This window comes from Argopecten irradians, chromosome 3 (genome assembly GCF_041381155.1).
Source record: "Argopecten irradians isolate NY chromosome 3, Ai_NY, whole genome shotgun sequence".
In the NCBI taxonomy this organism is placed as follows: domain Eukaryota; kingdom Metazoa; phylum Mollusca; class Bivalvia; order Pectinida; family Pectinidae; genus Argopecten; species Argopecten irradians.
Window position 1 is genome coordinate 65,101,435 of NC_091136.1, and position 116,829 is coordinate 65,218,263.

At 37.8% G+C, this 116,829-nt stretch overlaps 4 protein-coding genes across 7 annotated transcripts; all 4 read right to left on the reverse strand.

The window, feature by feature from the left end:
- Positions 1-4,079: 4,079 nt before the first annotated feature.
- Positions 4,080-11,791, reverse strand: LOC138319364 (calmodulin-like). Its single transcript, XM_069262460.1, has 5 exons — positions 9,483-11,791; positions 6,646-6,676; positions 6,269-6,412; positions 5,747-5,995; positions 4,080-5,477 (listed from the first exon to the last, which is right to left on the reverse strand). Exons 1-5 carry the CDS (start codon positions 9,495-9,497, stop codon positions 5,449-5,451), a joined length of 468 nt encoding a protein of 155 aa, XP_069118561.1. The 5' UTR covers positions 9,498-11,791; the 3' UTR covers positions 4,080-5,448.
- Positions 11,792-11,919: 128 nt separating this feature from the next.
- On the reverse strand, positions 11,920-61,333 carry LOC138319362 (calmodulin-like). 4 transcript variants are annotated; one of them, XM_069262456.1, is made up of 5 exons: positions 61,219-61,333; positions 57,117-57,147; positions 47,623-47,766; positions 21,743-21,985; positions 11,920-12,276 (listed from the first exon to the last, which is right to left on the reverse strand). In XM_069262456.1, exons 1-5 carry the CDS (start codon positions 61,270-61,272, stop codon positions 12,248-12,250), a joined length of 501 nt encoding a protein of 166 aa, XP_069118557.1. In that variant the 5' UTR covers positions 61,273-61,333; the 3' UTR covers positions 11,920-12,247. The 4 variants fall into 4 exon arrangements, with proteins under 4 accessions (XP_069118557.1, XP_069118558.1, XP_069118559.1 ...); XM_069262457.1 differs by lacking the exon at positions 61,219-61,333 and adding an exon at positions 61,053-61,177; XM_069262458.1 differs by lacking the exon at positions 61,219-61,333 and adding an exon at positions 57,673-57,971.
- Positions 61,334-103,423: 42,090 nt separating this feature from the next.
- Positions 103,424-104,698, reverse strand: LOC138319791 (ice-structuring glycoprotein-like). The gene has a single exon (XM_069262924.1). The coding sequence runs from the start codon at positions 104,696-104,698 to the stop codon at positions 103,424-103,426; it is 1,275 nt and encodes a 424-aa protein (XP_069119025.1).
- Positions 104,699-104,754: 56 nt separating this feature from the next.
- LOC138319792 (ice-structuring glycoprotein-like) lies at positions 104,755-105,705 on the reverse strand. Its single transcript, XM_069262925.1, has one exon. The coding sequence runs from the start codon at positions 105,703-105,705 to the stop codon at positions 104,755-104,757; it is 951 nt and encodes a 316-aa protein (XP_069119026.1).
- Between the last annotated feature and the right edge of the window lie 11,124 nt (positions 105,706-116,829).

Consider the following 116,829-nt stretch of genomic DNA (forward strand, 5'->3'; position numbering starts at 1 on the left):
ACTGACACATCCACCAGGTAACAGCCGTGCTGATAGTCCGTCCATCCATGTCTATGAACCCTTACGATTTACCCTCGTAACCTCCTATAACCTATGTTGTATGAAGTGATAGTACTGTCATTTTCTACTAGAGCAATGGATGGTATTATCGTCGGGTTAAGCATCTCCGAGTCATAACAAAGTCATGTCACACAGTTGATTTAAAAATGTGATATAGTTGTCTATACAATTATCAGTGTTTTTATAGGTGCGCTCGTTTTCAACGTTAATCATGATAATAAGGGAGAATTCATTGTTCGCACTTCCGGTTGAATGGAGGCAGTTATCGCCAGTCTATGTTATTTCACCTATTAAAAGTACATTTTCTCACCTTGTGCCACGTTTGTTAACTGATTCATATTAATATTGCATACACAATTTGAAGACAATGTTTATGTTTACTGGTTCTGCTTTATTGATGACAATTCAGTGAAACCACGATTCACCTGACGTATTTTGTTGACAGAGACTTCCACAGGTACATGTAATTAATACATCATATAGTAAATAAATAATGTATGACTCCTATATATATATATGACTCCTTCCTTGCAGTTATGAATATTGGCAGTGAAATGCTAGTTTATGTAGTTCTACATTCACATTTATTAAAAACAAATAGTTCATTTAATTTCTAATGAAACGTTGTTAAATGATATAAGTTGATAATTATGTCATATTATGTAAAACCATGTGCTCTGTTAACGAAACATAGACCATGCAATTCAAAGCAATCTGATCATGACTTGAGCAGTATTTTTCTTTACAAGACAACAGCATTCTGATTAAATCTATAGACATATATTATAATTCCAGTTATTTTCTATATAACAATACAGCCAAATATACATCTGCATGATATTGTTACATCGGGAACTTCATGTAGATATAGATACTTAAGGAATGATTTTTATTGTTTGCGCGTCATGTTAAATATCTGTACAAAAAATGCAGTTTACACACCAGTAAACAACAAACAATAAAATTATTTCTTATATTTACATTTCGATTGACCATTTCATTCAAATCAAGTGTTTAAATAAAATAAAACTCTGTTTTTCCAATGTTATACGATCGTTGGAACAGCCGGTCCATTGATGGAATCCCGGAACAGCTGACTTCAATTTGGCGGGAAATGTTGTCAAATTTAGAGAGTACACAAAATATAGTTCCACATTGACTTTATCTTTTTTTATCCCATTTACACAATATTTGTTATTTTTTTTATTTGCTGACATATAATTTAAGATTTACATAACATTCATACATGCAATCTATTGAAGATGTTTCATACAGAAACAATAGGCCTAACCGGATGCGCATTCACACTACTTGCGGAAGTCAGTGTTCCGGTGTGTGTATTCTTGCGCGGCAACCACTGCGTTTACGCAAGTGTAAACGATTTCGCAGTTGGTAAGGTTATATAGCAAAGAGAAAACGGAAATGTAAATATTATGGTATAAACATCCACATGCACTTAGTCCATGACATGAAAGTGAAAGCAAGGTTCCAAATATAGGAACATTTCTCTACTTTATGTCCAATAATTTAAGACTACAAGTATTATTCCCCTCGATTTCTTTCAATTCAAGTTTTATTTGAGAATTGTATATTGAGATCCCTTTTTTATTTTTTTCCTAAACATTTTCTATTTAATGAAGAAAACTGATGATAACTGCCTCCAGTGTACAATTTGAGTTAGTTATCGACAGGCCCATTAACAGCATTGAAGTACCCCGGATGTACACAGAACGCTAGTCAATTTAGCAGACGCTCTAGAATTTGTCATAGATCATATATATTCTTGCATTTGTTTTACGATTTTGATCTCATAAGGAAAAGTGTTTTTGACTTACCTTATTCAATCACATAAGACGGCCCGAAATACAGCATGGAAAAACATTGTATATAAAGGTTTGAACATCAAAATACAAACAGATAAAGCTTTTCCTGAATGATGGTAGGGTCAGAAAGTTTCTAAAGAAGCAACCGGACTGTACCATTTATCAAAATAATTTTAAATCAAGGAAAAACTGGCGATAACTACCCACTGACGATAATACCCTCCATTGCTCTAGGAGAGTGAAACAGTAGTTTTGGTTTAAATTATTAAAATTTATCGCATCTCGGACAGAATTGTCCCCAAATGATTGGCGGAGAGCCCTCGCGTGGTGACCCCTAACACTTTATAGGGGGTCAGTAGATTTTATTATGGTGCAATATGGCGGCTCTCGCCCTCGCTTCAAAATTTAAACACATTCTCTTCAACTTAATAGATCATTTCATTACTGTAAAACTGTCCTTGCTATTTTTTGAGTACATTTAATTTACATTATACTATATTTATGAAACGGTTATGTACCCTTTGAATAATTCTTGTCATCACGGCTTCATATCTGATATTGTAAGAATACTTTGTAAACATGATCTGTTCAATTATCTATTGTAGTTTATTTCTGATGCTGTTTTCCAAAGTTTACAATGAAAGTCCATTGTTTATACCGCTGTCTATAGCTTAGAAGAAGTTACACTATTTAACAGAATGCAAAACGATACAGATATTTATGCTCGTTCATAACGTAATTACCCCACATTTTTTATGGTCAATTAGTTTGAAATTTCCTGAACATCTAAGAATGATAAATTGTATGGTTAAGTTATGTTTTACTTAAGAAAATCAGATATCTATGAGGTGTGTCATTTTTGTGGTATTTTGTATAACGACCGTATAACACATATAGCTTTACACTGCTCCAAAACTGAAAGTCTCAGAAATGATTTATTTTGTAATATTTGTGCAGATTTCGATCCAGAATAAAGCATCTCCGCCACTCTTTATCAGATTATAACCTGATTCATATACTTCTAGGAGGAATCCTACATTTCAAGTTAAATTATATTAATAGAATGAAGTTCAGTGCGTGTTCTTTATCTTTTATAAATAAATAATATTCTAGTATGTGTCCTCATGCATCTGATGAACGTATTATTTTGTATCTCCGCTCAGATATGATTTTATATATTAAGTAAAGTCGGTAATCGGTTTCGTTTTCGATGATTATTTTCACTGTTTTTGCCAGGTAGTTAACTACAAATAAGCTTAAATTGTAGAATCACTCGTGAGACTTTCAAAAGATAAGCCTTCCAAAAAAGAAGTCAAGGAATTTTTGATCGCACATTGCGTGAATATGCATAATAGTCTTGTAAATGACTGATAATAAAAACCTAATGTTGAGATCATTCGTGATAGTGTTGATAACAAAAATACATTTTCCTACGATAACCTCCTCTTCTAGAACTCGTTCCTTTTCCGATTTTCAAATACATTTGTGTAGTGTATAACATGAACTTTTCATTTGTGCATTGTCATGTACTGTTTTTTTTTCATTGTTTGGAGTTTTGATATCATTCCATGGTTAGAAATATTTGATGGAGCAATAGTGACAATACTATAAAAGCAAAATTCGTTCTTTCTATATTCTGCTTTCAAAGCAACCATGGAAACAACGACAGTTTCTACAACGAACATTTCAGGTTATACATTATTGTCTTGAAGCACAAAACACGATTTTAGGGCGCTTTTTCGTGGATGCTTCTGTTATGTATGACACTAAATATGTAGTTATGAGATAAGGGAGATAATTCCTATAGCTTTAATATCAATACAGCCTATAAAGGTCATATCATTGATTTAGGTTATAGAACTTTCTAGAATATTATCATCGTATAAACAAATATGTTTGTAAACATGTTGATTATAAGTAGAAGTTCTGTGTGTTTACTTGTTTACTGTTTTTAGTTAGATATTTCTAGAAGTAGAAGGTTCTCCAATATTCTTGAATTAGGGTTTAGCTATATATACTCGAGGTGTCCAAGGCTAATCAGAACTGTAATGAGACCTGTAATGAGACATATCAAGAATTGTACAGTGCCATATTAGATTCTATTGGGAGAGCTATTGTGACTTTATCTGTGGATTATTACAACACTTTGTGTGGATTTATTCATATTGCCTGGAACTTTAAAAATCATCGGTGGACATTCAATTTCCTTGTGGATTTGTGATTATTGTTAATTTGAAACCTGGAAGGATCAAGGATTATACCAGGACATTCGCATACAGATAAGTAACACTTTAAATCATCGTACTACTCTTGTACCACCACCAATTACTTTAGACATTGTAAACCATCTCTGTATAATATTGTATATATAATTAAATTGTGTTTTGAATTTAGCTGCTGGTTTCTCATTTCTGTTATTCGTTAATGTAACATCTAGTTTTTGTCATCTTGATGTGCCTTTTTTGTACAGGCAGTTGTTAAACACATTTTTTTCGATATAGTCCATTTGTATGCTGAACACACAAACAATACAATTAACCAATTTAATCAAATATTATGTGTTATATGCATGACTGGAAATAAACAGTAATGATTATTGTGTATACATTAAGGAGGGGTTCTAATGGTTGTGTGTATATAGGATATATTGTCATGTAATGTTTTCGGGATGCAATGAATTATTTTTAACATTTTTATCTTGATTTGAAATAAGAAGCTCAAATTTTCAATGGCTGTAATGGTGTAAAGTACGTAACTTTTGTAACTGAAGAAAAATAATAAGTTGTCTGGTACTGTTTTTGATTGGGAAAAAATACCATTCATCGGCAGTCGAGCATCTTTAACGTTTGCGAACAACAATTCTTAGTCAAACAATACTCCTGCTTATCTAAAGATCTAACGACGAAAAGAAAGAAATAAAAAATGAAGAACGACAACTTTGAACTCAAATTAAACATTTATTCATAATTTTCGAACAATCAATATGGCAATAAATACACGTATCTTTCACCAAAAATGAAACAACAAAAAGTGACCAAAACTTCTCAAAATGAATTGGTGGAATAACCTTCCCCGTAACATGAGAATCTTTTTGACAGATTTATTCAGTTAAAATTCCACATCAGTACCAAAAACAAGGAAGATATTTAACATATACCGATGAATTGGTAAATGCATCCAGCTGGGTATCGGCACACAGTAACCAGGAGATCCTTGTGTAAGTTATTAAGCCACATGGTACATGGAATCACTGACCAGGTAAAACAGTCCATGAATCACGTATCACATTTGGTCCACGTGGTACGTTGGTACGACGTTTACCTGCCCAGGTAAAGTTAGGTCCATGCTTGGCAAAAATATGTGTAAAAAAGTAAAATATAACTTTCACGGTGATGTCTTTTTGAGTACAAGGTGATTTTCCTCCGACCAGATCTGGCCTGGTAAGATTTCGGTTTCGTGTTACTTTGCAATTGCCAGTTGTGCCAGTTGTGGCGACGTCAAGCATTTATGATTAATATACCTAAGTCTATACGAAGTGGTGATATATATGTATGATTTACCGATCTTATCGGCCCGTCATCATCTTCACAAATTCTGTAAACAAAACATAATTTATTAAGGAAGGATAGCGACAAGCAATAGCAATTATCTTATTGTGATCAGTTTTGGTACCGACACCGTGAGAATAGATTATTATAATGATGTATCATTATTTCTCCTCAACTGATTCAATATAAGTCCAGATTGATAGTAACACGATCTATACATGGGTTAAAAATCTGTATCTATTTACTAGTATATACATGTATATATGTAGCTGGTTATAACTGTCTTTAATGACGTGTGACCTCCAGTTAGCTTACCTTCGTAATTTACACTACCATCGCCGTCTGTGTCGGCCTCTTTGATCATACTGTCCAGTTCCTCATCTGTCAACTTCTCGCCTAGGTTAGCCATCACCTGTTTTAGCTCCTCTGGACTGATGGAACCGTTCCCATCCCTGTCAAAAAGTCGGAACGCCTCTAACATTTGTTCCTCGGGAGATTCCGGAGCGTTGCTCATCCTCTTTGCCATCATGGTGAGGAATTCAGCAAAGTCAATGGTCCCACTGCCTAGATGATGAATCAAAAAGAAATATCAGTATACAGTGTAATAGATATTAAGTATTACCATTCTGGTAGAATACAAAATACGCCTGGTCATTATTTGATTCTACCAGGGTGTTATAACACCATATTCACCTCATCCAATGGTCACAATTCATAGGTAATATTGCATTTGCAAGAAGTGGGAAATTTCTCGCGGAAACTGTAATTCGGAAAGTGTAAGTATTAATACATCTTAATAATATAAATGTCACAAGTAAAACTGAACATGGCACTCACCATCAGCATCAACCTCCTGTAACATACATCTAAGCTCGGCCTCTGTGGGGTTCTGACCTAGTGACCTCATCACCGTCGACAGTTCCTTGGTAGTAATGGTTCCGTCTCCATCCTTATCGAACATGCCGAACGCCTCCTTACATTCTAAAGGTCAAGCAAGGAAAGCACGGATCTTATAGTACATATCTAAGATATAATATAAGATATATATCGTTCCAAATAAAAATATTTTACAAAGACGGAAGAAATATATTACATGTCTATATTTCAACATGTTTAAGCAACGGACTATCGTTGTAAACTGTTGTCATCTACCGGCTATCATATCAGTATTGAATGTTGATGTGGACTCCAACCATTTTAGGAAGTGAAATTACCTGCGACCTGGTCAGCTGTTAGATCTTCTGCCTGGAACAAACAATTGAATATAAGACGTAGAGTAAATAATTAAAGCAAACTGGAAATCCACGCACGAAGATATTTTTATGTCACAATACATCACCATGACTTCCGATGTATTCTCAAATTCTTAAAAGAATTGGTGAAGTAACAACACTTGTAAAAGTAAATGCGAAAAAGAAGAGTCAGAAAAAGTTTAAAATATGAATTTAAAAGAACACTAGTTTAATCAGAAATAATAATAAGTAAACGATACCAGATATTTCAATATATTTAGGATATTTCATACTTTGAGCCGGGTGGCTAGTTCAGAGTACTTAGGTTACTGTTAGACATTTCCATCGCATGTGACAATGAGCTGCAAATGTAAACTCTAGCGGGGGCCATTTCAAAATTACTTGACATAACAACCAGATGAGCGATACGGGCCCTTTTGTCTTTTTGCCCCCCCACCCCCCCACCCCATTTTTGCCGACTGAAATAATACAATGAGTTCTAAAAATTCACATTTCAAAGAAAAAGGATCCTCCTGCATATTTTTCGTAATTCAGTTTTAGAAAATTTTCCAATGCACGGCATATTTCCTAAACCATTCAAGCACGAAATGTTTAAACTCTTTATAATTAAAATTTTCTACACATGAACTAGGCTAAATGTCCATCAAAGATCTACTATTTAAAAAATGTCTCTTACATTCATTACTATTTTGAGTTACACACCAATGTGCCGATGGTGTGAAGCCGGTATGTTCAGATCGAAGAGGGTTGCATATATAATGATATGACGACACGCACAAATATCATTTCTAAGTGTAAGAAACTTTAAATAGAAAAAATAACAAGTTAAGAGCACTTTAAAAATCAAAATACATCGTAAACTCATCTCAGCCTTTCTAAATCTAAATATTTTCCCGGGGGAGACCCACGGATTTCCCAGAAACTTGTTTAGTTTTCCTTATGTTGGTGATATGAGTGACCATCCTGAAAATATAATAATTTGAAGTTGGAGGGATAATCTAAAAACGCTAGACTGACTTGACGCAAATTGACCGAATAACTTTCCGTCGATTTCGATTCCTACTAGGTCTTGACAGTGCACATACTTTGGTTTTGTTGATGTTGTCATATACAAGTTTTGAAGTTTTAAATAACCTTTCTTAATGCAACTGCTGCAATGAAATCAACTGAACGGATCAATGCCTATCGAGTGTAACATACATGTGCATTGAATGAATCACTGCATAAGATGGAATCAAATCCTTTTTGACGAGTTACATATACTATATACACCTCGACAAAACTGACTTATTGATGTTCGGCTTATCTATAGTCTACTGTACTTGTCAATCTTGACCATATGACGAAGAATGAAACACTTTAATTTAATTCATTGTTATAGAACAACCATACTGACTACATGTCAAGCAACTGAATTCAGTTGGTTCATTCCCACTCAAACTTTACCTGAGTTTACCTGTGTAAAAGTTGGCTATAGTCTGTATCAACTATGTCGATTAATTCCAGGTGTAAAGGTAAAAAGGGAAGCAGAATTTAGCTGTATCCAATGAAAATATATTTCGTATGAAATTATAAATTTAAAAAAATGGTGTGTACCAAATGTAAAAGTTTTTTCTGGTTTATTTAATTAATCGGTAATTTACATTTTTTTTTATTAATTTTAATATCTTAATTAATCCCAAATATATTTGAACACATATGCTTTATTTTGTTTTCCTATTTAGGAAAGATTTTTGGTTTTGATGTATTCAAGTAATGAAACCTGTTGTCAGTTTCTGATACATTGCATATCACATTTACAATGTATATTTACACTTTTTAGCTCATCAGTTTTCGGATAGCTATATATGTGTATGCCAATGTCACTCCGACTATATATATGCTGCTTTGTCTCAATTTTCAGTTATTTTGGAGGAAGTTGACTTAATTTTTTTTATATTTGTTTCAAATTTTGAGAATTCATTAAAGTAAATAATGGTGTAACAATCTTTTAACATACAGTAGATTTAAGGAATCTACACCGACTGAGGGATAAATTAGATAATCATGGAAATAACAGGCTTAACAGAGATTTGTTGAACATCTCATGACTAGAAGTATCTATACCAAAGGGATATCATTCAACTCAGGAAAAAAACCCGTTAATAGTTTCAATGGTATTATGGCATCTAAGTCTTAAGAGGTTTTTCTATGATGATATAGATGATCAAACGAAAACGATTCAGAAAATTATAGTTTTACTGTTGTGTTATCAAACTATCTACTTAGTTGTTTCCCATGTGTAATCTAGACACTTATAGATATATACATGTACATGTAAAGTGTGGTATATATATGTTCACCGTTTTGTAAACCATTTGGCATTATTTTCTTTCATATTTTGGAAATTGGCTTAAATATATGTCTATATAAGATAATCATTGTTTTACTAGTATTTTACATACAATTTCTCAGCATCTGCATTTATATGAAAACCTATATATAAGAATAGGCTAATGAAAAATAACTATATTACAGAAATGTCAGTACAGATTAATTTGAAATTGTGATGTTAAAAAGGAAGTTTGTAAACAATATGTACAGATTTAGATATAATGAAGTTACTCAACAAAAATGGACGATGCTCCTACTTAGACACTGTCTTACATCGTCCAATAAGTTCACAAGTCTATACTTTAAGTTGTTACAGACATTTTCCACATAAAAGGTTTATAAACAGCTAAGTAAATGATAAGATAGCTGTGTGCGTTAGTTTACGATATGTATCTATACCACTACTCGAAAACAATAAGACTTACCTTGAGTCCCGACATGATTCCTGTGTGGTGTGAAATGTCGGAAAACCAAACTCTCTCCGGACTTTTCTATCTCTCCCTGGAGCAAACCGCAACATGTCCAAATGTGTACATCTTCGCGTCATTGCGTTAAAATGCAGCATACTTTCCCATGTTTCTGATTTATCCCAGGCAGCCATTGTCCACACTGTAGGTTTATTGTGATTTTAATAGTCTAGCCGATCCAGACCAAATTCTCCCCAAACGTTACCTGTTCACCATGACGAGAGGCACGTTATATCATGTCTGTTATATCATTTGTCTGTAACGTCATGGGGTGATTATCAACACCATGGGTCATAAAGGTATATATAGGTTTATCTTTAATTGTACGACACTTCCGTCATTTACAATACAAGTTAGTTTATACATGAATGGCCATAACTAAATACTGATTAGTGTATTCAAAGAGTAATATTAGTTATTTAAAATATTTTCATCTTGAAGAAAAAATGAGAAGCTCAAACGTTTCAATGGTAGTAATTGTGTAAAGTAAGTAAATTTTGTAACTGAAGAAAAAAACTTCGTCTTTTCCTGTTTTTTGATGGCGAAAACATACCATTTGTCAGCGGTAATGCATCTTTAAGATGAGCATAAATGATATTCATCATTTGAACAATGATTGGTGTTTAATCATGTATATGTGTGTCTAATTAACATAAAAATTATATAAAACAAATTATTTTGCCTTTGGTGCATGTGCAATCAGTACTTCATTCCATATAGGATATAGTGCCACAGAATTTTTTCGGGATGTAATTACTTATTTTTTCATATTTTTAACTTGAAGTAAAATCAAAAGCTAAAACTGTTCAATGGTGGTTATTGTGTTAAGTAAGTAACTTTTTTAACTGAAGAAAAAAAATCGTCTGCTCCTGTTTTTAATAGTGAAAAATATCATTTGTCAGCGATGGAGCATCTTTAATTAATACCACATAATCTTAGTAAATACTGTAAATACAAAACTATGACAAAATTACTAAATTTCCAAAAAAATCCTAATCCATACATATTTTGAATAGTTACCATACATGCATTAATCGAAACCTTACCGTGTTAGTTGATGTATTTACAATCTACAACTTCATTGCTAAATACTTAACTAAAATGGAGTCTAAAACGGTTCTAACCATATCCAGTCTTTTACAATAGTATTTTCTGTCCTTTCTCGATGACAGCACCCCTTCATCCGGAGCTTTGGTGATGTATATTATAATAGTTGGTATTCAGTGATGAGTTTCGGATTAGATAACAATGGATTAACCAGCGGTGACAACATGATCTTCTAAGGAAACTTATATCTGATATGATGTATTGCGACATATGACAAATACTTGTGGCCATTTCCATTGGATACAAAATGTGCATCTCCATCATTGGCCGCACAGAAAAGTGTGATGGGAAGTTTTCCAAAAAACACAAAATAATTTCGCTTGTCCGATGAAAGCAGATGTTCTTTGGTTTGATTCTGCAAGATAGATTTATAATCAATGTTTTTAGGAGTGATGCTGTTGGTGAAATACTACGCAAGTTTGATAGAAGCGGATTGATAAAGACCGTAAGAAAGACATGGCGATGTGTAAGGAAATAGTCATTTAATAAATGAGCTCACGGTTGTACCATGTCTCTTGTGGTTCAGCAGGTGAATCCAGCTTTTAGTACACAATTATTTCATTGGTACTAAGAAAACATTCAAAACTCTGACCTGAGGTAAAAGGGAAGACCTAGCGAACTGTTACTCGAGGTCATAGGTCGAGTACAGCTTCCCCGATACCAAGGGTCAGTGATAACCTCACTTTTTATATAGATAATGTCGGCATTAAAATTATCATCGGCATCATTATCAAAAATTATCTTATTTAAAAAACCCAGACAAAGACAAATTAATCTGTATCGATACGATTGAATGGGCTGTGAATTCAGAGAGGAGATTACTGTGTACAGGCGTATGTCACAATGCTACTCAACAGGGTTATTGTCACACCTGGTAATAAGTCAAGGACTAGTGGCATAAACGTGTGATTTCCACGATAAAAATTAAGATACTTATTAAATTCGTTATTACAGTCATTACAAATCAGAAATGTTTTATAATGATTTTGCTGTAAATCTACCTCGAGTTTAATGGCAAATAAACAGTGCAAAAAAAAAAAGTCGATATACGTATTTTACACCCTAACTTCGTGGATGAAAAGATGGAACATTAACCAAGAATAATGTATTTATATACAAGACTATACCAGCTGCCTGTATTCTAACCATTATGTTATGTGAAGCAGTACACCGCCCATGGTATACAAATATTATTAGCAATGTTTCTTAGTAATTTTAAAAACAAGAAAACATGTATTTCTCAAAGATAAGATAGATATTATAGAGGTAATAACTGTTAACAAGCACATAGTATGAAAATGAAATTTATTTCCAAAATGGTGATGAATATGTTCTTTTTAAAATTAATTGTAAATACGTGTAATTAAATAACAATTCATAACATTGAATAGTTATATACAATTTACATAAAAATAATATATTTTGACAATATTGATTGTAAGATACAGTTCTCGATTCTCCGTAATGTGTGCGTTAGTGGTCAGGCGCGCGAAGCGGAGCAAAACCACAGTCCGACACAGGACTTGGAAAACGGCCCAAACATGCGAAGGTGTTAGCGGAGTATGGCCATAAATTCTTCAGTAGATTTGACACACAGGTAGGTAGTTTGCTATCGCTTATCTATCCTCCATTATCTGAACAAATTCTGTAACAGAAACAGAGACACTACAAGTGAGCTATTTCATACAGCTAATAGGTCGGTCAAAATATGCGTTTCCTAGCAGAAACAAGCTTGCATGCTTCATTCATTCGTCCGTTCAACTAGTCCGACCATTCGTTCATTAGTTCGACCATTCGTTCATTAGTTCGACCATTCGTTCATTAGTCCGACCATTCCTTCATTAGTTCAACCATTCCTTCATTTGTCCGACCATTCGTTCATTAGTTCGACCATTCGTTCATTATTCCGACCATTCGTTAATTAGTGCGACCATTCGTTCATTAGTTCGACCATTCGTTCATTAGTCCGACCATTCGTTCATTAGTCCGACCATTCGTTCATTAGTCCGACCATTCGTTCATTAGTTCGACCATTCGTTCATTAGTTCGACCATTCGTTCATTAGTCCGACCATTCGTTCATTAGTTCGACCATTCGTTCATTAGTCCGACCATTCGTTCATTAGTCCGACCATTCGTTCATTACTTCGACCATTCGTTCATTAGTCCGACCATTTTTTCGACCATTCGTTCATTAGTGCGACCATTCGTTCATTAGTTCGACCATTCGTTCATTAGTGCGACCATTCGTTCATTAGTGCGACCATTCGTTCATTAGTGCGACCATTCGTTCATTAGTCCGACCATTCGTTCATTAGTTCGACCATTCGTTCATTAGTCCGACCATTCGTTCATTAGTCCGACCATTCGTTCATTAGTCCGACCATTCGTTCATTAGTTCGACCATTCGTTCATTAGGTCGACCATTCGTTCATTAGTTCGACCATTCTTTCATTAGTGCGACCATTCGTTCATTAGTTCATTAGTCTGACCATTCGTTCATTAGTTCGACCATTCTTCATTAGTCGACCATTCGTTCATTAGTCGACCATTAGTTCATTAGTTCGACCATTCGTTCATTAGTTCGACCATTATTCATTAGTTCGACCATTCATAGCCATTCGTTCATTAGTGCGACCATTCGTTCATTTAGTTCGACCATTCGTTCATTAGTCCGACCATTCGTTCATTAGTCCGACCATTCGTTCATTAGTCCGACCATTCGTTCATTAGTTCGACCATTCGTTCATTAGTCCGACCATTCGTTCATTAGTCCGACCATTCGTTCATTAGTCCGACCATTCGTTCATTAGTTCGACCATTCGTTCATTAGTCCGACCATTCGTTTTTCGACCATTCGTTCATTAGTCCGACCATTCGTTCATTAGTCCGACCATTCGTTCATTAGTTCGACCATTCGTTCATTAGGTCGACCATTCGTTCATTAGTTCGACCATTCGTTCATTAGTGCGACCATTCGTTCATTAGTTCGACCATTCGTTCATTAGTCCGACCATTCGTTCATTAGTCCGACCATTCGTTCATTAGTCCGACCATTCGTTCATTAGTCCGACCATTCGTTCATTAGTTCGACCATTCGTTCATTAGTCCGACCATTCGTTCATTAGTTCGACCATTCGTTCATTAGTATGACCATTCGTTCATTAGTTCGACCATTCATTCATTTGTTCGTCGACATTCGTTCATTAGTGCGACCATTCGTTCATTAGTTCGACCATTCGTGCATTAGTTCGACCATTCGTTCATTAGTTCAACCATTCATTCATTTGTTCGACCATTCGTTCATTAGTTCAACCATTCATTCATTGTTCGACCATTCGTTATTAGTCGACCATTCGTTCATTAGTGCGACCATTCGTTCATTATGCGACCATTCGTTCATTAGTTCGACATTCGTTCATTAGTCGACCATTCGTTCATTAGTGCGACCATTCGTTCATTAGACCGACCATTCGTTCATGAGTCGACCATTCGTTCATTAGTTCGACCATTCGTTCATTAGTCCGACCATTCGTTCATTAGTCGACCATTCGTTCATTAGTTCGACCATTCGTTCATTAGTCGACCATTCGTTTTAGCGACCATTCGTTCATTAGTTCGACCATTCGTTCATTAGTCCGACCATTCGTTCATTAGTTCGACCATTCGTTCATTAGTTCGACCATTCGTTCATTAGTTCGACCATTCGTTCATTAGTCGACCATTCGTTCATTAGTTCCGACCATTCGTTCATTAGTTCGACCATTCGTTCATTAGTCCGACCATTCGTTCATTAGTTCGACCATTCGTTCATTTGTCCGACCATTCGTTCATTAGTCCGACCATTCGTTCATTAGTTCGACCATTCGTTCATTAGTCCGACCATTCGTTCATTAGTCCGACCATTCGTTCATTAGTTCGACCATTCGTTCATTAGTCCGACCATTCGTTCATTAGTCCGACCATTCGTTCATTAGTTCGACCATTCGTTCATTAGTCCGACCATTCGTTTTAGTCCGACCATTCGTTCATTAGTCCGACCATTCGTTCATTAGTTCGACCATTCGTTCATTAGTCCGACCATTCGTTCATTAGTTCGACCATTCGTTCATTAGTTCGACCATTCGTTCATTAGTCCGACCATTCGTTCATTAGTTCGACCATTCGTTCATTAGTCCGACCATTCGTTCATTAGTTCGACCATTCGTTCATTAGTTCGACCATTCGTTCATTAGTTCGACCATTCGTTCATTAGTCCGACCATTCGTTCATTAGTCCGACCATTCGTTCATTATTAGTTCGACCATTCGTTCATTAGTCCGACCATTCGTTCATTAGTCGACCATTCGTTTCATTAGTTCGACCATTCGTTCATTAGTCGACCATTCGTTCATTAGTCCGACCATTCGTTCATTAGTTCGACCATTCGTTCATTAGTCCGACCATTCGTTCATTAGTTCGACCATTCGTTCATTAGTCCGACCATTCGTTCATTAGTCCGACCATTCGTTCATTAGTTCGACCATTCGTTCATTAGTCCGACCATTCGTTCATTAGTTCGACCATTCGTTCATTAGTCCGACCATTCGTTCATTAGTCCGACCATTCGTTCATTAGTTCGACCATTCGTTCATTAGGTCGACCATTCGTTCATTAGTTCGACCATTCTTTCATTAGTGCGACCATTCGTTCATTAGTTCATTAGTCTGACCATTCGTTCATTAGTTCGACCATTTATTCATTAGTACGACCATTCATTCATTAGTTCGATCATTCGTTTTAGTCCGACCATTCGTTCATTACTTCGACCATTCGTTCATTAGTATGACCATTCGTTCATTAGTTCGACCATTCATTCATTTGTTCGAACATTCGTTCATTAGTGCGACCATTCGTTCATTAGTTCGACCATTCGTGCATTAGTTCGACCATTCGTTCATTAGTTCAACCATTCATTCATTTGTTCGACCATTCGTTCATTAGTTCGACCATTCGTTCATTAGTTCGACCATTCGTTCATTAGTGCGACCATTCGTTCATTAGTTCGACCATTCGTTCATTAGTGCGACCATTCGTTCATTAGTGCGACCATTCGTTCATTAGACCGACCATTCGTTCATTAGTCCGACCATTCGTTCATTAGTTCGACCATTCATTCATTAGTCCGACCATTCGTTCATTAGTCCGACCATTCGTTCATTAGTTCGACCATTCGTTCATTAGTCCGACCATTCGTTTTAGACCGACCATTCGTTCATTAGTTCGACCATTCGTTCATTAGTCCGACCATTCGTTCATTAGTTCGACCATTCGTTCATTAGTTCGACCATTCGTTCATTAGTCCGACCATTCGTTCATAAGTTCGACCATTCGTTCATTAGTTCGACCATTAGTTCATTAGTGCGACCATTCGTTCATTAGACCGACAATTAGTTCATTAGTCCGACCATTCGTTCATTAGTTCGACCATTCATTCATTAGTCCGACCATTCGTTCATTAGTTCGACCATTCGTTCATTAGTCCGACCATTCGTTTTAGTCCGACCATTCGTTCATTAGTTCGATCATTAGTTCATTAGTCTGACCATTCATTCATTAGTTCGACCATTCGTTCATTAGTCCGACCATTCGTTTTAGTCCGACCATTCGTTCATTAGACCGACCATTCGTTCATTAGTCCGACCATTCGTTCATTAGTTCGACCATTCGTTCATAAGTCCGACCATTCGTTCATTAGTTCGACCATTCATTCATTAGTGCGATCATTAGTTCATTAGTCCGACCATTCGTTCATTAGTTCGACCAATTATTCATTAGTCCGACCATTCGTTCATTAGCTCGACCATTCGTTCATTAGTGCGACAATTCGTTCATTAGTTCGACCATTCGTGCATTAGTTCGACCATTCGTTCATTAGTTCGACCATTCATTCATTTGTTCGACCATTCGTTCATTAGTGCGACCATTCGTTCATTATTGCGACCATTCGTTCATTAGTCCGACCATTCGTTCATTAGTTCGACCATTCGTTCATTAGTTCAACCATTCATTCATTTGTTCGACCATTCGTTAATTAGTCCGATCATTCGTTCATTAGTGCGACCATCCGTTCATTAGTGCGACCATTCGTTCATTAGTTCGACTATTCGTTCATTAGTGCGACCATTCGTTCATTAGTCCGACCATTCGTTTTAGTCCGACCATTCTTTCGTTAGTTCGACCATTCGTTCATTAGATCGACCATTCGTTCATTAGTTCGACCATTCGTTTATTAGTCCGACCATTCGTTCATTAGTTCGATCATTACTTCATTAGTCTGACCATTCGTTCATTAGTTCGACCATTTATTCATTAGTCCGACCATTCGTTCATTAGTGCGACCATTCATTCATTAGTTCGATCATTCGTTTTAGTCCGACCATTCATTCATTACTTCGACCATTCGTTCATTAGTATAACCATTCGTTCATTAGTTCGACCATTCATTCATTTGTTCGACCATTCGTTCATTAGTGCGACCATTCGTTCATTAGTTCGACCATTCGTGCATTAGTTCGACCATTCGTTCATTAGTTCAACCATTCATTCATTTGTTCGACCATTCGTTAATTAGTCCGACCATTCGTTCATTAGTGCGACCATTCGTTCATTAGTGCGACCATTCGTTCATTAGTTCGACTATTCGTTCATTAGTGCGACCATTCGTTCATTAGTGCGACCATTCGTTCATTAGTATGACCATTCATTCATTAGTCCGACCATTCGTTCATTAGTTCGACCATTCGTTCATTAGTCCGACCATTCGTTCATTAGTTCGACCATTCGTTCATTAGTTCGACCATTCGTTCATTAGTTCGACCATTCGTTAATTAGTTCGACCATTCGTTCATTAGTCCGACTATTCGTTCATTAGTTCGACCATTCGTTCATTACTTCGACCATTCGTTCATTAGTATGACCATTCGTTCATTAGTTCGACCATTCATTCATTTGTTCGACCATTCGTTCATTAGTCCGACCATTCGTTCATTAGTGCGACCATTCGTTCATTAGTCCGACCATTCGTTCATTAGTTCGACCATTCGTTCATTACTTCGACCATTCGTTCATTAGTATGACCATTCGTTCATTAGTTCGACCATTCATTCATTTGTTCGACCATTCGTTCATTAGTCCGACCATTCGTTCATTAGTGCGACCATTCGTTCATTAGTCCGACCATTCGTTCATTAGTTCGACCATTCATTCATTAGTCCGACCATTCGTTTTAGTCCGACCATTCGTTCATTAGTCCGACCATTCGTTGATTAGTCCGACCATTCGTTCATTGGTCCGACCATTCGTTCATTAGTCCAACCATTCGTTCATTAGTCCGACCATTCGTTTTAGTCCGACCATTCGTTCATTAGTCCGACCATTCGTTGATTAGTCCGACCATTCGTTCATTAGTCCAACCATTCGTTGATTAGTCCGACCATTCGTTCATTATTCGCTTTTCGTTCGTTTACTCATTGATACATTCATACACACTCACGCAGTCCATCAATGAATGAGTGAGTCAATCAATCAACCAATCAATGAATCAACCAATCAATCATTCAATCAATCAAACAAATCAAACATAATTTTTCATATAATCACGCATTTGTCGAGATTTTACGATAATCACATTCTTATCATACTTGATTGATTCATTCAATTCGCACCTCACTACATAGAGAAAGACTATAAGATTCTTTCATTCTACCCGAGGGTCACACAATGTGATCTCGAGGGTAGAGTTATCAATTCTTCATATCCACATATAAAACGTTTTCTCATACCTTGGCGTTTTATTTCATTTTAATAGTGTTGGCATTTATCACGTAAATAGATATTAATTATGATGACGTGCATTGTATATATTGTTCCTATTGATGACCGTTACTAATTTTCGTCACTGTCTATATGGATCATTACAAAAGTTAACAGCTTGAAGCTGTACTGTATACATCATAAACATACTGACTTGTATTAAGAGCAAGTCATTCTTTGCTGTTTATTATTTTTTTCCAAAATGAATGTTTATTTATAATAAGCATAACAACAAAATACACATATGTCCTCTCATATTGCAATTTTATAACTATGATATCCTGTCATTTTGAAATAAGTTCGAAAAAACCGTCACTGAATGTCAATTCTCTATACATGAAAATTGCGTGATATTTTCAACGCAAAGCATGGTAGCTATGTAATATTACACGAGACCAGCCAGTATTAGTATTGTATGAGAGAAAACATTGACAGGAATAGACATATATAATCACACATTCATTAGACTAGTGTGTTCTAGTATGGAGCCATAGGACTCATACATTCGTCATTGTTTAAGGATTAATTTGAATAGATTTTTATGTTATTGAGATATAACACAAAAATCTGAGTGTACTCTCATTATAAACATCATTGCTAAAGATAATCTCTTCATTACTCAAAATTAATTTTGGGACTCTTTTGTCTATGAAATCATTACGCCGTCATCTCAGCCAATCAGAAGCAACGTCACAAACGGCGACGCCATTTTTTCCTCTATCGGCTGATAAAGTAAATTTTTAAGACAATGAAAATGCACGTAACAAGCAAAATTGAATTATCATTAGATACACAATGCTGTTATATAGCTTGCAATGATAATACAATGGACTAGAGGGTTCACACCTTTGATTTCATCTTAACGTTGGGAGTATTCAGTTTCATTGCTTGAAGAAGCTGAACGTGTTAGGTCACAAAAGTGAAATTTTAATTAAGCATTGATGTCACTATTTTTTAATTTTATCGGGTTATGAAAAAAAAATTGTTTGCAAATTTTTGTGAATCCGCGTAGCGGTTTCTCACAAAAGTTTGCAAACAATTTTTTTATACCCCGATAAAATTAAAAAATAGTGACGTCAATACTTATAATTAATTTTATACTCTATTTGATAAAATGAAGTATGTTCAAAGGATTCTTTTTTTCCGAATCAATACGAAATGTCTCTAATGTTTTTATTGTGACGTCACGATAACGTAGGGGTTTCGCGCCATTCTAGGATTTTTTTTCATAGTGGTATGCAAAAAAAATATTGGCCAATCAGAAAGCCAGATTTGGTATAAAAACAAAGAAAAATTAATTATTTAGATTTATTTTCAGAAGTGGAAACGTAGAGAACAAGCTCTCATTATATCTACATGAGTAAATATCCTCAGATACGACCATCAAAATAATAGGGAACACGGGATGGATTGAGACAACCTTAACTGACAGGATACAGGAGGAATAGAGGAGAGACTCAACACTGTTAAGACTGGCAACAAGTTTAGACTAGAAAACTGGACTTAATGTATCACTTTTATATAAACCAACGCCATGAACATATGTCTACACAATCTTCACGCAACATGGACTTGTCCCGATTGATAACACGGTGGTCGGTAGTGATGGTAGATGTTTCGAGTTACATAACCCTGCCACAATAAACCTCACCCAAATGCATTCTTTGTGCCCTGAATCAGATCACCCCGGTATCCACGCAGAGTATCACAACAGACAGGTATCAGGCTATTTACAACACTTTAAACGGTTAATAGCTCCGGCTAAAATGTGACTAGAGCAGTATGTGGTGATATGCAGTTTGTTTGAACATGCAAAACAAACGCATTCATGCGGAATTAACAGATAACATCGAACATCGTATGTATTGAGTATACTAAATGTTATCTCAGAAGGCCTAATGTGTTATTATTGTTCCGTTACTAACAAATGACTAAATCTAATAGTTTGACGGGTATGATCTGTAGCGTTACAAACAAATGACTAAATCTAATGGTTTGACGGGTATGATCTGTAGCGTTACAAACAAATGACTAAATCTAATGTTTTTACGGTTATGATTTACAAACAAATGACTAAATCTAATGTTTTTACGGTTATGATTTACAAACAAATGACTAAATCTAATGTTTTGACGGTTATGATTTACAAACAAATTACTAAATCTAATGTTTTGACGGATATGATTTACAAACAAAACAAATTACTAAATCTAATGTTTTGACGGTTATGATTTACAAACAAATTACTAAATCTAATGTTTTGACGGATATCATTTACAAACAAATTACTAAATCTAATGTTTTGACGGATATCATTTACAAACAAATTACTAAATCTAATGTTTTGACGGATATCATTTACAAACAAATTACTAAATCTAATGTTTTGTATGATTTTCGAGAATCATACATAACAGAACCTGATTATCTCAATCAAGCCCAAGTATTATTCTTAGATACCCTTCTTTCACATACAATATTTTATTTATTTTCATATGATCGGCAAGAGCCGATATTAGCGTAGGTTTGTGGCCCGAGATCACTACACTTTTTGCAAGATCCTTAGATCGGTTAGGCAACATGACTGGTGGACCATCAAAAATCGATATGTCCTAATTACACACGTTGTGGCCGAAGATCTATCAACAATGCATAAGCAGTTAACACATTGCATTGATATAATGGAGGGTCAAATACCTGTCTTTTATAGAATTATATCGATATAAGTTAGTTACCCCTGATCGGAACATGTGTCTGTTTTCCGTATTGAGAAAGGCAAGATTCAAAATTAGAATACCATTTCCACCTTCACACAGTGTAATAGTGTGAAACATGTATGTAAAGGGGAACAACTGTGTAAGACTTATCCATGAGGACACAGTAAATAGTGCAGAATTGTCGAGGTAGTGGAGCAGAAAAAAGTTATTTCAAACAATCGTTCACATCTGCTCTTCAAATCGGTAATAGTTAATAAGGTAAGTATATGGGAACATTTCATCTGCTGCAATGAGGTCGTAAAAACTCGCAACAGATAATTAAAGTAGTCAATACTGGAAGTTACATCATATTAACACAAATATATGACACTTTTCAAACCCATCCACAGTTAAAGAGAAAAAGGATTTAAAACACAACTAATTCGAGGAAATCTACACTTTCATATGAACACAGCTTTCCATGGCCACACACTTTAATGTCTTCCACACGTCATTCACGATTAAAGATTACTAAACCAATCCAATTGTAATAATTTCTCACCTTCATAATTAACCTGGCCGTCGCCATCTTTGTCTGCCTCCTTTAACATCTCGTCCAGTTCTACTTCCGTGAGCCTCTCTCCTAACGTTTCCATCACGCTCTTTAACTCATCACGTGATATGTAACCGTTTCCGTCCTTATCGAACACATCGAAGGCTCGTTGGAGGTCATCGTCATTCTTCGGACATTTCCGTCGTTTAGCCATCATCAGGAGAAACTCCTGGAAGTCTATCGTACCATCACCTACAATACAGGATTCACTATGCTTTTCACGAGTTCCACACACATGCTAACATTATAAAGCGGAAGGGCACGATGTGCGAAGCACTTCTAAGTTAACACATGAAAATAAGCACTTCTAAGGTAACACATGAAAATAAGCACTTCTAAGGTAACACATGAAAATAAGCACTTCTAAGGTAACACATGAAAATAAGCACTTCTAAGGTAACACATGAAAATAAGCACTTCTAAGGTAACACATGAAAATAAGCACTTCTAAGGTAATACATGAAAATACAAGAAAAAAATAAATCTTCTAAATTCAATCCTACACACCGACAGCTCAGTTTACGTCTGCCATTCTTTTACCCACTGTAAAAAATCCAATCAGCGTGAATGCGATACTTTGATGTCGGCTCATTATATAATCGAGTTGTTCAAACGCTTTAATGATCCGACGAACGTAATCTTGGGGGGGGGGGGGGGGGGGGGGGGGGGGCCCCCCCCCCAACCCCCCCCCCGTTCCCCAGGACGGCAAACATATCTATTTGCCCCCCCCCCATTTTCGCCGAGTAAAATGTTCTAAAATTTGAAAGAAAAAAGGGTCCTCCTTGTACTTCATTTTAGAAAATTTTCCGCTGCGCGGCGCGTTTCCTAAAACGTTCAAGCACGTAATGTTAAAACCTTTGATAATGAAAATTCAATACACACGAACTATACTAAAAATGTTCATAAAGGGATTATACTTATTAAAAAAAAGTTTCTTAAAAGATTAATTTGTTTATATGTCTTAGTAAAACAATCAAATCATTATTATTTTGAGTTACACAACAATGTGCCGATGGTGTGAATCCGGTATGTTCAGATCGCGCTGGGTTGCATATCAATGATAAGACGACACTCACAATTATCATTTCTAAATGCAGGTAACATTACCGTGTGAAAAACGCTTAAAAATCATCAAAATACAAAATCGTAATATTTTTTCTCGGGGGAGACCCCCCCCCCCCCTAACACCAAAATCTGACGCCTTCAGCGCTCGTAAATTCAACAAAATGCATCGTAAAACTCATCTCTGCTATTCAAAATCGTACATTTTTTCCCGGGGAAAACCCCCCGATCCCCAAAAACACAAAAATCTCGCGCCTTCGGCGCTCGAAAAATCATCAAAATACATTGTAAAACTCATCTCAGTCATTTCAAATCGTAATATTTTACCATGGGATACCCCGGACCCCCAAAACTCGCACGCTAATTTGCGTATTCATTAATTTCCTGTTAGCGACGCCATTGTCTACTGGGTCGCGACCAGTTACCGTGATTTTCTCGAGGTTTTTTAAGGGTTTTGTCAAAACTAACACACAGAAGGCGTTGAAAATCGACATGAATTATCTTTAGTCCAAGATACTTCAGTAACAATAGTCGTTGTTTAATTTTGATAATATCTTTTTTGACCAGACGCCATTTATTTTCACCGCTAATTGGTACAGTTGACGATACTTACAGGACCAGTTACCGTGATTTCAAAATGGAAAGGAAATGCGCTTTTAAAAACATGCTTATTGCACCAAAACTTAGTTTGTGTTTCACTAAAGCGACCAACATCTATTTGATATCTATTAGTGGAATAATATAATCGTAATGCATGGTTATTTTGGGATCCAGTGACTGATCGAAAGAATCACGGAAAAAACGACTGTCTAAAGGTGCGTTCGATAGGTGACCGGGGAATCACTAAAAACAGGATTCAGCTCTGGGCAGGAGTAAAATTAGACAAACAAAAGTGTAAACGACCTAAAACTTATAGAAATTCAATGCATACATATTAATTTATTTTGTTTGAAAAAATGGTAAACACAAGACGTCTTAACCAGGTAAAAACTACCTTCTGTTTTACGATCCTGTCCATCCATGCCCGATCGGTAATTTGCCATATACCCATTATTTTGCATACTTTGACCTACTTTGATGCAGACGAATTTTGGAAACGACTGACAAACAAAATAAACGATGATTTCATGAAATTTCAGGATTAAAATGCAAGTAAGTCATGATTTCAAGCTATCCCCCGCTGTGATTTAGTGTTGCAAACTTTGATTTCAAAAGGAAAACGTAGGTGTGTTGGCAATATCGGTTGCAAATGAACAATTTTTTGTTGAATGGACACTTGCATGGCTACCGTGATTTAGCTGTTTAAAAAAATCCAAAAAATTGTGCGGGAGATAGAGTATGCGCAGAAATCACGGTAATTGGTACATCACGGTAACTGGTCGCGACCCAGTATAGATGTTTACAAGGATATATGTAATGATATATGAAAAAAAAGTATATCAAGTGTATCCTGTTGGTGCGGGGCGCGCAAGGGGGGGGGGGGGGGGGGGGAAATATTGAGGACATTTGCCCACCCCCCCCCCCCCCCCCCATTACGTTTCATCTTCCTACGCCACTACTGATTTGCATAGATGCAGAGCAGCCCATTCCGCTGGGTATCGAGCCACTACTTGTACATGTACTACATTTATAAGAGCACGAAGGGGCACTTCGCACTTCCAAGGTAACACATACATTTAAAAACCAACCCTACACACTGACAGCTTCAGTCTGTAGCCGCCATTTTTTCATACATATGGGGAGTGTAATCATGGGTAATCACCATGGATATGATGATTTGAAGTAAGCTCATTATATAATCGAGTGGTTCAAACGCTCTTACGATCTGACAAATCTTCATCCGGTAGACGCTCTGTGCTATCGCTCTTTATTTGCGAGCGTTTAAGTGATTTAGACCACCTTCTTGTATAATCAGCTGACCAAAAACGAAGTTCTGTTACGGAAACAAAATTTCTTCCTTCTCAAATGAGGGTTTCCTGATCAAAAGGGGTTTTTGGACAAGGATAAAGTGTGAATATAAGAATAAAAACAAGTATTACCTTCTCAAAAAGCTAAGAAGGCTACCTAACAGCATTATTTATTAGGAAGCAAAGATAGGAAAGCTTGACGAATTGTTCTGTTCACAGTTAGCTGGCATAGTTCTTATGACAATTCATTTTTGAAAAATGATAATTTAAATGTTTTCACATTCAATGTAAAAGATTATCTACTTCATGATATTCATGAAAGGGCCACTAGGCTACCTTTCCGAAACACAAATTAAAAGTTTCGTTTAAACAATTACAACAATTGATAACGATTGCCAAAGATGTGGTTACAACACCAAACACATTCAAAATCTATATATAAACAGTGAAGGTTCATGTCACTGTTTTGCCATCTGGCCCAGTAATTGTCAACTGACGCCTGGCAAGTTGGTGAAATACAAGCATTATATTTCGGTTAAAACTACACTTTACTTTAGCGCATGCAGTTCCACAAATAATCCTTACGTAAAGCCTAATATTTCATTTCAGCATCTCCCAGATACGAATAGTAGTAGGTTATGGTCAGCTAGTGAACAGTTAAGCTATATCTAGATGAACACAAAACTCGGCATATCACTTACCCTATTTATGTAGCGTCGCCTTGTGTGATTTTTGATAATAATGCCCGACAACCAGAATCAAAGTACTGAAAGTACTGCTGCGGTAAAACTTCTGGATGATAGGAGTTGATTCGAGTGTTAAAGATTGATAAGTCAATGGTTATATTATCAGTATAACTGCAAATTGGAAAACGATCCAAAGGAAACAGGACTCAAACTAAGGCTGAAAAACTAATACAAATAAATTTTTTTTATTTGGTCGTAATAATTTATCACATTTATTTATTTTCTCACATTTTGTACAGATCAAGTTATTCTAAATACACATAATGCATTTCAGTGCAGAACCTTCAATCAAAGAGGAAGTATTTATGTTGTCAAGTTTATATAAAGAAAAGTTTCAGCATTATGGTGACTTGTAATGTCAAATTAAATTGATTTTTTTTTTGTTAAAAACTAAACAGGCATTCTTCAGATATCAAGAAAAAACTTACTGGTTATATTATATAAAATCTCATATAATGTTTAAGCAATACCATACACGTATTTGACCTTTAATGACTAATATGAATGACATCAAGGATTTCCTGTTTAACAAAAATGTATCTAGCAAGTTTAAGAACACCATACTATCTATAACTACAAAAATTAATGGTTGTCAGACCGTGTAACATATATAACTAACGTATATTGTCATAAAGGATGACTTTCATGCTTCATAACTTCACTAATACTACTTTGGCAACACATCAGGGAGAAAGAGGGGAAAGAGAGGGAAAGAGAGAAAAAAATCTCTGTCAGCTATCAGCTGTTTACCGGTATATGCTTTATCAAGTTTCAAGTACATCAATGTATATATATTAACTATAAAACTAAATAACCTGAGTTAACTAAACGACATGTAAATGGCAGGAAGGATGTTTTTTGTCAAATTTTTTTCTCTATGTCTATCAAGTTTGTAATACATTACAATATATATTCTAACAAACGGTAACGGCACGAGTTACCTAAATGACAGATATTGTCATCAGTGTCCTTTTCTAACTACAATTTGTAAATATCTTCTTATTAAACATTATGGAAAGTTGTTCAGCAAAATTTGGAGCAAGGATAGGTCCAACATTCGGATCGCAAATTCACTCAGAAATTTTACTTTGACATGATAATTTACTTAAATTTGACTATTGGTTCCAAAACTGTTTTCATAAGGCTTGAACATGATAATTTACTTTGAAATATGAATATTGGTAGAAAAACAGTTCTTATAAGGCTTGGTTCAAGAAAAACATAATTGTAGTATATGATTTAATGAAGGATAGTGACACGCTTACTTTTTACTGTTTTGATGAATTGATACAAATCTATCAGATTAGTACTAATTTTGTGGAATATCACGGTTTTATTATCTGCTATCAGAGAATACCTGAATTCGACTGACTCTGAAATATGTCAAATTTGTTTCCTACTTACAATAAAATATTTCATATTGATCTGTACAATGTAATGAAAAAATAACATACTCCTACCGGGAGGAGAAGATGGGAAGACTTAATTAGTTCAGTCGAATCATTTGAAATGGGTTGATATTTCTAAAATTTCCTTTACAGTAACGAAAATTATAAGCTTCAGTGGTTTCAATATATATTATAGCAGATTCACTCAGCAATTTTACTTTGACATGATAATCTACTCTGAAAAAAAAAACATTGTGTTACAAGTTATATTAATACATTTGCCTAGTACAGAATAGTACGTACATGTATTACAATTTCATTTATATTTGAAACACCTCCGAATTTTTTCATTTAATTTGCATAAACAACCAAACGATAAGATTTCGTTATAAAATGACACTTAACCTTGTGAGTGTGTATATCCAGAGTTAGATGTAGATTTTAGTATTGAGGAAATAGCTGAAGTAATTAAGGCTCTGCCTAAGGGCAAAGCTGCTGGCATCGATATGGTTCTTAACGAATACTTCATTGAATATAAAAATATGTTTTAACCAGTTTTGTTAAAATTATTTAAAACCATGTTACAAATTGGTTATTTTCCAGAGTCATGGGCCCAAGGTGTCATAATTCCTCTGCATAAAAAGGGGGATATTAATAATGTTAACAATTATAGAGGTATAACGTTAATTAGTCATTTAGCTAAATTATTTACGTCCTTGTTAAATAAGCGCTTGTTAAAGTGGAGTGCTCGTGAAGATATTGTCACCGATGCACAATTTGGTTTTAAGCCTGGGTTTGGTACTAGTGATGCTATCTTTGCGTTGCAAAGTTTAATTATTAATTCTATAGAGCAAAACAAACGACAATATTGTGCTTTTATTGATTACAGTAAGGCTTTTGATAGTATTAATCATCGATATTTATGGCATAAACTTTGGAAAAGTGGTAGTAGAGGGCGATTACTTAATGTAATTTCATCAATTTATGATAATGTACGTTCATGCGTGAAACTAAATGGTAAACTATCCGCCATGTTCGATTTGCATGTCGGTTTATTACAAGGGGAATCTTTGTCTCCCATGCTATATTCTTTATTTGTAAATGATATGGAAAGTGAATTTATAAACTCGGATTGTCAAAGTTACCCCTTACAGTTACTTAACCTTTTTATGCTAATGTATGCAGATGATACAGTCTTATTTTCCGAAGACGCTACTGACCTCTAGCATATGCTCAACTGTCTACAGACTTATACGGTTAAATGGAATTTAAAAGTAAACACAGATAAAACAAAAATTGTTATATTTAGGAAAAGGAGAAGAATATTACCTGGTGAAAAATGGACTTTCAATGATAAATCTATAGAAATTGTTGATAAGTTTTGTTACCTGGGTTTGGTTTTTAATTTTAATGGAAGATTTGCTGTAGCACAAGATACATTAGCGTCTCAAGGCAGGAAAGCATACTTTCAATTAAAAAGAAAAATGAAAAACTTTAGCCTTAACACAGAAACAAAATTATCCTTATTTGTTACATATGTTACATGCATATTAAATTATGGTTGTGAAGTGTGGGGGCTAGATGTTTCGCCCCAAGTTGAAAAAATTCACCTCCTTTTCCTTAAAGACATACTTAATGTTAGAAAAACAGTCAATACATCTATGGTGTTTTTCGAAACGGGTAGATATTCATTGTATGTTCAACGTAAGACAGCTGTTATGAAATATTGGTTAAAACTATTGAAAACAAACAATTGCATTCTGAAATCTTGTTATGATGCACTAGTCGAATTGAATAGCAGAAAACCTAATTGTAAAACGAATTGGGTCTATCATATTAAGCACGAACTTTGTAGTTTGGGATTTGGATATGTTTGGAAAAATCAATGTGTTTTAAATGAAAATCATTTTTTGCAAATATACCACCAACATATTAATGATGTTCTTGTTCAAGAATTATATAGTGCGTTTGATGTATCTCCTAAATGTTATTTGTATAAACATATTGTTCATAATTTTTGTACACAGTTCTATTTAATTAAGCCTGTAAATCATAAATTCAAGAAGTTTTTAAGCCAATTCCGTATGCAATGTCATAGTCTTAATATCGAATCCGGACGTTATAATAATATTCCTAGAAATCAAAGGACTTGTTCATTATGTGATAAAAATGACGTCGAAGATGAAGTACATTTTGTTCTTCTCTGTCCGGCATATTCTGAATTAAGAGAAAAATACATTAACAGATATTTTTATCATAGACCAAGCGTGCATAAGTTTATAGAATTATTCTCTAGTAAAGATGTTAAAATTTTGAATATGTTGGGTAACTTTTTGTTTCGTGCAACAGAGAAAAGAAAAACTCTGCTCACAATTAATTAAATGATAAAATTGCTTTGTATTTGCCGTCAGCATCAACGTAGGTTCTGTTGTGATCACGTCTTTTATACATATGTAGCTTATTAGTATATTGAAATACTGAAATATTGTCCTCCGCCATCTTATACTTGTATACATTGTATGTCATATTATAATGATAATAATTGTACTGTTCCCTATATGCTTGTTATGCATTTGGATGAAATAAAAACTTGAATCCTCTAAACAATAGAACAGCCATCTCTAGATCACTGCTTATTGTTTTGATGTGGTCATGATCAATGTATCACACCTTCACGCTTGGCTGCGCACTGCTACAGATACGAAGAGATGTATATATGGGGTGGTTATCTATCCTTTAATCTTTGAAATATTTTTCTCGAAAACCCAGCTCCCTACCGCTCCGAACCGCTGTAAATGAAAATGTGTATGAGCAAGGGACGTCAGAAACATTATATAACATGTGTTGAGAATATGTATAACAGTATTTACATTAAAACCTATCTTTTAAAACCACCCAGTGGTCTGAGTAAAAGTGGTCTTAATAGCGAGGTGGTCTTAATTCTGAGGTGGACCAGGTTTCTTCTATGATCATGACGATCAAGAACAGAAACTCTGTATCCTAGCTGACCGGTACATAATATATGTACTGTATTTTTGTTTCAAAATTGAAATTTTATGAAAAATGCAATATACATGTATATATAAATGTATATTATATATATATTTTTTTTTTATTTTTATTTTTGTTCATTTTTTTGCATTTAACACATTTACAAAAATACAAAAATGAGACATCAACATAAACTTTGACATGACATTGCATATATTTTTTTTACATACCATATGAAAAAAAAAACGAGAATAAGAAACATAACATAGCATGCTGAGTATGTACATGTACGTGTTTATCAATAATTAAAAAAACAGTTTGATATATTTTTGGTTAATCGGTTATGAAAAAAAAAATTTGCAAATTACTAGAATTTGATCAATTATTTTTTGTCGGCCATTAGACAATCTTAATCATATCATATTTTAATGCATGCGTATCTAATCAAAACCAAATTACTATATTTACAAATATTTTTTCGGCAAAGAATTTTGATTAATTAATGCATGGACATATAATGACTATACCATTTATTTCTTGAGCATAGACATATTTTTTTCATTAAATAAAGTTAATGGTGTGTGCTTTATTTAAATCTTAAACTGAATTTCACTGAAGTAATTGTTGACAATCTAAATGAAAATACTTTTTCTAGACATTACTTTCTATTATGTTTTAATTATAATTCAAATACATATCGTTAGTTTAATCAGAGATTTAGATAGTAATTAAATTATCTATGTCTCTGGTTTAATTATCACATAGTATCACCTGAGGTAAATGAGAATCTATGTGTTTTAAAATTGGTATTGATCTGTGTAAATTATTATTAATATTTACGGAAATCGATTTTAATTATCCCGCCATGTGCAATGATTGGTCAAATAATAACTTACGATCACAATCGGTAAAGTGTTTGAAAGACTACTGTGCAATAGTCAAGCGTACTTTTAACTAATGCAAAACACCGATTGTTTACCGCAACAAAATAGATGACACATCTATTGAAATAAGATGATTGACGTACGGTACTTCATAAATATCTGAAATAAGATCAATATATCTCATACATTAAAGAATTTTAATTCCATTGGCGTTACACGTATGAGAAAGAACTGCCTAAATCGTTCGATCTCGCCACCAGGGCTATCGAAAGAACGTTGCATTACTTGTGGTTTCGATCACGTCAACTGCCAGCCTCCAGCGTCACAAGTATGCAAATGATGGCGATTAACACTCTCCTAGTACAGGTAGATAATCTGATAATTAGGTCGACGGAAACAAAAGACTGACTGATGTACCTGCGGGTAGTTGGTCACGGGTTGCTGCGTGCGGGAAGGTGAGGCACAGCGAGGTGTGAAGTCACATGTGCCTGTGGTCATAATCAAAGGGTCAATTAGTGTTAATTTAGTGGTCGTTGGGACTATGAAAATTGGTCGTAAAACGGAATAGCGGTGTGATTGTATTTCTGAAGAGAAAAAAAATCGGAACTGAAAATAAGTGGCCGTAATAGTGGGATGTTCGTAATTTAGTGTATATGCTATACAGTACATGTCTATGTTTGGAATAAACTTTTGGAAAATAAAAATAAAATAAAACAAAAATAAATATAAAGACAAAATAAAAGAATATTTTCAAGCATGGTGAATTAACAACAAATAAAAATATGAAATAAAAAAAAAAAAAAGTAAACTGCCGACGATAAGGGTTGAACCCCAGACGTCAGCACAGAAAGCTCAGGACATACCACGACACCACTTCTATATGTTAACTTTATAATGAAATGCAGTTCACTAAATTTTCTTATTTTCTTCGCAATCCACTTAAATTGATATTGATGCTGCTGAATAAGTTTACAGAATGATTCTAAACTAGTTTATATTGTATCTGGGTGCAAATTACAACTACATATACCACAAATGTGTGGTTATTCAGTTTATTCTTCACGACACCAGCCGGGGGGGGGGGGGGGGGGGGGGTAAAAAGCTAGTTCCGGAATTGCGATCCCAATACTGGTAAAACCAAGTTTTACCGTAAAAAGCATTCGGACTTCTCTGGGTTTATCTCATGATAATTTGTCTGCAATAATTTCCCCATTGGTACCCCTTATACACATGACATATTCAACAACAAGTAATTTATCAACACACGTAAATAGATTTGGCCAACCACTCAAAGTGAAAAAATTATCTATAACCATATTATTAATTTTTCTTTGGTTTCATACCAAATCTGGCTTTCTGATTGGCCAATATTTTTTTGGCATACCACTATGAAAAAAAATCCGAGAATGGCGCGAAACCCCGACGTTTTCGTGACGTCACAATAGAGACATTGACGTTGCGTATTGATTCGGAAAAAAGAATCCCTTGAAAAACCACTATAACGTTACATTTAAACATACTTCATTTTATCAAATAGAGAATAAAATTAATTATAAGTATTGATGTCTCTATTTCAAAGTTTTATCGGGGTATGAAAAAAATTGTTCGCAAACTTTTGTGAGAATCCGCTACGCGGATTCACACACTTTGCAAACATTTTTTTTTTTCATACCCCGATAAAATTTAAAAATAGTGACATCAATGCTTAAGTGAAATCTCAAAAACATGGCAGGCAAAGCGACCGATTATAATAGTTACCATCCCAGCTACCACCCTGGGAAGGTAGCAATCCAGGATGGTAGCAATAGATTATTTATTGTGACGTCAAGTAGTTGCGAGAGTAACGTCATACGTTTCCGAGTAAACGATGTGAAGTGCGCCCACAAAATAATGACGTCACAATGGATGCCTACCTGCAAGGGAGTTAACTCTGTAATATGCATAGACGGAATATCTACAAGTGATAACTGGTTTGACTGATCACCCTACCACAGCAGCATGTAGTCCCATAAACTGGACAACAAATCAGCTGGATATGTACTTAGATATTTAAAGTCTGTTCAAAGTCTATTCAATCAATCGAGACAGAAATGTATTTATTATCTTTTTCCAAATGACTGGTTCATTTGCAAGTCATTTTGCAAGGTTCGCGTATGAAAAACATCCATAACCCTACTTATAAGTCAATTAGCATCTTAAAGGACAGCGCTATTATAGTTAAACAAACCGATGAAGAGGAATGAACATGTTCTCTGTGGTTTACTTGGAGAACTAAATCCTGAAGAGAAGCCAATATATGTGTATGTCAAATGTCACTCAACAAGTCATCCATTCAATGTTTCATAAGGGCACGGTATCATAAGGCATTGAAATCAAAACCATTTGATACGGGCATGACAGGTTTCCTTGGAGTCAAAATCCGTAATCATGCATGAAACTTACTCTCATTTAAGGATTGATTGTCAATTTTGTTGCTTGCATTGACTGATGAAGAAAGTTAATCTCGTGCAAATGAAGTGAACTGCGAAGCAGTTCATGTAACATTTGCACGAGATTAACTTTCTTCATCAGTCAATGCAAGCAACAAAATTGATAATCAATCCTTATATTTACATTAACCAATTTAAAATTCCGCTGTTAAAAAAAGTCAAATTATATGTGTTCGGTATAAGATTATTATACAATTTTGCAACATTGTACCAGTTATCGCGGTGGCCTAGTGGTTAAGATGTCCCGACATATTACCACAAGCCCTCCACCTCTGGGATGCGAGTTCGAATCCCATGTGGGGTAGTTGCCAGGTACTGACCGCTGGTCGGTGGTTTTTCTCCGGGTACTCCGGCTTTCCTCCACCAACAAACCTGGCACGTCCTTACATGACCCTGGCTGTTAATAGGACGTAAAACTAAACAAACCAAACCAGTTATCGTACATGTATGTACAGCTACGGAACAGCCGCCAGTCAGTTCTTCTCGTCACCAAGGCAACACAAAATGTAGTTCCGAAAATAACTTCATTCTTTGTGCGTTGTTACGATAAAAAACGGAGATTTTGAAATATTGTTTTTATATTCAAGAATTAATGGCTTAAATTTTTCATAAAACATTATTATGTAGCTTCAAATACAAAAATTGCTGCGCAGTACTAGCAGTGCAGTCAATGTGTAATCCGGTCGCTCGATTGAGCAGGGGTCCGGTTTCGAAGAAAATGACGATTGTGGTGAAAATGCTGAATAGTTGGTATCTAAACATAATCAAACCTTTTAAAACTCAATTATAATTGTTATGGAATTAACTGAATGTTGTATTTCCGTCTGATAATTATTTGTAGCTGACATTTAAATATGTATTAACTAAACCTGTTGTGAAATCCAACCCCTGTGTCTGTAGTATGTGATGCAGTCCAATAATCATGCTTCCGGGGCTCAATAAAACGTGTTAAAATGCGGGACTTAGTCGCAGATCACTGGAAGACTTCTGTGTTATTCTTGAAATGTGAGGAGGGCTGAAGTTGGTTGCGAGTTCCTAGTTCCTAGTTCCGTTTAATAAACGGAACTAGGAACCAGACCCGAGTTCCGTTTAAGCTTATACGGAACTAGGAACCAGACCCGAGTTCCGTTTAACAAACATACTGGCCAACGAGCGGAGTTCCGTTTATTAGGATTCCTATCTCTAACTGCATGTTCAATTACCTATTATATACAGGAATCGAACTTAGAGCTTCCATGAATAATATAGAACAGAATTAATATCTATAACACAGATTTCCTTAAACGGATCTGATACCTAGACCTCAGTTCCGTTTAACTTAAACGGAACTAGGAACCAGACCCGAGTTCCGTTTAAGCTTATACGGAACTAGGAACCAGACCCGAGTTCCGTTTAACAAACATACTGGCCAACGAGCGGAGTTCCGTTTATTAGGATTCCTATCTCTAACTGCATGTTCAATTACCTATTATATACAGGAATCGAACTTAGAGCTTCCATGAATAATATAGAACAGAATTAATATCTATAACACAGATTTCCTTAAACGGATCTGATACCTAGACCTCAGTTCCGTTTAACTTAAACGGAACTAGGAACCAGACCCGAGTTCCGTTTAAGCTTATACGGAACTAGGAACCAGACCCGAGTTCCGTTTAACAAACATACTGGCCAACGAGCGGAGTTCCGTTTATTAGGATTCCTATCTCTAACTGCATGTTCAATTACCTATTATATACAGGAATCGAACTTAGAGCTTCCATGAATAATATAGAACAGAATTAATATCTATAACACAGATTTCCTTAAACGGATCTGATACCTAGACCTCAGTTCCGTTTAACTTAAACGGAACTAGGAACCAGACCCGAGTTCCGTTTAAGCTTATACGGAACTAGGAACCAGACCCGAGTTCCGTTTAACAAACATACTGGCCAACGAGCGGAGTTCCGTTTATTAGGATTCCTATCTCTAACTGCATGTTCAATTACCTATTATATACAGGAATCGAACTTAGAGCTTCCATGAATAATACAGAACAGAATTAATATCTATAACACAGATTTCCTTAAACGGATCTGATACCTAGACCCGAGTTCCGTTTAACTTAAACGGAACTAGGAACCAGACCCGAGTTCCGTTTAAGCTTATACGGAACTAGGAACCAGACCCGAGTTCCGTTTAACAAACATACTGGCCAACGAGCGGAGTTCCGTTTATTAGGATTCCTATCTCTAACTGCATGTTCAATTACCTATTATATACAGGAATCGAACTTAGAGCTTCCATGAATAATATAGAACAGAATTAATATCTATAACACAGATTTCCTTAAACGGATCTGATACCTAGACCTCAGTTCCGTTTAACTTAAACGGAACTAGGAACCAGACCCGAGTTCCGTTTAAGCTTATACGGAACTAGGAACCAGACCCGAGTTCCGTTTAACAAACATACTGGCCAACGAGCGGAGTTCCGTTTATTAGGATTCCTATCTCTAACTGCATGTTCAATTACCTATTATATACAGGAATCGAACTTAGAGCTTCCATGAATAATATAGAACAGAATTAATATCTATAACACAGATTTCCTTAAACGGATCTGATACCTAGACCTCAGTTCCGTTTAACTTAAACGGAACTAGGAACCAGACCCGAGTTCCGTTTAAGCTTATACGGAACTAGGAACCAGACCCGAGTTCCGTTTAACAAACATACTGGCCAACGAGCGGAGTTCCGTTTATTAGGATTCCTATCTCTAACTGCATGTTCAATTACCTATTATATACAGGAATCGAACTTAGAGCTTCCATGAATAATATAGAACAGAATTAATATCTATAACACAGATTTCCTTAAACGGATCTGATACCTAGACCTCAGTTCCGTTTAACTTAAACGGAACTAGGAACCAGACCCGAGTTCCGTTTAAGCTTATACGGAACTAGGAACCAGACCCGAGTTCCGTTTAACAAACATACTGGCCAACGAGCGGAGTTCCGTTTATTAGGATTCCTATCTCTAACTGCATGTTCAATTACCTATTATATACAGGAATCGAACTTAGAGCTTCCATGAATAATACAGAACAGAATTAATATCTATAACACAGATTTCCTTAAACGGATCTGATACCTAGACCTAGTTCCGTTTAACTTAAACGGAACTAGGAACCAGACCCGAGTTCCGTTTAAGCTTATACGGAACTAGGAACCAGACCCGAGTTCCGTTTAACAAACATACTGGCCAACGAGCGGAGTTCCGTTTATTAGGATTCCTATCTCTAACTGCATGTTCAATTACATATTATATACAGGAATCGAACTTAGAGCTTCCATGAATAATACAGCACAGAATTAATTTCATTAACACAAATTCCCTTAAACGGATCTGACACCTAGACTCCAGAACTAGGAACCAGACCCGAGTTCCGTTTAAGCTTATACGGAACTAGGAACCAGACCCGAGTTCCGTATAACCCATCGCTTGCATAGACATTTGTAAAGCTCACCTGACCCGAAGGGCCCGATATCGAATATAATAATATGAGATATCTTATATAATGCGATTAAATTCTGGATGGACCTTGCTCCTTCAATAAATTTTAAATTGGCTTGCCATAGCATTTACTCATTTTAGCTCAACTGGTCCAAAGGACCGAGTTAAGTTATGCAATAGCGCGACGTGCGGCGTTGATGAATGAGACCGGAATTCCGTTGAAATTAAATGGAAATTCTAGGCAACAGACCGTTTAAGCCCAGTACATACGATTTTTACAGATATCTTTATCTAATCCCCATGGTAAAAGGATTTTATTTTAAATTTTAAATCTAACAATGTTTTCTCGAAATATTCAGATTTCCAGATTATGTTTCTCCATTTATTTTTATTTTTATTGTTATGTGAAAGAGTATTTCAAATTTATATTTTTCTAATATTTCAATTTTCTTTTAAATTGATGTGCATTTTATCGAACTTCAAGCATAAACCAAAACTGCCTTTGAAATATACATTTATATTGTACCTATTGATCTTGGTTAAGAATATCCTTCCATGAGTCAACAAAATAGATCACAAGGAAGCACCTGTTTTATGAAGTAATTGTCACAAAAACAATTGGAAATAGTAAAACAGGCTCCACGATTTGCAATAGCGGTAGTACGGCGGCGTATTAGGGCCACTATATAATTTAATTTATCTTGTACGTACAAGTTATTTTCTTGTACGTACAACTTAGTATCTTGTACGTACAACTTAGTATCTTGTACTTACAAGTTAGTATCTTGTACGTACAAGATAGTATCTTGTACGTATAACTTAGTACTTGTACATACAAGTTGAGTTGAACTGCTGTTCATCACCGCAGAATTGAGTCCTCTGCCTGATATTTTTCGTAATTAAAGATAGTCTGTCTACTTTTCATTGCTTCAAGCACGATCACAGGTTTATTAACTTATTTGACAATATTGAAAATATAAATATATATTAATGAGGACAATATCTTTTTCACAATCGTAATTTGAAATTGCCGGATTATGAGTTGAAACTGTATAGTCACTTGCATTATTTTGAAACTGACACTGTATAGTTCCTTTCGAGGAAACTGTATAGTCGCTTGTTTTATAGATAAGATATTTTAGTGATAAAATGTATATGATACATCTCCGATAAATGATAAGTTTTATCTATTAAAAAGAGGAGAAAACAAATTCGTAATTTTCTTCAGTAATTAAAGTTAAATACTTCATACTGGTGCCATTATTGGAAATGTTGGAGCATTTATTTTACATCAGAATATTAGTATTGAAAATAATTAACTGCCTCCGAAAAAAATCCTAAGCATTATGCCCTAATTCGAACGAGTTACTGATTGCACTGATTGCAAAGACAACAAAGGCAAAACAAATTATTTCATATGTTTTTTTTTGTGTTTATTAGACATATATACACACATCAATTATTGTCCAAATGATGATCATATTTATTACTCCGTTATAAACATTTACATGTACAGGGTGTCCCAAAAACATATCCCGAGTTTGACGCTTTATAAAAATGGTTTTGGTAGACAGAGGAATTTGATCTATTTACCATTAGAAAGGTAGTAATCTGCTCTGTACAACGATATATAACAATCCGGACGAATATCTTTTTGTGAAGACTTATATTGAAAATCGAGAGAAAGTCATATTTCGCTAATTTTGCGTTTTGTTCAGAAAATCAATAACTTTCAGTTAAAGAATGGGCACGAGGTGTCCGCCCTTCTTTTCGATGACAAGATGACTTCTGACCCAGAAATTCCTCACCACCTCACAATTCTGTAAATCTGCTTCCTGCAGATGGACAGCATACCTGGGTGACATTTTCATAAAATTTCATTAATGTAAGTATGGGATTTTCCGATCGCATTGTAGATTTTAATAACTTCAGCATGAATCTTCATGGTGCTAGAAAGTCATCAAAATATGACATAATCGATGATATCATCATTTCTATTATGACGTCATCACACATAATGGCGATGTAATCTGTAAATTTGTACCCAATTAAGTTAAATTTGGATACTCCTGCTTTCCAAATCATTTTGAATTTTCAAAAAAAGTTTAGTATTGCAAAATTTATTATCCGTCAAAGTCGGGACATGTTTTTTGGGACACCCTGTATATGTTCGGAAACTTATCAAAGCATCACAACTCCACAAAATGTCGCAAGGTATTCTTTTTTTCCATTTGGCTTAAACAAAGGGTACGTAATATACGTATAGCTTCATGCGATGCGATTGTGACAGTAAACCAGTCACATTCTTTAATACCGAGAGTTTCAACATTGTACTATCTTGTACGTACAAGATACTAAGTTGTACGTACAAGATACTAACGTGAACGTACAAGATATTAACTTGTACGTACAAGATACTAACTTGCAGTATCTTGTACGTACAAGATACTAAGTTGTACGTACAAGATACTATCTTGCAGTATCTTGTACGTACAAGATACTAACTTGTACGTACAAGATACTAAGTTGTACGTTCAAGATACTAGGTTGTACGTACAAGATAGTAACTTGTACGTACAAGATACTAAGTTGTACGTACAAGATAGTAACTTGTACGTACAAGATACTAAGTTGTACGTACAAGATATTAACTTGTACGTACAAGATTATAACTTGTACGTACAAGATAAATCAAATTTTGCAGTGGCCCTAATACGCCGCCGTACCGCCGTACGGTAGAGAGTCAGTCCCAGTATTTTTACAATTTTGAATTCCCACTAAGGATGCTACCATCGCAATATGAGCACTATCCCATACTTAATTTCAGAGAAAAGTCGTTTATATGGAAATAAACACATTGACCCCTTTTGGCCCCGCCCCTCAGGCCCAAGGGGATAAGCCACACCCTTTGTATAATTTTGTATCCTCATCCCATACAGATACTACCTTTGCAATATTTTTTGTTATATATCGTGCTAAGTTTTAGAGAAGAAGTCTTTTATACGGAAATTAGAGTTTTTCAATGTTAAGCCACTTTTCATGATATAATATTTACCATAACTTTAGAATTCAAATACACTACATACACCAATTTTTATAGCCCTGAAAACATTATATTTGAGAATCCCGTCTCCCTACCGTACTTTATTTCGTACTCGACGAGAGTATATAGAATGGTGTCCCTTTCTAAAAACCTCTATGTAGCCACGAGGACAAATGACTGAGGAGGAAAGGGAAGGAGGACAGAAGGGTGGAACCCCATAAAGTTATTGTTAGTTTTACATCATGTAAATTGGTTTTACATTGAAAAACCTCAATTTCTTTTCAGTAATACGCTACCATAACTTTAGTACGCAAATTTGTCTTACCGTAATGGAGAGTCCGAAGCCAGGCAGCCCAGTCAAATGGCAAATGTAGGGGACAGGCCCCAGGCAGAGAATATAAAACAGGGTTGAATGAACAAAGGAAAAAACGAAAATACCTCCCCGTGGAAAGAGGTGCACCATTGTGAAACCTGCTCGCATAAGGTTAAAAGACCATATATGTATATAATGTCTACTGAGGAGGAACAGTCACAGACTGAGTCATCACAACTGGGCCCAAGGAAAACAGTCCATCAGAGTGGAAGGACAGAGACCGGAGGTGAAAGTAGACTGACCACGCCAAACGGCAGAAGACATCATGTCCTGGTACAAGGACCTATTGCGGAGAGCCAAAGAAGTCGCTAGAAATACGCGAAGAGCGAAAAGACAATGCATGAATATCACTTCTCCTGTGGCCTGAGGCAACAGCAAGCAGGAAGACAGTCTTAAAAGTTAAAAACTTTATGGAGACCGATCCTAAAGGCACATTAGAAGCCGAAGCCCCCATTTGTGACTCTAACACGAGTTCTAGGTTCCACTGTGGAGCTGACGTTAGGCCTGTCCAGATTGAACCCCCCCGAATCAAGACAGACAAAGAAATGAAGATCATACCCACTGGCAATAGCTGTGCGATAGCCTGCAATAGTACATTATTGCGCTCCCTAAACAACAAGGAGAATGAAACTCGCAATCAGCTGGGCAGAGGCCATGACCGGATCAATCCTCCTGACGATACACCAATCAAAGAAGATCTTCCAGCGTGACTGGAAGGCGGCAGAGGAGAAAGACCTAATTGATCGGGCGATGAGAGCTGACATATCCGAAGAAAAGCCTGTCTGAGCTAGGACTCCTGAAATCATGTCCATGCGTGAAGGTAACGTCTGGGGCCGATTCTAACGAAAGACATTTGCTTTTGGTGGGAGAACCAGAGGACGAGCCACCAGAAACGACAAGAGCTCCGAAAACCAGGGTTGTCGCGGCAACAGTGGCGCTATCGGAAAGAGGGAGCAAAAATACCCCGGAAACTTCTGTAGAACCCTGCGTCCACGGCCCAAGCCATTTGGTTTGGCACGGAGACACAAAGGTTGACAACTGACTATTGAGAAAAGAGGCAAAAAGGTCGAGGGATATAGATGCCGTTCTGTCATAACCAGCTGGCGCTGCCTGGAGATTATCCGCCCTTCCTGGAAAATGCTTGACTAAAATTGTTAACTGCATTTCCTTATAGATAGGAATAATACGGAAATACGGACAGCGAGGGCACAAAGGAGGTAAGCTGATGTCCCTGTCTCTCCAGATAAGCGACCACTGTAGAGTTGTCCGTAGCCATTCAAACCGCATTGGAATGCAGAATCCTCTAAAAAGTCTGCAGAGACCCTGTGGATCGGGTGTTCCGATCCGCAGATTCCCGAACTAGATGTATCGTTAGCAATTCTTCGACATAGTTGTGAACATATCTTCCCTAGAGTGCAGAAATCACACTACAACCAACAGCAGTTGATGGGACACCAAGCTCCCAACCTCTTGCGGATCAGAAATATTCTGGAATAGAAGCCGAGTGTGTAGTCCATAATAGGCACCCCTCGACCACGCCCTTTAAAAGCATGGTCCTTACTTCCTCCCGGATGGAAACTGCCTTCTCCGGATCCCCCGAAGGTGGGAAAAATACATCCTTTACACAAAGTGTGGATGCCGCAAGTATGGAATGCCAAACCGCTCCTTCACTACAGAAAAGGCTCAAGAGTCCTGTGTGATATTCTTCCATTGACTCTAGAAAGAAGGTGGACTGACGATCTCCTACAGGAAGATGAAAACGAGGAATATCGAGACCTCCACAGATGGAGAATTGTTGCTTAACCCAAACCCTAATTTACGAGAGGAGGACTTGAATCTCAGACTGGCTGAATTCTCAAGAACAGACCTTTCGTATGGAACGATCAAGGACGGAGAAACGAATCAGGAACTTTTCGTCTTGTCCCAATGAGGGTTTGTACTCTTCCTACCCTTCCCAATGTTACTCTTGAAATAAGGCTTTGACTTCGGTCGCATATAACAGTGGGAGCAGAATTTCTAGCCTTCTTCTTTGGTGGTGCTGACCTCTGTGAGGTAATGGCCTCCAATCTCTGAATTTTTTCTATGTTTTCAAAACAGAGAAAAAAACTCCTAGCCAACAAGACATTGACGAGCAATGGCACCTTCAAAGAAGCCAATGATCTCAATGTCCTGTTCAGGGCAGAAGTATTCAAGTTTATATATGACATTCTGGATGGAGAGACGCAACAGCCTCTCCATCTTGTGGTGCTCCTTGGAGCCGAACACTACCTGGTTCCCTGACCAAGTTTCCCGAGTTCAACACTCAAGCTTAGCTGGCAAAGAGGACGGCAGTCTATCATGTATTGCATAACCAGGGGCTTGAACCTTTGACCAAAACTGAGGTGCAACAGGGCTAACCTAAGCGTGCGAGATGAGGAAAAATTCTTCTTCATAACTCAAGTTAAGATATGAATGCCATTGACCACTTTTCCTTGTTAGATAAACACCCGTCAAATTGTCCAATGAAAATATCTAGTAAACATCTTATTACACGTGGGAATCATAATAAACAAACTCAACGCATTGGTCAGTAAAAGCACGTGAACTGAATATGGAATTTGAATGCGTTGGGCTAAAAGGAACTCGGGTCTAATCCCTAGATTCGTATGATCTTAAACGGGACTCTGACATGGTTTGTCGACTCCGTTTCTACGCTATAATGAGTTTTACTGTGATTATATGTTCCTAAAGGTTCCGAAGACGATTACTGTAAAATGCTAGAACACTGACACGTCAAAAAAGGAACCGCTCAAGGTGCTTTGCGATTAGGAAAAGTAATATCTTGACAATGAAATGTACAATTGAAGCTCTGATTTCGAAATGTTTGATGACAGTATAGTACAAGAGATCTTAGAGGATCCTTGGCGCCTACGAAAGAATGATGTATGTCTGACGAAAGAGGAATATTTTTCTCTGCTTTTTAAACTATAAATATTAAAATCCAAGATGGCTGCCTCTTGGCCATCTTGTTGATTTTGTTTCATTGAGTTGTATGGCCCATTTGGGGCTATCTTGTTGATAGATCGGTTCAAAAATGCATTATACGCAACTAGGAACCTAGGGGAAACCAACCTCTGAAATTTCAGACAGATCCCTTTGGTGCTTTCTGAGAAATAGAGATAAACATCTTCAACTTCCAAAATCAAAGTTGTTTCTCTATCAGCCATCATGTCGATTGGCCCTAAAATGTAATATGCAGAACAGGGGCACTAAGGTAACCTACATCTGCAATTTAAGACTTCTTGGTAACAAAAAAAAAAAAAAAAAAACTAAAAAAGGACAGGCGGACGGACGGACGGACGGACGGACAGATAGATCGACAACCTGATTACTATAAGGCACCCGTATTGCGATACGGGGCCCTATTAAGCATCAAGATATTCATTAAAGTCTTTAAAGGCAATGTATAGGCCAACATCGGCTTAAACAGAACTAGGATCTTGTTCCTAGATCCGTATACTATTAAACAGAACAGAACAGGTTTCGAGCGTCAGCTCTAAACTGACCTCGGGTCTGGTTCCTAGATTCGATCAAATAAACGGAAGTCGAATATGGTTCCTAGTTCTGTTTGAGCTTAAAAAGAACCAACGTCTGGTTCCTAGTTCCGTTTAAGTTAAACGGAACTGAGGTCTAGGTATCAGATCCGTTTAAGAAAATCTGTGTTATAGAGATAAATTATATAAGTTGTATCGTTCCTGAAGCTCAGAGCTAGATTCCTTTATAACATATGTAATTTATTATCTTATAAGAGGTAGAAATCCTAATAAACGGAACTCGGCTCGTTGACCAGTATTTTTGTTAAACGGAACTCGGGTCTGGTTCCTAGTTCCGTATAAGCTTAAACGGAACTCGGGTCTGGTTCCTAGTTCCGTTTAAGTTAAACGGAACTGGAGTCTAGGTGTCAGATCCGTTTAAGGAAATCTGTGTTATAGATATTAATTCTGTTCTGTATTATGAATGTAAGCTTTAAGTTCGATTCCCGTATATAATATGTAATTGAACATGCAATTAGAGATAGGAATCCTAATAAACGGAACTCGGCTCGTTGGCCAGTATGTTTGTTAAACGGAACTCGGGTCTGGTTCCTAGTTCCGTATAAGCTTAAACGGAACTCGGGTCTGGTTCCTAGTTCCGTTTAAGTTAAACTGGAGTCTAGGTGTCAGATCCGTTTAAGGGAATTTGTGTTAATGAAATTAATTCTGTGCTGTATTATTCATGGAAGCTCTAAGTTCGATTCCTGTATATAATATGTAATTGAACATGCAGTTAGAGATAGGAATCCTAATAAACGGAACTCCGCTCGTTGGCCAGTATGTTTGTTAAACGGAACTCGGGTCTGGTTCCTATCCAGTTCCGTTTAAGTTAAACGGAACTGAGGTCTAGGTATCAGATCCGTTTAAGAAAATCTGTGTTATAGAGATAAATTATATAAGTTGTATCGTTCCTGAAGCTCAGAGCTAGATTCCTTATATAAATGTAATTTATTATCTTATAAGAGGTAGAAATCCTAATAAACGGAACTCCGCTCGTTGACCAGTATGTTTGTTAAACGGAACTCGGGTCTGGTTCCTAGTTCCGTATAAGCTTAAACGGAACTCGGGTCTGGTTCCTAGTTCCGTTTAAGTTAAACGGAACTCGGGTCTAGGTATCAGATCCGTTTAAGGAAATCTGTGTTATAGATATTAATTCTGTTCTATATTATTCATGGAAGCTCTAAGTTCGATTCCTGTATATAATAGGTAATTGAACATGCAGTTAGAGATAGGAATCCTAATAAACGGAACTCCGCTCGTTGGCCAGTATGTTTGTTAAACGGAACTCGGGTCTGGTTCCTAGTTCCGTATAAGCTTAAACGGAACTCGGGTCTGGTTCCTAGTTCCGTTTAAGTTAAACGGAACTGAGGTCTAGGTATCAGATCCGTTTAAGGAAATCTGTGTTATAGATATTAATTCTGTTCTATATTATTCATGGAAGCTCTAAGTTCGATTCCTGTATATAATAGGTAATTGAACATGCAGTTAGAGATAGGAATCCTAATAAACGGAACTCCGCTCGTTGGCCAGTATGTTTGTTAAACGGAACTCGGGTCTGGTTCCTAGTTCCGTATAAGCTTAAACGGAACTCGGGTCTGGTTCCTAGTTCCGTTTAAGTTAAACGGAACTCGGGTCTGGTTCCTAGTTCCGTTTAAGTTAAACGGAACTCGGGTCTGGTTCCTAGTTCCGTTTATTAAACGGAACTAGGAACTAGGAACTCGCAACCAACTTCAGCCCTCCGAAATGTGATAACTTCTCTGTCTACTGGAGTTTGGGGATTAAAATTCGGTATAAAGTAAGTAGAGAAACATCGATTTGAAAAGTTGGCGGTTTCCAACGACCCTCCAATGCCGTGGATTTTGACACTCACAGAATCGTTTCGTTAGGCTTAATGTCACTGAAATTAGCCTGTTTGCTATTTGAGCGTATTTTCATGGAATCTATCGTTTCTAAGCTTACATGTATGACACCGTTTCACATATATTGCACACATTAAACTATTTGCGTTCGATTATGCCTACAAGGCTATGCGATGAGTGGTGAACCTCACTGCGTTCGGTCCTAACATGACGCTAACCCAAATTACACTTTTTGAAGATAATATTGTTAAAATTTTCTTACGTGTGCTTGAATTAAGATATCTCTCTAAACATTAAACAAATAAATGCTTTTAGTTTTAATTTCATGCTTTGTTTACTTGTCAGCAGTGCATATATTTATAGGCCTAAATAGAGAGCTTTGAAGCATCCCCGGTTCAGGCTATGCTCAGCATTTTTTTTTACCTGGGCTTGAGCCTAATTCAGTGTGTCATCAAAATACGTGTAAAATATCTCTAGGCGACTATAATATTATATCACTGACAATTTCTAATATCACTTTATCAAGCATTCTTGTCTGTGTTTCTAAATGTACAACGGTAGGCCTAGGCCACATCGCAGAAAGTTCGTTCAAAACTGAAGCGGCGTAAAACTACAATGTAGGTCAAAATGTAAACAATGTCAAAATGTATTCTCACGCCGGTCAGAGGTCAGCACGTGACCAAGCATCTTCATTGGGAAATGAAGTGATCGGAGTTTACGAGTTTCATTGAGGCGGAGCGAAGTGAAAATGTAAATATATGATTTGTGAGTGCAGGCTTTAATATATTTCATTAAAACCATTTGGAATATTCCGATCCTCGAAAGGCTTTTCGGCGGAAAAATATTGATGAGCTATTTCATTTGTATTACTTCGTTGTTTCATGGTAAAAACGAATCCCTTGACTAGATCACAATAATAACGGACACAGTTCTCCTTAGGCTTTTGAAGTGTATGCTTCCTGTCATTGTTATTTGGAAGTGATCAGGAAATCAATCCTATATCCAATGATGAGTTGATGGGGACACAGACTACAGAAGGAGTCGTGACCGTTCGCGGATTTACCTACTCAGCGTGCCCTAATACATTGTCGGCTTCATGTGGAGGCTGGGCGATCGATTCCACGAAATGCTGACGGATACAAGTAATCATGGGCACTCAGTTATAGAATAACATCCCACCGTTCTCATGTCACATTTCTGTCGTGTTCTAGACAAGTGACATTCTAGTACAATATCAGACAAGAGACGCTTTAAAAACACACTCTAAATGACTGGCTTCAATACAATGTATAATTTTGTTTCCATTTTGTTTGTCTTTGATGTTGTTGAATAGACTATCACTTAACAGACGAACAACACAGCAATGTATAGTCTATCTTGGCAGACGAACAACATAGCATTTGATAGTCTACCTTTGCAGACGACCACAACAGCATCGAATAGTCTACCAGAGTCTAACTTAGCTGACGACCAACACAGCATTTAAGAGCCTACCTTTGCAGAAGACCAACACAGCACTGAATAGTCTACCTTAGCACACGACCAACACAGCACTGAATAGTCTACCTTAGCAGAAGACAACACAGCATTTAAGGGTCTACCTTAGCAGACGAACAACACAGCATTTAAGATCCTACCTTTGCAGAAGACCAACACAGCACTGAATAGTCTACCTTAGCACACGACCAACACAGCACTGAATAGTCTACCTTAGCAGAAGACAACACAGCATCGAATAAACTACCTTAGCAGACGAACAACACAGCAATGTATAGTCTACCTTAGCAGACGACCAACACAGCACTGAATAGTCTACCATAGCAGACAACAACACAGCATTGAATAGTCTACCTTAGCAGACGAACAACACAGCAATGTATAGTCTACCTTAGTAAACGACCAACACAGCATCGAATAATTTACCTTACATAGAGTAACACGGCACAGTAGGATGAGACACATGCATATATAGTTCAGGAGGAGTAGGGTGAGACACCTGTCTATAAATAGCCTACCGTTTATGTCTCCTTCACTGATCCTTTCGATAATCTCATCGGTGCTTGGGTTCTGGCCGAGGTCGCGCATCACCTTCTCCAACTCTTTGGCTTCAATCACCCCATCCTTATTTTTATCGTAGACATCGAACACCTCTCGGTACTCTAAAAGATAATAAACGGGTCTTAACTTTTGAATCTGCATTCACAAGCATTTCATAATGATAAATTTAAAATATTAGGCGTTCATCTGATGGACACTTTGAAATAGAAAGAAAACAAGGATCGGGCTACTAAGAAGATCACATAACCTACAACAGCCTAACTCAGCTTTCCCAGCCAGGTACGCTATTGACAGGACTACTGCATTTACACTACAAACATTGTCACCAATTAAAATAAACTCACTCTTATCATTTGAACACATGACGTACGATGCGTGGTACTAAATACAGATTTTGACATTTTTTCATACTGTTTACATTAACTGTGATATCTATATAGGCTAATGATCTGGGTATATGAAGTAACACTGACGACATTATTGCTACCGAGTATTACAGCACCTGTTTGGTACAATATACAATGGACCATCTAGTTATTAACGATAATGACAATTAGTGGGCTTATTAAATTCTCCACCTAAATATAGCAACAGTACAATCCACAAACACGTTCCGTTATAGATATCTAATGTAAATGTTCATGGACAAATCGTAACACAGCTATATTAACTGTTAATGTTAAGGGTTGAGAGCAAAAAAGATATCTGATTATTTTCAAATATCAACAAGTGTTTCATACATTTTCTAGCCTAGACTTTGGAGAAAAAAAGAACATGACACTCCATTCGTCTTTAAGGATTACAAATGCCAACCGCCGCGCCGACACAGTGTTCGTACACCAAGCTGTGATTATAAGGTAGAGAGCACAGCTATCACATCAACATGATAAAGATTGCCTTTAACATTTTATAAAACACGAAGGATTACCCGATTTTTATAAATTTCAGGACCAATAATCCCCCATGAATAAATGATACCCTATTGAAGTCGAAGTGTTCCCACACATTTCAGCGATTACTAAATATATAAGCAGGACATATTTTCTATGTTATCGTAAAATCCAAAGCATGGCATGTTACATATATATAAAGTTAAGTGATATCTCACTATGGGATCATATAATGTGAGAACCAATAGCTAGACTTTTTATTAGAATAACTAATACCGAGATGGCATGTGACAGGTCACGACTAGATATAGTGTACTGTTAAATGTGATGACATCAAGATTGATGTACATATGTAGATTTATAAATATTTAGAAATATATGTTTCAATTTAGCGTGGATTTCAAATTACTGTTAATACAATTTATTTGATAGTGTTGTGTATGCTACTATGTGTATGAAATAGTTGTTATTTATATCTACAATGTGTCTGATATTGTCCCTATAACACATACAACGTATCCAATACTGTTATTAAATGTTTGCACAATGTATCTTTTAATGTTGTTTATATTATATGAAATAGTGTTGTCAATAATTTAGAACATTTTATGGTATTCCTGATCAGTTTTATGTAGTAGAACAGTATGTATACAATGTATAACTGTACAACGTAGACATGAAGAGGTTGTATGTGAAGATTAACATACGTTTTACCTGATATTGTTTATATCTACAATATATCTCATTCTAATGTTATATCTAGTTGCCAACACATGCAATATATAATGTTACGCATACAAAGTGTTTTTTTGGCAATGTTGCAAATTCCAAATGTGTTTGATACTGTCTACATTGTAAAAAAAATTGATACTGTTGTTTATACATGCATATATGATGTGTTTGATACTATTGTTTATATCTATAACGTGTTTTATACTGTTGTTTAAATCTATTATGTGTTTGATACTGTTGTTTATATCTATAATGTGTTTGATACTGTTGTTTATATCTATAATGTGTTTGATACTGTTGTTTATATCTATAACGTGTTTTATACTGTTGTTTATATCTATAATGTGCTTGATACTGTTGTTTATATCTATAATGTGTTTGATACTGTTGTTTATATCTATAACGTGTTTTATACTGTTGTTTATATCTATAATGTGTTTGATACTGTTGTTTAAATATAATGTGTTTGATACTGTTGTTTATATAAATAATGTGTGTGATACTGTTGTTTGTATCCATAATGTGTTTGATACTGTTGTTTATATCTATAATGTGTTTGATACTGTTGTTTATATCTATAATGTGTGTGATACTGTTGTTTATATCTATAACGTGTTTGATACTGTTGTTTATATCTATAACATGCGTGATACTGTTGTTTATACCTATAACGTGTTTGATACTGTTGTTTATATCTATAATGTGTGTGATACTGTTGTTTATATCTATAACGTGTTTGATACTGTTGTTTATATCTATAACATGCGTGATACTGTTGTTTATACTTATCACGTGTTTGATACTGTTGTTTATATCTATAACGTGTGTGATACTGTCTAAATTGTATACAACGTTTGATACTGTTGTTTATATCTATAACGTGTGTGATACTGTTGTTTATATCTGTAACGTGTGTGATACTGTTGTTTGTATCGATAATGTGTTTGATACTGTTGTTTATACCTATAACGTGTGTGATACTGTTGTTTATATCTATTATGTGTTTGATACTGTTGTTTATATCTATAACGTGTTTGATACTGTTGTTTATATCTATTATGTGTTTGATACTGTTGTTTATATCTATAACGTGTTTGATATTCTGTTGTTTATACTTATAACGTGTGTGATACTGTTGTTTATATCTATAACGTGTGTGATACTGTTGTTTATACCTATAATGTGTTTGATACTGTTGTTTATACCTATAACGTGTGTGATACTGTTGTTTATATCTATAATGTGTTTGATACTGTTGTTTATATCTATAACGTGTTTGATACTGTTGTTTATATCTATAATGTGTTTGATACTGTTGTTTATATCTATAACGTGTTTGATACTGTTGTTTATATCTATAACGTGTTTGATACTGTTGTTTATATCTATAACGTGTTTGATATTCTGTTGTTTTTATATATAATGTGTTTGTTACTGTCTTCATTGTGTACAATATTTGATACTGTTGTTTATATCTATAACGTGTGTGATACTGTTGTTTATACCTATAATGTGTGTGATACTATTGTTTATATCTATAACGTGTGTGATATTATTGTTTATACCTATAATGTGTGTGATACTGTTGTTTATACCTATAACGTGTGTGATACCGTTGTTTATATCTATAACGTGTGTGATACTGTTATTTATACCTATAATGTGTGTGATACTGTTGTTTATACCTATAACGTGTGTGATACTGTTGTTTATATCTATAACGTGTTTGATACTGTTGTTTATATCTATAACGTGTGTGATACTATTGTTTATATCCATAACATGTGTGATACTGTTGTTTATACCTATAACGTGTTTGATACTGTTGTTTATATCTATAACGTGTTTGATATTCTGTTGTTTATACTTATAACGTGTGTGATACTGTTGTTTATACCTATAACGTGTGTGATATAGTTGTTTATACCAAAACGTGTGTGATACTGTTGTTTATACTTATAACGTATGTGATACTGTTGTTTATACCTATAACGTGTGTGATACTGTTGTTTATACCTATAACGTGTGTGATACTGTTGTTTATACCTATAACGTGTGTGATACTGTTGTTTATACCTATAACGTGTTTGATACTGTTGTTTATACCTATAACGTGTGTGATACTGTTGTTTATATCTATAACGTGTGTGATACTGTTGTTTATATCTATAACGTGTTTGATACTGTTGTTTATACCTATAACGTGTGTGATACTGTTGTTTATACCTATAATGTGTGTGATACTGTTGTTTATACCTATAACGTGTTTGATACTGTTGTTTATACCTATAATGTGTTTGATACTGTTGTTTATACCTATAACGTGTGTGATACTGTTGTTTATACCTATAACGTGTTTAATACTGTTGTTTATATCTATAACGTGTGTGATACTGTTGTTTATACCTATAACGTGTGTGATACTGTTGTTTATACCTATAATGTGTTTGATACTGTTGTTTATACCTATAACGTGTGTGATACTGTTGTTTATATCTATAACGTGTGTGATACTGTTGTTTATATCTATAACGTGTTTGATATTCTGTTGTTTATACTTATAACGTGTGTGATACTGTTGTTTATATCTATAACGTGTGTGATACTGTTGTTTATACCTATAATGTGTTTGATACTGTTGTTTATACCTATAACGAGTGTGATACTGTTGTTTATATCTATAACGTGTGTGATACTGTTGTTTATACCTATAATGTGTGTGATACTGTTGTTTATACCTATAACGTGTTTGATACTGTTGTTTATACCTATAATGTGTTTGATACTGTTGTTATACTATACGTGTGTGATACGTGTTTATATCTATAACGTGTTGATACTGTTGTTTATACTATAACGTGTTGATACTGTTGTTTATACTATAACGTGTGTGATACTGTTGTTTATATACTATAACGTGTTTACTGTTGTTTATATCTATAACGTGTGTGATACTGTTGTTTATATACTATAACGTGTGTGATACTGTTGTTTATATCTATAACGTGTTGATATGTTGTTTATATTATAACGTGTGTGATACTGTTGTTTATATCTATAACGTGTGTGATACTTTGTTGATCTGTTTATACTATAACGTGTGTGATACTGTTGTATTATATCTGTTATACGTGTTATCTAAGTTGTAACGTATTTGTTTATACCTATACGTGTGTGATCTGTTGTTTATATCTATAACGTGTGTGATACTGTTGTTTATACCTATAACGTGTGTGATACTGTTTTTATATCTATAACGTGTGTGATACTGTTTTTTATAACTGTATGAACTGTGTTTATACTGATTGTTTATATCTATAACGTGTGTGATACTGTTGTTTATACTATAACGTGTGTGATACTGTTGTTTATACTATAACGTGTGTGATTGTTGTTTATACCTATAACGTGTGTGATACTGTTGTTTATACCTATAACGTGTGTGATACTGTTGTTTATACTATAACGTGTGTGTGATACTGTTGTTTATACCTATAACGTGTGTGATACTGTTGTTTATATCTATAACGTGTGTGATACTGTTGTTTATACCTATAACGTGTGTGATACTGTTGTTTATACTATAACGTGTGTGATACTGTTGTTTATACTATAACGTGTGTGAATACTGTTGTTGTTATATACTATAACGTGTGTGATACTGTTGTTTATACCTATAACGTGTTTGATACTGTTGTTTATACCTATAACGTGTTTGATACTGTTGTTTATACCTATAACGTGTGTGTGATACTGTTGTTTATATCTATAACGTGTGTGATACTGTTGTTTATACCTATAACGTGTGTGATACTGTTGTTTATATCTATAACGTGTTGTGATACTGTTGTTTATACCTATAACGTGTTGATACTGTGTTTATATCTATAACGTGTGTGATACTGTTGTTTATATCTATAACGTGTGTGATACTGTTGTTTATACCTATAACGTGTGTGATACTGTTGTTTATACCTATAACGTGTGTGTACTGTTGTTTATACTATAACGTGTTGATACTGTTGTTTATATACATATATATGTGTATGTGTGATACTGTTGTTTATACCTATAACGTGTGTGATACTGTTGTTTATACCTATAAGTGTGTGATACTGTTGTTTATATCTATAACGTGTGTGATACTGTTGTTTATACTATAACGTGTTTGATACTGTTGTTTATATCTATAACGTGTGTGATACTGTTGTTTATATACTATAATGTGTGTGATACTGTTGTTTATACCTATAATGTGTGTGATACTGTTGTTTATACCTATAACGTGTGTGATACTGTTGTTTATACTATAACGTGTTGATACTGTTGTTTATATCTATAACGTGTGTGATACTGTTGTTTATATCTATAACGTGTGTGATACTGTTGTTTATACTATAACGTGTGTGATACTGTTGTTTATACCTATAACGTGTGTGATACTGTTGTTTATATCTATAACGTGTGTGATATGTTGTTTATATCTATAACGTGTGTGATACTGTTGTTTATATCTATAACGTGTTGTGATACTGTTGTTTATATCTATAACGTGTGTGATACTGTTGTTTATATCTATAAGTGTGTGATATATACTGTTGTTTATACCTATAACGTGTGTGATACTGTTGTTTATACCTATAACGTGTGTGATACTGTTGTTTATACTATAACGTGTGTGATACTGTTGTTTATATCTATAACGTGTGTGATATTTTATACTATAAGTGTGTGATACTGTTGTTTATACCTATAACGTGTTTGATACTGTTGTTTATACCTATAACGTGTTGATACTGTTGTTTATACCTATAACGTGTGTGATACTGTTGTTTATACCTATAACGTGTGTGTGATACTGTTGTTTATACTATAACGTGTTTGATACTGTTGTTTATATCTATAACGTGTTGATACTGTTGTTTATACCTATAACGTGTGTGATACTGTTGTTTATATCTATAACGTGTGTGTGATACTGTTGTTTATACCTATAACGTGTGTGATACTGTTTTATACTATAAGTGTTGATACTGTTGTTTATACCTATAACGTGTGTGATACTGTTGTTTATATCTATAACGTGTTTGATATTCTGTTGTTTATATCTATAACGTGTGTGATACTGTTGTTTATATCTATAACGTGTGTGATACTGTTGTTTATACCTATAACGTGTGTGATACTGTTGTTTATACCTATAACGTGTGTGATACTGTTGTTTATATCTATAACGTGTGTGATACTGTTGTTTATACCTATAATGTGTGTGATACTGTTGTTTATACCTATAACGTGTGTGATACTGTTGTTTATACCTATAATGTGTGTGATACTGTTGTTTATACCTATAACGTGTTTGATACTGTTGTTTATATCTATAACGTGTGTGATACTGTTGTTTATATCTATAACGTGTGTGATACTGTTGTTTATACTATCTTTATACGTGTTTTATTATACTGTTGTTTTTATACCTATAACGTGTGTGATACTGTTGTTTATATCTATAACGTGTGTGATACTGTTGTTTATATCTATAACGTGTGTGATACTGTTTTATACTATAACGTGTTTATACTGTTGTTTATACTATAACGTGTGTGATACTGTTGTTTATATCTATAACGTGTGTGATACTGTTGTTTATACCTATAACGTGTGTGATACTGTTGTTTATATCTATAACGTGTGTGATATACTGTTGTTTATACTATAACTGTGTGATACTGTTGTTTATATCTATAACTGTGTGATACTGTTGTTTATATCTATAACGTGTGTGATACTGTTGTTTATATCTATAACGTGTGTGATACTGTTGTTTATACTATAACGTGTTGATACGTTGTTATATATAAGTGTTTGATACTGTTGTTTATCTATAATGTGTTGATTTACTATGTGTGTGATACTGTTGTTTATACCTATAACGTGTGTGATACTGTTGTTATATATAACTGTGTGATATTGTTTATATTGTGTGTGATACTGTTGTTTATACCTATAACGTTGTGTGATACCGTGTGTTTATATCTATAACGTGTGTGATACTGTTTTTATACTATAATGTGTGTGTGATACTGTTGTTTATACCTATAATGTGTGTGATACTGTTGTTTATATTTACAATGTGTTTGATGCTGTTGTTTATATCTATAACGTGTGTGATTTCGTTGTTTATATCTATAATGTGTTTGATACCGTTGTTTATATTTACAATGTGTTTGATAATGTTCTTGATATTAAAAATGTGTTTGATACTGTTGTTTATATATATAGGGTGTTTGATACTAGCAACTGCCTCACATGGGATTCGAACTCGCGGCCCTCCACCTCTGGGTCGCGAGTTCGAATCCCATGTGGGGCAGTTGCCAGGTACTGACCGCTGATCGGTGGTTTTTCTCCGGGTACTCCGGCTTTCCTCCACCAACAAACCTGGCACGTCCTTAAATGACCCTGGCTGTTATAGGACGTTAAACTAATAAAAAAAATTGATACTGTTGTTTATATCTATAATGTGTTTGATACTGTTGTTTATATTTAAAATGTGTTTGATAATGTTCTTGATATCAATAATGTGTTTGATACTGTTGTTTATATTTACAATATGTTAGATAATGTTCTTGATATTAATAATGTGTTTGATACTGTTGTTTAAACATGTTGTTTTACATCTGATTATTGACGCCGTTGTTATATATAACATTATTGTTGATATACAGCGTACATTTGTTTTTGTAAGAGCGAGCTACTAGAGCATGCGTTATATTAATATTGCTAAAATTTGTTTCCTGTTATTAAATCGTGTCGTTATATACAGGAAGTAACACATCACTAACATCAACGTTATAGAGTGATTAGTGTTAAAATTTTTATGAAATTTCTTTAATTTCAATGACGGATATAGTGCAGTGAGAGGGTTATATTTAACAGCTATATGGGATTCGATATAGGGAGAGTGATATATTCAACAGCTATATATATATTTATCTGGCAGTCGACATAAGGAGAGGGTTAAATTCAACATCTACCTGGGAGTCGACATAGGAGGAAGGCTATGTTTAACAGCTATCTGGGAGTCGACATAGGGAGAGGGTTATATCAAACATCTATCTGGTAGTCGACATAGGGAGAGGTTTATATTTAACACCTATCTGGTAGTCGACATAGGGAGAGGTTTATATTTAACATCTATCTGGGAGTCGACATATAGGGAGAGGGTTATAATCAACACTTATCTGTGAGTCGACATAGGGAGAGAGCTATATTTAACAGCGGGTTATATTTAACATCTATCTGGGAGTCGACATAGGGAGAGGGCTACCTTTAACAGCTATCTTGGAGTCGACGTAGGGAGAGAGTTATATTTAACAGCTATCTTGGAGTCGACGTAGAGAGAGGGTTACATAGGGAGAGGACTATCTTTAACAGCTATCTGGGAGTCGACATAGGGAGAGGGTTATATTTAACAGCTATCTGGGAGTCTACATAGGGAGAGGGCTATATTTAACTGCTCTCTGGGAGTCGACTTAGCGAAAGGGTTATACTATATAATAGCTATCTGGGAGTCGACATAGACTTCCTTTCATCTCCTATTCTACATGTTTTATCTACACTTCTCTGGTTTGCCCGAGTATACGTTGTGTGCTATCATTTGCATGCATTGTATCACATACATATGCTACTCTATAAGTATATAGCTTTATATAGGAAGATCATTTACTTGTATACTAGGTATATATGTAGGTATACATTCAATTGTTCTATCGCGATATAGATTTACAAACTTAAAGTGCATACGTGTATAACAGTGTATCTTGTGTTACCTGCGATATGTTCATCTGTTAGCTCCTCAGCCTGTAAGAGAAAGAAAAACTTTACAAGACAGGCAATCTGGTATGTAAACATTAAGCACGCACCATCTTTAAATTGATGATTATAATGTATGTTTAAGTACTTAGGAAATAGGTCAGTCTAGCCGACAGCTTACATTAACTAGAATCCCAGTTCTTACGTGCTCCGTAGTAAGTCAGCGGCCGAGATAGTTTATAGATAATCAGTTTTCACATTGCTATGTATCTAAGTTAAATTTAGAATTTACAAATTGTAGTGTTGGTGAAAGCTAAACAGAGGAGCCGGCTGGTACCAACCTACCATCAGGCCTGTCCGTCAAGACGTACTCCACCCCGACCCTGCTGTAGTTAGTTATCTCCCTCCCATTGTGACTAATACATACAAATCACTAGCGTTCCAATCCTCATAAGTTACATTGCTGTCTGCTTTCGTGATTATTCTCAAGCTAACATATCAGTTTGACAGCTTAAATAAAGCTCTGCCGTCGATACCCAGAAACTCCCTGTACAATATATGAAACACACTTACCATCAAGTCTGGTAGTTAATCCATATATCATCAGAAATCGATCTAAGCTGACCTAGCACTATCCTCTGTCCCCACTAAACATTTTCACGTCTGAATCACAACTCGACCTTCACTTTACAAGTGCTTCAAATATTTCTATACTGCAATGTAAAAAGGCCTGTACATAGATAATGTTTACGGCTGTTTCCGCTCCCGTTTTAAATATTACGTCGCTTCCCTAGTGTAAGAAGGGATTAAAGCTTATCGCTTAGGAGTGATCGACTGAAGGACAATCTTCGTCATCAGGCTTCACAAGGCGGAACTTTAACGCAAAACTCTCTGTTTACGTAGTGTGTGTGTGGACGAACTTTCTACCCCGTGGCCATGACCTTTAAATTCAAACCGATTGGTTGAGATATCATAACTAATAGAGAACATGTAGCAGATGTTAAAAGGACATGGTCATTTCCCACTTGGTCTTGACAATTATGTCATTTGACATTGCTCGATTATTGACAACTATTTTCTCACATGACGTCCAGAGGATATCAGAGTTCAGTGATGTGTCTGATTTTCCATGTGTAATTTGATTCGGCGCAACAGATTCCTAGAAGAGTACATTACCAGTATACCAGGACAGTTACATGCGCGAATGGAAGCCGTTATCCAAAGGCAACCACCGTAGTAATGAGTGTTTCACGGAATCCTAATATGTGAAACTGAGAAATTATGTCAAGTAATTGCCGATTTCTGCACCGTCATATACAACAACAGTGACCTAAATCAAAATGAAGACTAAAACCGGCAAAGCAGATTCCCAGAAACGAAATGGACAAACCCCTTAATCTATGATCCAAACTCACAATCAACCCATGGCAGACTATTACCGGCTGTTTCTGATATGTAGTCGCCTCTAGCTGTCATATCTATTGTTTCTGAGATGTCCTTGCCACCTTTGTGTCATAACTAATGTTTCTGAGATGTAACTGGCCCTTCCCTATCATAACTATTGTTTCTGAGATGTAACTGGTCCTTCCCTGTCATAACTATTGTTTGTGAGATGTAACTGGCCCTTCCCTGTCATAACTATTGTTTGTGAGATGTAGCTGGCCCTTCCCTGTCATAACTATTGTTTCTGAGGTGTAACTGGCCCTTCCCTGTCATAACTATTGTTTTATTGTTTCTGAGGTGTAACTGGCCCTTCCCTGGCATAACTATTGTTTTATTGTTTCTGAGATGTAACTGGCCCTTCCTGTCATAACTATTGTTTCTGAGATGTAACTAGTTCTTCCCTGGCAAAACTATTGTTTCTGAGATGTAGCTGGCCCTTCCCTATCATAACTATTGTTTCTGAGATGTAACTGGTCCTTCCCTGTCATAACTATTGTTTCTGAGATGTAACTGGCCCTTCCCTGTCATAACTATTGTTTGTGAGATGTAGCTGGCCCTTCCCTGTCATAACTATTGTTTCTGAGATGTAACTGGCCCTTCCCTGTCATAACTATTGTTTCTGAGGTGTAACTGGCCCTTCCCTGGCATAACTATTGTTTTATTGTTTCTGCGATGTAACTGGCCCTTCCTGTCATAACTATTGTTTCTGAGATGTAACTAGTTCTTCCCTGGCAAAACTATTGTTTCTGAGATGTAGCTGGCCCTTCCCTGGCATAACTATTGTTTCTGAGATGTAACTGGCCCTTCCCTGTCATAACTATTGTTTCTGAGATGTAACTGGCCCTTCCCTGTCATAACTATTGTTTGTGAGATGTAGCTGGCCCTTCTCTGTCATAACTATTGTTTCTGAGGTGTAACTGGCCCTTCCCTGGCATAACTATTGTTTTATTGTTTCTGCGATGTAACTGGCCCTTCCTGTCATAACTATTGTTTCTGAGATGTAACTAGTTCTTCCCTGGCAAAACTATTGTTTCTGAGATGTAGCTGGCCCTTCCCTGGCATAACTATTGTTTCTGAGATGTAACTGGCCCTTCCTGTCATAACTATTGTTTCTGAGATGTAACTGGTCCTTCCCTGTCATAACTATTGTTTCTGAGATGTAACTGGCCCTTCCCTGTCATAACTATTGTTTGTGAGATGTAGCTGGCCCTTCCCTGTCATAACTATTGTTTCTGAGGTGTAACTGGCCCTTCCCTGGCATAACTATTGTTTCTGAGGTGTAACTGGCCCTTCCCTGGCATAACTATTGTTTTATTGTTTCTGCGATGTAACTGGCCCTTCCTGTCATAACTATTGTTTCTGAGATGTAACTAGTTCTTCCCTGGCAAAACTATTGTTTCTGAGATGTAGCTGGCCCTTCCCTGGCATAACTATTGTTTCTGAGATGTAACTGGCCCTTCCTGTCATAACTATTGTTTCTGAGATGTAACTGGCCCTTCCTGTCATAACTATTGTTTCTGAGATGTAACTGGCCCTTCCCTGTCATAACTATTGTTTCTGAGATGTAACTGGCCCTTCCCTGTCATAACTATTGTTTCTGAGATGTAACTGGCCCTTCCCTGGCATAACTATTGTTTCTGAGACGTAACTGGCCCTTCCCTGGCATAACTATTGTTTCTGAGATGTAGCTGGCCCTTCTCTGTCATAACTATTGTTTCTGAGATGTAGCTGGCCCTTCCCTGTCATAACTATTGTTTCTGAGATGTAAACTATTGTTTCTGAGATGTAACTGGCCCTTCCCTGGCATAACTATTGTTTCTGAGATGTAGCTGGCCCTTCCCTGTCATAACTATTGTTTCTGAGATGTAAACTATTGTTTCTGAGGTGTAACTGGCCCTTCCCTGGCATAACAATTGTTTCTGAGATGTAAACTATTGTTTCTGAGGTGTAACTGGCCCTTCCCTGTCATAACTATTGTTTCTGAGATGTAAACTATTGTTTCTGAGGTGTAACTGGCCCTTCCCTGGCATAACAATTGTTTCTGAGATGTAACTGGCCCTTCCCTGTCATAACTATTGTTTCTGAGATGTAGCTGGCCCTTCCTGTCATAACTATTGTTTCTGAGATGTACACTATTGTTTCTGAGGTGTAGCTGGCCCTTCCCTGTCATAACTATTGTTTCTGAGATGTAACTGGCCCTTCCTGTCATAACTATTGTTTCTGAGATGTAACTAGTTCTTCCCTGTCATAACTATTTTTTCTGAGATGTCCTTGCCCCTTGCTGTCCCCTATGCTGTTCCATGGATGTACTATACATTTTGGTATCGAGATACACCAGTTCCCTTTGCCATACCTACTGTCCCTGAATGTCCCTGTTTTCTTTCCCGCTTACCTGATGTTCCCAAGATGAATTTGCATTGTTCTAGAGATGTACAAAATATACCTTAATCTTACCTGTTCCTCCTGAAATGTATTCATTCCTGTTGTACCTGAAATTTACTTGTTCTTACCTTGAATATCCTTCCGTACTCCATTACAACACTTTTCCACTGATATTAAATTCTACTCGATTTCATGATTGATAAAAACTGTTTTGATCTTAGTTACATAATGTTGGTGGTAATCGACCACCTCTTGCCGCCGTCCGCCTAGTGTGTGTACCGACAAATTACCTACCTGTTCGATAGACATGGTGAGATCGATATCTGAGTTAGACCGGTCCCGATACATGATAACAACACATTGATCTGCTGATCAATATCTCGCACACTTCCTGATAATGTCGGAGATTTCCTTAGGACGTGACAAGGCAAATAATGAATCCTCATATCCGTACGTTTCTTTTCTTCTGTTGTACGATTGACTTGTTAGCTTACAACTACACCGTACGTGGTCTCGGATACATCATGGCGTTCTCTCTAGCTGTTTATATTTCAGCTCTAAGATTCTATTCCTACTCCAAGTGGGTATATAGATCGGGATTGAAGCTAAGACGGGTCGACCACCTCTGCCTGGTTTTGTACGAGATAATGTTGTTTATATATTTCACTTTAACATCTCTGGATAAACATAATTATAAAATGCTGTGATTTGCCTCCAGGCTTCGATTCAACACCTGGATTACATGCAACAGTTTTGTTAGTTCATCGAGTTCCAAGCGTTAATCAAAATAACATTATACTTTATTCTATCCAACTTTACAAAGCATCTGAAATATTGGCTTGAATTGTCCACTATAAGAACAACTTCTGTCACTTCTGTATTAGACCTCCTATCAGAGTTTGTACAACTTGTGTCACTTCTGTATTAGACCTCCTATCAGAGTTTGTACAACTTGTGTCACTTCTGTATTATACCTCCTATCAGAGTTTGTACAACTTGTGTCACTTCTGTATTAGACCTCCTATCAGAGTTTGTACAACTTGTGTCACTTCTGTATTATACCTCCTATCAGAGTTTGTACAACTTGTGTCACTTCTGTATTAGACCTCCTATCAGAGTTTGTACAACTTGTGTCACTTCTGTATTATACCTCCTATCAGAGTTTGTACAACTTGTGTCACTTCTGTGTTAGACCTATCAGAGTTTGTACAACTACAAAACTTGTGTCACTTCTGTATTAGACCTCCTATCAGAGTTTGTACAACTTGTGTCACTTCTGTGTTAGACCTATCAGAGTTTGTACAACTTGTGTCACTTCTGTATTAGACCTCCTATCAGAGTTTGTACAACTTGTGTCACTTCTGTGTTAGACCTATCAGAGTTTGTACAACTTGTGTCACTTCTGTATTAGACCTCCTATCAGAGTTTGTACAACTTGTGTCACTTCTGTATTATACCTCCTATCAGAGTTTGTACAACTTGTGTCACATCTGTATAAGACCTCTTATCAGAGTTTGTAAAACTTGTGGCACTTCTGTATTAGACCTCCTATCAGAGTTTGTACAACTTGTGTCACTTCTGTATTATACTTCTTTTCAGAGTTTGTACAACTTGTGTCACTTATGTATTATACCTCCTATCAGAGTTTGTACAACTTGTGTCACTTCTGTATTATACCTCCTATCAGAGTTTGTACAACTTGTGTCACTTCTGTATTAGACCTCCTATCAGAGTATGTACATCTTGTGTCACTCCTGTATTATACCTCCTATCAGAATTTGTACAATTTGTGTCACTTCTGTATTAGACCTATTAGAGTTTGTACAACTTGTGTCACTTCTGTATTAGACTTCCTATCAGAGTTTGTACAACTTGTGTCACTTCTGTATTAGATCTCCTATCAGTTTGTACAACTTGTGTCACTTATGTATTATACCTCCTATCAGAGTTTGTACAACTTGTGTCACTTCTGTATTATACCTCCTATCAGAGTTTGTACAACTTGTGTCACTTCTGTATAAGATCTCCTATCAGAGCTTGTACAACTTGTGTCACTTCTGTATTAGACCTATCAGATTTTGTACAATTTGTGTCACTTCTGTATTAGACCTCCTATCAGAGTTTGTACAACTTGTGTCACTTCTGGATTAGACCTCCTATCAGAGTTTGTACAACTTGTGTCACTTCTGTATTAGACCTCCTATCAGAGTTTGTACAACTTGTGTCACTTCTGTATTAGACCTCCTATCAGAGTTTGTACAATTTTTGTCACTTCTGTATTAGACCTCCTATCAGAGTTTGTACAACTTATGTCACTTCTGTATTATACCTCCTATCAGAATTTGTACAACTTGTGTCACTTCTGTATTAGACCTATCAGAGTTTGTACAACTTGTGTCACTTCTGTATTAGACCTACTATCAGAGTTTGTACAACTTGTGTCACTTCTGTATTAGACCTCCTATCAGAGTTTGTACAACTTGTGTAACCTCTGTATTAGACCTCCTATCAGAGTTTGTACAACTTGTGTCACTTCTGGATTATATCTTCTATCAGAGTTTGTACAACTTGTGTCACTTCTGTATAAGATCTCCTATCAGAGTTTGTACAACTTGTGTCACTTCGGTATTAGATCTCCTATCAGTTTGTACAACTTGTGTCACTTCTGTATTAGACCTATCAGATTTTGTACAATTTGTGTCACTTCTGTATTAGACCTCCTATCAGAGTTTGTACAACTTGTGTCACTTCTGGATTAGACCTCCTATCAGAGTTTGTACAACTTGTGTCACTTCTGTATTAGACCTTCTATCAGAGTTTTGTACAACTTGTGTCACTTCTGTATTATACTTCTTTTCAGAGTTTGTACAACTTGTGTCACTTATGTATTAAACCTCCTATCAGAGTTTGCACAACTTGTGTCACTTCTGTATTATACCTCCTATCAGAGTTTGTACAACTTGTGTCACTTCTGTATTAGACCTCCTTTCAGAGTTTGTACAACTTGTGTCACTCCTGTATTATACCTCCTATCAGAATTTGTACAATTTGTGTCACGTCTGTATTAGACCTATTAGAGTTTGTACAACTTGTGTCACTTCTGTATTAGACTTCCTATCAGAGTTTGTACAACTTGTGTCACTTCTGTATTAGACCTATCAGAGTTTGTACAACTTGTGTTACTTCTGGATTAGATCTTCTATCAGAGTTTGTACAACTTGTGTCACTTCTGTATAAGATCTCCTATCAGAATTTGTACAACTTGTGTCACTTTTGTATTAGACCTCCTATCAGAGTTTGTACAACTTGTGTCACTTCTGGATTAGATCTTCTATCAGAGTTTGTACAACTTGTGTCACTTCTGTATAAGATCTCCTATCAGAGTTTGTACAACTTGTGTCACTTTTGTATTAGACCTATCAGAGTTTGTACAACTTGTGTTACTTCTGTATTATACCTCCTATCAGAGTTTGTACAAGTTGTGTCACTTTTGCATTAGACCTCCTATCAGAGTTTGTACAACTTGTGTCACTTCTGTATTAAACCTCCTATCAGAGTTTGTACAACTTGTGTCACTTCTGTATTATACCTCCTATCAGAGTTTGTTCAACTTGTGTCACTTCTGTATTAGACATCCTATCAGAGTTTGTACAACTTGTGTCACTTCTGTATAAGATCTCCTATCAGAGTTTGTACAACTTGTGGCACTTTTGTATTAGACCTATCAGAGTTTGTACAACCTGTGTTACTTCTGTATTATACCTCCTATCAGAGTTTGTACAACTTGTGTCACTTCTGTATTAGACCTCCTATCAGAGTTTGTACAACTTGTGTCACTTCTGTATTAGACCTATCAGAATTTGTACAACTTGTGTCACTTCTGTATTAGACCTCCTATCAGAGTTTGTACAACTTGTGTCACTTCTGTATACGACCTCCTATCAAAGTTTGTACAACTTGTGTCACTTCTGTATAGACCTCCTATCTGAGTTTGTACAACTTGTGTCACTTCTGCATTATACCTTCTATCAGAGTTTTGTACAACTTGTGTCACTTCTGTATTAGACCTCCTATCAGAGTTTGTACAACTTGTGTAACTTCTGTATTTGACCTCCTATCAGAGTTTGTACAACTTGTGTCACTTCTGTATTAGACCTCCTATCAGAGTTTGTACAACTTGTGTCACTTCTGGATTAGATCTTCTATCAGAGTTTGTACAACTTGTGTCACTTCTGTATAAGATCTCCTAACAGAGTTTGTACAACTTGTGTCACTTCTGTATTAGACCTGTCAGAGTTTGTGCAACTTGTGTCACTTCTGTATTATACCTCCTATCAGAGTTTGTTCAACTTGTGTCACTTCTGTATTATACCTCCTATCAGAGTTTGTACAACTTGTGTCACTTCTGTATTAGACCTCCTATCAGAGTTTGTACAACTTGTGTCACTTCTGGATTAGATCTTCTATCAGAGTTTGTACAACTTGTGTCACTTCTGTATAAGATCTCCTATCAGAGTTTGTACAACTTGTGTCACTTCTGTATTAGACCTGTCAGAGTTTGTGCAACTTGTGTCACTTCTGTATTATACCTCCTATCAGAGTTTGTTCAACTTGTGTCACTTCTGTATTATACCTCCTATCAGAGTTTGTACAACTTGTGTCACTTCTGTATTAGACCTCCTATCAGAGTTTGTACAACTTGTGTCACTTCTGTATTATACCTCCTATCAAAGTTTGTACAGCTTGTGTCACTTCTGTATTATACCTCCTATCAGAGTTTGTACAACTTGTGTCACTTCTGTATTAGACCTATCAGAGTTTGTAGAACTTGTGTCACTTCTGTATTAGACCTATCAGAGTTTGTAGAACTTGTGTCACTTCTGTATTAGACCTATCAGAGTTTGTACAACTTGTGTCACTTCTGTATTATACTTCTTTTCAGAGTTTGTACAACTTGTGTCACTTTTGTATTAGACCTCCTATCAGAGTTTGTAGAACCTGTGTCACTTCTGTATTATACCTCCTATCAGAGTTTGTACAACTTGTGTCACTTCTGTATTAGACCTCCTATCAGAGTTTGTACAACTTGTGTAACTTCTGTATTTGACCTCCTATCAGAGTTTGTACAACTTGTGTCACTTCTGTATTAGACCTCCTATCAGAGTTTGTACAACTTGTGTCACTTCTGGATTAGATCTTCTATCAGAGTTTGTACAACTTGTGTCACTTCTGTATAAGATCTCCTATCAGAGTTTGTACAACTTGTGTCACTTCTGTATTAGACCTGTCAGAGGTTGTGCAACTTGTGTCACTTCTGTATTATACCTCCTATCAGAGTTTGTTCAACTTGTGTCACTTCTGTATTATACCTCCTATCAAAGTTTGTACAGCTTGTGTCACTTCTGTATTATACCTCCTATCAGAGTTTGTACAACTTGTGTCACTTCTGTATTAGACCTATCAGAGTTTGTAGAACTTGTGTCACTTCTGTATTAGACCTATCAGAGTTTGTACAACTTGTGTCACTTCTGTATTAGACCTCCTATCAGAATTTTGTACAACTTGTGTCACTTCTGTATTATAATTCTTTTCAGAGTTTGTACAACTTGTGTCACTTATGTATTAAACCTCCTATCAGAGTTTTTACAACTTGTGTCATTTCTGTATTATACCTCCTATCAGAGTTTGTACAACTTGTGTCACTTCTGTATTAGACCTCCTATCAGAGTTTGTACAAGTTGCGTCACTCCTGTATTATACCTCCTATCAGAATTTGTACAATTTGTGTCACGTCTGTATTAGACCTATTAGAGTTTGTACAACTTGTGTCACTTCTGTATTAGACTTCCTATCAGAGTTTGTACAACTTGTGTCACTTCTGTATTAGACTTCCTATCAGAGTTTGTACAACTTGTGTCACTTCTGGATTAGATCTTCTATCAGAGTTTGTACAACTTGTGTCACTTCTGTATTAGACCTCCTATCAGAGTTTGTACAACTTGTGTCACTTCTGGATTAGATCTCCAATCAGAGTTTGTACAACTTGTGTTACTTCTGTATTATACCTCCTATCAAAGTTTGTACAACTTGTGTCACTTCTGTATACGACCTCCTATCAGAGTTTGTACAACTTGTGTCACTTTTGTATTAGACCTATCAGAGTTTGTACAACTTGTGTTACTTCTGTATTATACCTCCTATCAGAGTTTGTACAAATTGTGTCACTTTTGCATTAGACCTCCTATCAGAGTTTGTACAACTTGTGTCACTTCTGTATTATACCTCCTATTAGAGTTTGTACAACTTGTGTCACTTCTGTATTAGACCTCCTATCAGAGTTTGTACAACTTGTGTCAATTCTGGATTAGATCTTTTATCAGAGTTTGTACAACTTGTGTCACTTCTGTATAAGATCTCCTATCAGAGTTTGTACAACTTGTGTCACTTTTGTATTAGACCTATCAGAGTTTGTACAACTTGTGTCACTTCTGTATACGACCTCCTATCAAAGTTTGTACAACTTGTGTCACTTCTGTATTAGACCTCCTATCTGAGTTTGTACAACTTGTGTCACTTCTGTATACGACCTCCTATCAGAGTTTGTACAACTTGTGTCACTTCTGTATTATACTTCTTTTCAGAGTTTGTACAACTTGTGTCACTTCTGTATAAGACCTCCTATAAGAGTTTGTACAACTTGTGTCACTTCTGTATTATACCTTCTATCAGAGTTTGTACAACTTGTGTCACTTCTGTATTACACCTCCTATCAGAGTTTGTACAACTTGTGTCACTTCTGTATACGACCTCCTATCAAAGTTTGTACAACTTGTGTCACTTCTGTATTAGACCTCCTATATGAATTTGTACAACTTGTGTCATTTCTGCATTAGACCTTCTATCAGAGTTTGTACAACTTGTGTCACTTCTGTATTACACCTCCTATCAGAGTTTTTACAACTTGTGTCACTTCTGTATAAGACTTCCTATAAGAGTTTGTACAACTTGTGTCACTTCTGTATTATACCTTCTATCAGAGTTTTGTACAACTTGTGTCACTTCTGTATTATACTTCTTTTCAGAGTTTGTACAAATTGTGTCACTTTTGTATTAGACCTCCTATCAGAATTTGTAGAACTTGTGTCACTTCTGTATTATACCTCCTATCAGAGTTTGTACAACTTGTGTCACTTCTGTATTAGACCTCCTATCAGAGTTTGTACAACTTGTGTCACTTCTGTATTAGACCTCCTATCAGAGTTTGTACAACTTGTGTCACTTTTGTATTATATTTCCTATCAGAGTTTGTACAACTTGTGTCACTTCTGTATTAGATCTCCTATCAGAGTTTGTACAACTTGTGTCACTTCTGTATTAGACCTCCTATCAGAGTTTGTACAACTTGTGTCACTTCGGTATAAGATCACCTATCAGAGTTTGTACAACTTGTGTCACTTCTGTATTAGATCTCCTATCAGAGTTTGTACAACTTGTGTCATTTCTGTATTAGACGTGTCAAAGTTTGTACAACTTGTGTCACTTCTGTAGTAGACCTCCTATCAGAGTTTGTACAACTTGTGTCACTTCCGTATTATACCTCCTATCAGAGTTTGTACAACTTGTGTCATTTCTGTATTCGACCTCCTATCAGAGTTTGTACAACTTGTGTCATTTCTGTATTAGACCTGTCAAAGTTTGTACAACTTGTGTCACTTCTGTAGTAGACCTCCTATCAGAGTTTGTACAACTTGTGTCACTTCCGTATTATACCTCCTATCAGAGTTTGTACAGCTTGTGTAACTTCTGTATTAAATCTCCTATCAGAGTTTGTACAACTTGTGTCACTTCTGTATTGGACCTATCAGAGTTTTTACAACTTGTGTCACTTCTGTATTAGACCTCCTATCAGAGTTTTTACAACTTGTGTCACTTCTGTATACGACCTCCTATCAAAGTTTGTACAACTTGTGTCACTTCTGTATTAGACCTCCTATCTGAGTTTGTACAACTTGTGTCACTTCTGCATTAGACCTCCTATCAGAGTTTGTACAACTTGTGTCACTTCTGTATTATACCTCCTATCAGAGTTTGTACAACTTGTGTCACTTCTGTATAAGACCTCCTATAAGAGTTTGTAAAACTTGTGTCACTTCTGTATTAGACCTCCTATCAGAGTTTGTACAACTTGTGTCACTTCTGGATTAGAACTTCTATCAGAGTTTGTACAACTTGTGTCACTTCTGTATAAGATCTCCTATCAGAGTTTGTACAACTTGTGTCACTTCTGTATTAGACCTGTCAGAGTTTGTGCAACTTGTGTCACTTCTGTATTATACCTCCTATCAGAGTTTGTTCAACTTGTGTGACTTCTGTATTAGACCTCCTATCAGAGTTTGTACAACTTGTGTCACTTCTGTATTAGACCTCCTATTAGAGTTTGTACAACTTGTGTCACTTCTGTATTATACCTCCTATCACAGTTTATACAACTTGTGTCACTTCTGTATTAGACCTATCAGAGTTTGTACAACTTGTGTCACTTCTGTATTAGACCTCCTATCAGAGTTTTGTACAACTTGTGTCACTTCTGTATTATACTTCTTTTCAGAGTTTGTACAACTTGTGTCACTTATGTATTAAACCTCCTATCAGAGTTTGTACAACTTGTGTCACTTCTGTATTATACCTCCTATCAGAGTTTGTACAACTTGTGTCACTTCTGTATTATACCTCCTATCAGAGTTTGTACAACTTGTGTCACTTCTGTATTATACCTCCTATCAGAGTTTTGTACAACTTGTGTCACTTCTGTATAAGACCTCCTATCAGAGTTTGTACAACTTGTGTCACTTCTGTATTAGACCTCCTATCAGAGTTTGTACAACTTGTGTCACTTCTGTATTAGACCTCCTATCAGAGTTTGTACAACTTGTGTCACTTCTGTATTAGACCTCCTATCAGAGTTTGTACAACTTGTGTCACTTCTGTATAAGATCTCCTATCAGAGTTTGTACAACTTGTGTCACTTCTGTATTAGACCTATCAGAGTTTGTACAACTTGTGTCACTTCTGTATTAGACCTCCTATCAGAGTTTGTACAACTTGTGTCACTTCTGTATTAGACCTCCTATCAGAGTTTGTACAACTTGTGTCACTTCTGTATTATACCTTCTATCAGAGTTTTGTACAACTTGTGTCACTTCTGTATTATACTTCTTTTCAGAGTTTGTACAACTTGTGTCACTTCTGTATTAGACCTCCTATCAGAGTTTGTACAACTTGTGTCACTTCTGTATTGGACCTATCAGTTTTTACAACTTTTGTCACTTCTGTATTATACTTCTTTTCAGAGTTTGTACAAGTTGTGTCACTTTTGCATTAGACCTCCTATCAGAGTTTGTACAATTTGTGTCACTTCTGTATACGACCTCCTATCAAAGTTTGTACAACTTGTGTCACTTCTGTATTAGACCTCCTATCTGAGTTTGTACAACTTGTGTCACTTCTGCATTAGACCTCCTATCAGAGTTTGTACAACTTGTGTCACTTCTGTATTACACCTCCTATCAGAGTTTGTACAACTTGTGTCACTTCTGTATTAGACCTCCTATAAGAGTTTGTACAACTTGTGTCACTTCTGTATTAGACCTCCTATCAGATTTTGTACAACTTGTGTCACTTCTGTATTATACTTCTTTTCAGAGTTTGTACAACTTGTGTCACTTTTGTATTTGACCTGCTATCAGAGTTTGTAGAACTTGTGTCACTTCTGTATTAGATCTCCCATCAGAGTTTGTACAACTTGTGTCACTTCTGTATTGGACCTATCAGTTTTTACAACTTTTGTCACTTCTGTATTATACTTCTTTTCAGAGTTTGTACAACTTGTGTCACTTATGTATTATACCTCCTATAAGAGTTTGTACAACTTGTGTCACTTCTGTATTATACCTTCTATCAGAATTTTGTACAACTTGTGTCACTTCTGTATTATACTTCTTTTCAGAGTTTGTACAACTTGTGTCACTTTTGTATTTGACCTCCTATCAGAGTTTGTAGAACTTGTGTCACTTCTGTATTATACCTCCTATCAGAGTTTGTACAACTTGTGTCACTTCTGTATTAGACCTCCTATCAGAGTTTGTACAACTTGTGTCACTTCTGTATTAGACCTCCTATCAGAGTTTGTACAACTTGTGTCACTTCTGTATAAGATCTCCTATCAAAATTTGTACAACTTGTGTCACTTCTGTATTAGACCTCCTATCAGAGTTTGTACAACTTGTGTCACTTCTGTATTAGATCTCCTATCAGAGTTTGTACAACTTGTGTCACTTCTGTATTAGACCTCCTATCAGAGTTTTTACAACTTGTGTCACTTCTGTATTAGACTTCTTTTCAGAGTTTGTACAACTTGTGTCACTTATGTATTATACCTCCTATCAGAGTTTGTACAACTTGTGTCACTTCTGTATTATGCCTCCTATCAGAGTTTGTACAACTTGTGTCACTTCTGTATTAGACCTCATATCAGAGTTTGTACAACTTGTGTCACTCCTGTATTATACCTCCTATCAGAATTTGTACAATTTGTGTCACGTCTGTATTAGACCTATTAGAGTTTGTACAACTTGTGTCACTTATGTATTAAACCTCCTATCAGAGTTTGTACAACTTGTGTCACTTCTGTATTATACCTCCTATCAGAGTTTGTACAACTTGTGTCACTTCTGTATTAGACATCCTATCAGAGTTTGTACAACTTGTGTCACTCCTGTATTATACCTCCTATCAGAATTTGTACAATTTGTGTCACGTCTGTATTAGACCTATTAGAGTTTGTACAACTTGTGTCACTTCTGTATTAGACCTCCTATCAGAGTTTGTACAATTTGTGTCACTTCTGGATTAGATCTTCTTTCAGAGTTTGTACAACTTGTGTCACTTCTGTATAAGATCTCCTATCAGAGTTTGTACAACTTGTGTCACTTTTGTATTAGACCTATCAGAGTTTGTACAACTTGTGTTACTTCTATATTGTACCTCCTATCAGAGTTTGTACAAATTGTGTCACTTTTGCATTAGACCTCCTATCAGAGTTTGTACAACTTGTGTCACTTCTGTATTATACCTTCTATTAGAGTTTGTACAACTTGTGTCACTTCTGTATTAGACCTCCTATCAGAGTTTGTACAACTTGTGTCATTTCTGTATAAGATCTCCTATCAGAGTTTGTACAACTTGTGTCACTTTTGTATTAGACCTATCAGAGTTTGTACAACTTGTGTTACTTCTGTATTATACCTCCTATCAGAGTTTGTACAAGTTGTGTCACTTTTGCATTAGACCTCCTATCAGAGTTTGTACAATTTGTGTCACTTCTGTATACGACCTCCTATCAAAGTTTGTACAACTTGTGTCACTTCTGTATTAGACCTCCTATCTGAGTTTGTACAACTTGTGTCACTTCTGCATTAGACCTCCTATCAGAGTTTGTACAACTTGTGTCACTTCTGTATTACACCTCCTATCAGAGTTTGTACAACTTGTGTCACTTCTGTATTAGACCTCCTATAAGAGTTTGTACAACTTGTGTCACTTCTGTATTATACCTTCTATCAGAATTTTGTACAACTTGTGTCACTTCTGTATTATACTTCTTTTCAGAGTTTGTACAACTTGTGTCACTTTTGTATTTGACCTGCTATCAGAGTTTGTAGAACTTGTGTCACTTCTGTATTAGATCTCCCATCAGAGTTTGTACAACTTGTGTCACTTCTGTATTGGACCTATCAGTTTTTACAACTTTTGTCACTTCTGTATTATACTTCTTTTCAGAGTTTGTACAACTTGTGTCACTTATGTATTATACCTCCTATAAGAGTTTGTACAACTTGTGTCACTTCTGTATTATACCTTCTATCAGAATTTTGTACAACTTGTGTCACTTCTGTATTATACTTCTTTTCAGAGTTTGTACAACTTGTGTCACTTTTGTATTTGACCTCCTATCAGAGTTTGTAGAACTTGTGTCACTTCTGTATTATACCTCCTATCAGAGTTTGTACAACTTGTGTCACTTCTGTATTAGACCTCCTATCAGAGTTTGTACAACTTGTGTCACTTCTGTATTAGACCTCCTATCAGAGTTTGTACAACTTGTGTCACTTCTGTATAAGATCTCCTATCAAAATTTGTACAACTTGTGTCACTTCTGTATTAGACCTCCTATCAGAGTTTGTACAACTTGTGTCACTTCTGTATTAGATCTCCTATCAGAGTTTGTACAACTTGTGTCACTTCTGTATTGGACCTATCAGTTTTTACAACTTTTGTCACTTCTGTATTATACTTCTTATCAGAGTTTGTACAACTTGTGTCACTTCTGTATTATACCTCCTATCAGAGTTTGTACAACTTGTGTCACTTCTGTATTAGACCTCCTATCAGAGTTTGTACAACTTGTGTCACTTCTGTATTAGACCTCCTATCAGAGTTTGTACAACTTGTGTCACTTCTGTATTATACCTCCTATCAGAGTTTTGTACAACTTGTGTCACTTCTGTATTAGACCTCCTATCAGAGTTTGTACAACTTGTGTCACTTCTGTATTAGACCTCCTATCAGAGTTTGTACAACTTGTGTCACTTCTGTATTATACCTCCTATCAGAGTTTGTACAACTTGTGTCACTTCTGTATTAGACCTCCTATCAGAGTTTGTACAACTTGTGTCACTTCTGTATTAGACCTCCTATCAGAGTTTGTACAACTTGTGTCACTTCTGTATTAGACCTCCTATCAGAGTTTGTACAACTTGTGTCACTTCTGTATTAGACCTCCTATCAGAGTTTGTACAACTTGTGTCACTTCTGTATTATACCTCCTATCAGAGTTTGTACAACTTGTGTCACTTCTGTATTATACCTCCTATCAGAGTTTGTACAACTTGTGTCACTTCTGTATTAGACCTCCTATCAGAGTTTGTACAACTTGTGTCACTTCTGCATTAGACCTCTTATCAGAGTTTGTACAACTTGTGGCACTTTTGCATTAGACCTCCTATCAGAGTTTGTACAACTTGTGTCACTTCTGTATTAGACCTCCTATCAGAGTTTGTACAACTTGTGTCACTTCTGTATTAGACCTCCTATCAGAGTTTGTACAACTTGTGTCACTTCTGTATTAGACCTCCTATCAGAGTTTGTACAACTTGTGTCACTTCTGTATTATACTCTCTATCAGAGTTTGTACAACTTGTGTCACTTCTGTATTAGACCTCCTATCAGAGTTTGTACAACTTGTGTCACTTCTGTATTAGACCTCCTATCAGAGTTTGTACAACTTGTGTCACTTCTGTATTAGACCTCCTATCAGAGTTTGTACAACTTGTGTCACTTCTGTATTAGACCTCCTATCAGAGTTTGTACAACTTGTGTCACTTCTGTATTAGACCTCCTATCAGAGTTTGTACAACTTGTGTCACTTCTGTATTAGACCTCCTATCAGAGTTTGTACAACTTGTGTCACTTCTGTATTAGACCTCCTATCAGAGTTTGTACAACTTGTGTCACTTCTGTATTAGACCTCCTATCAGAGTTTGTACAACTTGTGTCACTTCTGTATTAGACCTCCTATCAGAGTTTGTACAACTTGTGTCACTTCTGTATTAGACCTCCTATCAGAGTTTGTACAACTTGTGTCACTTCTGTATTAGACCTCCTATCAGAGTTTGTACAATGTGTCACTTCTGTATTAGACCTCCTATCAGTACAGTTTGTGACATCAACTTGTGTCACTTCTGTATTAGACCTCCAATCAGATTTTGTACAACTTGTGTCACTTCTGTATTAGACCTCCTATCAGATTTTGTACGATGCTTAATAAAAAATCCCCAAAGAATTTCTTTTCGTATTTGTTAGATGAGTCGAGTGATCATAGTAAGCTGTTGGTAAGTGGTAAAGGTATTATTTATTTTACATACTAAGCTGTTGGTAAGTGGTAAAGGTATTATTTATTTTACATACTAAGCTGTTGGTAAGTGGTAAAGGTATTATTTATTTTACATACTAAGCTGTTGGTAAGTGGTAAAGGTATTATTTATTTTACATACTAAGCTGTTGGTAAGTGGTAAAGGTATTATTTATTTTACATACTTATCAACTGTTCACCACTGTGGACGTATGGTACCAAGCTCATGCCCTCCTTATGTTACACGCACGGAAGGCTAAAAGGGGATTTGGCAGCGAATTAATTATCTTGATCATGTGATAAAGCAGACATAAGCGTTATTATGTTGGTTTGTAAGACTGTGTAAATAATACTAGTTGTAAAAGAGATGTTTCCGGGATTTCCTGTGTGAACAGGGACAAATAGAAACTATCTCCACATAGATTTTTAATTTGTATACCAAAGCAAAGAGAATAATTCAAAATATGTTTATATACAGATTTCAGGTTTTTTTTATTTGGGATATTATAAGAGCAGTCGATTGTTTTAAAAATTTAAAATGGAAATGCTGAGGATTGCTTTTGATTGAATTAAAAACTCGTCTATTTATTAAAAAACCGCCATATCGATGTACATGATTGATAACACAGTGAAAGTTAGAGGTACAAAGAATACACAACATATATATAATGATAATATAAAAAGCTGTTAAACAATTAGATCTAGTCAAATTGTTGACACAAACGACACGTTTATAACAACGGAATGTGGATTTTATTGGGACTGTATAACACTCAAAGATTAAGAGGACCTCTGGACCACATGTTACCTCTGAAAACAGTTGAATGATTCCCGTAGTTGGGAATGCAGACGTCAATTTAGCGGCTGGACAGATTGACTGGCAACAATAAGAGTAGTAGATTAGTGTCGACGTGGAAGCTAATATAATACTAATCCGTATTGACGACAGAGGGAGATCATCGTACATATGTATAACTGTTACCAAGGATAAAAATGCAGAAATATAGTAGAGAGTATGGTTTATTTAATATGAACAATTCGTGACGTTTGAACAGTACACAATATTCCAATGAACACCAAGATCAATTATTCCAGAATATCGTGCTCGCCGACAGTTTGACAAATTTCCCAGTTATACCAGCAAACATTAATATGCGAATCTCGAAAGATTGAAGGAGTATGAATGGTTTGGGCCTTTTTTGACCCCCAAATCCGTCCAATATTCAAACCTTTTATTTAATATTAAAATTGTTTTTGACATATTTAGTACATCCCTAATCTAATTGTAATAAAAGTTGTCTAATTTACAGCTTCAGTTGCTATGGCAACTTATCAAATTATGCATTAATTATGAAAATGTGGAGATTTTGACACCATAGAGCGCATCTTTGAACAAAATTTCACCTAAAGATGTATCTGAAATGCATAAAATTCTTAGTAAATATCACGTTTGTTCAAGGATGCACTCTATGGTTTCACAGACAAAAACTTAGAAAAAATGGCCAAAATCGTTAGCATTTTTACATGTCTGTACTTTATGCATATAATGGACGGTTACCATGACCACTACAGTTGCAAAATAAGAAAACAATTATAACCATATCAATTCTACTAATATTTAAAATATAACAATTTAATCAACGTGTAGCAGTTTTGAAATTTGATGAATTTGGTGGCCAAAAAGGGCCAAAAACATACATAATCCTTTGATTTTTAAAGTATTGAGGAAGCAGATTGACGTCAATAATTCATTGTGTTTTATGTTAGCATTTTAACAGTTGACGGTGAAGACATTCTGAAATAATCCGTTTTGACCATATAACGGGAGAGGAACCGATTTGAACTGTTCAAAATCGATCTAACGCCGAACGATACGACTTGTTCATATTCAATTTAGTCACAATCTCACTATATTTCTGTCATTTCATCATTGATCGCATTTCACAAAATTGTAACTCTTTTCATGAATACGCGATTTTCGAAAAAAAGTTTTCTTTTACGTTATCGAGAAAAAACCATTGACATCAATTATTCGTTGTATTTATGCCAATGCTAATATTATAGAATAGCAAAATTAACTGGGTCCAGTTTCATGATTTCAGTGGGATTGTTTAAACAAATGAACGAAAGCCAATGTACGTACTGCCATGTCACATTTTTGTAAAAAAAAAAAAAAAATGCGGTATTGAAGAAAATCGAAACATTGCATTCTGTACGTAAACAACGGAAATGCTATTTTTAAGAAGGAAAAAATCGAGAAAATAGAAATAAAAAAACTTAGTAAATAAAAAATATCTCCATCATAAGGCATGTGTAATTACGAGGAATACTAGACACTCGATTGCATCAAATGACATGAGGATTTGACGGATGTTCCTAAAGGTATTCCTTATCAGGCGTACCAGCACACACCGTATGGTGCCGCGGTATATAACACTGTAGGGCCAATACAGATCAATATCGGCTGTCACCAACATTCCAGGACTGGTGTGTGACTTCACAAACATCGCAGATATCAATCCCTGTATTTCTATAAATGGTCGGATATTGACTGGATACGTCTTTATGTCAAGAGACGGGGTTGTCCATATGTGTAGACATGGTATAAAATGGCGGAATAAATCAGGCACAGATAGCAATGCTTTCGCTCTTTTTGTCATAGTGAAAACTGTATAAATATTATACACATTTTTCTCCGTCTGTCCGAGGTTTAAACTTTCTAATTTTACCACTTTTTATAAAGTTGCAGCACTTGAAGTATTTTTTAATTATAAAAGTAAAAAATCTTTTTAACGTGTACACGTAAGAAATAATTCCGAACTCTTCCGAACATCATCGTGCCAATTTGGACAGACTGGATCTACAAAGAAAATAATGCTCGCACATTACAATATTTGAAACACACAATATTGAATTACGGTAATGTGTGAATCAGATGTTTCAAATACTCACTCTGCAGACACATACCAGCACGATTTGCTTATATAAGCTAGAAGGAAAACGTACACCACGTGCAGGTCGTGTAGACATCAGTCACGTGATACGATTCGGAATTCCGGCAAAGGCCGAAGGTTCTGAACATGGCGGTGATTGAAGGCGCTTTATTAAAAGCCAGGAATATATGATCCCTAGATTTCGGCTCTCTTATAGGCCGACGTATGCTTTTGGGGAGCTAAAGTATCAAGTTACCTTTCCAAATATCAAGTTACATTTACAAATATCAAATGTTTGAGCGACATATCGTTACAGTGAAATAAGCATGAAATATAACTTTAATGCAGGGAACGTGTCGTGGAGGAAAGCGTCACGGCCCGGACACAAATAGCCAGTCTATCCTTATGTACTGGACACAAATAGACATGTCCTGGAACAAATAGCCAATCTATCCTTATGTCCTGGACACAAATAGCCATCTATCCTTATGTCCTGGACACAAATAGCCAATCTATCCTTATGTCCTGGACACAAATAGCCAGTCTATCCTTATGTCCTGGACACAAATAGCCAGTCTATCCTTATGGCCTGGACACAAATAGCCAGTCTATCCTTATGGCCTGGACACAAATAGCCAGTCTATCTTATGGCCTGGACACAAATAGCCAGTCTATCCTTATGGCCTGGACACAAAATAGCCAGTCTGTCCTTATGGCCTGGACACAAATAGCCAGTCTGTCCTTATGTCCTGGACACAAATAGCCAGTCTGTCCTTATGTCTGGACACACAAATAGCCAGTCTGTCCTTATGTCCTGGACACAAATAGCCAGTCTATCCTTATGTCCTGGACACAAATAGCCAGTCTATCCTTATGTCCTGGACACAAATAGCCAGTCTGTCCTTATGTCCTGGACACAAATAGCCAGTCTATCCTTATGGCCTGGACACAAATAGCCAGTCTATCCTTATGTCCTGGACACAAATAGCCAGTCTATCCTTATGGCCTGGACACAAATAGCCAGTCTATCCTTATGGCCTAGACAAAAATAGCCAGTCTATCCTTATATCCTGGACACAAATAGCCAGTCTATCCTTATGTCCTGGACACAAATAGCCAGTCTGTCCTTATGTCCTGGACACAAATAGCCAGTCTATCCTTATGTCCTGGACACAAATAGCCAGTCTGTCCTTATGGCCTGGACACAAATAGCCAGTCTATCCTTATGTCCTGGACACAAATAGCCAATCCTTATGGCCTAGACACAAATAGCCAGTCTATCCTTATGTCCTGGACACAAATAGCCAGTCTATCCTTATGTCCTGGACACAAATAGCCAGTCTATCCTTATGTCCTGGACACAAATAGCCAGTCTATCCTTATGGCCTGGACACAAATAGCCAGTCTATCCTTATGGTATGAACACAAATAGCCAGTCTATCCTTATGTCCTGGACACAAATAGCCAGTCTATCCTTATGGCCTGGACACAAATAGCCAGTCTATCCTTATGGCCTAGACACAAATAGCCAGTCTATCCTTATGGCCTGGACACAAATAGCCAGTCTATCCTTATGTCCTGGACACAAATAGCCAGTCTGTCCTTATGTCCTGGACACAAATAGCCAGTCTGTCCTTATGGCCTGGACACAAATAGCCAGTCTATCCTTATGGCCTGGACACAAATAGCCAGTCTATCCTTATGGCCTGGACACAAATAGCCAGTCTATCCTTATGGCCTGGACACAAATAGCCAGTCTATCCTTATGGCCACGGACACAAATAGCCAGTCTGTCCTTATGGCCTGGACACAAATAGCCAGTCTGTCCTTATGTCCTGGACACAAATAGCCAGTCTGTCCTTATGGCCTGGACACAAATAGCCAGTCTATCCTTATGTCCTGGACACAAATAGCCAGTCTATCCTTATGGCCTGGACACAAATAGCCAGTCTATCCTTATGTCCTAGACACAAATAGCCAGTCTGTCCTTATGTCCTGGACACAAATAGCCAGTCTGTCCTTATGGCCTGGACACAAATAGCCAGTCTATCCTTATGGCCTGGACACAAATAGCCAGCCAGTCTATCCTTATGTCCTGGACACAAATAGCCAGTCTATCCTTATGGCCTGGACACAAATAGCCAGTCTATCCTTATGTCCTAGACACAAATAGCCAGTCTGTCCTTATGGCCTGGACACAAATAGCCAGTCTATCCTTATGGCCTGGACACAAATAGCCAGTCTATCCTTATGTCCTGGACACAAATAGCCAGTCTATCCTTATGGCCTGGACACAAATAGCCAGTCTATCCTTATGTCCTGGACACAAATAGCCAGTCTATCCTTATGTCCTGGACACAAATAGCCAGTCTATCCTTATGGCCTGGACACAAATAGCCAGTCTATCCTTATGTCCTGGACACAAATAGCCAGTCTATCCTTATGTCCTGGACACAAATAGCCAGTCTATCCTTATGTCCTGGACACAAATAGCCAGTCTATCCTTATGGCCTGGACACAAATAGCAAGTCTATCCTTATGGCACGGACACAAATAGCCAGTCTATCCTTATGTCCTGGACACAAATAGCCAGTCTATCCTTATGTCCTGGACACAAATAGCCAGTCTATCCTTATGTCCTGGACACAAATAGCCAGTCTATCCTTATGTCCTGGACACAAATAGCCAGTCTATCCTTATGTCCTGGACACAAATAGCCAGTCTATCCTTATGTCCTGGACACAAATAGCCAGTCTATCCTTATGTCCTGGACACAAATAGCCAGTCTATCCTTATGTCCTGGACACAAATAGCCAGTCTATCCTTATGTCCTGGACACAAATAGCCAGTCTATCCTTATGGCACGGACACAAATAGCCAGTCTATCCTTATGTCCTGGACACAAATAGCCAGTCTATCCTTATGTCCTGGACACAAATAGCCAGTCTATCCTTATGTCCTGGACACAAATAGCCAGTCTATCCTTATGTCCTGGACACAAATAGCCAGTCTATCCTTATGGCCTAGACACAAATAGCCAGTCTATCCTTATGTCCTGGACACAAATAGCCAGTCTATCCTTATGTCCTGGACACAAATAGCCAGTCTATCCTTATGGCCTAGACACAAATAGCCAGTCTATCCTTATGGCCTGGACACAAATAGCCAGTCTATCCTTATGTCCTGGACACAAATAGCCAGTCTATCCTTATGTCCTGGACACATATAGCCAGTCTATCCTTATGTCCTGGACACAAATAGCCAGTCCATCCTTATGGCCTAGACACAAATAGCCAGTCTATCCTTATGTCCTGGACACAAATAGCCAGTCTATCCTTATGGCCTAGACACATATAGCAAGTCTGCCCTTATGGCCACGACACAAATAGCCAGTCTATCCTTATGGCACGGACACAAATAGCCAGTCTATCCTTATGGCCTGGACACAAATAGCCAGTCTATCCTTATGTCCTGGACACAAATAGCCAGTCTATCCTTATGGCCTAGACACAAATAGCCAGTCTATCCTTATGGCCTGGACACAAAAAGCCAGTCTATCCTTATGTCCTGGACACAAATAGCCAGTCTATCCTTATGGCCTGGACACAAATAGCCAGTCTATCCTTATGGCCACGGACACAAATAGCCAGTCTATCCTTATGTCCTGGACACAAATAGCCAGTCTATCCTTATGTCCTGGACACAAATAGCCAGTCTATCCTTATGTCCTGGACACAAATAGCCAGTCTATCCTTATGGCCTGGACACAAATAGCCAGTCTATCCTTATGCCTGGACACAAATAGCCAGTCTATCCTTATGTCCTGGACACAAATAGCCAGTCTATCCTTATGTCCTGGACACAAATAGCCAGTCTGTCCTTATGTCCTGGACACAAATAGCCAGTCTATCCTTATGGCCTGGACACAAATAGCCAGTCTATCCTTATGGCCTGGACACAAATAGCCAGTCTATCCTTATGTCCTGGACACAAATAGCCAGTCTGTCCTTATGTCCTGGACACAAATAGCCAGTCTGTCCTTATGGCCTGAACACAAATAGCCAGTCTATCCTTATGTCCTGGACACAAATAGCCAGTCTATCCTTATGGCCTGGACACAAATAGCCAGTCTATCCTTATGTCCTGGACACAAATAGCCAGTCTATCCTTATGGCCTAGACACAAATAGCCAGTCTATCCTTATGTCCTGGACACAAATAGCCAGTCTATCCTTATGTCCTGGACACAAATAGCCAGTCTATCCTTATGGCCTGGACACAAATAGCCAGTCTATCCTTATGGCCTAGACACAAATAGCCAGTCTATCCTTATGGCCTGGACACAAATAGCCAGTCTATCCTTATGTCCTGGACACAAATAGCCAGTCTATCCTTATGTCCTGGACACAAATAGCCAGTCTATCCTTATGTCCTAGACACAAATAGCCAGTCTATCCTTATGGCCTAGACACAAATAGCCAGTCTATCCTTATGTCCTGGACACAAATAGCCAGTCTATCCTTATGGCCTGGACACAAATAGCCAGTCTATCCTTATGTCCTGGACACAAATAGCCAGTCTATCCTTATGTCCTGGACACAAATAGCCAGTCTATCCTTATGTCCTGGACACAAATAGCCAGTCTATCCTTATGTCCTGGACACAAATAGCCAGTCTGTCCTTATGGCCACGACACAAATAGCCAGTCTATCCTTATGTCCTGGACACAAATAGCCAGTCTATCCTTATGGCCTGGACACAAATAGCCAGTCTATCCTTATGGCCTGGACACAAATAGCCAGTCTATCCTTATGTCCTGGACACAAATAGCCAGTCTGTCCTTAAGTCCTGGACACATATAGCCAGTCTATCCTTATGTCCTGAACACAAATAGCCAGTCTATCCTTATGTCCTGGACACAAATAGCCAGTCTATCCTTATGTCCTGGACACAAATAGCCAGTCTATCCTTATGTCCTGGACACAAATAGCCAGTCTATCCTTATGGCCTGGACACAAATAGCCAGTCTATCCTTATCCTTATGTCCTGGACACAAATAGCCAGTCTATCCTTATGTCCTGGACACAAATAGCCAGTCTATCCTTATGTCCTGGACACAAATAGCCAGTCTATCCTTATGTCCTGGACACAAATAGCCAGTCTATCCTTATGGCCTAGACACAAATAGCCAGTCTATCCTTATGTCCTGGACACAAATAGCCAGTCTATCCTTATGTCCTGGACACAAATAGCCAGTCTATCCTTATGGCCTAGACACAAATAGCCAGTCTATCCTTATGGCCTAGACACAAATAGCCAGTCTATCCTTATGTCCTGGACACAAATAGCCAGTCTATCCTTATGTCCTGGACACAAATAGCCAGTCTATCCTTATGTCCTGGACACAAATAGCCAGTCTATCCTTATGTCCTGGACACAAATAGCCAGTCTATCCTTATGGTCCTGGACACAAATAGCCAGTCTATCCTTATGGCCTAGACACAAATAGCCAGTCTATCCTTATGTCCTGGACACAAATAGCCAGTCTATCCTTATGGCCTAGACACAAATAGCCAGTCTATCCTTATGGCCTAGACACAAATAGCCAGTCTATCCTTATGTCCTGGACACAAATAGCCAGTCTATCCTTATGTCCTGGACACAAATAGCCAGTCTATCCTTATGGCCTGGACACAAATAGCCAGTCTATCCTTATGTCCTGGACACAAATAGCCAGTCTATCCTTATGTCCTGGACACAAATAGCCAGTCTATCCTTATGGCCTGGACACAAATAGCCAGTCTATCCTTATGTCCTGGACACAAATAGCCAGTCTATCCTTATGGCCTGGACACAAATAGCCAGTCTATCCTTATGGTCCTGACACAAATAGCCAGTCTATCCTTATGTCCTGGACACAAATAGCCAGTCTATCCTTATGGCCTAGACACAAATAGCCAGTCTATCCTTATGGCCTGGACACAAATAGCCAGTCTATCCTTATGTCCTGGACACAAATAGCCAGTCTATCCTTATGTCCTGGACACAAATAGCCAGTCTATCCTTATGTCCTGGACACAAATAGCCAGTCTGTCCTTATGTCCTGGACACAAATAGCCAGTCTATCCTTATGGTCCTGGACACAAATAGCCAGTCTATCCTTATGGCCTGGACACAAATAGCCAGTCTATCCTTATGTCCTGGACACAAATAGCCAGTCTATCCTTATGTCCTGGACACAAATAGCCAGTCTATCCTTATGGCCTGGACACAAATAGCCAGTCTATCCTTATGTCCTGGACACAAATAGCCAGTCTATCCTTATGTGTCCTGGGACACAAATAGCCAGTCTATCCTTATGTCCTGGACACAAATAGCCAGTCTATCCTTATGTCCTGGACACAAATAGCCAGTCTATCCTTATGTCCTGGACACAAATAGCCAGTCTATCCTTATGTCCTGGACACAAATAGCCAGTCTATCCTTATGGCCTGGACACAAATAGCCAGTCTATCCTTATGGCCTGGACACAAATAGCCAGTCTATCCTTATGTCCTGGACACAAATAGCCAGTCTATCCTTATGTCCTGGACACAAATAGCCAGTCTATCCTTATGGCCTAGACACAAATAGCCAGTCTATCCTTATGTCCTGGACACAAATAGCCAGTCTATCCTTATGGCCTGGACACAAATAGCCAGTCTATCCTTATGGCCTAGACACAAATAGCCAGTCTATCCTTATGTCCTGGACACAAATAGCCAGTCTATCCTTATGTCCTGGACACAAATAGCCAGTCTATCCTTATGTCCTGGACACAAATAGCCAGTCTATCCTTATGTCCTGGACACAAATAGCCAGTCTATCCTTATGGCCTGGACACAAATAGCCAGTCTATCCTTATGGCCTAGACACAAATAGCCAGTCTATCCTTATGGCCTGGACACAAATAGCCAGTCTATCCTTATGTCCTGGACACAAATAGCCAGTCTATCCTTATGGCCTGAACACAAATAGCCAGTCTATCCTTATGTCCTGGACACAAATAGCCAGTCTATCCTTATGGCCTGGACACAAATAGCCAGTCTGTCCTTATGGCCTGGACACAAATAGCCAGTCTATCCTTATGGCCTGGACACAAATAGCCAGTCTATCCTTATGGCCTAGACACAAATAGCCAGTCTATCCTTATGTCCTGGACACAAATAGCCAGTCTATCCTTATGTCCTGGACACAAATAGCCAGTCTATCCTTATGTCCTGGACACAAATAGCCAGTCTATCCTTATGGCCTAGACACAAATAGCCAGTCTATCCTTATGGCCTGGACACAAATAGCCAGTCTATCCTTATGTCCTGGACACAAATAGCCAGTCTATCCTTATGGCCTGGACACAAATAGCCAGTCTATCCTTATGTCCTGGACACAAATAGCCAGTCTATCCTTATGGCCTGGACACAAATAGCCAGTCTATCCTTATGTCCTGGACACAAATAGCCAGTCTATCCTTATGGCCACGACACAAATAGCCAGTCTATCCTTATGGCACGGACACAAATAGCCAGTCTATCCTTATGTCCTGGACACAAATAGCCAGTCTATCCTTATGTCCTGGACACAAATAGCCAGTCTATCCTTATGTCCTGGACACAAATAGCCAGTCTATCCTTATGGCCTGAACACAAATAGCCAGTCTATCCTTATGTCCTGGACACAAATAGCCAGTCTATCCTTATGGCCTGGACACAAATAGCCAGTCTATCCTTATGTCCTGGACACAAATAGCCAGTCTATCCTTATGGCCTGGACACAAATAGCCAGTCTATCCTTATGGCCTAGACACAAATAGCCAGTCTATCCTTATGTCCTGGACACAAATAGCCAGTCTATCCTTATGTCCTGGACACAAATAGCCAGTCTATCCTTATGTCCTGGACACAAAAAGCCAGTCTATCCATATGGCCTAGACACAAATAGCCAGTCTATCCTTATGGTCTGAACACAAATAGCCAGTCTATCCTTATGGCCTGAACACAAATAGCCAGTCTATCCTTATGTCCTGGACACAAATAGCCAGTCTATCCTTATGGCCACGACACAAATAGCAAGTCTATCCTTATGGCCACGACACAAATAGCAAGTCTATCCTTATGGCACGGACACAAATAGCCAGTCTATCCTTATGTCCTGGACACAAATAGCCAGTCTATCCTTATGTCCTGGACACAAATAGCCAGTCTATCCTTATGGCCTGGACACAAATAGCCAGTCTATCCTTATGTCCTGGACACAAATAGCCAGTCTCTATCCTTATGTCCTGGACACAAATAGCCAGTCTATCCTTATGGCCTGGACACAAATAGCCAGTCTATCCTTATGTCCTGGACACAAATAGCCAGTCTATCCTTATGGCCTGGACACAAATAGCCAGTCTGTCCTTATGTCCTGGACACAAATAGCCAGTCTGTCCTTATGTCCTGGACACAAATAGCCAGTCTGTCCTTATGGCCTGGACACAAATAGCAAGTCTATCCTTATGGCCTAGACACAAATAGCCAGTCTATCCTTATGGCCTGGACACAAATAGCAAGTCTATCCTTATGGCACGGACACAAATAGCCAGTCTATCCTTATGGCACGGACACAAATAGCCAGTCTATCCTTATGTCCTGGACACAAATAGCCAGTCTATCCTTATGTCCTGGACACAAATAGCCAGTCTATCCTTATGGCCTGGACACAAATAGCCAGTCTATCCTTATGTCCTGGACACAAATAGCCAGTCTATCCTTATGTCCTGGACACAAATAGCCAGTCTATCCTTATGGCCTAGACACAAATAGCCAGTCTATCCTTATGGCCTGGACACAAATAGCCAGTCTATCCTTATGGCCTAGACACAAATAGCCAGTCTATCCTTATGTCCTGGACACAAATAGCCAGTCTATCCTTATGGCACGGACACAAATAGCCAGTCTATCCTTATGTCCTGGACACAAATAGCCAGTCTATCCTTATGTCCTGGACACAAATAGCCAGTCTATCCTTATGGTCCTGGACACAAATAGCCAGTCTATCCTTATGGCCTAGACACAAATAGCCAGTCTATCCTTATGTCCTGGACACAAATAGCCAGTCTATCCTTATGTCCTGGACACAAATAGCCAGTCTATCCTTATGGCCTAGACACAAATAGCCAGTCTATCCTTATGCCTGGACACAAATAGCCAGTCTATCCTTATGGCCTGGACACAAATAGCCAGTCTATCCTTATGTCCTGGACACAAATAGCCAGTCTATCCTTATGTCCTGGACACAAATAGCCAGTCTATCCTTATGTCCTGGACACAAATAGCCAGTCTATCCTTATGTCCTGGACACAAATAGCCAGTCTATCCTTATGGCCTAGACACAAATAGCCAGTCTATCCTTATGTCCTGGACACATATAGCCAGTCTATCCTTATGTCCTGGACACAAATAGCCAGTCTATCCTTATGGCCTAGACACAAATAGCCAGTCTATCTTATGGCCTGGACACAAAAAGCCAGTCTATCCTTATGTCCTGGACACAAATAGCCAGTCTATCCTTATGGCCTGAACACAAATAGCCAGTCTGTCCTTATGTCCTGGACACAAATAGCCAGTCTATCCTTATGGCCTGAACACATATAGCAAGTCTGCCCTTATGGCCACGACACAAATAGCAAGTCTATCCTTATGGCACGGACACAAATAGCCTGTCTATCCTTATGGCCTAGACACAAATAGCCAGTCTATCCTTATGTCCTGGACACAAATAGCCAGTCTATCCTTATGTCCTGGACACAAAAAGCCAGTCTATCCTTATGGCCTGGACACAAATAGCCAGTCTATCCTTATGGCCTGGACACAAATAGCCAGTCTATCCTTATGTCCTGGACACAAAAATAGCCAGTCTATCCTTATGTCCTGGACACAAATAGCCAGTCTATCCTTATGTCCTGGACACAAATAGCCAGTCTATCCTTATGTCCTGGACACAAATAGCCAGTCTATCCTTATGTCCTGGACACAAATAGCCAGTCTATCCTTATGGCCTGGACACAAATAGCCAGTCTATCCTTATGTCCTGGACACAAATAGCCAGTCTATCCTTATGGCCTGGACACAAATAGCCAGTCTATCCTTATGTCCTGGACACAAATAGCCAGTCTATCCTTATGGCCTGGACACAAATAGCCAGTCTATCCTTATGTCCTGGACACAAATAGCCAGTCTATCCTTATGTCCTGGACACAAATAGCCAGTCTATCCTTATGGCCTGGACACAAATAGCCAGTCTATCCTTATGGCCTAGACACAAATAGCCAGTCTATCCTTATGTCCTGGACACAAATAGCCAGTCTATCCTTATGTCCTGGACACAAATAGCCAGTCTGTCCTTATGGCCTGGACACAAATAGCCAGTCTATCCTTATGTCCTGGACACAAATAGCCAGTCTATCCTTATGGCCTGAACACATATAGCAAGTCTGCCCTTATGGCCACGACACACAAATAGCCAGTCTATCCTTATGTCCTGGACACAAATAGCCAGTCTATCCTTATGTCCTGGACACAAATAGCCAGTCTATCCTTATGTCCTGGACACAAATAGCCAGTCTGTCCTTATGGCCTGAACACCAATAGCCAGTCTATCCTTATGTCCTGGACACAAATAGCCAGTCTATCCTTATGGCCTGGACACAAATAGCAAGTCTATCCTTATGGCCACGACACAAATAGCCAGTCTATCCTTATGTCCTGGACACAAATAGCCAGTCTATCCTTATGTCCTGGACACAAATAGCCAGTCTATCCTTATGGCCTGGACACAAATAGCCAGTCTATCCTTATGGCCTGGACACAAATAGCCAGTCTATCCTTATGTCCTGGACACAAATAGCCAGTCTATCCTTATGGCCTGGACACAAATAGCAAGTCTATCCTTATGGCCACGGACACAAATAGCCAGTCTATCCTTATGTCCTGGACACAAATAGCCAGTCTATCCTTATGTCCTGGACACAAATAGCCAGTCTATCCTTATGTCCTGGACACAAATAGCCAGTCTATCCTTATGTCCTGGACACAAATAGCCAGTCTATCCTTATGTCCTGGACACAAATAGCCAGTCTATCCTTATGGCCTGAACACAAATAGCCAGTCTATCCTTATGTCCTGGACACAAATAGCCAGTCTATCCTTATGGCCTGGACACAAATAGCCAGTCTATCCTTATGTCCTGGACACACAAATAGCCAGTCTATCCTTATGTCCTGGACACAAATAGCCAGTCTATCCTTATGGCCTGGACACAAATAGCCAGTCTATCCTTATGTCCTGGACACAAATAGCCAGTCTATCCTTATGGCCTAGACACAAATAGCCAGTCTATCCTTATGGCCTGGACACAAATAGCCAGTCTATCCTTATGGCCTAGACACAAATAGCCAGTCTATCCTTATGTCCTGGACACAAATAGCCAGTCTATCCTTATGTCCTGGACACAAATAGCCAGTCTATCCTTATGGCCTAGACACAAATAGCCAGTCTATCCTTATGGCCTGGACACAAATAGCCAGTCTATCCTTATGTCCTGGACACAAATAGCCAGTCTATCCTTATGTCCTGGACACAAATAGCCAGTCTATCCTTATGTCCTGGACACAAATAGCCAGTCTATCCTTATGGCCTAGACACAAATAGCCAGTCTATCCTTATGTCCTGGACACAAATAGCCAGTCTATCCTTATGTCCTGGACACAAATAGCCAGTCTATCCTTATGTCCTGGACACAAATAGCCAGTCTATCCTTATGTCCTGGACACAAATAGCCAGTCTATCCTTATGTCCTGGACACAAATAGCCAGTCTATCCTTATGGCCTAGACACAAATAGCCAGTCTATCCTTATGTCCTGGACACAAATAGCCAGTCTATCCTTATGGCCTAGACACAAATAGCCAGTCTATCCTTATGTCCTGGACACAAATAGCCAGTCTATCCTTATGTCCTGGACACAAATAGCCAGTCTATCCTTATGTCCTGGACACAAATAGCCAGTCTATCCTTATGTCCTGGACACAAATAGCCAGTCTATCCTTATGGCCTGAACACAAATAGCAAGTCTATCCTTATGGCCACGACACAAATAGCAAGTCTATCCTTATGGCACGGACACAAATAGCCAGTCTATCCTTATGTCCTGGACACAAATATAGCCAGTCTATCCTTATGGCCTGGACACAAATAGCCAGTCTATCCTTATGTCCTGGACACAAATAGCCAGTCTATCCTTATGGCCTAGACACAAATAGCCAGTCTATCCTTATGTCCTGGACACAAATAGCCAATCTATCCTGATGTCCTGGACACAAATAGCCAGTCTGTCCTTAAGTCCTGGACACATATAGCCAGTCTATCCTTATGTCCTGAACACAAATAGCCAGTCTATCCTTATGTCCTGGACACATATAGCCAGTCTATCCTTATGTCCTGGACACAAATAGCCAGTCTATCCTTATGGCCTGGACACAAATAGCCAGTCTGTCCTTATGTCCTGGACACAAATAGCCAGTCTGTCCTTATGGCCTGGACACAAATAGCCAGTCTGTCCTTATGTCCTGGACACAAATAGCCAGTCTATCCTTATGTCCTGGACACAAATAGCCAGTCTATCCTTATGGCCTAGACACAAATAGCCAGTCTATCCTTATGTCCTGGACACAAATAGCCAGTCTATCCTTATGTCCTGGACACAAATAGCCAGTCTATCCTTATGGCCTGGACACAAATAGCCAGTCTATCCTTATGGCCTAGACACAAATAGCCAGTCTATCCTTATGTCCTGGACACAAATAGCCAGTCTATCCTTATGTCCTGGACACAAATAGCCAGTCTGTCCTTATGGCCTGGACACAAATAGCCAGTCCATCCTTATGGCCTGGACACAAATAGCCAGTCTGTCCTTATGTCCTGGACACAAATAGCCAGTCTATCCTTATGTCCTGGACACAAATAGCCAGTCTATCCTTATGTCCTGGACACAAATAGCCAGTCTGTCCTTATGTCCTGGACACAAATAGCCAGTCTGTCCTTATGTCCTGGACACAAATAGCCAGTCTGTCCTTATGGCCTGAACACAAATAGCCAGTCTATCCTTATGTCCTGGACACAAATAGCCAGTCTATCCTTATGTCCTGGACACAAATAGCCAGTCTATCCTTATGGCCTGAACACAAATAGCAAGTCTATCCTTATGGCCACGACACAAATAGCAAGTCTATCCTTATGGCCTGGACACAAATAGCCAGTCTGTCCTTATGTCCTGGACACAAATAGCCAGTCTGTCCTTATGTCCTGGACACAAATAGCCAGTCTGTCCTTATGGCCTGGACACAAATAGCCAGTCTATCCTTATGGCCTAGACACAAATAGCCAGTCTATCCTTATGTCCTGGACACAAATAGCCAGTCTATCCTTATGGCCTGGACACAAATAGCCAGTCTATCCTTATGTCCTGGACACAAATAGCCAGTCTATCCTTATGGCACGGACACAAATAGCCAGTCTATCCTTATGTCCTGGACACAAATAGCCAGTCTATCCTTATGTCCTGGACACAAATAGCCAGTCTGTCCTTATGTCCTGGACACAAATAGCCAGTCTGTCCTCATGGCCTGGACACAAATAGCCAGTCTGTCCTTATGTCCTGGACACAAATAGCCAGTCTGTCCTTATGTCCTGGACACAAATAGCCAGTCTGTCCTTATGGCCTGGACACAAATAGCCAGTCTATCCTTATGGCACGGACACAAATAGCCAGTCTATCCTTATGGCCTGGACACAAATAGCCAGTCTATCCTTATGTCCTGGACACAAATAGCCAGTCTGTCCTTATGGCCTGGACACAAATAGCCAGTCTGTCCTTATGGCCTGGACACAAATAGCCAGTCTGTCCTTATGTCCTGGACACAAATAGCCAGTCTGTCCTTATGTCCTGGACACAAATAGCCAGTCTGTCCTTATGTCCTGGACACAAATAGCCAGTCTATCCTTATGTCCTGGACACAAATAGCCAGTCTATCCTTATGTCCTGGACACAAATAGCCAGTCTATCCTTATGTCCTGGACACAAATAGCCAGTCTATCCTTATGGCCTGAACACAAATAGCAAGTCTGCCCTTATGGCCACGACACAAATAGCCAGTCTATCCTTATGGCCTGGACACAAATAGCCAGTCTATCCTTATGTCCTGGACACAAATAGCCAGTCTGTCCTTATGGCCTGGACACAAATAGCCAGTCTGTCCTTATGTCCTGGACACAAATAGCCAGTCTGTCCTTATGTCCTGGACACAAATAGCCAGTCTGTCCTTATGTCCTGGACACAAATAGCCAGTCTGTCCTTATGTCCTGGACACAAATAGCCAGTCTATCCTTATGTCCTGGACACAAATAGCCAGTCTATCCTTATGGCCTGGACACAAATAGCCAGTCTATCCTTATGTCCTGGACACAAATAGCCAGTCTATCCTTATGTCCTGGACACCAATAGCCAGTCTATCCTTATGTCCTGGACACAAATAGCCAGTCTATCCTTATGTCCTGGACACAAATAGCCAGTCTGTCCTTATGTCCTGGACACAAATAGCCAGTCTGTCCTCATGGCCTGGACACAAATAGCCAGTCTGTCCTTATGGCCTGGACACAAATAGCCAGTCTATCCTTATGGCCTGGACACAAATAGCCAGTCTATCCTTATGTCCTGGACACAAATAGCAAGTCTATCCTTATGGCACGGACACAAATAGCCAGTCTATCCTTATGGCCTAGACACAAATAGCCAGTCTATCCTTATGTCCTGGACACAAATAGCCAGTCTATCCTTATGTCCTGGACACAAATAGCCAGTCTGTCCTTATGGCCTGGACACAAATAGCCAGTCTGTCCTTATGTCCTGGACACAAATAGCCAGTCTGTCCTTATGTCCTGGACACAAATAGCCAGTCTATCCTTATGTCCTGGACACAAATAGCCAGTCTGTCCTTATGGCCACGACACAAATAGCCAGTCTATCCTTATGTCCTGGACACAAATAGCCAGTCTATCCTTATGGCCTGGACACAAATAGCCAGTCTATCCTTATGTCCTGGACACAAATAGCCAGTCTGTCCTTATGTCCTGGACACAAATAGCCAGTCTGTCCTTATGTCCTGAACACAAATAGCCAGTCTATCCTTATGTCCTGGACACAAATAGCCAGTCTATCCTTATGGCCTAGACACAAATAGCCAGTCTGTCCTTATGTCCTGGACACAAATAGCCAGTCTATCCTTATGTCCTGGACACAAATAGCCAGTCTGTCCTTATGTCCTGGACACAAATAGCCAGTCTATCCTTATGGCCTGGACACAAATAGCCAGTCTATCCTTATGTCCTGGACACAAATAGCCAGTCTATCCTTATGTCCTGGACACAAATAGCCAGTCTGTCCTTATGTCCTGGACACAAATAGCCAGTCTATCCTTATGGCCTGGACACAAATAGCCAGTCTATCCTTATGGCCTAGACACAAATAGCCAGTCTGTCCTTATGTCCTGGACACAAATAGCCAGTCTATCCTTATGGCCTGGACACAAATAGCCAGTCTATCCTTATGTCCTGGACACAAATAGCCAGTCTATCCTTATGGCCTGGACACAAATAGCCAGTCTATCCTTATGTCCTGGACACAAATAGCCAGTCTGTCCTTATGTCCTGGACACAAATAGCCAGTCTGTCCTTATGTCCTGGACACAAATAGCCAGTCTGTCCTTATGGCCTGGACACAAATAGCCAGTCTGTCCTTATGTCCTGGACACAAATAGCCAGTCTGTCCTTATGTCCTGGACACAAATAGCCAGTCTGTCCTTATATGGCCTGGACACAAATAGCCAGTCTATCCTTATGTCCTGGACACAAATAGCCAGTCTGTCCTTATGGCCTGGACACAAATAGCCAGTCTATCCTTATGTCCTGGACACAAATAGCCAGTCTATCCTTATGTCCTGGACACAAATAGCCAGTCTATCCTTATGGCCTGGACACAAATAGCCAGTCTGTCCTTATGTCCTGGACACAAATAGCCAGTCTATCCTTATGTCCTGGACACAAATAGCCAGTCTGTCCTTATGTCCTGGACACAAATAGCCAGTCTGTCCTCATGGCCTGGACACAAATAGCCAGTCTGTCCTTATGGCCTAGACACAAATAGCCAGTCTGTCCTTATGTCCTGGACACAAATAGCCAGTCTGTCCTTATGTCCTGGACACAAATAGCCAGTCTATCCTTATGTCCTGGACACAAATAGCCAGTCTATCCTTATGTCCTGGACACAAATAGCCAGTCTATCCTTATGGCCTAGACACAAATAGCCAGTCTATCCTTATGGCCTGGACACAAATAGCCAGTCTATCCTTATGTCCTGGACACAAATAGCCAGTCTGTCCTTATGGCCTGGACACAAATAGCCAGTCTATCCTTATGTCCTGGACACAAATAGCCAGTCTATCCTTATGTCCTGGACACAAATAACCAGTCTGTCCTTATGTCCTGGACACAAATAGCCAGTCTGTCCTTATGTCCTGAACACCAATAGCCAGTCTATCCTTATGTCCTGGACACAAATAGCCAGTCTATCCTTATGTCCTGGACACAAATAGCCAGTCTGTCCTTATGTCCTGGACACAAATAGCCAGTCTATCCTTATGTCCTGGACACAAATAGCCAGTCTATCCTTATGGCCTGAACACATATAGCAAGTCTGCCCTTATGGCCACGACACAAATAGCCAGTCTATCCTTATGTCCTGGACACAAATAGCCAGTCTATCCTTATGTCCTGGACACAAATAGCCAGTCTATCCTTATGGCCTAGACACAAATAGCCAGTCTATCCTTATGGCCTGGACACAAATAGCCAGTCTATCCTTATGTCCTGGACACATATAGCAAGTCTGCCCTTATGGCCACGACACAAATAGCAAGTCTATCCTTATGGCACGGACACAAATAGCCAGTCTATCCTTATGGCCTAGACACAAATAGCCAGTCTATCCTTATGTCCTGGACACAAATAGCCAGTCTATCCTTATGGCCACGGACACAAATAGCCAGTCTATCCTTATGGCCACGGACACAAATAGCCAGTCTATCCTTATGGCCTGGACACAAATAGCCAGTCTATCCTTATGTCCTGGACACAAATAGCCAGTCTGTCCTTATGTCCTGGACACAAATAGCCAGTCTGTCCTTATGGCCTGGACACAAATAGCCAGTCTATCCTTATGGCCTGGACACAAATAGCCAGTCTGTCCTTATGTCCTGGACACAAATAGCCAGTCTATCCTTATGGCCTGGACACAAATAGCCAGTCTATCCTTATGGCCTGGACACAAATAGCCAGTCTATCCTTATGTCCTGGACACAAATAGCCAGTCTATCCTTATGTCCTGGACACAAATAGCCAGTCTATCCTTATGTCCTGGACACAAATAGCCAGTCTATCCTTATGTCCTGGACACAAATAGCCAGTCTATCCTTATGTCCTGGACACAAATAGCCAGTCTGTCCTTATGTCCTGGACACAAATAGCCAGTCTATCCTTATGGCCTGAACACAAATAGCCAGTCTGTCCTTATGTCCTGGACACAAATAGCCAGTCTATCCTTATGGCCTGGACACAAATAGCCAGTCTATCCTTATGGCCTAGACACAAATAGCCAGTCTATCCTTATGTCCTGGACACAAATAGCCAATCTGTCCTTATGTCCTGGACACAAATAGCCAGTCTGTCCTTATGTCCTGGACACAAATAGCCAGTCTGTCCTTATGTCCTGGACACAAATAGCCAGTCTGTCCTTATGTCCTGGACACATATAGCCAGTCTATCCTTATGTCCTGAACACAAATAGCCAGTCTATCCTTATGTCCTGGACACATATAGCCAGTCTGTCCTTATGTCCTGGACACAAATAGCCAGTCTGTCCTTATGTCCTGGACCAAAAATAGCCAGTCTGTCCTTATGTCCTGGACACAAATAGCCAGTCTATCCTTATGTCCTGGACACAAATAGCCAGTCTATCCTTATGGCCTGGACACAAATAGCCAGTCTATCCTTATGGCCTGGACACAAATAGCCAGTCTGTCCTTATGTCCTGGACACAAATAGCCAGTCTATCCTTATGGCCTAGACACAAATAGCCAGTCTGTCCTTATGGCATGGACACAAATAGCCAGTCTATCCTTATGGTATGAACACAAATAGCCAGTCTGTCCTTATGTCCTGGACACAAATAGCCAGTCTATCCTTATGTCCTGGACACACAAATAGCCAGTCTGTCCTTATGTCCTGGACACAAATAGCCAGTCTATCCTTATGGCCTGGACACAAATAGCCAGTCTATCCTTATGTCCTGGACACAAATAGCCAGTCTATCCTTATGGCCTGGACACAAATAGCCAGTCTGTCCTTATGTCCTGGACACAAATAGCCAGTCTGTCCTTATGTCCTGGACACAAATAGCCAGTCTGTCCTTATGTCCTGGACACAAATAGCCAGTCTGTCCTTATGGCCTGAACACAAATAGCCAGTCTATCCTTATGGCCTGGACACAAATAGCCAGTCTATCCTTATGTCCTGGACACAAATAGCCAGTCTGTCCTTATGTCCTGGACACAAATAGCCAGTCTATCCTTATGTCCTGGACACAAATAGCCAGTCTGTCCTTATGTCCTGGACACAAATAGCCAGTCTGTCCTTATGTCCTGGACACAAATAGCCAGTCTATCCTTATGTCCTGGACACAAATAGCCAGTCTGTCCTTATGTCCTGGACACAAATAGCCAGTCTATCCTTATGGCCTGGACACAAATAGCCAGTCTATCCTTATGGCCTAGACACAAATAGCCAGTCTATCCTTATGTCCTGGACACAAATAGCCAGTCTGTCCTTATGGCCTGGACACAAATAGCCAGTCTGTCCTTATGGCCTGGACACAAATAGCCAGTCTATCCTTATGTCCTGGACACAAATAGCCAGTCTATCCTTATGTCCTGGACACAAATAGCCAGTCTATCCTTATGGCCTGGACACAAATAGCCAGTCTGTCCTTATGTCCTGGACACAAATAGCCAGTCTATCCTTATGTCCTGGACACAAATAGCCAGTCTGTCCTTATGTCCTGGACACAAATAGCCCAGTCTGTCCTTATGGCACGGACACAAATAGCCTGTCTATCCTTATGGCCTAGACAAAAATAGCCAGTCTATCCTTATGTCCTGGACACAAATAGCCAGTCTATCCTTATGTCCTGGACACAAATAGCCAGTCTGTCCTTATGTCCTGGACACAAATAGCCAGTCTATCCTTATGTCCTGGACACAAATAGCCAGTCTGTCCTTATGGCCTGGACACAAATAGCCAGTCTATCCTTATGGCCTAGACACAAATAGCCAGTCTGTCCTTATGTCCTGGACACAAATAGCCAGTCTGTCCTTATGCCTGGACACAAATAGCCAGTCTGTCCTTATGTCCTGGACACAAATAGCCAGTCTGTCCTTATGGTCCTGGACACAAATAGCCAGTCTGTCCTTATGTCCTGACACAAATAGCCAGTCTGTCCTTATGCCTGGACACAAATAGCCAGTCTATCCTTATGTCCTGGACACAAATAGCCAGTCTGTCCTTATGTCCTGGACACAAATAGCCAGTCTGTCCTTATGGCCTGAACACCAATAGCCAGTCTATCCTTACACCAATAGCCAGTCTATCCTTATGTCCTGGACACAAATAGCCAGTCTGTCCTTATGTCCTGGACACAAATAGCCAGTCTGTCCTTATGTCCTGGACACAAATAGCCAGTCTGTCCTTATGTCCTGGACACAAATAGCCAGTCTGTCCTTATGGCCTGGACACAAATAGCCAGTCTGTCCTTATGGCCTGGACACAAATAGCCAGTCTGTCCTTATGTCCTGGACACAAATAGCCAGTCTATCCTTATGTCCTGGACACAAATAGCCAGTCTATCCTTATGTCCTGGACACAAATAGCCAGTCTATCCTTATGCCTGGACACAAATAGCCAGTCTGTCCTTATGTCCTGGACACAAATAGCCAGTCTATCCTTATGTCCTGGACACAAATAGCCAGTCCTATCCTTATGGCCTAGACACAAATAGCCAGTCTATCCTTATGTCCTGGACACAAATAGCCAGTCTATCCTTATGGCCTGGACACAAATAGCCAGTCTATCCTTATGTCCTGGACACAATAGCCAGTCTATCCTTATGTCCTGGACACAAATAGCCAGTCTATCCTTATGGCCTGGACACAAATATAGCCAGTCTATCCTTATGGCCTGGACACAAATAGCCAGTCTATCCTTATGGCCTGGACACAAATAGCCAGTCTATCCTTATGCCTGGACACAAATAGCCAGTCTGTCCTTATGTCCTGGACACACAAATAGCCAGTCTATTCCTTATGTCCTGGACACAAATAGCCAGTCTGTCCTTATGTCCTGGACACAAATAGCCAGTCTATCCTTATGGCCTGGACACAAATAGCCAGTCTATCCTTATAGCCTGGACACAAATAGCCAGTCTATCCTATTATGTCCTGGACACAAATAGCCAGTCTATCCTTATGTCCTGGACACAAATAGCCAGTCTATCCTTATGTCCTGGACACAAATAGCCAGTCTGTCCTTATGTCCTGGACACAAATAGCCAGTCCATCCTTATGGCCTGGACACAAATAGCCAGTCTATCCTTATGGCCTAGACACAAATAGCCAGTCTATCTTATGTCCTGGACACAAATAAGCCAGTCTATCCTTATGGCCTGGACACAAATAGCCAGTCTATCCTTATGTCCTGGACACAAATAGCCAGTCTATCCTTATGGCCTGGACACAAATAGCCAGTCTATCCTTATGGCCTGGACACAAATAGCCAGTCTATCCTTATGGCCTGGACACAAATAGCCAGTCTATTCCTTATGGCCCCTGGACACAAATAGCCAGTCTATCCTTATGGCTCCTGGGGACACAAATAGCCAGTCTATCCTTATGTCCTGGACACAAATAGCCAGTCTGTCCTTATGGCCTGGACACAAATAGCCAATCTATCCTTATGGGCCTGGACACAAATAAGCCAGTCTGTCCTTATGTCCTGGACACAAATAGCCAGTCTATCCTTATATGGCTGGACGGACACAAATAGCCAGTCTATCCTTATGTCCTGGACACAAATAGCCAGTCTGTCCTTATGTCCTGGACACAAATACCAGTCTGTCCTTCATGGCCACGTACACAAATAGCCCAGTCTAGTCCCTTATGGCATAAGACACAAAAAGCCAGTCTTCCTTATTGTCCTGACACAAATACCAGTCTATCCTTATGCCTGAACACATATAGCCAAGTCTGCCCTTATGGCCTACGACACAAATAGCCAGTCTATCCTTATGGTCAGCTATGGGACACAAATAGCCAGTCTATCCTTATGTCCTGGACACAAAATAGCCAGTCTAATCCTTATGGCCTGGACACAAATAGCCAGTCTAGTCCTTATGTCCTGGACACAAATAGCCAGTCTATCCTTATGTCCTGACACACAAATAGCCAGTCTATCCTTATGGTCCTGGACACAAATAGCAGTCCTATATCCTTATGGTCCTGGACACAAATAGCCAGTCTAATCCTTATGGCCTGGACACAAATAGCCAGTCTATCCTTATGGCCTGGACACAAATAGCCAGTCTATCCTTATGTCCTGTGACACAAAATAGCCAGTCTATCCTTATGTCCTGGACACAAATAGCCAGTCTATCCTTATGGCCACGACACAAATAGGCAGTCTATCCTTATGGCACGGACACATAAAAAGCCAGTCTACTCCTTATGTCCTAGACACAAATAGCCAGTCTAGATCCTTATGTCCCTAGACACAAATAGCCAGTCTATCCTTATGTCCTGGACACAAAAAGCCAGTCTATCCTATATGGCCTAGATAACACAAATAGCCAGGTCTATAGCCTTAAGGCCTGAACACAAATAGCCAGTCTATCCTTATGTCCTGACCCACACAAATTAGCCACCAGTCTATCCTAATGCCTCCTGGTCTACTTTACATCAAATTTAGCCAGTCTATCCTTATGTCCACTGGACACAAAAAGCCAGTCTATCCTTATGTCCTGGACACAAATAGCCAGTCTATCCTTTTGTCCTGGACACAAATAGCCAGCCTCTGGAATAAATAGATCGGGATCTAGCCTTATAGATAAAACAAATAGCCTGTCATGTCCTTTTGTCCAAACGGCAAATACCTGTCTGTCTTATGTCCTGGACAAACAAATATCCAAGTCCTGTCCTAATCGGGCTGGACACAAATAAGCCAGTTTGGGGTCTCCTGTATGGTCCTACGTCGGCGAAACGCGGTAACTAACCGGAAAGAAGCCTCCGTTAGGCTTTAATCTACAAGGAAGGATGGAATTCACCAATACTCTACATTTACATCTCACATCCTCGGGGCGACACAAAAAGCCCAGGACCCTCCAGCTCCTCTTCAAACTTTTTTTGAACCAAATAACCACTTCCATCCTTATGGCCTGGACCATACACAAATAGCCAGTACTGATCTTTATGTATACTGGACACATATTTAGCCAGTCTAGCCTTAAAGCATGGACACAAACCGCGCAGTCTACTCCTTATGGAAGGTAACACAAATTGAAGAGTCCTGTCATGTATGTCCTGGACACAAGTTCTTGATAGCCAGATCTGTCACTGATTGGCCTGGACAGAGATAGCCAGTTTTCAGTGTCCTTATCTACTGGAACACAAAATAGCCATAAAGTGTCCGGCTTGATGTCCTGGACACATTTTGCCAGTCAGTCCCTTATGATCCTATGGACTTGACAAATAGCCAGTCCTGTCCTTATGTCCCTGGAGCACAAATAGTTCGTACCTGTCGGATATGTCCTGGCCACAGGTATCCATCTGTCGTTTAACAGTCCTGGCACACAAAGTAGTAAGGTTGTGGTATTTGACTTCGCGTCCATGCCACGCTCAGATACAAGCCAAGTCCGGCCCCTTAAGGCCTAGAAAAACGGTTTATCAGTCACGTTGGGTGAGGCTTATAGAGATGTAGTTTTCGATCGAAGGCGCCAAAATTCGTCAGGGAGTGTTTCACTTCAAGGCGAAATTTGCGCCAGACACAAATAGCCAGTTTAGTTGTTGTGGCGACGGACCACGTAAGAACTTGTTCCACGCTATCCGACTGTCGTTGGTTTGATCCTCGTAGCCAATGGGAATCATACGTATACGCGATAGTTTATCGCCTATGACCATTCATATCGAAAATGGTCCTATACACATATAGCGATTCTGCTTAAACGGGATACCCGACAGAACATCTGTCGCGATATTGTCTCCAAACAAGGACCTTCATGCGATAGGACACAAAATCATGACTCATTGATGATGAAATCCTGATGGCCTAGTTTCACACTGGTCTGTCTATCCTGTATGGCCTGAACGGTACTCGCAAGTCTATCCTAAGCCTGTCACGGACATTGATGATGAAATGTTATGGCATGTACGCACTCCTAACATTAGCAGTTATTGGACGAAATGAATCATGTTGCCTGTCGCGCCGCTGGTAATCGTTAAAACGAACTGTGTGATGTCCATAACAGGCGTCGAGATACGGTGATTGGCGGATTTGTACCCTATTCACACTAACTTCGACAGCGCGCGCGGTATGGGAAGAATCGGAGTCTTCTTCGTGTCTCTGGTCTTTTTCTCCCATTGCACGCCTTCAAACAAGAAATGGGGCGAAATTAGCATCGAGTGACAACGTGTACACCAGGTTTTGCCTCCATATTTTCAAAAAGAGTTTATTGTCTCCACTTTACTCAGACACCACTTTTTTGGTGCTCTATTTTGGTTCGCCATTTTTGTTGGGCGAATTGACTTACACTGTTACACACCACGCTTGCGACCCGGGTATAATGTTTATACGCTGTGATTAAATGTCTCTTAGACAGTTCAAAAGTTCATCCGTTTGCTGATGAAAAGGTGTGAGTAAGAATCTCGCTGCCACCACGCCAATATTAGGCTAAACGTTGGAAGACAAATCACAACACAAACGCAGACTGTAAAGCTTGTAATGACGACATCAAGGCGAGCGTAATAAAAGGAACCAATTCCGGATGCGGATCCGGAATTTACTAACAATATACTGGCGCTGAACACATTTAGTAAGTCTGTCCTTATGGCCCGGACACAAATAGCCAGTCTGTCCTTATGTCCTGGACACAAATAGCCAGTCTGTCCTTATGGTCTGGGCAAAAATAGCCAGTCTGTCCTTACGACCTGGATAGAAATAACTAATTTATCCTTAATTATGATTTAGACATCAACACCAAGAAATGTGTCGATAGCTTGGACTGACCTTATGGCCTGAACACGATAGCCAGTCTGTCCTTATGTCCACGACACAAATAGCAAGTCTATCCATATGGCCTGAACACATATAGCAAGTCTGTCCTTATGGCCCGGACACAAATAGCCATTCTGTCCTTATATCCTGGACACAAATAGCCAGTCTGTCTTTATGGCCTGGGCAAAAATAGCCAGTCTGTCCTTATGACCTGGACACAAATAACCAATTTGTCCTGAATTATAATTTAGACATCAACACCAAGAAATGTGTCGGTAGCTTTGACTCTGAACCAGAAACTTACAGAGGTGCAGATCAAAAGCAAACTGTTTCCTTGTTTCTACTTTGCTTTAAAACGCCAGAAATAAAGTACTTCAGACAAACATATTTTATGAAATAAAATCCAAACACACCTTAACTTAACTTTGACCATTACGGTTATCTTGAACATCAACCCATGCGGTAATACATAGGCCTTTGATGTCAATGACCCCTCACCCTTCAATTTCTACCATACCTTCGGTTATCTTTGTCGGTGTATAGCTGTAAATAGGAATTCATGTGTTATGAAACTAAATATGATATTTCAGGAATGACAAATACGAGATTTTATCCATTATTTTAGCAATGTAATCGTGTCCTTTATCATCTTGTTATGTTTGGGGGGAAAGTCAGATGTTTTAGTGTACGGTTAATGCAGTCATGTCTTTTCTAAGACAGATGATCTTAAAACTCTATATTACTTGTTCAGACTGTTTGCCAACGGTGATAATGATCCAAAACTTAATTTAGCACCGACGAAAAAAGAACCAGAATATAGTTTGCTATAAATAGTATGTCTGTACATTTTCAGCCAGAATTCTTTTGGTGCGATTAGAAGTAAGAGCGCTCATTAGCTGTTCTTGTCGAACTGTTTACAATTTCTGAAAATGGATTTCCTGTCGATAGAACAAGAGATGTCATAGGAGCGAGAACTAACATTCACCACGTGTTAAAGTTATCTTGGGAAGTGGAATGTTTGCAGATCTGTTGTATCAACAGTTATTACTGATAGGAATGTCACTATAAAAACTGTTGTTCAGTGACCAATGGAGTGCTAGTGTTGCCATGGGTGATGTTGCAGTGTCCCAATGGAGTGTGCTGGTGTTGCCATGTGTGATGTTGTAGTGACCAATGAAGAGTGCTGGTGTTGCCATGTGTGATGTTGTAGTGTCCCAAAGGAGTGCTGGTGTTGCCATGTGTGATGTTGTAGTGACCAATGGAGTGCTGGTGTTGCCATGTGTGATGTTGTGGTGTCCCAAAGGAGTGCTGGTGTTGCCATGTGTGATGTTGTAGTGTCCCAATGGAGTGCTGGTGTTGCCATGTCTGATGTTGTAGTGTCCCAATGGAGTGCTGGTGTTGCCATGTGTGATGTTGTGGTGTCCCAAAGGAGTGCTGGTGTTGCCATGTGTGATGTTGTAGTGTCCCAATGGAGTGCTGGTGTTGCCATGTGTGATGTTGTAGTGTCCCAATGGAGTGCTGGTGTTGCCATGGGTGATGTTGCAGTGTCCCAATGGAGTGTGCTGGTGTTGCCATGTGTGATGTTGTAGTGACCAATGGAGTGCTGGTGTTGCCATGTGTGATGTTGTAGTGTCCCAAAGGAGTGCTGGTGTTGCCATGTGTGATGTTGTAGTGACCAATGGAGTGCTGGTGTTGCCATGTGTGATGTTGTGGTGTCCCAAAGGAGTGCTGGTGTTGCCATGTGTGATGTTGTAGTGTCCCAATGGAGTGCTGGTGTTGCCATGTGTGATGTTGTAGTGTCCCAATGGAGTGCTGGTGTTGCCATGTGTGATGTTGTAGTGACCAATGGAGTGCTAGTGTTGCCATGGGTGATGTTGCAGTGTCCCAATGGAGTGTGCTGGTGTTGCCATGTGTGATGTTGTAGTGACCAATGGAGTGCTGGTGTTGCCATGTGTGATGTTGTAGTGTCCCAAAGGAGTGCTGGTGTTGCCATGTGTGATGTTGTAGTGACCAATGGAGTGCTGGTGTTGCCATGTGTGATGTTGTAGTGTCCCAAAGGAGTGCTGGTGTTGCCATGTGTGATGTTGTAGTGTCCCAATGGAGTGCTGGTGTTGCCATGTGTGATGTTGTAGTGTCCCAATGGAGTGCTGGTGTTGCCATAAGTGATGTTGTAGTGTCCTAAAGGATTGCTGGTGTTGCCATGTGTGATGTTGTAGTGACCAATGGAGTGCTGGTGATGCCATGTGTGTGATGTTGTAGTGTCCCAATGGAGTGCTGGTGTTGCCATGTGTGATGTTGTAGTGTCCCAATGGAGTGCTGGTGTTGCCATGTGTGATGTTGTAGTGTCCCAATGGAGTGCTGGTGTTGCCATAAGTGATGTTGTAGTGTCCTAAAGGATTGCTGGTGTTGCCATGTGTGATGTTGTAGTTACCAATGGAGTGCTGGTGATGCCATGTGTGATGTTGTAGTGTCCCAATGGAGTGCTGGTGTTGCCATGTGTGATGTTGTAGTGTCCCAATGGAGTGCTGGTGTTGCCATATGTGATGTTGTAGTGTCCCAATGGAGTGCTGGCGTTGCCATGTGTGATGTTGTAGTGTCCCAATGGAGTGTGTGGTGTTGCCATGTGTGATGTTGTAGTGTCCCAATGGAGTGCTGGTGTTGCCATGTGTGATGTTGTAGTGACCAATGGAGTGCTGGTGTTGCCATGTGTGATGTTGTGGTGTCCCAAAGGAGTGCTGGTGTTGCCATGTGTGATGTTGTAGTGTCCCAATGGAGTGCTGGTGTTGCCATGTCTGATGTTGTAGTGTCCCAATGGAGTGCTGGTGTTGCCATGTGTGATGTTGTGGTGTCCCAAAGGAGTGCTGGTGTTGCCATGTGTGATGTTGTAGTGTCCCAATGGAGTGCTGGTGTTGCCATGTGTGATGTTGTAGTGTCCCAATGGAGTGCTGGTGTTGCCATGGGTGATGTTGTAGTGACCAATGGAGTGCTAGTGTTGCCATGGGTGATGTTGCAGTGTCCCAATGGAGTGTGCTGGTGTTGCCATGTGTGATGTTGTAGTGACCAATGGAGTGCTGGTGTTGCCATGTGTGATGTTGTAGTGTCCCAATGGAGTGCTGGTGTTGCCATGTGTGATGTTGTAGTGTCCCAATGGAGTGCTGGTGTTGCCATGTGTGATGTTGTAGTGTCCCAATGGAGTGCTGGTGTTGCCATGTGTGATGTTGTAGTGTCCCAATGGAGTGCTGGTGTTGCCATGTGTGATGTTGTAGTGTCCCAATGGAGTGCTGGTGTTGCCATGTGTGATGTTGTAGTGTCCCAATGGAGTGCTGGTGTTGCCATGTGTGATGTTGTAGTGTCCCAATGGAGTGCTGGTGTTGCCATGTGTGATGTTGTAGTTTCCAATGGTAGAAATATTTCTAATTTCCATGTTCTGTTTTTATCACTTTTGCAATGAAGTTTCCGTGAGCAAATTGAGATCTAGCTTTTTCAAGCTTGCAATAATACACAGCATTTTGTATTTCAACCGGTCTCTTGAAATAAATATTTTTCTTTGAAAACAAGTCCTTGGTCTACAGTATCGAAATTACTGGCAAAATAATTATATGTCTGTCCAACAGAATCAGCAAAGTCAGGTATTCGAGGGCCACCATTCGAAGAATCTCCGATGTTCATTATTTAAAGATGCTCCACCGCTGACAATTGGTATTTTTTCACTATCAAAAACAGGAGCAGACGATGTAGTATTTTTCGTCAGTTACAAGTTACTTACTTCAGACCATTACCACCATTGAAAAGTTTGAGCTTCTGATTTTACTTCAAGTGAACAAATGTATAAAATAATTAATTGCATTCCGAAAAAAATCCGTGGCTCTATATCCTATATGGAATGATGTAATGATTGCGCATTTACCAAAGGCAAAAGAAATTATCATGTATTATGTTTGTGTTAATTAGACATATATATACAAGATTAAACAGCAATTATTGTTCTAATGATGAATGCCATTTATGCTCTGTCGGCGGTGGAGCATCTTTAATGATATTATCCAATCGAATAAACGTCTAACCGCTCCCTCAGTCAGTGTATAGCATGTGTGTTTCATACTTAACTGTATACCAATTATCTGTTATTGTAGTCAAAAAACATGTGTCCGGTAAGTTTCTAAAACTAGTGACATCATGACGAGGGATTCTGGGCCATAATCGAATTTGTACAGAAAGGAACAGAAACTCCAAGGCGATATTGTATTGTTACTTTAGAGACACGGCAAAGGATTCTGGGCCATATTCGTATTTGTACAGAAAGGAACAGAAACTTCAGGGCGATATTTTACTGTTACTATAATTAACTTACATTATATATAATTACTTACATAATATATACTAATAATAATAATGTTGTAAGAGTTATCTTCATAATTCCAGCTGTTTCGAAATCAGAATGATTTTTTTAGTGTTCCAGCAAAATTAATGTATTTTATTTTTCTTACTTTTTGAGAAAATCAACATTTTATGTCCCTGTTCCCCCGATGCAAAAATTCACTTGGAAGGTCTTTATCACTACGGTATTGATTCCGGTTGAAAACAAGCGTTCTGACGCCCTTCGAATTTGCGAATTCAAACTCAACAAAAGTAGCGGAACAATATCAATAAACCAGATATTTTCAGCACTAATATCGAGATTAATCAGGCATAAAACTCGACACCAGGTAATAAGAATTTCATGTAACAATTGCGATATAAAAATATTGCGATGTGAGTAAATGAATGATTAATTTCTTTATTCTGATTACCATTTCTAAATTTGACGATTTGATCCCGAAAAATCCAATGACGTCACTTTTTAGTCCTCTATGAGCCCGGGTGATTCGACCTTGCAAGCTGATGTTTTGAAGGATTGAATAAGCATTCATTTGTGGTATTATGATGACAATTTGCACTCATATACAGCTTAACATAGTTTAAAATAGTAGTGTTACTTTATCTTGAAACATTTCATTATTTAAACGACTTTGACAAAAAGAAACAGTAGGCCTACGTATAGGCTTCAATGTAAATCTTAACAGTTATAGCGTTTGTGGATACAATGCTTCGTTTGATAGATGAAATTCGTGAAATATTGCACAAAAACATCATTAACATGCTTCTGAAACATATAATTAATAATTTGAATCGAATATGTTTGACATTGTGTGTCATTTATTTCATCTAGGCAAATAATAATTTGAAAATTCCATATACCGCCTGCAAGGAGACGTCCTAGGCCTATACACTCGATCGTGGTCTGATACATATGCATTATGTAACTTTTCATCGATAATTTGATCCAGATATATCTGTCTTCGACAGTTATATTTAGAATTATGAATATGTGGAAGGAACGTATGTACAAGATAAAAACAACCCATCTCAACTGCTATTCCGGGACCGTGAAATGTAATATTGGTCACCTCAGCCCAAGCACAGGGGCACGCAAATTATTCATCATGTAAAATAATTCCTATGTACGTCATGTCCACATGACTGAAAATTGGGAAAAATGAATTATATATTATGTAAATATCGGTTAGCTTGTAATAATAATAAAAATACTGTAAGAGGTTTCTTCATAATTCCACTTGTTCTGAAATCAGAACGATTTTTAAGTGTTCCAGCAAAATTAATGTAGTGTAAATTACTTACTTTTTGAGAAAATCGACTTTTTGTGTCCCTATTTCCCTGATGCAAATATTTACTGTTGCCATACTTGGAAGGCCTTTATCACTACGGTGTTTATTCCCGTTGAAAACAAGCGCTCTGACGCCCTTCCCGGGTTAAGTTCATTTTACGAATTTAAAGTCAACAAAGGAAGCGGAAAAATATCAAGAAACAATGCATTTTCAACACTAATATCGACATTAGTCGGACACAGAACTCGATACCGGCCAATATTTATACTTCAAGTGAACAAATGTATAAAATAATTAATTTGCATTCCGAAATAAATCCGCTGGCGTCATTTTTCTATATGGAAAGAATTTCCTGTAATAGTTGCAATAGAAATTTAAGTTCTAAAACTATGATCATCATGACGAGGGATTCTGGGCCCATAATCGAATTTGTACAGAAAGGAACAGAAACTGGCCACCCCAAAGGGGATATTGTATTGTTACTTTAGAGACACGGCAAAGGATTCTGGACCATATTCGTATTTGTACAGAAAGGAACAGAAACTTCAGGGCGATATTTTACTGTTACTATAATTAACTTACATTATATATAATTACTTACATAATATATACTAATAATAATAATATTGTAAGAGTTATCTTCATAATTCCAGCTGTTGAATCGAAATCATGAATGATTTTTTTAGTGTAATTGCAGCAAATTAATGTATTTTATATTTTTCTTACTTTTTTGAGAAAATCAACAGTCATTTTATGTCCCTGTTCCCCCGATGCAAAAATTCACTTGGAAGGTCTTTATCTCATACGGTAGTTGATTCCGGTTGAAAACAAGCGTTTCTGACGCCCTTCGAATTTGCGAAATTCAAACTCATACAAAAGTAGCGGAACAATATCAATAAACCAGATATTTTCAGCACTAATATCGAGATTAATCAGGCATAAAACTCGACAACCAGGTAACTAATCAAAATTTCATGTAACAATTGCGATATAAAAATATTGCGATGTGATAGTTAAATGAATGATTAATTTCTTTATTCTGATTACCATTTCTAAAATTTGACGATTTGATCCCGAAAAATCCAATGACGTCACTTTTTAGTCCTCTATGTGCCCCGGTAAATGATTCGACCTTGCAAGCTGATGATTTTGAAGGATGTGAATAAGCATTCATTTGTGGTATTATGATGGCAATTTGCACTCATATTACAGCTTAACATAGTTTTAAAATAGTAGTGTTACTTATCTTGAAACATTTCATTATTTAAACGACTTTGACAAAAAGAAACAGTAAGGCCTCTACGTAGGCTTCAATGTAATCTTAACAGTTATAAAGTCGTTTTTGTGGATACAATGCTTCAGTTTTGATAGATGAAATTCGTGAAAAATATTGCACAAAAATACATCATTAACATGCTTCTGAAACATATAATTATTTAATTTGAATCGAATATGTTTGACATTGTGTGTCATTTATTTCATCTAGGCAAATAATAATTTGAAAATTCATATTACCGCCTGCAAGGAGGACGTCCTAGGCCTATACACTCGATCGTGGTCTGATACATATGCATTATGTAATTTTCACTCGAATAATTTTGATCCAGATATATCTGTCTTCGACAGTTATATTTAGAAATTATGAATATGTGTTGGAAGGAACGTATGTACCAAGATAAAAACAACCCATCTCACTGCTATTCCGACCGTGAAATGTAATATTGGTCACCTCAGCCCAAAGCACAGGGGCACGCAAATAATTCCATCATGTAAAATAATTCCTATGTACGTCAATGTCCACATGACTGAAAAATTGGGAAAATGGAATTATATATTATGGTAAATATCGGTTAGCTTGTAATACATAATAGAAAATACTGTAAGAGGTTTCTTCATAATTCCACTTGTTCTGAAATCAGAACGATTTTTAAGTGTTCCAGCAAAATTACCCTAATGTAGTGTCATTATTTTTGAGAAAATGACTTTCTTTTTCCCTGTCCCTATTTCCCTGATGCAAATAAGCAAACATTGTTATTTGGACAATCTATGAAATTAAGGCGCATGCCTTAGAAATATAGATATAGTCATTTAACTGTAAAAAATACCTGTACAAAAGTATATATATAATTAATCAGCACAACTTTTGCAATTACAATTTGATATTTTGATACAGATTTGGCCATATTCTGTGCTTATTCATGCATGTGAATACCATGGTAACAACAAAAAAATACCTGAAAAATTGCAAAATATCATGATTTTTAGCCCAAAATTGCAGAAAATTGTACTCAATTTTTTTCTTAAGACCTACCTTAAATTGAGCACTTCTATCACAATGGCAAAATAAGCTAATTTATTTCATAGGTCGATTAGGTGGATTTTTCAATATTTTTGCCTAAACCCGCGCCATGGATTTTCCTTCAAGTAAAGCTAGCATTTCCGGTCAAGACGCACTTCCGGAGGAGCCCAGAATTGTAATCTCTAACCCATTTTTGTTATGTTTATTTTTGAAAAAAATGAAACTTATATCAAACCCTCCATATTGGATGTACCAATTTCAGAATATATTTGATTTTTAATTGTTTATGCATGGCTCAAAACAGGGGCTCCCCACTTAATAAAAATATAGACCGTGGCCAGGCTGTTCTTCTCTGGTTTGCTACCTTATACACCAAGTTATAACTTTCTAAGCTTCTCGAAAACCAAATATTGTCTTGAACATGATGCGACGAACAAAATGACATATCCGGTTAACGCGTATCTTTAATAGTCACCGAGTACTGCCAATTTCCCTGAATGGTACATTTTGATTGATTTTCCTCTCAAACAAGCAACAAGGGGAGGTAATTTTAAAAATTAAAAGTCCTATAACTCTGTCATTTACTGAAATAAAATGGATTTGAATATTGAATGTGTTATTTTGAGATTCTCTCTATGACATGCAGTGGAAAAAACAAGGATTTCATCAATATTGACCCTGCTGTATGACGTCATAATTACTATGACGTCATCAGTAACCATGACATTATCAGTGTGTATCTATGACGTCATAAATATTCAATGACGTCACAAATAAGGTCAGAAACCCTACTTATACTGTTGCTCTGCAACAGATAAACTGATTCTGATATCTAAATAATGACATGACATCAAGGATTTGGAAATTTCATGAATATGACATTATGGTTTTGTATTCTTACCCTGGAAATAAGCATTTTCATGAATAATCTGTAAAAGTCTCCGCCACCCCTATTTTATCAAAAAATAGACTCTTTTTTCCTCATATAATTAAGAAATTGGTAATAATAGACAATACCGGCCTTGCCGCACACTCAATTTCTGACAAATACATGCATTTTTGAGATCAAGACAAGTTAAATAGTGTTTTTACAGAGAAAATCACAAAATAACACTATTGCTCTAAGTTTCCATGGATACCGGGCAATAAATCAAGTTAAAATAATCAGAATTCATGCAATATGGGTTGTATAACATCCAATAAGTTATAATGAGTTAGTTTTCAAACAAATGAAAGCAAAATGAATTTTAGCCAAATTATTTAACAATAAGCATGTATACATGCCATGAAAATGAGCAAATAAGCCAATTACCTCCCCTTACCCATCCCATGTGAAAATCATGATTTCTCCCTGTCTATGACCTGTTTTCTTGAGGTTCCCAGCTATAATGAACAGAGGCGCTGCTTATTTACAACCGACAATGCACTTCCTTCGAAAACCTCTTTTTCCATGCAGTATAAGGTAGCAGAAAACAGTAGATTTGGACAATCTATGAAATTAAGGCGCATGCTTTAGAAATATAGATATAGTCATTTAACTGTAAAAAATACCTGTACAAAAGTATATATATAATTAATCAGCACAACTTTTGCAATTACAATTTGATATTTTGACACAGATTTGGCCATATTCTGTGCTTATTCATGCATGTGAATACCATGGTAACAACAAAAAAATACCTGAAAAATTGCAAAATATCATGATTTTTAGCCCAAAATTGCAGAAAATTGTACTCAATTTTTTTCTTAAGACCTACCTTAAATTGAGCACTTCTATCACAATGGCAAAATAAGCCAATTTATTTCATAGGTCGATTAGGTGGATTTTTCAATATTTTTGCCTAAACCCGCGCCATGGATTTTCCTTCAAGTAAAGCTAGCATTTCCGGTCAAGACGCACTTCCGGAGGAGCCCAGAATTGTAATCTCTAACCCATTTTTGTTATGTTTATTTTTGAAAAAAATGAAACTTATATCAAACCCTCCATATTGGATGTACCAATTTCAGAATATATTTGATTTTTAATTGTTTATGCATGGCTCAAAACAGGGGCTCCCCACTTAATAAAAATATAGACCGTGGCCAGACTGTTCTTCTCTGGTTTGCTACCTTATACACCAAGTTATAACTTTCTAAGCTTCTCGAAAACCCAAATATTGTCTTGAACATGATGCGACGAACAAAATGACATATCCGGTTAACGCGTATCTTTAATAGTCACCGAGTACTGCCAATTTCCCTGAATGGTACATTTTGATTGATTTTCCTCTCAAACAAGCAACAAGGGGAGGTAATTTTAAAAATTAAAAGTCCTATAACTCTGTCATTTACTGAAATAAAATGGATTTGAATATTGAATGTGTTATTTTGAGATTCTCTCTATGACATGCAGTGGAAAAAACAAGGATTTCATCAATATTGACCCTGCTGTATGACGTCATAATTACTATGACGTCATCAGTAACCATGACATTATCAGTGTGTATCTATGACGTCATAAATACTCAATGACGTCACAAATAAGGTCAGAAACCCTACTTATACTGTTGCTCTGCAACAGATAAACTGATTCTGATATCTAAATAATGACATGACATCAAGGATTTGGAAATTTCATGAATATGACATTATGGTTTTGTATTCTTACCCTGGAAATAAGCATTTTCATGAATAATCTGTAAAAGTCTCCGCCACCCCTATTTTATCAAAAATAGACTGTTTTTCCTCATATAATTAAGAAATTGGTAATAATAGACAATACCGGCCTTGCCGCACACTCAATTTCTGACAAATACATGCATTTTTGAGATCAAGACAAGTTAAATAGTGTTTTTACAGAAAAAATCACAAAATAACACTATTGCTCTAAGTTTCCATGGATACCGGGCAATAAATCAAGTTAAAATAATCAGAATTCATTCAATATGGGTTGTATAACATCCAATAAGTTATAATGAGTTAGTTTTCAAACAAATGAAAGCAAAATGAATTTTAGCCAAATTATTTAACAATAAGCATGTATACATGCCATGAAAATGAGCAAATAAGCCAATTACCTCCCCTTACCCATCCCATGTGAAAATCATGATTTCTCCCTGTCTATGACCTGTTTTCTTGAGGTTCCCAGCTATAATGAACAGAGGCGCTGCTTATTTACAACCGACAATGCACTTCCTTCGAAAACCTCTTTTTCCATGCAGTATAAGGTAGCAGAAAACAGTAGATTTGGACAATCTATGAAATTAAGGCGCATGCTTTAGAAATATAGATATAGTCATTTAACTGTAAAAAATACCTGTACAAAAGTATATATATAATTAATCAGCACAACTTTTGCAATTACAATTTGATATTTTGACACAGATTTGGCCATATTCTGTGCTTATTCATGCATGTGAATACCATGGTAACAACAAAAAAATACCTGAAAAATTGCAAAATATCATGATTTTTAGCCCAAAATTGCAGAAAATTGTACTCAATTTTTTTCTTAAGACCTACCTTAAATTGAGCACTTCTATCACAATGGCAAAATAAGCCAATTTATTTCATAGGTCGATTAGGTGGATTTTTCAATATTTTTGCCTAAACCCGCGCCATGGATTTTCCTTCAAGTAAAGCTAGCATTTCCGGTCAAGACGCACTTCCGGAGGAGCCCAGAATTGTAATCTCTAACCCATTTTTGTTATGTTTATTTTTGAAAAAAATGAAACTTATATCAAACCCTCCATATTGGATGCACCAATTTCAGAATATATTTGATTTTTAATTGTTTATGCATGGCTCAAAACAGGGGCTCCCCACTTAATAAAAATATAGACCGTGGCCAGGCTGTTCTTCTCTGGTTTGCTACCTTATACACCAAGTTATAACTTTCTAAGCTTCTCGAAAACCCAAATATTGTCTTGAACATGATGCGACGAACAAAATGACATATCCGGTTAACGCGTATCTTTAATAGTCACCGAGTACTGCCAATTTCCCTGAATGGTACATTTTGATTGATTTTCCTCTCAAACAAGCAACAAGGGGAGGTAATTTTAAAAATTAAAAGTCCTATAACTCTGTCATTTACTGAAATAAAATGGATTTGAATATTGAATGTGTTATTTTGAGATTCTCTCTATGACATGCAGTGGAAAAAACAAGGATTTCATCAATATTGACCCTGCTGTATGACGTCATAATTACTATGACGTCATCAGTAACCATGGCATTATCAGTGTGTATCTATGACGTCATAAATATTCAATGACGTCACAAATAAGGTCAGAAACCCTACTTATACTGTTGCTCTGCAACAGATAAACTGATTCTGATATCTAAATAATGACATGACATCAAGGATTTGGAAATTTCATGAATATGACATTATGGTTTTGTATTCTTACCCTGGAAATAAGCATTTTCATGAATAATCTGTAAAAGTCTCCGCCACCCCTATTTTATCAAAAATAGACTGTTTTTCCTCATATAATTAAGAAATTGGTAATAATAGACAATACCGGCCTTGCCGCACACTCAATTTCTGACAAATACATGCATTTTTGAGATCAAGACAAGTTAAATAGTGTTTTTACAGAGAAAATCACAAAATAACACTATTGCTCTAAGTTTCCATGGATACCGGGCAATAAATCAAGTTAAAATAATCAGAATTCATTCAATATGGGTTGTATAACATCCAATAAGTTATAATGAGTTAGTTTTCAAACAAATGAAAGCAAAATGAATTTTAGCCAAATTATTTAACAATAAGCATGTATACATGCCATGAAAATGAGCAAATAAGCCAATTACCTCCCCTTACCCATCCCATGTGAAAATCATGATTTCTCCCTGTCTATGACCTGTTTTCTTGAGGTTCCCAGCTATAATGAACAGAGGCGCTGCTTATTTACAACCGACAATGCACTTCCTTCGAAAACCTCTTTTTCCATGCAGTATAAGGTAGCAGAAAACAGTAGATTTGGACAATCTATGAAATTAAGGCGCATGCTTTAGAAATATAGATATAGTCATTTAACTGTAAAAAATACCTGTACAAAAGTATATATATTATTAATCAGCACAACTTTTGCAATTACAATTTGATATTTTGATACAGATTTGGCCATATTCTGTGCTTATTCATGCATGTGAATACCATGGTAACAACAAAAAAATACCTGAAAAATTGCAAAATATCATGATTTTTAGCCCAAAATTGCAGAAAATTGTACTCAATTTTTTTCTTAAGACCTACCTTAAATTGAGCACTTCTATCACAATGGCAAAATAAGCCAATTTATTTCATAGGTCGATTAGGTGGATTTTTCAATATTTTTGCCTAAACCCGCGCCATGGATTTTCCTTCAAGTAAAGCTAGCATTTCCGGTCAAGACGCACTTCCGGAGGAGCCCAGAATTGTAATCTCTAACCCATTTTTGTTATGTTTATTTTTGAAAAAAATGAAACTTATATCAAACCCTCCATATTGGATGTACCAATTTCAGAATATATTTGATTTTTAATTGTTTATGCATGGCTCAAAACAGGGGCTCCCCACTTAATAAAAATATAGACCGTGGCCAGGCTGTTCTTCTCTGGTTTGCTACCTTATACACCAAGTTATAACTTTCTAAGCTTCTCGAAAACCAAAATATTGTCTTGAACATGATGCGACGAACAAAATGACATATCCGCTTAACGCGTATCTTTAATAGTCACCGAGTACTGCCAATTTCCCTGAATGGTACATTTTGATTGATTTTCCTCTCAAACAAGCAACAAGGGGAGGTAATTTTAAAAATTAAAAGTCCTATAACTCTGTCATTTACTGAAATAAAATGGATTTGAATATTGAATGTGTTATTTTGAGATTCTCTCTATGACATGCAGTGGAAAAAACAAGGATTTCATCAATATTGACCCTGCTGTATGACGTCATAATTACTATGACGTCATCAGTAACCATGACATTATCAGTGTGTATCTATGACGTCATAAATACTCAATGACGTCACAAATAAGGTCAGAAACCCTACTTATACTGTTGCTCTGCAACAGATAAACTGATTCTGATATCTAAATAATGACATGACATCAAGGATTTGGAAATTTCATGAATATGACATTATGGTTTTGTATTCTTACCCTGGAAATAAGCATTTTCATGAATAATCTGTAAAAGTCTCCGCCACCCCTATTTTATCAAAAATAGACTTTTTTCCTCATATAATTAAGAAATTGGTAATAATAGACAATACCGGCCTTGCCGCACACTCAATTTCTGACAAATACATGCATTTTTGAGATCAAGACAAGTTAAATAGTGTTTTTACAGAGAAAATCACAAAATAACACTATTGCTCTAAGTTTCCATGGATACCGGGCAATAAATCAAGTTAAAATAATCAGAATTCATTCAATATGGGTTGTATAACATCCAATAAGTTATAATGAGTTAGTTTTCAAACAAATGAAAGCAAAATGAATTTTAGCCAAATTATTTAACAATAAGCATGTATACATGCCATGAAAATGAGCAAATAAGCC

Bases quoted from the DNA above. Each gene is read 5' to 3' on its own strand.
- LOC138319364 (XM_069262460.1), bottom strand. The intron at 5,996-6,268 runs GTGAGTGCCATG...TTCATCATCTAG, and splicing joins ACAGGAGGTTGATGCTGATG to GCAGTGGGACCATTGACTTT. The intron at 5,478-5,746 runs GTAAGCTAACTG...TTTTGTTTACAG, and splicing joins TGGTAGTGTAAATTACGAAG to AATTTGTGAAGATGATGACG.
- LOC138319362 (XM_069262456.1), bottom strand. From the start codon at position 61,272: ATGTATCGGGACCGGTCTAACTCAGATATCGATCTCACCATGTCTATC. The intron at 47,767-57,116 runs GTAACACAAGAT...ATTATCTTTTAG, and splicing joins AACAGATGAACATATCGCAG to AGTACCGAGAGGTGTTCGAT. The intron at 12,277-21,742 runs GTGAGAAATTAT...TTTCTGTTACAG, and splicing joins CGGCCAGGTTAATTATGAAG to AATTTGTTCAGATAATGGAG.
- LOC138319791 (XM_069262924.1), bottom strand. From the start codon at position 104,698: ATGGCAACACCAGCACTCCATTGGGACACTACAACATCACACATGGCA.
- LOC138319792 (XM_069262925.1), bottom strand. From the start codon at position 105,705: ATGGCAACACCAGCACTCCATTGGGACACTACAACATCACACATGGCA.